Genomic DNA, 144,179 nt, shown 5'->3' with positions numbered 1-144,179 from the left:
AGGAGCCTTTCCAAGGCAACATGAGAAAAATAATAAACAGGAATTTTAAAAAATTGAGATTTGAGTCCAAAGCAAGCCAAATATTTTACTAATAGTAGCACACATTTGTTGTTTCAGGAGAAGACTACAATAGATAAAAATCAATAATGCTTTTGTTCCAGAAGATTAACCTCATGTTTCAAGCAGGAAGAGAATCTAATGGACAGCTTTTCTCCCACTCCCCCCCCCCCCCGCCCCAATAATATGATGTGGTTATGCCAGAGAGAGGGGTTTGAGGAAACAGAAGGTTAGAAGGCTCAGAACATTGTCTAAATGCAGAAAGGAAGATCTGGAAAGAAGGTCAGAATCTCTCTGACATATCAAGTTGGTGGATAGATGGAAGTTGTCTGCCCTTCACACTGTCTTTGGCATTCAAATAAAAACCTCCCAGGGTATCAGCCAGCAGCTCCCTTACCCTCAAATGAGGGCCCCTGAAACACGGGATCTCACCCCTGGGCAAGAGTTGATTTGAACCCGGGCTGAGAGATTCTGTCCCCGGAATTTAGAATCAAGCCACGGAGACACCTGTTGGTCCATTAGATGCTTCAAATGTGCTCTGAGGACAGGTCAGGTGATGGTTTTGGCCACACGCACAGAGAACCAGAGAGAGCCAGCCTGCAGGATGAGAGAGAAGATGACAGGAGTAGAGAGGTCAAGTACCACAAACAAGAGAGTCACTCTACTCACACCTTTCTGCATCCTGGTCCTCCATCCTCATGAGGCCAGCCTGAACTTCTTGTCCTCGGAACCCATGATAGACCCCGTGTCCTCCTGACAGGTGCCCCTCTCTCCACCTTTCCTGTTGCCACAGTTAGCCCGAGTGTATTTCTGTCATCCATGTGTCCGTTTCCTGTGGTTGCCGTCACACATTACCACAAGCCTGGGAGCCAGAAGTCTAGAAAGGTGTCAGCAGAGCCACACTCCCTCTAAGCCTCTAAGGGAGAATCTTTGCTTCCTTCAGCTTCTGGTGGCTCCTGACATTCTGTGCCTTGTGGCTGCATCCCTTCAACCTCTGCTTCCGCCTTTCCATGGCCTTCTTCCCTTCTCCCTGCATCTTCTCCCCTAGGGACAATTGTCATTGGATTTGGGGCACACTTGTTTAATCCAGGATGACCTCATCCCAAGATCCTTAATTTAATTGCACCTGCAAAGACCCTTTTTCTAAATGTGGTCACGTTTTTGGCACTGGGGATTACGACTTGGACATATCTTTGTGGGGGGGGGGTCACCACTCACCTCACCCTACCTTGTAGCGTGCTGAACTCTAGGCCAAGTTTACTAGATATTCCTGACAAGCTGTGCAAAATGTGGGTGACCAGCGGATGCACAGCCCAGAACACAGACTCTTGGTAGAGCCTCAAGGATACATACGCAAATGAAAAGCAAGTTCCCTTTTCAGTGTGTGAAAAGTGTTTCATGGCATTTTGGTTTTGAATATCTGGGGTTGGAGTTAAGCCTTAGTCCATCACGTCTGAAATAACTGTCTTCTTTAGCCTCTTTTATATTATTGATGATAATATAATTACACGGTTACTGTCGCGAATCAAGCTCATGTTATGTACCAGGCTCTGTACTTGGCTCTTCATGGGAAATCACACTGAATCCTCACCGTGGTGTTCTGAGGGCAGAATTGTTATCCGCAGAACTCATACCCAAGTTGGTCTGGGACCATGTCGATGTTTTTCCCTATTAAGGTGACACTTTGGGCAGTCCGGCACATTTGAGGGCTGTGGAGATCAGAAGGATGAGGACAGACCTAGACTGTGCCAAGCAGTGTGTTTGCTGCTTCCCATTTGTCGTCTCATTTGATCTTTGTAGCTCCTCTGTGAGAGAGAGGGTACAGAAATGAGATGACGCCTGCTCGTGCTTAGCCGGGGTTTCCGGCAAACGACCTGCTGAGTGGGTGGGACAACATATTCCCAGATGTTCGTGCCGGTTAGGGCCAAGGCGCATGAGCCTCTACAGATCTGCTCAGAATAACTTCCAGAAATAAGACACACGTAGACACCAGAGGGGCAGGTGTAAACATAAGGTCAGAGAGTACCTCCTGAATTAGAATCTCTTTTTTATCCCCCAAAGATTTTATTCATCCATTTGAGAGAGAGAGGGAGATAGAGACACTGAGCATAATCAGGGAGAGGGGAAGAGGGAGAGGGAGAAACACACTCCCCACCGAGTAGGGACCCCGACTGGGAGCTCAATCCCAGGACCCCAGGATCATGACCTGAGCTGAAGGCAGACACTTAACCATCTGAGGCACCCAGGCACCCCCTAGAATCTCTTCTTGCTTGCAAAGTTACTAATATCACTTCCTCAGCTCTTGGTCTGGCTGGGAACTGCAAAGAGGAGGCTTCTCTTGGCACATGTTTTGTCCTCCCAATTTTCCACTCTAATTCCAGGAAAGGATTTCCTTTCCAAAGCGTCATCCTAGACTCAGAGTTTCTGTCCTCCTTATTCCTCCTCTCCCCTTCCAAGTTGAGGACACGCAGCTAAGCTAAAGCTCACAACCAACCTTCCCCCCATTATTCCTCTTCATTCAGCTCCAACCCCACGGTAGCTCAAGGAGGCCATCAGGATGTCATCCTCAGCTCCCCTCTGCCCAGGGCCACGAGCTGTCAAGTCCTGCCTCCTTTCTATACCCTCTGTGCATGGCTTCCTCTCTCTTCTAATCATCACTGCCCTGGATCAGGGCCCCAGCATGTCTTTCCTGGGCTCGGTCAGGTCTCCCTCACCTCGATCAGCTCCTGCTTTGGTCTTGCTTTTCTTTTGCTTTCTGCTCTGTGGCAGTCCCCCCATTAACCTACAGCAGTGTTTTTCAAAATGTGTCTGGAGGGACGCCAGTTTAATGAGTCTTGATGAGGTTTTAATGAACCCAATAAATGAAATTCTGCCCGAGTTTTGAACATATTGAGAGATACAGGGCTTCAACAGATGGAAATGAAAATATCACCTTTGGGGCGCCCTGGGTGGCTGTCTTTAAGCACCTGCCTTCAGATCATGACCTGACCCCAGGGTCCTGGGATCGAGCCCCACATCAGGCTGTCTGCTCAGCGGGAGGCCTGCTTCTCCCTCTCCCACTCCCCTTGCCGGTGTTCCCTCTCTCACTGTGTCTCTCTCTGTCAAATAAATAAATAAAACCTTTAAAAAAAATAAAATATCACCTTTATTACTGTAAAGCTACATTGAAGGATATGGCTTAGCTTCGGCCAAACAGCATGAATTGAACCACAGATGCTCTGAACAGCACAAACATCCCTCCTTCTTGAAAAGTGATTGTTCTTTGAGAAGAGGGTTCCTGTGTAGGGATAAAGGAGCATGAATTCATGTGCAAACCCAGAATCAGACTCTTGTAAAGTTGGTCAGGCAGCGTTTGCCAAAGTGTGTTCCACAGAACACTAACCCGGAAAAGAGAGGGTCTGTAAAGAAAGCGTTCCATGATCCAATGGCGCGAGGGAAGTCCGCACCCCACGTTCTCCACTGAGAATCCCAGTGCACATGAGCGTATTAGAGGTTTCCAGATCTGCAGGAGGGAAATCAGACCGATTTCCTGAAGTTATTTGACGAAAAAATCCTTTGGAAGTGGTCGCTCTCTTTATATTTCCAGGTGAAGGAAACTCCATCAGAGCAAGGATGCTGGCCTCTCTCTCTGCTCCCTTGGGAGGAGGAGGAGGAGGACTGACCATCTGCAGAGGGAAGTAGGAGGGGGTATGACTCGGGCCCTTCCCGCCTCTCTCCAAGCAGCCTTCTCCTAAGTGAAACTTTTTGTTCATTTTTGTTGCTTCTAACAGATTGTGGCTCTATAGTCTCTTCCGAAACTTTGTGGTTTTGACAGGAGAATGAGCAGTCAGGACTGAAGTGGAGGGCATGAGAATTCTCGATTTCACAACCGGAGCGCAGTTCGTTCAAGCTTCACTATGACCGCTGAGCTCTGAAATAAAGGAGGGCTATGCACGGCCTTTGGGAGTGGCCTTGTGGTTAAAAGAAATAGAAAATCCTTTGAAGGGTCCTTTGCGAAGTAGAGACCTGTGAAACAGTTTCAGAGTAGAAGATCCCTAACCTTCACATTACTTTGGAAATATGTGTTGGCTTTGTTCATTAGGATACATGAATAGAGAGTGAAGTGTGGGGGTGGGAAAGCGTTCTTGGTCACACTCAATTTGGCTTCTCTTCTTTAAGAAAGGGCTCCACCCCTGATCTCCAGCCCCATAAATATTTGAGGTCACTGAGGAACGTGGAAGAAGAAAGGGCTGCCTAGCTAAGCAATTCTGTGGGAAGACCCATATACTCATCCGTCTAGAGTCTTAATTATTCTCACTCTGATGGGAACTATAGACTATAAAAGTGTACGTGGTCTAAACTGGCCAGGACTGATGTTCTCATCTAGCTCATGAATTGTCTCCAGGCCAGAGATATTTTGGTCTGAGACAGGAAGTGAGACAGTGAGGGTAAAAACATCTGAAAGACATGAGCGTCTTCCACTAATTGATCCGAAGGTATTAGAGGGTGTAATGAGCCCAAGTGCGGTTTGAGGAAAGGGGCGTCAGTACAAATGAGAATAGAATTTCCTTGGGGGGTGAATGGGCGTCTAGGTCAATTCCTACAGACTCCCAGGAAAAGAGTTTTGACCACCATTGGTTTATTTGATCAATGTGTTCAGGTCCTCAAATGGACTTCTTTTAAATACGTCTGTATAACCCTGACAAGGCTCTTAATAAACCATTACTTCTCAATGAATCCAATAATGGTCAAAGCTCTTGTTTAACTTGTACGAGAAAAGCATGCATGCAGGTCTGCCTTTCAGAGCCAATGGTTGTAAGCTGGAGTGTGCCCTTCTACCCACAGGAGTTCACATATATGAGATGTATGTAAACCATTCATTCAACACACTTTGAATTCCTGTGTCTGGAATAATAAAAACAGCTAAGATAGAGTCCCTGCCTTCTAGAAGCACAGTCTAGTTGGAGTGACAGGTGTACCAGCTAATTAAAGGACCTGTAGAGTGATAGTCAAGGACAGAAGTATGTACTGAATGCCTGGGGAGGGGATAGAGCGTCTTCAAGAATGAAGGGCGAGTCTGGCAGGAAGGCAAGTGCACTCCATTATGAGAGAACTGCTTATTCAAAGGCCCTGAGGTATAAAGTCTTAGTATTCAGTGTACTACTCATGGTTAGACATGAGAAGTATAGGAACAGAGAGGGAAGACATGTAAGACGAAGGTGAAGAAATGTAGGGAGAGCCCAGATCTTTCACTCAGTGATTCAGATAATATTACTGAGAACCTATTATGTATCTGGTAGATGCTGTTTGTTGCAACAGTGAACAAGACAGAAGCAATTCCTGCCCTCACGGATGAAGTCTGCATTCTGCTGAAAGACAGAGAATAAATAAGTTGATAAACCATTTCAGAAAGTGATGAGGGCTATGAAGGAGACAATCAGGGAAGTGAGACACAGTGACGGGGTCAAGCTTGGAAAGCAGGGTCTTGATGAGGGCTTTGGAGGGCCTGAAGGATGGAAAGGCCAGAGATGAGTCCTGAGGTCCCAAATCTGGAGGTCCCTATTATGGAGAGGACACAGAGAGAGGAAGAGGAGGCAGCAAAGAAAACCAAAATAAAGATTTAAGATGTAAGCTGGGAGGCCAGAGCAACGAAATCCAAGGAGAAAAAGGTGTATGAAGAGAAGACAAGCCTCTACTACGCTTACCCACTTTTCATTTGGTATTTGGAAAAATAAATGGTTATCAGATTCCCAGGTTAAGATAATGGATTGACCCTAGGCATCTAATTTGCTTCCTCTTCAAACCTCATTGAAAACTGCTTTAAGGGATTTATTTTGTATTTTTTATTTTTTTGTTTAGACCTAAACCCACAAGGACAGGTAGAGTAGGCTGGGAGACAACATAAAAACTCTGGAAAGCAGACAGATAACTTAAAAGGCAGAGAGAAGCCAAGTGCTAAGCTGGCAGTGGGGAAAGCTAAGAGCCAACACAACAGAATAGAATATAGGAAGAAAATTCAAAAAACTCAGCAAGTGGTGGCATCAATAACACCAGAAATGAGGGTGAAGGTGGGGAGATTAGAATGAGAAGGACTGGGGCGCCTGGGCGGCTCAGTGAGTTAAATCTCTGCCTTTGGCTCAAGTCATGATCTCAGAGTCCTGGGATGGAGCCTCGCATCAAGCCCGCATCGAGCCCCGCATCGAGCCCCGCATGGAGCTCTCTGCTCAGCAGGGACCCTGCGCCCCCCCATCCCCCGCCTGCCTCTCTGCCTACTTGTGATCTCTATCTGTCAAGTAAATAAATAAATAAAAAATTTTTTAAAAAATGAGGAGGACTGCTTGAAAGCTGTTTGAGAAAGTTTCTTCTATTACTCCACAATACCGCTAACTGCCGCCCACCCCACCCCCAGCCACCGGCAGAAGACTGGGGCTGTAACCCTTGAAGGAGTAAAACACAACGGAGGGCAGGAATGCTGTAGTAAAAACATGGATCACTAATAAATGTGTGCACACCAATTTACCAGATTCCTCCTGATTTCTGCATTCATTCAGTGCCCAGAACCCTGACATTCTGGTCTTTACCTTCAAGGGAGGAGAACCAAAGAGCATTCTCTGAAGAATCTGACTTGCCCCAGACAAAATGTCTAAAGAAGCAACATAAGCAGGGCACCTGGGTGGCTCGGTTGGTTGGATGTCTGATTCTTGGTTTCGGCTCAGGTCATGAACTCAAGGTCATGAGACTGAGCCCCATGTCGGGCTCTGCACTGGGCATAGAACCTGCTTAGGATTCTCTCTCTCTCTCCCTCTCCCTCTGTTCCTGTCCCCCAGCCATGCTTATGTGTGTGGTCTCTCTCTCTCAAAAAAAAGGAAAGAAATGGAAAGAAAGAAAAAGACACAACATAAGCAATTACCCTGAGAATGGCTGATTCAGATCAGCCTATAGCAAATCTCAAAATCTACAGGGCTCCCAGCACAATCAATAATCCCATCAGCTTTTTTGCTCACCTCTCTTAAATGTGTGCAGACAGCCAAGGACTACCTGACTGCTGAAAAAAGGCTTTAATTTAAAAGTAGGGCCTACAATAAATAGTAAACAAACAAACAAAAAACTCGAGGGAACTATCAAGAGAGAAGACAACTTCAAAAATGACCCTAACTCAGAGAGTAAGAAGATATTGCAATCATGATATGAGAACTGGAGTCTATTAAAATGGGAGAGGAGAAGTATTCAAAGGACAGGAGGAAAAATCTCTGAGAAACTAAAAGCATTGAGTCAGAAATTAGAACCTCAGCAGAAAGTTTGGAAGATAAAATTGAGAAGCACTCTTAGAGGAGAAAAGTAAAAAGAATTTAAAAAGTTACAGGGAGGGGCGCCTGGGTGGCTCAGTGGGTTAAGCCACTGCCTTCGGCTCAGGTCATGATCTCAGGGTCCTGGGATCGAGCCCCACATCGGGCTCTCTGCTCAACAGGGAGCCTGCTTCCTCCTCTCTCTCTGCCTGCCTCTCTGCCTGCTTGTGATCTCTCTCTGTCAAATAAATAAATAAAATCTTTAAAAAAAAAAAAAGTTACAGGGAGAGGGGGAGAAAATTAGTTGAGCACACAAGGAGCTCCAGTATCTGAATAACAGGAGTTCCAGGAAGAGAAAACCAAGAAACTTAAGGGAAGGAAGCCGTCATCTGAAGGACAGCTTTTGGTTGAAAGCCTAGGATGAAAATAGACTCTTTCTGATCACATTAGTGTAACATTTCAGAATTCCAGGAGCAAAGAGAAGATCCTATAGGCTCCCAGGGGGAAAAAGCAGGTCACATGCAAATAAACAATAAAAATAACCTACGATTTCCTAAAAACAATACCATAAGAGAATGGAGCAATATCTTCCAAATTGTGAAGGAAAATTGTTTCTCTACCCCGTTAAAACATTAATCAAGTATGAGGACAAAATAGAGACATTTTCATATATGAAAGTTCTCAAAATTTTATCTCCCACACAGCTTCTTCGGAAGGTCCTAGAAATGTGCTTCATCAAAATGAGGGAGTAAAGAGAAAGACATGAAAGATGGGAAAAAGGAGATCCAGAGTAGCAGAGAGGTGAAGGCAATCCAAGAGACTGGTTGAGAGAGGACCCTGGGTGACACTATGAATGTAGAGCGTGACTAGTTCTGATCAAAGCCCACCAGAAGGCCCTGGTAAGGATACTTTCAAGAAGATGATGTGAACGAACGTACTGAGAGGCAGTGGAGATAACTGGCAGAGAGATAAGTGTTCGGTTAGTATTAAGTACTTAGGAAGCTAAGGAAACAATGAAACAGAAGAATTACTCCGAATGAATATAAAAAGTAACAAGGAAAAGGAAAAGTAAGAAAAACACTTATTTTACTGCATGACAGAAATTGACAAGCTGATCCTAAAATTCATATGAAAACGCAAGGGACCCAGAAGAGCCAAAATGATCTTGAAAGAGATCATTTGGAGGACTCACACTTCCTGATTTCAAAATCAGCAAAACTGCAGTAATCAAGACTGGGTGGGACTTGAATAAGGAAAGAGATATAGATCAATAGAGTAGAATTTAATGTCCGGAAATAAAGTCCCACATTATGGTCAATTGATTTTTTAAAAAAGAATACAAGACAGTTCCGTGGGGAAAGAACAGTCTTTTCAAAAAATGGACAACTGGTATCGATACGCAAAGAATGAAGGTGAACACCTACCCCACACCTCACACAAAAATTAATTCAAGATGGATTATAGACCTAAATGTAACAGCTAAAACTATAAAATTCCTGGAAGAAAACATAAGAGTAAATCTTCATGACATAGGGTTAGGTAATGATTTTTTAGATATGACACCAAAAGCATAAGCAACAGAGAAAAAAATTGGATAAATTCAACTTCTCCAGAACGAGAAACTTTTATGGTTCAAAGGGCACCATCAAGAAAGTAAAAAGGAAACTCACAGCATGAGAGAAAATATTTTGCAAATCATATATCTGGGAAAAGACTGGCATCCAGAATTCCTACGACTTAATAAAGATAAGTAATCTGATTTAAAATAGGCAAAAAATTTGTGCTAACATTTCTCCAAAGAAGATCATTATTAGACATTAAGAAAATGCACATGAAAACCATAATGAGATACTATTTCACAGCCACTAAGATGACTGAAATCAGGACAATGAATAATGGTGAACAGGTAGAGTGGAACACTCACACACTGCTGTTGGGAACGTAAAATGACACGACTGCTTTATAAAGAGCCTAGCAGGTCCTCAAAAGGTTAAACACAGAGCTACCGTATGACCCAGCTATCGGATTCATAAAGATCTATCTAAGACAAATGGAAATATATGTTCATACAAAAACTTGTGCACAAACGTTCATAGCAGCACTATTCATCACACCAAAAAGTAGAAATGATTGAAACGCCTAACAGTTGACAAATGCATAACACCAACTGTATATCTGTGCAATGGGGTATTATTTGACCATAAAAAAGAATGAAGTGCTGAGCTATAACAAATGAATCTTGAAAGCATCAGGCTAAGTGCAAGAAGCCAGTAACAAAAAACAAACCACATATGATTTATTTCACATGAAATACTCAGATTAAGCAAATATGTAAAGACAGAAAGGGAATAGTGGTTGCCTAGGGCAGGGGTGGGAGGAAATGGGGAATAATTGCAAATGGGTATGGGGTTTCACTTTAGGGTATTGCAATGTCTTAAATTATATTATTGTGATGGTAACACAATTCTAAATGCATTAAAAACCAATCAGCCATACACTTTCAACAGGTGAATTTTACAGTATATGAAAAATATCTCAGTCAAGCCAAAATCTCATTAATCATAACGATATTGGCAAAATGCAAACATATTGTAAATATCTTCATAGCACTACAATGTGTTTCCTCATCTTACTGATCAGGGCCCTGTTGGCACTTTTTCAACTTGTAATGACCTTGTAAATTTCGTTGGTTTTTCGAAAGTGAGATAAGACAAATCAACATTCTGGAGTTGGAGGGAAGAGGTAATCCAGAGTTCATGGTCAGGTGTTACCCAATAGGAAAGCATAAGTCAGCAAGTGTTGCTTCACATCTTATAACCCAACACTTTAACACATGCTTAGCTGTTGCATAGTCATAATAAGACTTATCATGGGGGGAAACCTGAAGAATAAGACAAATAAATATGCTTAGTCAGGGGCCCTCCCAAATTTTTCTTTGCTGATGTTGATTATTTGGTTCTTCTGGATGTGAGGTGAAAAGGAGTAGATAGCCGATATGCCATGGTGGTCACCATGTCAGAATCCGGACACAGATGAACCTGGCTTGGATTACCGCCCCTGCCACTTAATAGCTGTCACCTTGTGCAACGTGCTTGGTCTCTCTGTGCCTCATTTCCTCTCTGTAAAATGGGAATTCTGTACTTACCTTTGTTTTTATTTAAAGGCTTATCCTACAGTAGGGTGCCCATTAAGAGTACCTTTATTTTAAAAGACTCTTAGTAGGCACTTATGAGCAATACATCTTGGCAATTTTTTCCTGACTTGAAAATAAAATAGTGTTGTCATTTTTTGTAGATCAGTATCTTATCCACTCATTAGTTCTGTTTTATTTTGATGTGTTTATTATTAAGTTATGTAGGCAAGGAAAAATTCTTACTCTACCTTTCATCCTCTCCCAGCTGAACTAAGAATTAAATTTACATGAAACATTAACAGGAGAGGGGGAAAAAAAAAGCAGTCTTATTGCAAATGCACAGAGGCCCAATAGTGAAATTGAGACCTAGAGAAATGACCAAGACAGGCAGTGTTTACACTTTTTAGACAAAGAGACAAGGAGGAGGAATTGACAGGACAAAGAAAACAACATCTGGAGCTTCGATTAGTAAGGAATTTTAAACGGAATTTGGGCTGGGGTAGTAAATTAGTAAAAAGTGACAAGGTTTGTTTAAATAGCCTTCTCAGCTCTAAATTCCCTATCTCTGGTGATCAGGATGGCTCTTTACCTCTTGGTACAGGGAGGGGAACTTTCACACAGGAAATTTATTTCCTGTTTTCAGTGGGACAGAGGTGGGTCTGAGTGTCCTTCTTACCCAGGCTGCCTCTTAAATAACTTTTATTTAAAATAATCAGGATATGGGGCGCCTGGGTGGCTCAGTCATTAAGCATCTGCCTTCGGTCATGTCCTGGGACTTAGACTCGCATGAGCAGGGAGCCTGTTTCTCCTTCTGCTTCTCCCTCCTCTCTCCCACCCCCCAGCTCATGTGTGGTCTCTCTCTCTCTCTCAAATAAATAAATCCTTTTAAAAAACAAAATAAAATAATTAGTTTGTCAAGGTGTCACATTCTGGGTCAGCCTGCCCTTGTTCCCTACAGTTACTTATTAAAGCACTTGCTGAAACTCAGTTATCAATTAGGAAATAAAGCATTAAAGTATTTGATTTCCTTTTTAAAAGATTTATTTATTTATCACACGACCCTGAGATCATGACCTGAGCTGAGACCAAGAGTCGGACGCTCAACCAACTAAGCCAAGTGCCCCCAAACATTTGATTTCCAAGTATTTTATTCCTCAACAAGTGAGCGGTATGGCTGCTTAGCAAGAGCACATGGAGTGCAGAGTCAGATTGAGTATGCCTAACTGAAGAACCCCATTCTTCTCAGGTGTGGTGGGAAGCAAGGGACAGAACAGGCAAGAGGTACCGTGCCTGTTCTTGGCTCCAGATCGCCTTCTGAGGCTCCATTCATCCCAGGGATTCTTAGGGGATAAGTGGAAGTCTTCCTTACAATGCACGTATCCCAAATGACCTATCAGTCAACCATCCAGGGAATTCCTTTCCATACCATTCTTAGACCTGAGCAGGAGAAGAGAGGCCCATGCCCTAGAGGACCCCACGTTATTTCACACACACATACACACACACACACACACACACACACACACACACACATTAAAGAGCGTGTATGTGACTCTGTCACTTGGGATTTAGGGCTCAACACAAGCATATCACTACCCCTAATTCTAAATATCCACTCTTGGGGCCAATACTGGTCAGGTCCCAGGGAAAAATCTTTTCACATTTATTGCCTTTGTCCTCAAAACAAAGGCTACTGGGTCCAAAGGCCATGAAGGTTTTAAGTTGCTGCAGCAAACATCAGAAATGGATACTGCTTCAGCATGAGCAGAGGACTGAAGTGGTAGGAGCCCTTAGTAACAGAAAAGGGAAATTAACTGACTTGTCGATTTCTTCCTCTCAGCCTGAATTGAGTAGATTTTTTGTAGAGCACAATGTCATTCCTTGTAATGGTGAGTATTTTTTTTCTTTCTTTCTTTTTTTTTTTTTTTTTGAGATTTTATTTATTTATGTTAGAGAGGAGAGGGGAGAGAGAGGAATGCAGCAGAGGGGAGAGAAGGAGCCACAAGCGGACTTCACGCAAAATGCTACCTTAAGATCATGACCAGAGCAGAAATTAAGAGTCAGCCACTTAACTGACTGAGCCATCCTAGCACCCCTCTTTTTATTTTCCTTTTACTTGTGTTTTAACTGCAGTTCCTAAAGAACTCATGAATTAGCAAAATCACAACAAAAGTGCACATGGGCAGCTGAGAACGTACTATAATATTAAACAATTTATATGACTCTGAACTATATTTGTAAGTCTAGGCATAACATGAGAGACATGTGATACTGATTATTTATACCAGCAACAAGTTAAGAGAATGGATGTTAAAATTGGGAATAGTTTTATTTGTGTAAAAATTAAGATTTTATTCCATTTTTGGACAAATGTCAAAAACTGCAACTTGATTTAAACAACTTTATTTATAATTCTTTGCTCATGATTATAATTTCTGCTTTGCCTTTTAATGTTACTATTTTTGTGCTTTACAAAATAAGTTTTCTTTTAAAATATTCAATTCTTACTGTTATATTTATCTTCATTTACATTTTTGATGGCAATATATTCAGTTTGATACTCTGAGAATAATTATATGTTCTTTTTAATCCTTTAGATCATTATTGTCAATGGCACATAAACTATGTGTTTATTTTTATATAATTACCTAACTAGTGATTTTTAGGGAATATCTGGTAATTCCTAAAATGGGTCTTTATTTTATCTTTCATCCAGTTATCATGGGCCATAAGTAGCACATGCACAATAATAATTAAATTCAGTTATCCTCATATTTTGCCAATTTTTAGTCATATAAAAACTATAGTTTTCCAATTTTAAAAAAATTGCCATTATGAGGCTAGATTTGTCCATGTAGACAACAGATAAAAGCTCGATTTCTAATTTTTATATTTTTTTGTTTTTGATTTTTTAAGAAGATTTTACTGGTTTGACAGAGAGAGAGAGAACACAAGCAGGGGCAGAAGCAGACCCCCACCAAGCAAGGACCCGATGTGGGGCTCCATCCCAGGACGCTGGGATCATGACCTGAGCCGAAGGCAGATGCTCAACCAGCTGTGTCCCATCAATTTCTAATTTTTAAACATTCAGGCCATTTGTACTCTAGCCCTGACCACCACAAACTTGAAGCTTCCTCAACACTTGAACTGGGATTCCTCACCTCAGGAACCAACTCTCTATTCACTTCTCATCTTTGCCTGATTACGCTTAGCTTCCTGCACAAACAAGTATTCTCTACTGGGCAACTCCAGATTCATGTTCTCCCAAGGTTAGCCACCCCAGCCAAAAATAAGAGTCTCCTTCCTATAGTCTATACATTCTTCTTGAGTTTGGGTTCTAACGGGCCCTGCTTAAATCCATGTTCACCCTTTCTAGAACAGTCACTGTTGCAAAGGCCCAGACATGGGTCACATGTCCATCCTTGCGATCAGGGGTCAGGAATTGAGAATTCCAGGAGAACCACCTAAAAGTGGGGGTTCCCAAAAGAAAGGAGTGCTGGGCAGACAAAAACAGAGCCCCAAACAACAGAAGAGGCTGTTCTATCTGCTTGGGTCATACCCACAAACTTTATAGGAGAAGTTGCCTCTGTCCTTGTGGCCAGAGCTGACCAGACCAGAGATGAGTCCCACAACAGACTGCAGCATGTATTGGCTGGACTCTAGGACACTGATCAGCTCTGAGGTGACTCAGCACAGCCAGCCAGTGGAGGCCCTTCACTAGGTGGCTACGAGCTAGCCCATCACACTTTCTCATTTGGAAATATAGGTTGGCAAAAGAGGAAGGTCGTTTTGCACTCAGATTGAAATTGCCAACAACCCTTAGCAATTTGTCCAGTTTTCCATGAAACTCACTCTCTGCATCCATGGGGCATAAACAGGGCTCCACACAGTAAACCCAGTTGGCTGAAAAGAGCCAAGTTTGTCTTCTCCTCCTAAGAAATTGGCCTGTATTGATCAGTAGAATCTGAGGTCCTGGACATTTCTTCCTCTGCCTTTTAAAGGGAAAATGTTTCTGTCGCTGAATTTCACACAGCAAAAAATGAGCCACTCTTCTGGCAAGGAACAATATGGCCAACATAAAGCTTCCCTCGTTGGGAGTTTAAACACTTTGGTAGGTGGCCAGGGGAGATAAAACCACAAGACTTTCTGGGGAGGAAGCCGAAGTCAAAGTTAAACACAACAGAAATAGCTCCCAGCTGGTAGCTGGGCAGGCATGCTGGGTTCAAGTCCCTGCTGGGGCACCGTGGGCAAACTGCCTCTCCTCTCTTTCTTCTGGAAAATGAAGGATTTCAAAATCAATCATTCGTGCCACAAAGCTGTGTGCCTGGAGCAAGAGGGAAGTGTGGCTGAGGAGTGAGTAAGGTACAAAGTGGGAGATGAGGCTTGAGAGGTTACAAGGACTAGGTCATCTGCAGCCTTGGACTTTGGCTTTTCCCTTACATGAGAGAGGGAACTGTATTAGTTTCTTATGGATGCTGTAACAAATGACCATGAATTTATGGATTGAAACAACACTAATTTATTACCTTAGAGTTCTGGAGGTGAAAAGCCTGACTTCCAGCAGATCTCATTGGACTGAAATTAAGGTGTTAGCAGGGCTGTGTTTCTTTCTGGAAACTCTAGGGGAGAATTTTTTTTTTTTTTTTTTTTTTGTCTTTTGCAGCTTTTGGCAGCTGTCCGCACTCCTTGCTCCTAGCCCCCTTCTACCACCTTCCAAGCCAGTAATGGTGGTTGAGTCTTTCTCACATTACATCACTTCGATTTCCCTTCTGCCTCTATCTTCCATTTTGAAAAACTCTTGTGATTACACCGGGCACAACTGGATAATCCAGAATAATCTCCCTATTTTAAGGTCAGCTAATTTCAGCTAATTTCAGTTGCAACATTGATTCCTCTTTGCCACGTAACACAACATACTTATAAATTCTGGGGATTAGGACAGGGACATCTTTGGGGAGACCCTCATTCTGCCACCCCAGGAACCACTAGTACTTTTGAGCAGGTGAGTGGCACAATTGGATTTGTGCTTTTCTACAGTTGCTCTGGTTTCAGTGTTTGCACAGACATCGGGGTTGTAAGGGCAGAAGCAGACATGCCAGTAAGGAGATCACTCCAATAATCCAGGCCCCACATGATGCTGGAACCAGGATGGCAAATGTGTTAACAAGTGGTAGAATTCCTGGGAACTTGGGTGGCTCGGTGGGTTTGGCATCGGCTCTTGATTTTGGCTCAGGTCATGATCTCAGGGTCATGAGATGGACCTCTGCATGGGGCTCTGCACTAAGTGGGGAGTCTGCTTCTCGCTCTCTCCCTCTGTCCTTTCCCCTGCTCACAACACTCTCTCTCCCTAAAATAATAAATCTTTTTTTCTTTTTTAAGGCAGTGGTTAAATTCCAAATATATTTGGAGGTAGAACCAAAAGATTTTGTTAACAGAGTACACATGGCTATGAAGGAAAGGTGTCAAGGACAACATAAGGCTTTTGGCCTGAGCAACCGGAAGAACAGAGGTGCCATTAACTAAGATGGTGAGGCCTCCCCAAGGAACTAGTGTGGGGTGAACATCAGCTCCGTTTTACACACAGTGAGTCATTCCATGCCCACACCCAAGTGAAGATGTCTGCTAGGCTGTTAGATATATGGGTTCCCTAAAGGAGTTCAGTGGAGAGGTTCAGACTGAATCAATACATCTGGAAGCAGAGGCATATGGATAATATTTAAAGCCATGAGGCTGATTAAGTCACCTAAAGAATGAATGTAAACAGAGAAGAAGTGAGTGTGCCCTGGGGGCCCAGCAGTCACAATGATCTCCAGTGAATCTGGCTCTTCTGGCAGGTCTCAAGGACTTAGCATCACTAGGCCTCTTGCTGCTACAACCTGTTATTTTCTCCCAAGGTCACCTTTCCATTTTGCCAGAGGAGCACAGCCAATAGCTCTTTTTTGCTAGGCAGTTTGAGAAATCCCAATTTTTTTTTTTAAAGATTTTATTTATTTATCTGACAGAGAGAAATCACAAGTAGGCAGAGAGGCAGGCAGAGAGAGAGGAGGAAGCAGGCTCCCCGCTGAGCAGAGAGCCCGACGTGGGGCTCGATCCCAGGACCCTGAGATCATGACCTGAGCCGAAGGCAGCGGCTTAACCCACTGAGCCACCCAGGCGCCCCCCCCCCAATTTTTTTTTTAAGTTGAACCATTTGCTGCTCTCAAATTCTTGGTTTTTTCTTTTTATTATTTATTTATTTATTTACATGATCTCCACACCCAACGTGGGGCTCAAACTCAGGATCAAGAGTTGCATGCCCTTCTGAGTGGGCCACCCAGGCGCCCCTCAAATTCTTCTTTGGAATGCATGGAGGAATGAATGGATTTTGGAGAGGCAACTAGCAGTTTCTGCCACAAGCATGGGAATAAGGCAAGAACAGGGTATTTTAGGAGCATACAGCTGGGGGCCAAGCCTAAGTAAGCTAGGGCCAGAGGAAGTTCTAGAACGGAATGTTTAAGTCTAGACTTGAAAGGTAGTGGTGGCCTGCAAAGAGAAGAGAGAGAGAGCTTCAGGTGGAAGAAGTAGCATGTGCAAAGGCCCGGAGATAAGAGAAAGAGCAAGGCTCAAGGAAGAATCACAACAAATGCAGTTAGCCTGGTGCACAGCCATGAGCAGGGAGAGTGTTAGGGATGGCATGGAATCTTGAGGCAAGGGCTAGATGGAGACAGGCCTAAGGGATTGCACTCGGGAATTAACACTTCACCCAGAAGCCTGTGGAGAGCTGTTGAAAGACTTTAAGCAGGGAGTAGCTCAATTTGGCTTGGCTGCAGAGTGGTGAATGAAGGAAAGGGAGGAAACCTGAAAGTAGGTAGACCAGTTAGGAGGCAGTGGCAGGAACTTAGGTGAGAGAGGACAGTGGCCCAGACCAGAGGAGCATCAGGTGATAAGTGGAAAGGAAAAGGAAAGTGGAAGTGGAAAGGCTATAGAGAACAATTTAGGAGGGGTATAAATGCTGATTAAGCCTCATCTATCCAATGAGAATCTGCTAATAGGCAATCTCTCCATTCTCTGGGCCAATGCCTTCGAGTAGTGACAGGCTTCCAGTTTGTTCCTCCTGCATTACCCGTCCATTCCCAGAACCCACATCTTTCTACTCACCCAATGGTGAAACCTCAGTTGCTTTTGAGTACTTCCCCAGTCACTTAATTGCCAACCAAATTTCATTGACTCTTCGCCTAAAATGTCTCTTAAATCCAACCCACTATCATGGCCTCAGTCTAGTCCCTGATCAACTCTTGCCTTGATTCAAGCAAAAGTTCCTCATAAGTCTTGCTCTCCTTCAGTATAATCCATCTTGCAGCCTGTTACTGGTTATGTCTTTAAAAGGATTGCATTCACTCATCCATTCTTCTCTCCCTCCAGTCCTCCCTCTCTCCCTCCGTCCTCTGAGCATGATCCTCCTAGGTGCTCTGGGGGCTGGGGATACAGAGACAGAAAAAAAAAAAAAAAAGCCATGATGGTCTTTGCTCTCAAAAAGCTCGCAAGCAGACTTTGATTCTGAACAAGTACCTCAGAACATAGTAAGAAATGCTTTTTCCATGCTGCGCTCCAAGTGCATTGAAGGCAACAGAAAAGCTTCTAACCAGATTTAGAGGAGGTGAAGGGGGTGTAGACAGTTCAGGAAAGCTTCCTGGTGGTGGTGATACTCCAGTTCAGTCTAAAAAGAGCCCAAGAAAGAGTTATTCAGGCAATGGGCAGGCAGATGAAAGGGTTTTAAGGTCAGAAGGAAAAACATTCATTCACATTTTATTTATTTACTTATTTATTGAGAGAGAGAGAGAGAGAGAGAGAGAGAGCAAGCATGAGCAGGGAGGGGGAAGGGATAGAGGGAGAGCGAGAACCAGACTCTCTACTGAGCAGGGAGCCCAATGCGGAACTCGATCCCAGGACCCTGGGATCATAACCTGAGCTGAAGGAAGACACTTAACCAACTGAGCCACCCAGACATCCTTATTCACATACTCACAAATATTCATTGAGTACCTACAGTGTGCTAGGCAAGAATGACAAAACTAAGGAAAGTAAGGTCATTGTGTGTTCAGGAGCCTGCAAATGGGATTTCATATGGCCAATGAACACAGTCAGGATTAGGCATTCGCCTTGGGCACAAAACTTAAGGGGGTGCCAAAAACCCAATCTTCAAGATAAACAACATTTAGTATAACATCTAAAAAATAAAAATTGTTATGAAATCTATGATAAGCAAAATATTAAGATTTAAAATAAAGACTGCCTCTGACAGTGCCATGCCAAAATATAGTGGAGCCAAGGACAAAAGGAAAAATGTGATTCCCTACATATACATTTTTATGTTTTTTGTTTTTTTAAGTAGGTTCTACACCAGCATGGACCCCAATGCAGGGTTTGAACTCACAACCCTGAGATCAAGACCTGAGCAGAGATCAAGAGTCAACTGCTTAACTGACCAGTTGCTCCCATTTTTATGTATTTTTAATGGCTAATGTATTCCAGAACATTAAACTAGCTGAAAATACATCAAAAGTTTGAAAAGTAGGCACATTAAAGTTCACATCGTCTAAATATTTTGTACCCCTAACAAAGTTTATTATAATTTTACTTTCCTGGCTTTAAATGGAACCAAATTTGTCAATAATATCTTCAAATTCTATTTCTGGAGTGGTGAAAAGAGAAGCTGAAGTGTAAGCCAAGGCCAGATCACAAAAGCCATTTGTTGGCCTTGCTCATGAGTTTGGAGGGCATCCTGAAGGGATGCTGCCCTAAAATGAAAGGCTGGGGGTTAAACAGCTTGTCCAAATCTCTGCTCTTCCACTTACTTAGTGATCCTTAGTACTTCATCTGCATTAAATGTCTGTTTTCTCACCCATAAACTGGATATGATACCACCTACCCCAAAAGGAAATTGAGAGAATGTCAATGCTTCTAAAGCGCTTAGCACAAGGCTTCCCAGTTACAGCGTGCTTGATGTAGGAGGGACATTACTATTAATATGGCTGTGGGGAGCCACTGGAGAAATCTTAGCAGCAAAGGGACAGGATCAGATTTGTCCTGGAAAAGATCACTATAGCGACAGGTTATAGGAGGCACGATGGGCGGAATGACTGGGTAGGACATAACTGAAGAAGTCAAGTCATGGCAAGTGAGAGGAAGAGGGCAAGAAATGGGCTCTAGTGATAGGGAGACAGAGGGACACATCTGAGATATACTAAGGAGTATAAAGAACATGGGAGAGTAAGGAGGGCAAGTAAAGTTTGGACAGGTGGGTGAATGGTAGGGAACACAAAGGAAGAGCCAGCTTGAGAAGGCTGGTTGTAAGGTGAAGCCATTAGGATTCCATTTGACTGAATGCTACAGAAAATCCAAGGCTGCTCTGGTAGTTCCAAGAAGTCATCAAGGACCCAGGCAGCTGTCTGCTTTGCCATCTTTTAGCATATGGCTTCCATCATCAAACTTATCTCATGGTCCAGAAGAACTGCTGGAGCTCCACAAATCTTGACTTTATTTCAGACTGCCAGAAGATGGAACAAGAGAGGAGAGCAAAATAGCATTGCTTACAGCTGAGTCAATTCCCTTTGAGAGACTTCCAGAAGGACCTCACCCCCATACTTCATACAGATCAGAAACCAGTCATGTGGACACATCCAAGCATAAGGGAATAGGGGAATAGGAGTCTTTTATCCAGGTGCATTGTCATTTGTGAAAAAAATGGGAGTTCTCTTATAAAGAAAGAAGGGGAGAAAGACAACATGCAGGCAACCAGCAGTGTCTGCCAGAGGGGAGACCTTCAGTTTTGATCAAGTTGAGATGACGACATCTTGAGAACAGGCAGGAGAGAAGGGTGGTTGGAGAGGTGTGAGTTGAAGTCTCCAGAACTGGTCATCATTCAGGTAAAGGATGTGGAGTAAAAAAAGAAGAGGGCCAAGTAGAGAATTGTGGAGTCACTCCAAACTCCATGGGCTAGTGGAGGAGGAGGAGCCATAAAAATCAAACCCAAACAAACAAAAACAGAAGGGAAGCACAAGGAGAATTAAGTTGAATCCTACTGAATCACTTGGGGTCCAAAATAATGCGGAGATTTTTAGAGATCAATAACACTTCTCTGCCTTACCTGAATTCTGAACCAACTAGAAATGAGCACTGTAGAGGTAGCCAAGTAGATACTGGCTACGGTGATGGAGAAAAATGCTCAGTTGCTTTGAGGGCCCAAATGAGAATGAAGATCATGAATTTATAGATGCAGAGGGGAGGAAGTAGACAGTTGAATTGGCTGAGGTTCTGCAGGTAGAGATAATGGAAAGAAAAAGGATAATGCCATGGTCTTGGCATAAAAATCTTTGGAGACTTTACAAAGACTGAAAAACGGAATCTAAACTTGCTTTGACATTCAAACCCTCCCTAATTCAGCTCAAGCCTGCTTCACCATGTCACCCCCACCACCCCACCTCCCTGCACTAGAATTGTTTACACCACCCTCCAGCCATCCTGGTCCCACTTTCTCTAAACTGCTGGATTTCCAGCTTCTGAGCTTTGGCCTCCTTCTGATTAGATGCCCTCCTAGTCATCAAAGGCCAACAAAAATTCTTCAGCCAGAATGAACTGTTCACCCCCTATTGGACTAGAATTGTCATTCTCAATCCTCTCCCCTTTCTTGGCTAAGTCGCTCGACACACCACCAACCAGAAGAGGCAAGCTCCTTGGGCATAAATGATTGGATTGGTAGAGTCCTTTCTGGGTTTCTCTCCCAGTGCTTGATATTGAAACAGTAGGACACATTGGGCACCAGGAACATAGGACCCTCTAGATTAGGGTGCAGAGCTGGTGTCTTCCTAAGGTGTCTACATGTTGAGGCTATGGGGCAGTTGGGACCAAGAGCCTTGTGGAGGAAAATGGTGCAGACTTGCAGAGAGGTGTAGCAATAAGGTACTGGGTAGGTGGGGCCAGAGAAAACGAGCTAGAGAAACAGCCCTCTCTGTCTTGGGTTTCTGAGAGAGTCCCGCAAGAGCTGAGCACCTTGCAGCTGAGTTCCTGGGGCTTCCCCAGTATTGTTAACATGAATCCAACTTCAGTCAAGTGAGCTTGGGGCAGTTTCTCTTCCTTGTGATTTACTCTCCCCATCCCAGAACTGGTAAGGCTCTATTCTGACAGTGCACTGGGTACCATCTCTTCACATCAGTTATGTAGGTGTGTGTCTGCTTCCACCGGGCCCTGGCGGCCCTGAGAGCTGGGACTCTGGGACTCTGGGACTCTGTCTGACTCATTCCAGACCCCAAGCCGGGCACACACTGGATGCTGAAGCATAGTCACTGAATTCTGTGACAGTTCACAGAATGGTGTGATGTATCATTTGTTAGACAATCATTCTAAATTCTCTCTGCTTCCCCCCATTTTGTGATATTTGAGTCATTTTACATCATTTTTATCAAATTCATATTTTATGCTACTCACAAACTCTCCACATTCATCTGCTTTGACTTTCTCATCCTGTTTGGTGGTCAATATAAAGGATTCAGACTTGAACAGCAAAAGTGGTCCATATCTCTCTAGTTGGTGAGGATGCTAGTCTTAGAAGCATCCCATCTTGCAGGATTCAGCCGCCTTTACCCATGAAATGGATACTTCCCATGAAGTCTATTGGGGCCACTTAATTTCAATGATGTCATTTAAAACTCATTAAAAGGTCAGCAGGCAGGCTAAATGCAACTTCTTTCTTCAAAAACCTACTCAGAATCATAGATTTTCAGAGCAGGGGCCAAAGGTTCTTAGACTTTTGAGTTTCTGTGAACTGGGATTGATTTTTTTTAAAGGTTGCTGAATTTATGTTCTTCCAGGGAATTCCATTACAAAAAATAAGCTTCTATTAGCACATCACCTCCTGCGAGGCACAGGACAGCCCCCATAGTAGAGGATCTTCTCGCTCCAAACAGTGATATTGCAGAGGTTAAGAAACCCTGGGTTGGCTAAATGACCTAGCAAAATAAAAGGCAAAAGAAACAAAGGTCCCAAGCTGGTAAACCTTTGCAGGGCGCAACATAGAGTAGGCTGGCCAAGTAGGTTGTGATGGGGTCAGCCAGTCAGGGGCAAGACTCAATACCCCAGACCTGGATAAGGTCAACACTTATGGACATTTTGATGTTGTTGTTGTTGTTAGAGAGAGAGAGAGAACACAAGAGCACACACACACAGTGGGGGAGGGGCAGAGGAAGAAGGAGAGAGAGAATCTTAAGCAGGCTCCACACCCAGCACAGAGTCCCATGATCTCACAACGCAGAGATCATGACCTGAGCAGAAATCAAGAGCAGGGACACTTAACCAACTGAACCACCCAGGCGCCCCAAACATTTTGATTTTTAAAAGGAATAAGGCATATAAGATGTTTAACACTGCGCCTGGTACATAGACTGTTCTCTAAAAATATTTTTATTTATGATAACACCGTAATTAATAAAATAATTAGAGGTGTTTAGTAAGTGTTAGCCATTTTTAACACCAGGGAAACATTTTTTTATCTTCCCAAAAGGTATGCTGAGCTCTTTCATGGATTTGGAGTGACAAGTTTTGCTGGGGAATGGAGGGACTCTTTATAATGGATTGAGAAGATTCAGGATTTCCAGAGGCAATCTGAGGGGTGAGATGGGGAGAGGAAGATGGGAGAGGAGGGAGGAGCCTGTGAGATAGAGTGCCACACTGTGGCACATGAGTTATGAATAAGGTTTTTGGGTCAAAACTGAGATAAAGTCTACAATTCCCATTTGGGTTGAAACCATGTAGAACTGAGATGGCAGTCCTGAAGCAGGAGCCAGGAGTCAAAGGCAACCACAAGTAAAGACATTGCCGGAGTTCCCAGAAAACATAACAGGGCCTTGGACTTCCATAGTATGTGGAATATGGGGTTTAAGTCCTGCTCCTCAGCCAGCACCTGTCTGACATTCTCCCAGTAAAGGAGCCATTCTGGTCTCACCTGGACAGGGGTAAGGCCTGGTTCCAAAGTTCTGTGCCTGCTCCAGCTGGGTTAAAATGGGATGCAACTCTTTGTTCTAGAATCACCCAGATTTGAGACTATCGCTAGCTTGAAGATCTTCCAGGGCCAGAGAGAGAGGCGGTGCCCTGGCCCTTAGGGCCACCGAAAGTCCTCCTGACTTTTAAGTAGGGAACATCTGTCTGACCTCTGTAGGACTAGAGGTAGAATTGTTGTGGTGTCCAAGCGGCAAGAGCCACATAAGCATTTATGATGTAACAACCAAGTAGCCAGACGACATGAGAGTCAACACTGTTCTGGGCAAACTGGATTCATTAACTCTGTGGCTTTGGTTCAGGTGCTACCCTGTACAAAATCCCAAGTTCTTCCTGACCCTCCTCCCCAACTCACACTTTCTGTGCACCAGGGAACCAGTAAACCCCCTTTCAACTCTAGCAATTTCGTTGTCACGGTACAGATTAGTGACGAAGGGCTTGGGAGTTAGTTTTAGACCAGCCTCCACTGTGTGACCCTAGGCAACTTCTTTGCCTCTCTGTGCCAGTGTTTGCATCTGTAAAATGGGTGGGGGCTAAGTCTTCTAAGATGGACTTAGCACACACTGCAAGAGCTGGACGGGGAGCCACCATTCATCTTCTCATCATCTGGCAAATTCATCTCACTCATCATCCCTGCTCCTCCCGGCTCTTTTACTACCTTCTCATTTAAATCTCGAGTATCCACCTTGCTGGTAAAGTTAGTTTGCATCTTACCCCCGTTCTTCTCCGTCCCTCCTTCCCAGGCCCACCCTTCGCAGACGCAGAGCGTCTGCTGGCTGGACTGACGGTCGGCGACGGCGGTCTCTGAGGCGGCTCAGTCCTGTCCTCGGCTTGGGGTGTCTCCGAACGGCCGGCTCAGCTCCTCTGCGGCGCTGCCCTGCAGGGAAAGCCGCTGCCAGCCCATCTCTCAGGGGTGCGAGTGGAAGAACCACACTGCAGCAGAGGTAACAGGCAGGGACCGCGGCCAAAGGGCGCGGGGGGGTAGGCGCGTCAGAAGGTAACGGGAGGACGGGGATCAAGAACGCGCCACACCACCTACGCCCGGCCTCCTTATCCTCCAAAAGCGGCCCCAGTTATCTCCCCGGATCCGTCGGCGACTCCAGAAGTGACAGCCACGTGGACCGCGGGGGAATGGAATGTTGGCGTGGGGGGCGGGGCTGGAAGGGCGCCCGGGAGGTGAAGAGGGACCCGCGTACGCGCGCTCGGGCTCAGAGTGCCAGGCGACACCGCCGGGAGCGAGCACGCCCCTGACGTCACGCGCCGTTCGTCCAATGAGCACAGGCCGGAGGGAGTGCCGTTCCGCCCCCTCCGCCCCGCCGCCGCCGTCGCGGCTGCCGCCGCCACAGCTGCCGCGTCCCGGAGTGTCTGAGGAGTTGCGGGCCGCTGCGGGCTCGGGCGTCGCACCGCGCCTGCCGGAGCCGCCGAACGAGGCCCAGGGAGCCGCCTGCCCCAACCCCGCCGCCCGATGTCCTCAAGATGGAGGCAGCGGGGGCGGCGACGTGAAGAGAGCGGCGCTGTGGGCGCGGGAGCAGGGGCCCGGGCGGCCCGGGCGGAGGCGGTGCCGGGATGGGGCTGCTGCTCATGATTCTGGCGTCGGCCGTGCTGGGCTCCTTCCTCACGCTCCTCACCCAGTTCCTGCTGCTGTACCGCAAACAGCCCGAGCCGCCGCCGGACGAGGCGGCCCGCGCGGGCGACGGCTTCCGCTACATCAAGCCGGTGCCGGGCCTGGCCCTGAGGGAGTACCTTTATGGCGGCGGCGGGGCTGAGGAGCCCTCCGGCGGGCCACCCGAGGGCGGCGCGACCCCGGCCCCGGCCCTCGAGACCCCCGCCCCGCCGACGCGGGAGACCTGCTACTTCCTCAACGCCACCATCCTGTTCCTGTTCCGGGAGCTGCGGGACACCGCACTGGCTCGTCGCTGGGTCACCAAGAAGATCAAGGTGGAGTTCGAGGAGCTGCTGCAGACCAAGACGGCCGGGCGCCTGCTGGAGGGGCTGAGCCTGCGGGACGTGTTCCTGGGCGAGACCGTGCCCTTCATCAAGACCATCCGCCTCCTGCGGCCGGTGGTGCCCTCGGCCAGCGGGGAGTCGGACGGCCCCGAGGGGGAGACCCTGCCCGCCACCTCCCCCGAGGAGCTGGCCTTCGAGGCGGAGGTGGAGTACAACGGGGGCTTCCACCTGGCCATCGACGTGGACCTGGTCTTCGGCAAGTCCGCCTACCTGTTCGTCAAGCTGTCCCGAGTCGTGGGGAGGCTGCGCTTCGTCCTCACGCGCGTGCCCTTCACCCACTGGTTCTTCTCCTTCGTGGAGGACCCGCTGATCGACTTTGAGGTGCGCTCCCAGTTTGAAGGGCGGCCTATGCCCCAGCTCACCTCCATCATCGTCAACCAGCTCAAGAAGATCATCAAGCGCAAGCACACTCTCCCGAGTTACAAGATCAGGTGAGAGGGAGGGAGGTGAGGGAATGACACCCCGCAGGCGCGGGGACCTAGCCGCCGGGGATCCGGGCCTGGGCGGGGTGCTGCCGCCTGCGTGGAATGGGAAGGGCAGAGGCTCCTCCCCAGCCTTCGCTTTCCCAGGGATCTCCCCAACCCTGGCGGGACAGTACCCGGGGAGGGAGGCGAGTAGCGCACACATTCTTCGCTGCCAGAGCGCATCAGGATGAGCCAGAAGCCTTCTCGCGTGTTCGTGGGCACTCAGGGTGCTGTCCGCGTGGGTAGGAGCAGCATGATGAAAATGGCAGGGCGGCCGGCCCCCCTCGTCGGCTTTGGGACTGGTGAGAAACGGGTGCTGTGTGTGGTGGCGGCACTGAGGGCGGTTTTGCAGCATCACTTTGACCACGTTGAGAAATTGTCGCTGGACCCAAAGTACAGGCACGAGAAAGAAGTGTGGGTCGCCCGAGGCTGTTGTATTTCGCAGCTGCAGGCCGCTCTTGCAGTTGGCGCTTTGGCAACTTTCAGGGCAGAGATGCAGTTTGCGTTGTAAAGGAAGACTTCGCACAGCGAATTGAGAGCCAGCTGCGAGCCTGTACGTGTGGTAGTTCTCTGTAGGTTTTGTGTTAATGGCATCTTCCCCCTCGGGGTAGGTTCTGTAGCACAGACCTAGATGCTGCCCTTCGTGTGTCCGCTCTGGCTGCGAGTTTCCCACGCGGTACCTGAGATCAGCCTGCAGATGGAATGTTAATGATCCGTAGTGATTTCAACTTTTTAAAGCTCTCCGGTGTGTGGTGGCTTCATTTTCACTTAGTATACTGTTTTGATTAATGGTCCAGGGTTTTTTGTTTTGGGGTGGCTTGTTTGTTTGTTTGTTTGTTTTTAATATCATAGAAGAAATGAAGGGGAAAGGAAGTTTTGTAGGGATGGGGCTTCATCTACTTTAGTCTGAATTGTTGGAGTGGAAAGGGTCATACATGGCTGTTTCTTCAAAATCAGCTGAATTTCTTAGGTCACTTTCTGTCCTCTGATTTTCTGTTCATTAAAATGCTTGACTCTTGGATTTGTCCTTCCTTATAAAAGTGTGTCAGTCTTGTGTTTGCCTTACCTAGTGTCCTCTAGTTGCATATTTCTGGATCACTAATTTTCTACCAAAGTGTCAAGCAACAGTGACCCAGGTAATCCAGAGATATTTTATGTTTGGGGTCGTGATGGGTTATTGACTTGTGTATGTGGCAGATAGGCCTTCCTACTTATGTTTTGTTTAGGCTGATAGCATAGAGTGACAGCTTAAAACTGTTGAGTGGCAGGAGAAGTTTACTTTATAATGGATATAGTTCCACAGATTTGCAGAGGGTGGTGAACTGGTTGTTCACTGTGTTTGATTTCCCATTCTGTGAAGAACAACATACTTTGCGAAACCTACGCTTCAAGCTTTGGAATGTAAGTGACTAAATTATAAATGAGTTCTGGTATCTAACCAGTAAGATGTTTATTTATAGTAACGTGTTGCTAAGAAAGTAATGAGAAAAAATTACAGATTTTGGTATTCTGTTTTCTGGGTAACTTTCAGGTAATAAAATTTGAGTATGCTCTTATTTGGGGGGTTATTTGCAGAATTGATTATTCTGCAAAGAACAATTAGGTGGCAATTAGGTTGGGTATCATTTTGAGGGTTCTTGGTGTTTTTTTTTTTTAATGTAGATTTGGAATTCAGTTAAATCTGAAGGAAATTATGAATAGCAGGTGTGGAGACATTAGTGGGTTTTATTGCTTTCATTTACTATGTCCGAAGAGATTTTTTAAAAACATAGCATGTGTCTGGTTATGTATGATAGTTCAAATTTTAAACCTTACATATTAAGCAGTCATCTCCAGAAATGTGCACGCTTGTGCTCTTTATATTAGAAGGCATTTCGGGTGGTAAATCAGTAAATACTAACAGAACTTACCACTTGATCTGCAAATGTTTGTTGTACACCTGCTATGTGCTTATTATTGTTTAGGTGTTGGGGCTTCAGTACTGAACAGCCTCAACCATTGTGGAGCCTAAAGTTTAACGAGAACTGAATTAGCAGTACTTAATGTGATTTAACTAGAATGTGATTGATTAATGGAAGGTTGAAGTAACTAGGCAGCTGATTTTAGGTAAGTAAAGGAAAATAATAGGAGTGTTAAGATGAAATGGGCTGCTCCAGGAAGTGTTGAGTTCTCTTGTCTATGTAGCTCTTTGCCAGAAGTATTTTAAGCTACTGATGTTGTGGAGCGGATTCAGATTTCAGTTAAGAGAATGAATTAAAATACATTTAAGATGTATCACAATTCTCATAATGAGAATTAAAGTAGCTGTTGTTTACCCTTTTATATAGACGAGGGAGTAGTGCTCAGAGTAGTTAAATAACTTGCTTAAAGTCACACAGCTGTTATGTAGTGAATTCCAGCCCTGATAAAGCCAGAGCTACCTTTTTCCATTCAACTCTGTCACCTTGTTCTTAACGTTTTGTTTTTTGTTTTTTAAAAGTACACTATCAATATAACATATATATATATGGAGGTAACTTTACAAATCAACTGAGAACTCTGAGAAGAGTGTAACTAAAGATTTTTTTTCTTACATTGGAAATTTTGAGAGCGGATTCTTTAAAGGTTAAATCTTTGGGTGCTGCCCCACATAGTATTTCTTTTTTAATCCAGCAGATTTTGTTTCCAAATAGAAGGTCTGCTAGTTTATCGTCTTTAGCCATCTAATCTACTTAGAGCTAAGGCAGTAAAGTAAATTCTATTGAGTCCTAGGATCTTTTGGCACTTTAATTATTATATAACAGAAATACCTTGCCAGTTAACGTTGTTACTTCTCCCCACCCTTTATTTATTTTTCCATTTCATGTTGCTAAAGTGAAGGTGGCCTTGAGGAATGCCAGTTCCTGATGTCTCAATCTAGAGATTCAAGGAGTTCAAGTGGTTGCTTTCTAAGGATTGTGATGATTAACTCTTCATTTTATCCAACTAACATAGTTTGTAAAACATTATAATATTTTTAAAAGAATTATAATATTACACATTTCCCATATATTATAATTTAGTCTTACTAATATAATTCTAAGTTCATCTTCCTCAAATGTTGTTTTGAATTTTTTCCCTAAAATGTATACTTTAAAATAGTAAATTAAAGTACTAGTATTTGGGGGGGTTACCAAGTTTTTTTAATTAACCCAAAAATTAGTCTTAGGAAAGAAATATTACCACTAATATTTATGATTACGTGAAATCTGAGTAATAGTCTGGGGAAGTTTAGAATTTGGGAGTCACCTACTTGAGATTCTTACTGATGCTTCTCTTCCTAGACTGTTATTGCTATGTTTTACCCCTGGTTGCATACTGAAAGGCCAAATTCTGTTTGCAGGTACTTTTTATTTGGCCTCATGGTATTTTTGTTTGTTTGTTTTGTAATTGCCAGTACTTTAAAAGGGAATATTTTGCATGATTTTGGATTTCTGGCTTCTCTTAGAAGACATTGGATGATCTCGTTGCACCAGGCCTGCATTCCTTATAGCAATAACAGGTTGGAGAAATAGGTCTGGTAGCAGCTGCAGGAAGTTCTTATGCCTGGTTTATAGGCCCCACCCACTTGCTAATGGTAGTTGTCTGGCCTGGCATCATATGAATTTGAGATCCTTCCTGAATAGGGAGTAATGCTGTTGCTAATAAGTGAAAATGGGAAGTACTGGATAGTAAAGGGCGATAATTATTACCCTTCTTTAAACATTATTATCTTTCAAGGGACTTTCATTGAGCGATTTTATTTTATAAAAGACTTTGATATAATGTTGAATTTTTTTTTAAAGATCATTCTACCCGAAGTTTTTAAAGAATCCTTCGAAACATTTTCCATTCTCTGCACTATATTGGTAGTAAGTGCACAGTAGCTGTTTCTCAGTTGAGTGTGGTGGATTTTTGCTTTGATGTCAAGTGGGTCATTAACTATATACAAATACTTCTCTGATCTACAAATAAGGAGACATCTACTTGTTGATTTTTGAATTTGATGAATGCTTGTGGAACACATATTTGGGGGGAAACTTCACTCTTCAGGTTCATGGAATATCTCTGAATATGGCTATTTTTGTCATAACTGTTCTTTTACTTGTGGAAATTTTTTGAATATTCCTGCTGACTAGAGATCAAGGAGGACCACTGTCCCACCAAAGGCAAAGACTGGACTGTATTTAGTTAGGTAGAGCTTCTTAACATGTTTTTATTTACCTGTGTCTTCTCTAAGTATACCATTAATTTCAGAGAACTAAATTAGGCTTGGTCTGGAAAGCCTCATACTGTATAATGTGGTTTGTAATTGAATTATTTTTTCTTTGTCTTCTGAGATGAGGAAGAAAAACATTTACTCATACCATTAATTATAGCTTTCTCATTTTACTGATTATTTGAAGTAAAGTGTTTTTTTTGTTTTTTTAAGATTTATTTGTTTGAGAGAGAGAGAGAGAGAGTGCAAGCACATATGTGGGAGGGGGAGAGAGAATCTCAACCAGACTCCGCTCTGAGTGTGAGCCCGACACAGGGCTTGATCGCAGGACCCTAAGATCATCATCTGAGCTGAAACCAAGAGTCAGATGCTTAACCGACTGCGCCACCCAGCCATCCTGTATAGATGGTTTGAGTAATCATGTCTCAAAAACTTTCAAAGTGAATCTGCTGAAAGCTGACAAAATCATTTGTAAGCGTCCTGTAGTATATTTATTCACTTAACTCTTCCATACACTTTATGTGGACAACTCTTAAGGGTGTCTTAGGTTGGAAAATATTTTACAATAGCTTCCAAAATCCTTAGTGATTGTAGGAATTATAGTTTTACTTACTAACATCAGTAGGAAATATAACCTTTGATACTTTGGGAGAGTACAGACAGGGACATTATTATATCACTGTAGCTGTTCTGGAGTAATGATGTGGTAGTAGCTCGTTTTTTAATCTGTTGTGCTTTGGTTTTCCTGCTTCTTAGATGAATATCTATATAAACAGAATTGAAAGATCATTGTCTTAGATAAATACAATTGTTTTTAAAATACTTATTTTCAGTAACTGTTCCCTAAAGACTAGCATACCTAGCGTTATGGTAGGTGTGGTGAAGGATTAAAATGGTTATAATGTAGTTCATGCTCTTAAGCTGGTTAGTCTTTCTGGAGAAAACGGAGAACAGTTGAACCTCATTATAATGGCATCTTGAATATATTTGAGACCTTCCGTTTTGTGAGGAACAGAAAGAGGAGAGCTCAGTATCTCTTCTGATTAATGTGTCGTATAATATTTTGTGACCTTAGGTCCTTGGTACACCTAAATATACTTCCATTAATTCTGGTTTTACTTTTTTCAAGTGGGGTTTTCTTAAGCTTTTTTGTGACTTGGACATTTATAACACTTTAGATGGAAAATAACATATTGATAAATTAAATCTCTGCCCTAGAAACCAGTCACTCTTTCTCTCTCTCTTTTTTTCTCCTCTTAGTAAGATTCCCTATAGCAGGCTGAGGCTTTTTGAATCAGTTGTTCAGTAAGAATACTCGACATTCAAAGATAGAGTTTCTACCACTCAATACCATGTTTAGAAGTTAAATATTGACCTGACATTTCTTCCTATCAGATTCTTTCTTTTCTCAGAACAGTGTCACCAGGAAACAAGTGCCATTAAATCCCTTTGTTCCATTTCTAGAGTCATAGGACCTACCAACACTTGGCATGGCATCAAAGAACATCATACCTCACTGGAAAGTCATAAAGCAACTACCTAGTTATTAGTACAAGTTTTACAGAAGTTTAGTTTGAAAATGTTTCTTGTCAGATTGCTAAGACTTGTATAAAACCACATACTTATTGTACTTGTACCAGTGAAAATGGAGGAATATGTGTTAATTATTTATCTTCAGATGAGTGGAACTACAGGTGCTAAGTAGAGACTGTCACTATTATTTCAATTATAAAATAATTGAAATCATTTTATCCTTTTGGGTTGAGGCTATAGGGAAGTACTTAAATTGTATATTCCAGTTGATAGAGCTTTGGGAATAAAATGTACCTGACTTTAGCACTCTCCCAAGCAAGAGGCCTTGAACAAGAGGCCTTATCTTCCCTAGTCTCAGTTTCCATATCTGTGAAATGGAAATAATATCTATCTAATTGGTGATATTAAATGTCACATATATGATATCTGCTGAATAAAAGTATCTTCCCTTTGGTAACTAATTGAATGTACATATTTATTGATTATCCTACATCTGTCAGACATATTACTCAAGATGTGTCAGACATTTGCTAGGTGACACTTGTTTCCCCTTTTAAAGGAATGATAAGCTTGTTGTAAAAATTCAGATAGAAAATATGAAATACCAAAGTGAGAAATCTACTTAATATCTTAAAATGGTTAAATTCAGGGACTATTCTCCCATACTTTTTCTTAAATATAGGATAATTTTTTACTAATTAATAAAAGCAGGATCATCCCTTTCTTAGCATCTTGCCCTTTTTTTAAAACTTACTGTATCTCTGCTTTTCCAAATATACCGACTTCATTTGTTTTAACAGGTTCTTAGAAATACATTGATCAGAAGTGCTATAAGTTAACCAGTTCCTTACTGATTTTTTTCATTTTTCTAACTAATATAAATAATGATACCATAAACATCTTCTACCTTTATCTTTGTAGATAATCAGTTTTTTTCTTCTGATTGTTTCTTCAGGTTGTTTTTTGTTTTTTGTTTGCCGTATTTTTTGCAAATGCTCAAATAGTGTTTAGGAACATAAAAAAATTGAAAATGTGCTCCTCTCTCTTTTAATTCCATCCCCCAAGATATCCAGTGTTAAATTTGATGTATACACATAACTCTGCTCAGATACGTATTCAGGCCTCTTGCATGCTGAGGAGGTTCCTCTCTTTTCCTCTCCTTCTTCCTCTTTCCTTAACAATACCGTGAGGGAGTATTATAATAAATGTGACCCTGCAGATTGGTTTGTAAGAGTATAACATGGATATCCCTCCTGGCAGTTTGTATAGGCCCATCCCATTCGCCATTTTATTTCACTCCTGGTCATGTCTCCAGCTTTGACCTTATCTTCTATAACTCTTCCTTTTACTTAGTCTATTCTGGCCTCCTGGCTGTTCTCACCCTCCATGCATGCACCCATCACAAGGGTTTTCCTGGTTTTTCTTTAGGAATGTTTTCCCCACAGATAGCCAGAGAGCTCACACCATCATTTTTCATGTCCCTGCTGAAATACCATCTTTTGATTATTCTATATGAGAAAGCACATTCCCCCTTTAAATGCCAGAACTTTTTTGTGTATAAACTTTTTATTGACATATATATGTGTGTGTTTGTGTGCATATGTGTGTCTGTGTGTGTCTGTCTGTGCAGATAGAGACTGTCCAAATCCTAAGTGTATGCTTGATAAATTTTCACAAAGTGAACTCAGCTATGTAACTGAAGTACTGGAATTTTGAATTCATTCTAAAGAGCTCTGTATTCTTTGAAGTTCATAAACAGATACATGTAACATATTTAACCTTTTTTTTTAAAGGGTAGAAGGTTGTTATTATAAACACAGTTAGGCTGCTGATATGTAACCTAATTCTGATTGTAAAATCAATATTGACGAGGAGTACCTCCTCCCTTTACACACACACACACACACACACACACACACACACACACAGATTATGCTGATTGTAAGTGTCCAGCAATTCACAGTGCTGAGTTAAGGTCTGTTGGGCACCATAGGGGCACCAGCTCTCCTTTCATTTCCACAAAAACAAAACACGAATGTGTTTGCAGTCTTCTCTGACACTCCAGAAGCTGTGGCTTTTAATTTCACACTCTTAGAAAAGGTCAATGTAAACTATAGATGATCCTTTCCTTGGACTGATATAGAGTAACAGTAAAACTAATTTTCACTAATCTGGTACATAATTATCAATTTTCATGAAACCAGCAGAACGGTTAGTACAGGTATTTTTTTCTTCTCTAATCAAAACATTGGGTATTTATGCCCATGAATTCTTCATGTATTGTTGGGAGAATGGAGGTGATGATATGGTGGGTGGAGTACTGAGATGTCTGTGCTTTGGTTTGCATAGCTTTGAGAAAAGAGCTAGAAAATGTCCCTCTGCCCAGTGTAATTAGTCCTTATTGGTATGTACTTAAAAACAAGAAGACTAGGGGGTCGTCAGTTGGGTGGCTCAGCTGGTTAAGCATCTACTCTTGATCCCAGCTCTTGATCTCAGGGTCGTGAGTCCAAGCCCCTCACTGGGCTCTACACTCGGCCTGGAGCCTACTTAGCAAACAAAGAAACAAACAAGAATACTGTGGTTAGCCCAGTAAAAATGTTTTGTTTGGGCTTTTTCCTTTGTATTAAGTATCTGTATGCATACAGATATTTAAATAGGTATTTGTGACCTCAGTATGTTTAGAAATGGTGTTTCCTGTAGGATCAACTCCCATATTGTACCTGTATAATCTGCAATTATAAGTAACTATTGTTTTTTGCTGTAAAATCTTAAATAATAATAATGAGGACATATTTCTATTTAGTAGCTGGCTACAGAAATCTGTATTTTAAAAAAATAACTGTGTTCTGTTCTTAAATACAGCCTATTTCATGCAGACATCAACATCTGCTAAATAGTGCACCTGGTGTTTGTGTTGTGTGCTTACTGTCTTTTTCACGCAATAGTCTTTCATATATACTCAGTTATACTCCTACTCATTACTAAGGATGATCATGGTTGCTGACTACACAGTCTTGCTACGTTAGTTATTTGGTCAAGCAAGTAAATAATTCAAAGCTTTTAGTTCTGTGAAACTTGCTGTGGCTGAAGTAAGAGCCATCTGTCATAACTAATTTCAATGTATGATAATCATTTTTATAATGCACTGAAAACCTCACTTTGTTCTTATCATAAGTATAATATTCTGTAAGATTTAGGACAGGTGATGTTATTTTAATATTTGGAAAGGTCATTAGTTCTCAGTATTTAACTTTGGGTTTTAAACAGGACTAAAGTTTGACATGGAAAGAATTTAAATGTTTGTAGCAACCCACATGTCCTTATATTTACTAATTCTGAAGTGGTAGATAGTACAGATTTTATGTAGTTCAGGCATGTTGAAATTAATCAAATTTAAGGAGAAAATTCCTGACAGTCTTAGTCTGTAATAAAGCCCATGAATACAATTTATCTAAATTATAGCCCTTTTTTTTTTAGTAATTGTTTATTTGAAATATTTGGGTAAATTATTCAAAATGTTTGGATTTTTTTAGTGCTATAGACTTAGGATTTGGACTTGTTATTTCGAAAATCGTGCCAGTCAAAAAGCATTTATTAGGCCAGACTTTCTGGTAATAATTGTTGGAGCCTTGGGGATACTTTGTGCAGTTAAGGTTTCTTTCGAAAGTAACTCAGCCTCTTTGTCCTGCAACAACAGGATTAGATGGCTGGGAATTTCTCTTTTACTTCTGGAATTACTATTGATTTGTTGATTTAGTGTATTTTTAGGCAAGTCATGCAACTTGTTATTTTTAAGACTGAATGAAATAAAAAGTTTTAAAAATTCTTAGAAAAAGGAATTATGTAATTATGAGGTGGCATTATTCACTTATCTTATTTGTGTAGAGGTCTCATGTAGAGAGTCTCTCAAATGTGCAACTACAATAGTAAGTAAAAATTTAGTAAGTTCCAACTTTAGGTAAGAGAACCAGAGATACAGATAATATTAAAACCATTTATGTTTCAGGATATGCTGTGCTACTTTTATTTGGATAGAGAAAAAAATAGAAAAGCTGGACATTTATATAACCTTAAAGAATTAACTTTTCTCCTGATTTCTCTTGTTTAGATCTTTTGCTGTTCCTTCATGTCTCTAGTGGAGTTTTGTCTGTTTGATACATCTAACTGGCTTAAGATCAGACATCTGTATTATGTACGTCATTGGTTATGTCTTTACCATAGTAGGGAAGTGATAATTTTTGCTTTAAGATGTTTTCTCTTTACGCAGTAAACTAAGTCTTAAGAAGAGACTCAGTTTACTTCATAAGTAAACTTTGTCCAGGGCACTATATACTGTAAAGAGAATTAGTGCTAAGAGGGAATAAATAAAACAGCCCTTCCTTCAAGATTTTTTTTTTTAATCTAGTACTGAGAAACGATGTACTTAAAGTAAGATAGAGGGTTAGAACTTAGAGTTTAAGAATTGCCATGATAGCTGTTAACCTTCTAACTTAAGTGGTTTTCAGAGTGTGGCTTGGGGACCACTTTGGATCTCTAAGATCCTTGCAGAAGGGGTCTACTATGTCAAATCCATTCTCATAATAATTCAAAAAAAAGTGCTATTTGCATTTTTAGCCTTATTCTTTCACAAGTGTACAGCAGGGCTTTCCAGGAGTTACATAATGTGTGATGATGTTATCACCCTGACAGCAAATGAAATGTGAGCTTGTGTATTCTTCTGTTTAAAATAATGTTATTGGGGGGGGGCACCTTGGTGGTGGGAGAGAGGGAGAGAGACAAGCAGACTCCCTGCTGAGCAGGAAGCTGTGGGTGGGATGTGGCTTGATCCCAGGAAGAGGATTATGACCTGAGCCTGGAAAGAAAGATGCTTAACCAACTGAGCCACCCAGGAGCCCCTAAAAGTGTTATTTTTAATTTCTACTGTGGCAGATGTATGTATAAACCATATAAACAGTCGGTCTTTATATTCCTTAATTTTTTAAAATGTGTAGGGGTCCTGTGAGCAAAATACTTAAAAACTGCTGCTCTATTGTTATTTATTGTTACCATATGGGAAGGAGATATCCCTGTTGCATCACTCTCTGAGTCAGCTTTAATGAACATTACATATATCCATTATTTTCAATTGATTTATAGTATTTACATCTTGGTGTTATAAGGAGCAAAGGTTTGAGTGGATCTGTTGCAGTTATGATTATGAAAGCCACTTGAACTTCCTCATCCTTTGTTTCTTCATATGTAAATAAGACTTATAGTGTTACACATTCTTATGAGTCATGAGAATCAAGGATGTATATGAAAATATTATATCATTCATAGACATGCTAGAAATCAATAAAGTAGTAATTTTTATATTCTTTTATTCAAAGGTGTGTGTTGGGGGAGCTGGTAGAGAGGAGTAGGAGTTTGGATTTGAGGATGGTTCTAGTGGTTCTTCCTTTTCTCCCCCTGCTTTGTGAAAGCTGAGAATTTCAGTTTTATTTATCATAGGCTATGGTAAGGGACCCTCATGTGTGAGTTGTGATGAACATAAAAAGACAGGAGATTTATCAGACATGTTCAAGAGGGTTACTTTGGTTGCTGAGTGGTTCATCTCATTTGATACTGTATCTCTCCCATGCATCGGATATCAGTTACCATTGAACTCAAAGGTGAGTTCTATTATGAGGGACCTGTGGCCTCTGTTACCACTCTTTTATTCATTGTATACAGTGTATATCTAAAACCACATCAGAAAATTGTGAAGCATTTTAGATCTTGATTATTCTGTGCAGAAATAGGAGTTTGGATAAAAGTGAATATTTCGTATTAAGTAGAGGATAGGTGGATCATGGGGAAGAAATTTTTATAACTGTGTTGTTTGTTGTCCTTATTAGTTTCATAATTATTCATGGGTACTTTTTTCTCCTTACAAGTATAGGAATTAAAATCACTTTCCCAAGTATAGACTCTGTCAGCATGGTACACACCTAGGAATTCCATAAATAGGACAATTCTCCATAGTTTTCCATAAGTCAGTGTCTTTTACTATATTCAGCTTTAATATATGCTTCAGTTATAAAGCTTAATGATGGAGAGGCAGAAGAGTAACTCCTGAGGTAGGGAGGCATGCTGGCTGTTACTAGTTTCCTGGCACTTGCAAATTGATATTCTCAAGAAAGAACACAATTTTTAAAAAATCAACTGGTGTGATGACTGAAATCATGGCCATATGGAATCTAATCTCCAAGGAAGGCCAACAGCTATGACCTTGAACATCATACTTGGTGAATGCTGACTCCTGAAATGGTTGTTTTTGGAAGGGAAGGAGTTTGCTCTGTGGTATGTCCCTAGGAGACCAACCTTAAAATAGATAAATAGAAAGTTTGGTAGGAAATATTTCTGGAGCACCTCCCTGTGCCTAATGCTTTATGTGAATCTTCTCATCTAATCCTTACAGTAACCTTATAATATAGATAATTATTATTATCTTACTTTTACAGATGAAGAAACTGAGGCTCTCAAAGTTGAAGTAGCTTGCCCAAGGTCTTAAGCTAGCAGATGTAAGAACCAAAATTCAAAACCCAGCACTGACTCTAAAACTTGTGTGCTCAACAGTGCTTTAAACTGCCTTGTCAAAAAGAAGCTGAGGAGTAAGGGGTGCTGATTGCTTTTTATTCTTTAACGTAATTTTTATAACAGCTCTGTCAGCTGGTTGTAGTTTTTCCTATGAGGAAACTGAGGCTTATGCCCATGGTTATGTTGCTAAGACATGGCAGAACAGGATTCCAAGCCAAACTGTTCAAGCTCTAGAGTCTGCTCTTACCCACTATTCTCCAATAGCTGTCATGTATGTTTCTTTTCTTCCGGCAGCTAACAATTTAGTTGGGAGGAAGGGTTGGTGTGAGGGAGAGCTAGAGAGAAATAGGTGAACAGGGTGATTAGCACATAGGGCTTTTAGAACACAGGTGAGGAAGCGATACCAGGTGGAGGGGACAGTTTACAGAGAGGGAGGTGACTTTGAAATAGAATTTGAATGGTGGAAGAAGCTTACCATGGGGGGACTAGTTATGGGATCACAATGGTTAGCAGGCAAACAGTCTCTCAGGAGAAACAATATGGCAGTACTAGCCTTGGTAAGCATGGAGGAATTTTGGTGCATGAATTTGTAATGTATTATCAATCAAATCAAGTAAAATTGAAAATTTGCAATTTAGTTTCATGGCTTACTGATACAGAAAATTAAGAGTATTTTGAACCACTCATACTTTGTTTTCTCTTAGCTTGTATGTAGTTTTGTGTTGGTGTGCCATACTTTGTATGATAATGTGTGCCGGAAAAGTTATAGTGAATTGAGGTTTTGTAATGATACTTATATGCAGCAGGGGAATTCATTATTTGAAGGAATACTATGAAGAATAATAAATGAAACATTTTGAAAATGATCACTCCTGCTTTATCTAGTTTAGGTATTTGGTTTAGGAGAATTTGGAGCACATTTAGATTATTTAGTTCCTAATTTGAGAGAGCCAAGATTGTTGGACTGAAAGGCAAAAACCACACAGAACTCCCAGTTGCCTCTTGAGAGTTGCTTGCTCTGCTCTCTTCCTCAGGCAGGATGTAGTGTTGTTTGTATACCTGAGCATGAAATAAGACTCTAGTCTGAATGCCTGACTTTGGTCTCTCTATTCTTAAGTAAGCACATTTGTGGAAAGGGATGAGATGACTGGAGCTAACCAGCTAAAGGATAGTTTGTTTATCTTTGGACACAGGAGGATGGGATAGAAGTATAGTGTTGGTGGGAGAAATAGCAAAGGAACTGGAATCAGGACATTGTATGGTTATCTTTAGGGATCCAGTGAGGCAAAGGGGAAGCCAGTTTGATAAGACTTGGAAGAAAACCAGAATTTGTGTGTCTGTTACACGACAGGAACTCCACTAGGTGTTTCACATGTGTGAATTCTCTAAGTCTTGTAATAGTCCTATGAGGTAGTTTTTTATTAAAAAAACAAACAAACAAACAAACAAACAAAAAAACAGCAGGCTTTTGTTTGGGATTTTAAAAATACTCTTTTTAAGAAGAAGAAACCTAATTTGGGAAATCACAATCTTCTAAGTAACCAGTGAAAATCTGAGCCAGGTCAGGGGACAACACAAACGAACAGTGGAAGAGACATCTTAGCAATACCATAGAGGGGAATAGAGGTGGAACTGATCAGTTGTGAGAAGGGAAAGAGTAGAGTGTAGCTGCAGGTTCCCCAGTGTCTGTGAAATCCACAGTGCCAGTAAGAAAATAGAAGGGAGCAAGTTTGAAGAAAAGGTGTCTAATTTACTTTTAGGCATCAGTAGTAGAACTTGGAGAAACAGTGAGAGCAAATGACGTTGCTAAAAAAAATGTATAGAAGAGAAGGGAGACAGGAGGAGAGAACTGAAGTTGTTTTAATGTGCAGAAAAAAGCCCTTTTAATTCTTCCATTATGGAAAATTTCAGACTTACTCAGAAGTTAAGAGAATAGTTCAGTAAACTCCTGTAATCCATAGCAGTCATTAATTTATGGCCACTTTTGACCATCTCTGTGTCCCCACACTCCCCTCCCCTGATTATTTTGAAACAAATCTCTAAGAGTTGGGATTCTGTGATTCTGACTTTTGTGTTGTTTTCATAACACCCTCCCTCCTTGACAAGGTCTTGTCCAGCTTCTGTCTGAGTATTTCTAGAGATAGAGAGTATGCAGTGCAGTGAAATAGCTGTGCCTTTTTTTTTTTTTACTTGCTCTAATTGTTAGTAAATTTTTCCTTTTATTGAGCTGAAAACGAGCAGATTTATTATTTTGGCAAAGACACACAAGCCCATGCTGAAGTCAAGAGTAGATTTAGACCTCAGACTATTTTTATATTGGGTTTGTAGTAAACCCTCTTCCTCTAAAGATCACAGTGTTTGCAAACAGTTTTACTGCTGCCATGTGATGGAGATGTCACCAGCTGGCGTTCAGGGTGCTTCTAGAGCATTCTTGAAAAAACATCTTAGAGAAAAAAAGTATTTTAAACATTAAAAAAGATTCAGATCCGCAGAAGAAGGCTTGGCTTCTCTTGTAGGTGTAAAATTTAAATACTGCATATTTTTAAAATGTTACCAAAGTAATGTACATTTTTAAATTAAACATGGTATTTCTTTTAAACTTCTATAGAAATACAACTAACCCCTTAAAATGTGCACTAATTATAAAATTCAGTTCAGTGCATTTTTACAAAGTGAACAGAAGATACAAAGTGAACAGAAGAGCATTCAGAACAAGCAAATAGAATATTACCAATTACTACCCTCCCTGTTGTGCCTAAAAGTAGCTATATCTTTACATCTACTACCATTGCTTTAGGGTTGGTTTTACTTATCTGTTTTTGAACTTTATATAAATTGAACCATACTGTATGCACTCATTGTTTTTCTGGATTCTTTACGTAGTGCAGCAGTATATTTGTGAAATTAATCCATGTCATTGTGTACGGTGGTAGTTCGTTGTATTTGCTGTGGAGTATTCCACTGTGTACCTTAGTTTATCCCTTCTGTTTTTGAGGAACCATTGGATAGTTCTGTTATGATTATTGTTATACATTTGTGGGCATTTCTACTGGCTATATCTAGGAGTAGGTTTGCTGGGTCACAGGTTATGTATCTCTTCAGGTTTAGCAAATATTACCACAGAGTTTTCAGAGTAGTTCTGATAGTCTACACTAGCAGTTTCACATCTTCTCCAGCACTTGGTATTTTTTTTTTCATTTTAGTTAATGTACATAATTTAAAAAGCGAATAAAAAAAATCGAATAAAAAAGGACTTAAAATGAAAGTCAGCAGTCACTTCCCTAAACCCTCTACTTTCCCCACTTAAGTCATACTCTTCAGAAGCAACCATTTGTAACTGTTTGTTTGTTTTTTTTTAAGATTTTATTTATTTGACAGACAGAGATCACAAGTAGGCAGAGAGGCAGGCAGAGAGAGAAAGGAAGGGAAGCAGGCTCTCTGCTCGGCAGTGAGCCTGCTCCCTCCTCTCTCTGCCTGTCTCTCTACCTACTTGTGATCTCTCTCTCTCTCTCTGTCAAATAAATAAATAAAATCTTAAAAAAAAAAAAAAAAAAGAACACAGATTTGGGAGCCTGACTGCTTAGATTCTTACTTTGGCTACACTGCTTACTAACTGTATAACCTTGAGCAAGCTGCTTAACTTCTGCATCTCCATTTCCTCATCTACAAAATGGGAATTATGGTATTCATCTCATAGACTTGTAATAATTAATAAATATCATGCTCTTTATACAGTAAGGATTTGGTAAAGTTAGCTTTGCTGATTAATTATGGTGTATTGCTTGACAGTGTTGTATTGCAGTTCTTGATTTAACAATTTCAGACATTGTCTATTGATTAACTTCTTCCCGAGGTAGGTAAGGATTTAGCTAGGTGAAGCCCTCTCTTACCTTCCCTCTACCTTCTCCTAATCCAGGTTTTTTTTTTTTTTTTAATGAATTTTATTTATTTATTTATTTATTTGACAAGAGAGAGCATAGGTAGGGGAAGCATCAGGGAGAGGGAGAAACAGGCTCCTTGTTGAGTGGGGAACCCGATGCGGGGCTCAATCCCAGGACCTAGTCATGACCGGAGCCGAAGGCAGACATTTAACTGACTGAGCCACCCAGGCACCCCTCCTAAGCTAGTTATATCATTGTTTTCAATACATAAACTGAACTACATGCTTATTTCTATATAACTGATGACATTTATGTTCTGTTCAGAGTTGTCTTCCTTGACTAGTCTGTGTGTTTACATTGTTACTCTGCCTAATTTTTCTTTATTGCAGAGCTACCTAATATGCAGGTTTATGTTTCCTTCTCTATATTCTAATGTAAAAGTCTTTGTGCCATTCAAAGCAGAATGTCCCTAAAACTAAGTTTGAATTCTTTATATTTTACCTAATTGCCTTAGCCAAATTTTCAAGATTTAAACGAAAAATTAACCTCTCCTCTCATTCCTTCTGCCTCTCTTGTCCATTCCCCTTATTTCCTAGAGATCTTTTGGAGCCTTCTTCACCTGTTCCAGACCACACTTCTCTCTTGGCTTGGCACATACCTGTCTTCAGAGTGTAGGATGTCCTTGCTTTCTAGACTTGGATCCACTGTTTTCTGGATCATTTTCTTCTTTCTTGCTTTATGCCCTCATTTTGCTGACATTTATTTTCATGCAACTTTGCAATAAAGGATACAGTCTCCAGCAGTCTCTTTTCTTCTGAACTTGTTTCCTTATCTGTGTGAAATGAAGAAACAGTTTGCAGCTGTGCTTCAGCATGTTGCTTTATGGATCCAGAACAATAATATAGGGGCGCCTGGGTGGCTCAGTGGGTTAAATCCTCTGCCTTCAGCTCAGGTCATGATCCCAGGGTCCTGGGATCGAGCCCCACATCCGGCTCTCCGCTTGGTGGGGAATCTGCTTCCCCCTCTCTCTCTCTCTCTGCCTCTCTGCCTACTTGTGATCTCTCTCTCTCTGTCAAATAAATAATAAAATCTTTAAAAAAAAAAAAAAAGAACAATAATATATGTGAGACTGTGAGTGTCCTTGCTGGGTACCTTCAGGCCAGGTTTAGTGCATTATTCCTGCAGAAAACTGGGTGGCAATCAAACCAATCTCAGGAACTATAGACCAAGCTCAGGAGTTAGATTTGAGTTCTGTTGTGGACTGAATTGTGTCCCCCAAAATTCCTGTGTTGAAGCCCTAACCCTCAGTGTAATGGTGTTTGAGGTAGGGCCTTTCATGAGGTAATTAAGGTTAAGTGAGGTCATAAGGTTGGAGCCTTAATTCAGTAGGACCAGTGTCCTTATAAGAGGAGGAAAAAACATTGGGAGTGTATGTACAGAGAGTAAAAGCCATGAGAGGACACAGCGAGAAGGTGCCTGTATGCAAGCGGAGGAGACCTTACCAGAAACCAAACCTCCTGGTACCTTAACCTGGTACCTTGGACTTCCCACCTCCAGAACTATGAGAAAATAAATTTCTATTTTTTAAGCCACACAGTTTGTGGTACTCTGTTTCAGCAGCCCTAGCAGACTAATACAAGTTCCAGTTTTGGCTTCAGTGTATAGTATTTGTGAGACCTCTAAGACCTAGTTAGACCTTAGAATGCCCAGTTTTGGGGTGGTTGTAAGGATTAAGTGAGCAAATAAGTGGCTTTTAGTGATCTGGTAACTGTTTAATAAATCTTTGTTTTTTGTAAGCCTTAAAAGGGGCTAGAAGTTATTTTATCCTTTTTTTCTTATTTAATCAGATAATTCTAACCAAACATTTATATACCAAAGCTACAAAAAGAAATTCTTTCTGTAAACTGGGTTGGGATTTTTCTTTACGGTTTTATTCAGGTATAATTCATATTCCATAAAATTCACCTGTTGAAAGCTTACAATTCAGTGATTTTTAGTATATTCACAGATATTCACCTCAAAAATAAAACCCCCTATCCTTCAGCTATTCTCTTCCTAACCCTCATATCACTCCAACCCTGAGTACTAATGTACTTTCTGTCTCTATAGATTCTCTATTCTGGATTTTCATATGAATGGAATCAGAATTTGTGGCTTTAGGGCTTACTGGCAGCCCCTATTACTTCTTTTACTATTTGTTCTGCTCCCCTCCCTCCCCTCCCTCCCTTCCCCTCCCTGACCTCCCCTCTCTTTCCCTCCCTTTGGTATTCCCATTATGTGTGTGTTGGTGTACTTAATGATCTCCCACACTTCTCTAAGGGTTAGTTCATTTTTCTTTATACCTTTTTCTCTTTGTTCTTTGGCTTGCATAACCTCTGTTGCTCTATCTTCAAATTCACTAGGTCTTTTCTTCTGCCAGCTCATGTTTATGGTTGAGAGCCCTTTTGGTAAATTTATTTCAGTTGTTAGTTTTCAGCTCTGGAATTCCCACTTTCTTTATTTTAATATACATAATTACTATATTTTTATATATTCTCTATTTTATATATTCTCTATTTGATATGACATTGGCATAACACCTCCCTTTACCTCCTTAATCATGGTATTAAAATTTTTTGTGAACATATTTGTGATGGCTATTTTGAATCTTTTTCTGTTAAATCCAACACCTGGTCATTTTCACTGGCAGTTTGTTTTGCCTGTTTTCTGCTTTATGGGTCAGAAAGAAATCTGCTTTCCTGATTCTTTGCATTTTTCACAATTTTTGTTGGAAATTAAATACTTTAGATGATAATATAGCAACTTTGAGCGCTGGTTCCCCCTCAGGCTTTATTATTTATTTGTTTTTTAGTGCTTGCCTGGGTTATTTTAGTGAAGTCTACCCTACACCCGCATTGTGCCTATTGTTTTCACCAGTACCCTAGGGCATATATTGTTCTACCATCTAATCCAGTCAAATTATGGCTTCTTTGAAGGAATAATTTCTGAGGTCTGTATTTGATACTTGTTCTGACCCCTGGAGACATCTCCCAGCTGTCTTATTTCCTGTAAACTAGGCAGGGTTTGTTATAGGGTATATCTTCATTAAATCCATGAATCTCCTTCCAGTTGCCTGACATCACAACCTCCCTTGTTCTTAAGAGCACGCTTAGGTTTGAGCTTCTTAGTTCCTTCGGGAAGAGATCAGGAGCTTTTTTATTTTTTACAGTGTGCCTTTCCGTTTACAGCCCCCTTAGCAAATATTTTGAGCCAGGGCTCTGGAGATGGGAGTGGGAACAGTGGCAAGCTTCTCTGTGACACCCCCACTCTAGAAACAGGTGTGAGGTAGGGGAGAGGGTGGCAGCAGCCTGAGGTAATTTAGGCTTGCCTCTCTTGACATAGACCCATTGAATCATGAGCCAGAGCAAAATGATCAGGGCGCTGGGCCCAAGGTGAAACCTCCCTTCCACAGATGGGGGCAGGGGCAAGGAAGGGAGCTCCCATCCCTGGAATTCAGCCTCAGTACTAGGCAGCAGAAGGCCGAATGAGAAACACTGCTGCATTTGCTCTTGGGAAGTCTTAGGAAGGCACTGGGACCCCCTTCGCCTGGGAGCTGGGGGTGAGTCCGCCTGTCTTGGCTGCAGCAGTTTACAGTGAATCTCTTCCTTGCTGAGCTCGCTGGAGGGAGCGATCTTGGTGTAGGCACCGAATTCTTACCAAATCTTTGTAGAGTTTCTTGAATATAAGTTCCTTCCTTTGCTGTTTACCCTTAGGGATATTTCAGAAGCTTTATGTGTTTTCTTTCTGGTTGTTTTTTTTTTTTTTTTAATTTTATAAACATATATTTTTATCCCCAGGGGTACAGGTCTGCGAATCGCCAGGTTTACACACTTCACAGCACTCACCATAGCACATACCCTCCCCAATATCCATAACCCCAGCCCCCCTCTCCCAACCCCCCTCCCCCCATCAACCCTCAGTTTGTTTTGTGAGATTAAGAGTCACTTATGGTTTCTCTCCCTCCCAATCCCATCTTGTTTCATTTATTCTTCTCCTACCCCCTTAACCCCCCCATGTTGCATCTCCTCTCCCTCATATCAGGGAGATCATATGATAGTTGTCTTTCTCCGATTGACTTATTTCGCTAAGCATGATACCCTCTAGTTCCATCCACGTCGTCGCAAATGGCATGATTTCATTTCTTTTGATGGCTGCGTAGTATTCCATTGTGTATATATACCACATCTTCTTTATCCATTCGTCTGTTGATGGACATCTAGGTTCTTTCCATAGTTTGGCTATTGTAGACATTGCTGCTATAAACATTCGGGTGCACGTGCCCATTTGTATCACTACGTTTGTATCTTTAGGGTAAATACCCAGCAGTGCAATTGCTGGGTCATAGGGTAGTTCTATTTTCAACATTTTGAGGAACCTCCATGCTGTTTTCCAGAGTGGTTGCACCAGCTTGCATTCCCACCAACAGTGTAGGAGGGTTCCCCTTTCTCCGCATCCTCGCCAGCATCTGTCATTTCCTGACTTGTTAATTTTAGCCATTCTGACTGGTGTGAGGTGATATCTCATGGTGGTTTTGATTTGTATTTCCCTGATGCCGAGTGATGTGGAGCACTTTTTCATGTGTCTGTTGGCCATCTGGATGTCTTCTTTGCAGAAATGTCTGTTCATGTCCTCTGCCCATTTCTTGATTGGATTATTTGTTCTTTGGGTGTTGAGTTTGCTAAGTTCTTTATAGATTTTGGACACTAGCCCTTTATCTGATATGTCATTTGCAAATATCTTCTCCCATTCTGTCAGTTGTCTTTTGGTTTTGTTCACTGTTTCCTTTGCTGTGCAAAAGCTTTTGATCTTGATAAAATCCCAAAAGTTCATTTTTGCCCTTGCTTCCCTTGCCTTTGGTGATGTTCCTAGGAAGATGTTGCTGCGGCTGAGGTCAAAGAAGTTGATGACTGTGTTCTCCTCAAGGATTTTGATGGATTCCTTTCTCACATTGAGATCCTTCATCCATTTTGAGTCTATTTTCGTGTGTGGTATAAGGAAATGATCCAATTTCATTTTTCTGTATGTGGTTGTCCAATTTTCCCAACACCATTTATTGAAGAGGCTGTCTTTTTTCCATTGGACATTCTTTCCTGCTTTGTCGAAGATGAGTTGACCATAGAGTTGAGGGTCTATTTCTGGGCTCTCTATTCTGTTCCATTGATCTATGTGTCTGTTTTTGTGCCAGTACCATGCTGTCTTGATGATGACAGCTTTGTAATAGAGCTTGAAGTCCGGAATTGTGATGCCACCAACTTTGGCTTTCTTTTTCAATATTCCTTTGGCTATTCGAGGTCTTTTCTGGTTCCATATAAATTTTAGGATTATTTGTTCCATTTCTTTGAAAAAAATGGATGGTACTTTGATAGGAATTGCATTAAATGTGTAGATTGCTTTAGGTAGCATAGACATTTTCACAATATTTATTCTTCCAATCCAGGAGCATGGAACATTTTTCCATTTCTTTGTGTCTTCCTCAATTTCTTTCATGAGTACTTTATAGTTTTCTGAGTATAGATTCTTAGTCTCTTTGGTTAGGTTTATTCCTAGGTATCTTATAGTTTTGGGTGCAATTGTAAATGGGATGGACTCCTTAATTTCTCTTTCTTCTGTCTTGTTGTTGGTGTACAGAAATGCAACTGATTTCTGTGCATTGATTTTATATCCTGACACTTTACTGAATTCCTGTACAAGTTCTAGCAGTTTTGGAGTGGAGTCTTTTGGGTTTTCCACATATAGTATCATATCATCTGCGAAGAGTGATAGTTTGACTTCTTCTTTGCCGATTTGGATGCCTTTAATTTCCTTTTGTTGTCTGATTGCTGAGGCTAGGACTTCTAGTACTATGTTGAATAGCAGTGGTGATAACGGACATCCCTGCCGTGTTCCTGACCTTAGTGGAAAAGCTTTCAGTTTTTCTCCATTGAGAATGATATTTGCCGTGGGTTTTTCATAGATGGCTTTGATAATATTGAGGTATGTGCCGTCTATCCCTACACTTTGAAGAGTTTTGATCAGGAAGGGATGCTGTACTTTGTCAAATGCTTTTTCAGCATCTATGGAGAGTATCATATGATTCTTGTTCTTTCTTTTATTAATGTGTTGTATCACATTGATTGATTTGCGGATGTTGATCCTACCTTGCAGCCCTGGAATAAATCCCACTTGGTCGTGGTGAATAATCCTTTTAATGTACTGTTGAATCCTATTGACTAGTATTTTGGCGAGAATTTTTGCATCTGTGTTCATCAAGGATATTGGTCTGTAGTTCTCTTTTTTGATGGGATCCTTGTCTGGTTTTGGGATCAAGGTGATGCTGGCCTCATAAAATGAGTTTGGAAGTTTTCCTTCTATTTCTATTTTTTGGAACAGTTTCAGGAGAATAGGAATTAGTTCTTCTTTAAATGTTTGGTAGAATTCCCCCGGGAAGCCGTCTGGCCCTGGGCTTTTGTTTGTTTGGAGATTTTTGATGACTGTTTCAATCTCCTTACTGGTTATGGGTCTGTTCAGGCTTTCTATTTCTTCCTGGTTCAATTGTGGTAATTTATATGTCTCTAAGAATGCATCCATTTCTTCCAGATTGTCAAATTTGTTGGCGTAGAGTTGCTCATAGTATGTTCTTATAATTGTATTTCTTTGGTGTTCGTTGTGATCTCTCCTCTTTCATTCATGATTTTATTTATTTGGGTCCTTTCTCTTTTCTTTTTGATAAGTCTGGCCAGGGGTTTATCAATCTTATTAATTCTTTCAAAGAACCAGCTCCTAGTTTCGTTGATTTGTTCTATTGTTTTTTTTGGTTTCTATTTCATTGATTTCTGCTCTGATCTTTATGATTTCTCTTCTCCTGCTGGGTTTAGGGTTTCTTTCTTGTTCTTTCTCCAGCTCCTTTAGGTGTAGGGTTAGGTTGTGTACCTGAGACCTTTCTTGTTTCTTGAGAAAGGCTTGTACCGCTATATATTTTCCTCTCAGGACTGCCTTTGTTGTGTCCCACAGATTCTGAACCGTTGTGTTTTCATTATCATTTGTTTCCATGAATTTTTTCAATTCTTCTTTAATTTCCTGGTTGACCCATTCATTCTTTAGAAGGATGCTGTTTAGTCTCCATGTATTTGGGTTCTTTCCAAATTTCCTCTTGTGATTGAGTTCTAGCTTCAGAGCATTGTGGTCTGAAAATATGCAGGGAATGATCCCAATCTTTTGATACCGGTTAAGACTTGATTTAGGACCAAGAATGTGATCTATTCTGGAGAATGTTCCATGTGCACTAGAGAAGAATGTGTATTCTGTTGCTTTGGGATGAAATGTTCTGAATATATCTGTGATGTCCATCTGGTCCAATGTGTCATTTAAGGCCTTGATTTCCTTGTTGATCTTTTGATTGGATGATCTGTCCATTTCAGTGAGGGGAGTGTTAAAATCCCCTACTATTATTGTATTATTGTCGATGTGTTTCTTTGATTTTGTTATTAATTGGTTTATATAGTTGGCTGCTCCCACGTTAGGGGCATAGATATTTAAAATTGTTAGATCTTCTTGTTGGACAGATCCTTTGAGTATGATATAGTGTCCTTCCTCATCTCTTATTTTAGTCTTTGGCTTAAAATCTAATTGATCTGATATAAGGATTGCCACTCCTGCTTTCTTCTGATGTCCATTAGCATGGTAAATTCTTTTCCACCCCCTCACTTTAAACCTGGAGGTGTCTTCGGGTTTAAGATGAGTTTCTTGTAGGCAACATATAGATGGGTTTTGTTTTTTTATCCATTCTGATACCCGGTGTCTTTTGATTGGGGCATTTAGCCCATTCACATTCAGGGTAAGTATTGAGAGATATGAATTTAGTGCCATTGTATTGCCTGTAAGGTGACTGTTATAGTATATTGTCTCTGTTTCTTTCTGATCTACTACTTTTAGGGTCTCTCTTTGCTTAGAGGACCCCTTTCAGTATTTCCTGTAGAGCTGGTTTGGTGTTTGCAAATTCTTTCAGTTTTTGTTTGTCCTGGAAGCTTTTAATCTCTCCTTCTATTTTCAATGATAGCCTAGCTGGATATAGTATTCTTGGCTGCATGTTTTTCTCATTTAGTACTCTGAATATATCATGCCAGTTCTTTCTGGCCTGCCAGGTCTCTGTGGATAAGTCTGCTGCCAATCGAATATTTTTACCATTGTATGTTACAGACTTCTTTTCCCGGGCTGCTTTCAGGATCTTTTCTTTGTCACTAAGACTTGTCAATTTTACTATTAGGTGACGGGGTGTGGACCTATTCTTGTTGATTTTGAGGGGGGTTCTCTGAACCTCCTGGATTTTGATGCTTGTTCCCTTTGCCATATTGGGGAAATTCTCTCCAATAATTCTCTCCAACATACCTTCTGCTTCCCTCTCTGTTTCCTCTTCTTCTGGAATCCCAATTATTCTAATGTTTCGTCTTATGGTGTCACTTATCTCTCGAATTCTCCCCTCGTGGTCCAGTAGCTGTTTGTCCCTCTTCTGCTCAGCTTCTTTATTCTCTGTCATTTGGTCTTCTATATTGCTAATTCTTTCTTCTGCCTCATTTATCCTAGCAGTGAGAGTCTCCATTTTTGATTGCACCTCATTAATAGCTTTTTTGATTTCAACTTGGTTAGATTTTAGTTCTTTTATTTCTCCAGAAAGGGCTTTTATATCTCCCGAGAGGGTTGCTTTAATATCTTCCATGCCTTTTTCAAGCCCGGCTAGAACCTTGAGAATCATCATTCTGAACTCTATATCTGACATATTACCAATGTCTGTATTGATCAGGTCCCTAGCCTTTGGTACTGCTTCTTGTTCTTTTTTTTGTTGTGAATTTTTCCACCTTGTCATTTTGTCCAGATAAGAATATATGAAGGAGCAAGTAAAATACTAAAAGGGTGGCAACAACCCCAGGAAAATATGCTTTAGCCAAATCAGAAGAGATCCCAAATCGTGAGGGGGGAGAAAGGGGATAAAAAGGAGTTCAGAAAGAAAAAAGAAAAAAAGAAAAAAAAAAAAGAAAGAAACTATTAAAAAAAGAAAGCCGATAAAGAAAAAATATAAAAAGGGGCGCCTGGGTGGCTCAGTGGGTTAGGCCGCTGCCTTCGGCTCAGGTCATGATCCCAGGTCCTGGGTTCGAGCCCCGCATCGGGCTTTCTGCTCAGCAGGGAGCCTGCCTCCTCCTCTCTCTCTGCCTGCCTCTCTGCCTACTTGTGATTTCTCTCTGTCAAATAAATAAATAAAATCTTTAAAAAAAAAAAAAGAAAGTAAGAAAAAATATAAAAAGAGGAAAAAGATATATATATATTAGATAAACTATTTAAAAAACGTTAAAAAAGAAAATGGTAAAAGTTAAAAAAATTTAGCAGAAGAAGAGAAAAAGAAAAAAAATTGAAAAAGAAAAAAAAATTAAATTAACTGCAAGGCCAAAAAATCATGGGGAGAAAGCCATGAGTTCCGTGCTTTGCTTTCTCCTCCTCTGGAATTCCGCTGCTCTCCTTGGTATTGAAACTGCACTCCTTTGTAGGTGAACCTGGTCCTGGCTGGGTTTCTTGTTGATCTTCTGGGGGAGGGGCCTGTTGTAGTGATTCTCAAGCGTCTTTGCCCCAGGTGGAGTTGCACCGCCCTTACCCGGGGCCGCGCTGAGTAATCCGCTCAGGTTTGCTTTCAGGAGCTTTTGTTCCCTGGGAGCTTTTGTTCCCTGAGCGCTTTCCGTAGAGTTCCGGAAGACGGGAATGAAGATGGCGGCCTCCCGGTGTCCGGCCCGGAGGAGCCGAGAGCCCGGGGCCCCATTCCTCAGTGCGCCCTCAGAGAACAGCGCCTAATGACTCCCATCACCCTGGCCTCCGGCCGCGCTCCGAGCTGACCGAGCCTGCGATCGGTTCAAGGCAACCCCGAGCTGAGAGTCACTCCTCGGCTCTGTCTCTGTAGCCGGCTTCCCCATTCTAATACCGGTAAGCTCTGCGACACTCAGACACCCCCGATCCTTCTGTGACCCTGCGGGACCTGAGGCCGCGCTGACCCCGCCCGGGCTTCACCCCAGTTAAGCCTCTGGAGCGATGTCCCTCAGCGGAACAGACTTTTAAAAGTCCCGATTTTGTGCTCCGTTGCTCCGCCACTCGCCGCGAGCCGGCCTCTCCCCCCGCGGTCTATCTTCCCGTCGCTTTGGATTCACTTCTCCGCCAGTCCTACCTTTCAGATAGTGGTTGATTTTCTGTTTCTAGAATTGCTGTTCTTCTTCTGTTCAATCTCCCGTTGGATTTGTAGGTGTTTGCAATCTTTAGATAAGCTATTTAGCTGATCTCCCGCTACCCGAAGTAGTCTCAGCCTGCTACTTCTCCGCCATCTTGACTCCTCCTCTGGTTTTGTTTTTATTTTAATAATTTCCACCAGTTTTATTGAAGAGAGGGTCCGTGGAGCTCTCTCATTTCAGAAGTTGATCTTTCTGGGTTGGATTTCTAAGGCTGCTGGAGGAGGAAGTACAAGTAGCTTGTTCAGGGAACTTGAATGAGAAAACAGTGACATTTTTAAGTTGATAGATTAACAGGAGAAAAGGTTCATGAATTCTGAGGAAGGATAATGTGGTAGGATGGGGAGGTAAAAGGAAGGGGTAGCCTGCCTTATTGTTTAGATTTCTCTATGGTTTTGGGATACTTAAAGCCTTGGACTTAAAAGTTTTGAAAAGCAAAGTATCCTTAGAGAATGTGAATATGTGGATTTTATTTAGTAGCTTGGTGAACAACTAGCTTTATCTTAGTGTGTTATTAGTAAATGGAATTCAGTTTTGTGATTTTAGTGTACTTTTGTGCATAAACACTTTTAGCAAACGCTGCTAGCATTTGCTAGCATTAATAAATCAAGTTAGACTTAATTCCAAAGAACTTTGAACTCACACACCTGTGGGAAATGTTTTTATTGAATTTTAAGTTTATATATAACAAGAAAAGTTGATTCATAGAGAAGCTATGATTTAGCTGGATTGTTATATTCAAAGTTGATTGTATATAGTAGAGTGATCTTTGTAATGTTTTATGAGTGACATTGATGTGTTCTGTAGGAGCCATAAGACATGTGTGTTACAAGCACTCAATTACAATAATGTAGTAATAATGGATTTAGTTCCTAATTTTTTGCCTTTTAAAAATTTGATGCCAGTTTCAATCAAATTACTTCAAATGCAAATTCAGGAATTGAGAAGGACTTTCTGCCTTCCCCCTAATTCAGAGGCAGGATAAAAGCACTGAACATTTGTTTATATACCTATTTATCTTTCCCTAAAGTTTTTCCTTTGATCCTGTTAATTAGGAAACTGTAAAACAGTATTTCTCCCCGCTATCAATATCTTTCAGTATAAACTATACTAAGCTATTAATATATTCTAAATGTTTATTTCATTTTTAGTGTTGGATTTTTATAAATCAGCTCAACACATACTTGAGTCCTGATTGTGTGCATGAGGGTTACAGTGTAAGTCACATTTGAGATTTCAAGGCATAAATGCACAGCAATTTAAATGACTACAAAATAAAGAAGAGTGAAAGCAGTGTGTGCTCTGACCTAAAGCCGATTATAGAAAGTGTTTAGGATTTGGCTAGGCTTTAAGAAGTTGGGAAAACATTCAGTTAGTTCAAAAGGCCTGAAAGCAGGAATGTGCATAATATCTTCAGAGTACATGAGGTGACTACACTCTCTAGATAGGAAGGTTTCTTTTTTTTTTCTTTTTAAGATTTTATTTATGTATTTGAGAGAGAGATCACAAGTAGGCAGAGAGGCAGGCAGGGAGAGGGGCAGGGGAAGCAGGCTCCCTGTTGAGAGAGAGACCCATGCGGGGCTTGATCCCAGAACCCTGAGACCGTGACCCGAGCCTAAGGCAGAGGCTTAACCTACTGAGCCACCCAGGCACCCCAGGAAGGTTTCATAAGGAAAAATGCCATTAGAAAGATTAATCGTGGTGGACCTTGGATGTGAAACCAAAAACTTTGACGGTCTCTTATTGTGTGTGGTTGGTGAGAAGCCATTGAAGCTGCCATGTCTGGTGACTGTGTGTAAGGTAAATTGAAAATTATAGGCTCCCCACCCCTGAGCCCAATTTTCTCTTCATTTTCCTTGTCCTTTGCTTTAATGAAGGAGTATGGATTATATTTCAAATTTCAAATTAAAGTTTTTAAAGCCTGTAGTTCATAACTCAACACAAGCGTCTCCATGAAACCCAGAGTATTAAAGAAGCAGCACATATAGGCCTGAATTATTCATAGGTAACTGAAGTGTTTGGGCTTTGATGGAGTCAGACTAGCTTGAATTCTGGTTTTGCCACCCACTGTGTAACACTGAACAAATCCTTTAACTTAGAGAACTCACTATTCTCATCTGGAAAGGGAAGCTAATTCTGTCATCCTCCCAGGTTTGTGAGCATTACATGAGAGAAAGCTTGGAAAGCTCTTAGCACACTGCCTAGCAAATAGTAGGCAATTCTGATGAATACCTTTGCCACCATTAGTTGTTGTTATTAATCATTATCATGTACAAATTACTGTGAATTATATTGTTTCCAGGAACACGGTATTCTGAATTTTGATCTTACACTGTAGAAACACTCTTGCCTTCTGGTCCAGAAAGAATCACTGTCCTGTCTCACCCAAGTTTCAGGGCCTAATGGTGGTCTTTTGATTTTCTTTTTGTTTTTTATAAGTGTCCTGTGTTGTCAGTGAGGGGATGCAAAAAAAAAAAAAAAAGAAAAAGAAAACAAAACAACAACAACAAAAAAACACAGGAAAAGCTGGGTGCCATAGAGGAGATACCATCCACTGCCAGTTGTAGGGGAGTATGTACGATAGGCTTTGGATTTTTAAAGCTCATGCAGTATTAGATTTTTGTTTTATGTTTCAGGTAGGTTTTGTTACTACTGCTCTTTAAACTGTGGTGTTCATTGTCCAAAAATTTAGACTTATCTTTACTTTTCTCAGGTTTAAGCCGTTTTTTCCATTCCAAACTTCGCAAGGATTTGAAGAAGATGAAGAAGAGCAAATCCATATACAACAATGGGCACTTACTGAAGGTCGCCTTAAAGTTACATTGTTAGAATGTAGCAGGTATGTTCTTTGTTTCCTCATTGCTACATTATGGGGGAAAAGTGCAGTGAAAATATATTTAAGCATGTTTGTGTTTGTTCCCCCTTTGTGTTAATTTATTACATATGATCTGTAAATCTTTAATCACAAATTTCATAAAACTTGTCCTTTCCAGGACAAGTATAAAATATAAACCATATTTTAGAAAGCATTCTAATGGAGAGGATCATTTGTTCCTCAGTAATTTCCAAACTTGTTAGATGCTTTATGCTCTTTTGGCATATTTCTAATTTACTGACCATTGGAGAGCTGTTTATAGTATAATATTTTTGAGACTTGTATGTGATAATTGGAAATACCAATTAGAAATATTTAGAAACTTCTGTGATTCTTAAAATTTTAGAGCTAAAAGGGATCTCAGAAATAATCTTGCCCAGCCTCCTTATTTTACTTTGCCTGCCCTATAGCCTAAACTGTGTTCATTATCTTACTACCTACTGCACTAGCCTCCTTACTTTTCTAATACTGGTTAACAATATGATCACCAGAACTAACTTTTTAAAATGCAGACCTTGTCACTTTCCTGTTGACTTTAATGGCTTCCCTGTTACTAGAATATAGACCCAAATCCTGGCTGTGGCCTGCATGCAACTCTTGCCTCTCTGGCTTCTTTGTGCTCTCAGCCCCTCACTCAGAGTGCCTCAGCGACATGAGCGAAAAGAAGATGTTGGCAGACTTTCTCTCTCAAGGGCCAGAGATAGTAAATATTTTAGGCTTTATGATTCACACAGTCTCTGTTGCTCGGCCACATAGTATAAAAGCAGTCATAGACAGTACATGGTATGGCTGTGTACCCATAAAACTGTACATAGGAATTTCACAATTTTTGTGTGTCATAAAATATTCTTTTAATTTTTCTCAATCATTTAAAAATGTAAAAATCTTTGGTAGTTTATAGGCTATGCAAGAACAAGCAGGGGGCTGGATGTGGCCCATGGACCAGAGTTCACTATTCCCTGCCTTAGATATTTTACCATACTAGGCTTCTTGTCTTGACTCCCCACTGTTTTCCAGGCTGAAGGCCCTACCCCATTTTCTGCTCCTTGAAACCAGACTTCCTTGATCCACTTCAGTAGCTGCCTCTTTAATGCGTCTCCTGATTATTTCAAGTATACTGTCCTTGTGCTACATTTCTGTGACTCTTGCTTATACCACTTATTTGGTTCTTATCACTTCTATTTTTATTTCCAGCCCATAATAAAAACAAGTGCCTGGGTACACAGTTATATGTTGTACCTAATATATTCGTGTCCTTGCTAATAGGTTAATTTTAAGCATACTAATAGTGTGCTAAAGATTTTTTTGTTTTGTCTTGTAGTGATTTGGTATTGTACATCATCATGTCAGAAAGACTGAAAAGGAATTCTTTTAGCAAAGAAAGATTAAATATGCTGTAGATTTTGTAAAAGGGACTGTAGTGTACAGTAAAATGACATATATAGTAAAAACACAGCTCTACACAAGTCTGAATTTGAATTGGCTAAAGCTAATATGGTATGTAAGCATGAGTATTAAATATCTAGTTATAATTAAGGTTTGTCATATTAACATTAGGAAGGACATTTTTCAAGTGATCTGTGTCTAAGGAATTTTGACCTCATGTTTCTTTTTTTCTTTCAGTTAATTTTCTTGTAGATTCACATTTCTTGTAGATTCACAATCATACCATTGGATTATCTTTTCCAAAATAGTCATAGCAACTTTTAAATATTAGAAGGGCAATTTTGGACAAAATTTCTTAACTCTCCTGTATCTACCTAGTCATCTACCCTTTCCCAAACCTTCAAAGATAGCCATGAAGGAGATTTATTATTCATTTATTCAGCATACATTTGTTTACTATGATGTAGATGATGTGTAATAAAGAGGTAATGTGCTAGGAATTTTTATTTCTATTTATTTAATTTTTAAAGATTTTATTCATTTGAGAGAGAGAGAGAGAGAGAGCACAAGCAGGGGGAGAAGCAGAGGGAGGAGAAGCAGACAACTTGCTAAGGTGGGAGCCTGACATGGGGCTCGATTCCAGGACCTGGAGATCATGAGCTGAGCTGAAGGCAGACACTTAACCATCTGAACCACCCAGGTGCCCCTCTCTGCTTTTTTTTTTTTTTTTTTTTTTTTAAGATTTTATTTATTCATTTGAGAGTGTGCTAGGGATTTTTAAAAACTAGTTCTTTTGCCTTAATGTTGCTGGTGAGGTTATAGATTGATTATATTTCTGTTGGTTGTGGCTATTTAACTACAGCTATTGTCGTCACCTTTGTTCACCATTCTTTTGCTTTATCTGAGATACTGCTTGCTTAAAGCTTTGCTATCAGCCTTGAGCCAAAAAGCTCATGAAGGCACTGAGCAAGTGTAGTTAGGCATTATTTAGGTCGTGTTGGATTGAGATAGCTGATACAAAGAAAAGCATTACGGTGTGTGTTTGTATCTTACTTTGTTCTAATGAAGAACTGTGTAATGAGTCTCTGAAAGAACACACGAGAAACCAGTAAAAATTCTTACAGGGTGTAGGAGAGGGAACTGGATTGATGATGGACTGGGGGTGAAGGTGAGAGTCAAACTTTTCACTATAAACTTCTATCTTGTTTGATTTTTGTTACTGTATCACTGGTCAAAAGATTAAAAAGTAAAGACCACTGTTTCTAGGGATTTGATACAGGAAGCATGGACAGTAGTTCTTAAGTCTCTCACATTTCTCAAAGTTGAAGGGGAAAAAAGGTACGATATTCTGTTTGTAAGTTCCTCTTGTAAACTTGGGTTATATTGCCATCACCTTCCCCCCAGGTGACAGCTTAATCTTGGGAGGAAGCAGACTAAGTTTTCCAGTCACTATTCTTATAAACCCAGCCATGTAAAGGTACCTAGTATTGTGGTGCTTTGTTACTGTCACACAATTTAAGGATTACTTAAAATTGCTTATGAAGGAAAGAATAAATTACTGTTTTCTAATCATCTCTGCCCTTTTTGTCTTCGAATTGAATTCTAAACATTCTTTTCATATTCTTCTCATTAAAATCTTACTTACAGAAGCGCCTGGGTGGCTCAGTCAGTTGGGCATCTGTCTTCAGCTCAGGTCATGATTCCAGGGTCCTGGAATCAAGCCCCACACTGGGCTCCCTGCTCTGTGGGGAGCCTGCTTCTCCCTCTCCCTCTGCCTGCCACTCCCCCATGCTCTCTTTCTCTGTCAAATAAATCAATAAAGTCTTTTAAAAAATAAACAAATAAAAGAACGGATTGACGTACCACACCCTTAAAAAAAATGTTATTTACATTGTTTTTCTTCTAAACTTTGTTCTTAATATAAAAAGTAGAACTCTCAGGTCAGATAGAGTCCAAATTTGTATTATTTAAACTAAAAAGGACATGTTATTATAATATAAGCATTTGTATCTAAGTAATTTTTCTTGCTCCTGAATGTACTCTGATCTTGTGTGATATATTGTAAACTCTAAAGCAGAAGGAAAGTGACACTATAAGGAAAGTGGAAGAAAAAATAAGTGCCCTCTTTTCGGAGGGAGGACAAAAAGAAATTGCTTATCATTTCAGTTTTGGAAACTTAAAGTTTTAAGACTCTTGAGATATTTGTTACCATGACTGCTTCATTTAGTGATACGAAAAGGTTTGAGGCAAATAGAATAAAATTATTGAATGATGAAATTTTTAAGAGAACATAAACATTTTTTTAAAGATTTATTTATGGGGCGCCTGGGTGGCTCACTGGGTTAAGCCGCTGCCTTCGGCTCAGGTCATGATCCCAGGTCCTGGGTTCGAGCCCCACATCGGGCTTTCTGCTCAGCAGGGAGCCTGCTTCCTCCTCTCTCTCTGCCTGCCTCTCTGCCTACTTGTGATTTCTCTCTGTCAAATAAAAAAATCTTTAAACTGATGTGGATCAGTAGGGACAGAAAGAAAGGACAAATAGAATAACTAGGACAGGGTTTCCTGAGTGGCTGAATATGTGGATGGGTATAGGTGGGAGAGGCAAATAACAAACTGTTAAAGATTTGAGTTGAATAAAATTATGGTAAAATTGACTTTGATTTGATCATCAAGTATTGATTGTTTTCCTAGGTATTGGAAGTTACAAAGACCAAGACACAGCTACTGCCTTTCAGGACTAGTGGGAGAAATAGAGGTATTTTTTCAGAGGGTGATAAATGTGATTTTATGTATCTTTAGTAGTAGGATATGGCTAGAGTTCCCTGTACAAGTGTCTGTAAACTTGGGATTTTAGAAGCAAAGCAGAAGAGAGGTGCAGGGTGGCTTAGTCAGTTGAGCTTCTGGCTCTTGTTTTCAGCTCAGGTCATGGTCTTGGGGTCATGAGATCAAGCCCCAAGTTGGGCTCTGCGCTCAGCGTGGAGTCTGCTTCAGATTCTCTCTCTCTCTCCCTCTGCCCATCCTCCCACTCACATGTGCGCTTTCTCTTTCTCTCTCTCTTTTTCTCTCTCTCTCTCTCAAAATAAATCTTTAAAAAAAAGAAGAAGAAGTAAAGCAGGAAAAAGACAAGGACTGGACATTAGCTTTGGTCTTTGTCATAGACAAGAGAGTTGAGTTTCGAGTTAGGATGGTTTCGGAGGGAAGGGAGAGGGTAGTATAGGCCCTAAGCATGTATAGGAGGAGGTCAGTTACATTTGATTCTTCTCACAGCCAGTGAGTTGATATTTGACTCCCTACAGGTGCAAGACTCCCTTCAAATTAATCATTTAAAAAAAAAAGAAGAAGAATTTTTATTTTTCTTTTCTGGTGTAAATTGAGATTCTAATAGAAGGGCACATTGAGAATTACTTTCCTTTTCTCAATGGTTTGGTCTTGAGTCATATAAATTCTGTCTCTTTCTTGATAGGTGGTGTATGTGTTTATGTTTAACATGAGGTTCCAATATACTTTTGCCTTTAAAAAAGTTAACCTTTTGAACTTGGAAAGAACTTTCATAGAATTAATAATATCTCTTTCAGGAGACAGGGATCTAAAGGCAATTTCCTTTGTCATTTTGTTCAGCAGTATGTACTCTTCCCCCTTTCAAAGTAGTATAGTAAAAAAATTCTGTACTGTTTCTTGCTTATTCAGCATATATTGAGTGTTCATTTGACTCAAAATATGTATTAGCCAGTGATTGTAACTGTGTATTTCTGGTGTTTATATAATCTGAATATAAAGCCTTTGTTTAACTCAGGATTGAATTTTAAGTGGCATAGGGATGTAAGATGAAAATTGATTCTTCTTTTAAAGGTTCTGCCTAACCTAAAGCAAATGCTTTCTAAATGTACCTAACTAGCTGGTACTTGTGTTTCTGATAGGAAATTCTTCCTGGCATTTCTTCAGAAATCTACATGTTTTTCTAAATCTCAAGAGGTACCAGTCAAGAAGTCAAGAAAGTGGGGGGAAATGTTATATAATTCTTCTGTGAGAATTAAAGCTTAACATTCAACATAATCATTATTGGGTGAAGGAATCCACTGATTACACATCAAGAGCAAGCACAGGAAACATTGACATAGGAAGTATGTCCTGAGGACCAGACATGAAGTTTATAGAGGGGAGCAGTCGTGGTCTGAGCAGTCAGTCTTGGGTATGGGTTTTTTGGGTTGTTTTTTTTTTTTAAGATTTTATTTATTTATTTGACAGAGATCACAAGCAGGCTGAGAGGCAGACAGAGAGGGGGAAGCAGGCTCCCGGTTGAGCAAAGAGCCAGATGCAGGGCTCGATCCCAGGACCCTGAGATCATGACCTGAACCGAAGGCAGAGGCTTAACCCACTGAGACACCCAGGCGCCCCTTGGGTATAGCTTTTGCCCTATCTGCTAATTGGGAGTCATTCTTGCAAACAAAATAAATATTAATAAATTTACATACATAGTACACTTTATACAAACCCTAGTAAATGATGCTTTTTTTTTTTTCAAGAAATAGATTTTCTAAGCAAAGTAAATCATTAAATTGGCAGTATGACACATGCTTCTGTGTTGCGTTGTTAACTTTTCTGAGAGAAGCTAAAGTTACTTTGTTGGAGTACTAATAATGTTTGCTGGCTTTTTCTAGTATTTGAATATTCACTATAGGCTACAATTCTTTATAATAAGTGCTTTAATGGAAGAAATGTAAAGAGAAGATGTGAATGTTGTGGGATACTCTATCATAGGGTCATAAATTGATCTAAAATCAGAATTAATAAAAGCAATATCTATTTCAATGGTAAAACCAAATTCTGGACAATCAAGCAAAATACCTTCATTATTAAAAAGAAGAAATAAAGTTATCTTAAGCAATATGAACCCTAACATCCAATCTGGAGGTGTTTTTGGAAATACTTTTAACAGTTGGATTAACCAGTTGTTAGCAATGCAAAATTAAAGCTTTCTCTGTCTGGGGTCAGGTTTATCAGGGCAACTTTAAAATTTCTCTGTTTAGAATAACTATTAAGCGTTAAATATATATGTGGTGTTTCAGTATTTTAAATGATTTTCATTTGGAATTTATTTGGTTTCAGGATACCCTTTTAATGTTTTCTGTTATCAAATGCCAGATAAAAATCACAGTTACGTTTTACTGAAATATGAATCTTGTCACAATATATTGATTCATAGTTATGATAAACCAAGTATTATCATATCTTTTTGTAACAAACGTTAAAGTGTTTAAAAGTTTTAGTGTAACCCTAATAATCATTACTGTTGATTGTCATGATATCATGCATTATTCTTTTTTTTAATCAGCTTTATTGAGGTAAATTCACATACCATACAATTCATCTGTGTAAAGTGTACAATTCATTATGTTTTAGTACATTCACAGGGTTGTACAACCATCATCACAATCTAATTTTAGAACATTTTTGTCCCTGCTAAAGAAACCCCATACCCATTAGCAGTCAATCCCTATTCCCCCAGTTTTCCTCCCCAGCCATGAGAACCATTAATCTACTTTCTGTCTCTATAAATTTGCTTACTCCAAACCTTTTATATAAATGTGGATTCATACAGTATGTGGTCTTTTGTGACTGGCCTCTTTCATTTAGTATGATTTTGAGGTTCATTCATATTGTGGCATATATCATTAATTCATTTCTTCTTATTGCTCAGTAATATCCCATCATATGAATATGCCTCATTTTATTTCCCTCTTCATCAGATGGTGGGCTTATGGGTTTTTCACATTTTGGCTATTAAGAATAATGCTGCTGTGAACATGGATGTTAAGTTTTGCATGAATGTACACTTCCATTTCTCTTGGTTATATACCAGGAATGGATGTGCTGCATCATATATTAACTTTTTTAAGGAACTGCCAAACTCTTTTTTCAAAGTGGCTGCACCATTTTACTTCCCTCTAGCAAGGTACGAGTATTTGTTTCTCTAGGTCCTCTTCAGCACTTGTCTCCTTGTTTGATTAGCCGTCTAGTGGGTGTGAAGCGGCCTCTCATTGTGGTTTTGATTTTTATTTCCCTGATGGTTAATGACGTTGAGCCTGTTTTCATGTGCTTATTGGATATTTGCATATCTTCTATGGAGAAATGTCCAATTTTAAATTGAGTTATAATCCTTATGAGATACCTAACTCGCATATATTTTCTCCCATTCTGTGAATTGTCTTTTCACTTACTCGATGATGTCCTTTGAAGCACAAAAATTTTAATTTTCTTGTAGTCCCATTTATTTTTTTCCCCCCTTCGGTACTTGTACATTTGCTTTCCATTTTTAAACCATTGCCTAAGTCAAGGTCACAAAGATTCTCTTACATTTAGGTCTGTGACTCATTTTGAGTTAATCATTGTTAAGTTTTGTGTTATTCTTAAAAAAAAAACAAAAAACATTAAAATGGTGTTATAAAAGTATGACAGAAGTGTTATGGTTTCAGGGAAGGATTCTGATAAATGTGCTTTCTCATTCCTAAATCCTGAAGATTAATATATTTTGGGAATTGAGGAGCATTAGCTAGTGCCTTTTCTTCTGTGCATGATAGTAAAGGCTTGTAGGTAGTTTACTCTTTTGAACAGATGGTGGCAGCAGAGCTTTGATGAATGAAAATTCTCATTTTTCTAAACAGTATTTTATAATTATGAATCTTAACTTTTTGGCAGTAGGCTGTTAAGCACTAAGTTTAAATTTACTTTTAAGATTAAAAACTATCTAAATTTAGAATTGTTTTTGTCTTCATTTTGCCATGAGTTTATTCAGGTTTTTAGTTGATGAAGCCAGTTTGTGAAGTATGGACATGATTTGCTAGCAGTCTCCAACCTTAGGACACGGTTTTCTCATATTACTCTAATATGTTTTATTTACCTTTTTTTTTTTTTTTTAGATTTTATTTATTTATTTGACAGAGATCACAAGTAGGCAGAGAGAGGAGGAAGCAGGCTCCCCGCTGAGCAGAGAGCCCGATGCGGGGCTCAATCCCAGGACTCTGGGATCATGACCTGAGCCGAAGGCAGAGGCCTTAACCACTGAGCCACCCAGGCGCCGCTCTTTTTTTTTTTTTAATCTCACTTTTACCCCCATGATCTTTGTGTGGACATAAAATAACAGAGAAGTAGTCAAAATGTTGATTAACGCTAAAGCTATTCTCAAACTTAGTCCTGAAATACATTGGTAGACTTATGTTCTGATTTAGAAGACAGGTAATAGGGAAGCTAGACATGTGGGTAATATTTTTTTCCTTCAATAATAAAACTGCTTACATCATCTCAAGATTGGGCCTGAGATTTCCTTTTTAGTTCTGAATATTAAACAGTAAAATTAGGTGATGCAGGTATTCCTTGACAGTTGTTTTCAGGATAATAGAAATAGCAAACACTTGTGGAGCACTTAGGGTCTGCCAGGTGCTGTACTAAATGCCGTGTATGCATTTGCCTTCTTTTGTTCTCGTAACAGCTCTAAGTGGTATTATTTTTGCCCTGAATTTTTCAGAGAAAGAGATGGGTTTTGAGAAGTTAATTTGCCTAACTTCCCACTATTAGATGGAGAAGTGTGTGGGTATGTTCATAAGTAACTATATTGTACTATCTTAAGTGTGTGTTTTTATAGGGGTGGTATGGTACTATGTGTATCACTCTGCAACTAATTTTTTAAATTCAACAGTCTCATTCAAAGATCTGTAACTTTTGCTACTATCTATAGATGTCTGGTCAGTTTGTTTACCTCATGAATACATACTACTTTCTGCTTGATTTCCCTGGGAAGAAACAGTTTGTCCTGGAATTTCACCTAAATTTGGCTTTACTTCACTTTTCCACTAGAGGGTGTACTAAGTGTTTGACGTAATTTTTTTTTCTGTTTCCAAAATTATAAATAGTAATGGAGTAGTTTGTTATTTCTTGGTATTATAATCAGAATAATTTTATTGTGTATAACTGGTGTAATAGTCTCCCTGTTTTATTTTTATACTGCAGGTTACTCATTTTTGGATCCTATGACAGAGAGGCAAATATTCATTGTACACTCGAGTTGAGCAGTGGTGTTTGGGAAGAAAAACAAAGGAGTTCTATTAAGACGGTACAGTAGATTTGCATAGTTTTACATCTTTCTAAAGTTTTGCGTTCTATAAACATACCTTTAATAATGTTTCTATATTTATAGAGTTATTTTTGTTCAAGTACGAACAATTGTGAACAGCTCTTATTTGTCTTAATGCAGCACAATAGTGAAAAAATGAATCTCATAAAACTGTAGTGTTCAGATCACTTGCATTAGAAACCTTTTCTAATTTTCCTTCTAGAGCTCTAAAGTTATTTCACAGGGATGGAATTAGAAAGAATTCTAAACACCTTAGAGAGCAAGAAAATTTAGAGCCTTCTTTCATTAGGTAGATGTTTTATGAGTGCTTACCTTATACTAGGTGCTGTGTTAGATTCAGGAAACAGTCCAAAAAAAGAAAAGACCCTGATTTTATGGTGTTAGCGTGGAGTAGAGGTTTAGCATGAGGATTAAAAGAAGAGGGAACTGAAATACATGTTACAGGATGGAGATAGAAAATGACAATAAATGGGTAAACCAAAGAAGTGAAGGAGGTAATTTCCAGAGATTGACAGATACCATGAAAAAAATAGGATTATGATAGAACAGATTCTTCAGAGCTGTTGATAATAAGGAAAACCTCTAAAGAGATGTCACTGGAGTGCAGGATACCCCAGTTAGAATTTCAGATAAATAGTGAATAATTTTGTTTGTTTCAAGTATTTACCTAATTTTTATATGCTAAGTCTGACGACCGTTCACTGAAGACAAGGCCTGAATTGTGAAGAGGAGCAAGCCGCATGGACTCTGGGGAAATGAGGCGGTGGAAGGCATTTCCAGCAAAGGCAGCAGCGGATGTGTGAGGGCATGTGAGTTTGAGGAACAAAAAAGAAGGCTAGTATGGCGAGAGCATGATATGAGAGCTAGAGAGTCACGCTTAATCTTGTAAGGGGTTTGAATTTCATTATTTGTGGTGGGAGAGTTTTAAGACATGATCTTGTGTACATTTTGCAATAAATGTTCTACTTGTATAGACAAAGGATTATAGGAAGACAAGAGTAAACCTAGAGAGAGGTTGGTTAGGAGGCATTTAGGGGCATTGTTGGTTACTGTAACTAGGTGGTAGCTGAGGAGGTAGAAAAAAGAATGGATTTGGCTATGCTTTTGGTGTATGAAGGACTTAGAGTTCTGGTTTCTTTTTTTCCTTTTTTTTTTTTAGTGTATTTTTTTCTTTTTAATGTAATGGTTTCTTTTTTGATAAGAAGGAAGGAAACAAACAAACAGTCACCTAAATTGCAAGACTGAAAAAACTGTAAAGACTTTTAAAATATTTTAAATGCTAGAATTAAACAGAAATAGTGCTTTGCTCTCAACATGTTTTAATTGGATTTGGTTGGATTCTTTTGAGCCCTTAAATGAATAAAAATTGTCACTAGTTATTGGTTAATTTGTTTCCAAAATGAGTTGGTAGTTTCTGAATATTCTGAATAAAAGTTTTAATTGTAATTATTATGTGCTTCTTGTGTTTTGCATAAATCTAGTAGTCTATTAAAGATTTAGAGCATTTATCAAAATTATCTACAGAATATCTATACTAAGCCCACAATGTTTCAGAATTTTATGGCTGGAGCAGGGGTGTTGGGGGCAGGCTATGTCCTAAAGGAACCAATCCCCTTTTTTTAGATAATTTACTTCATTTATTAAGTATATACTGAAATATTATGGGTTTGGTGGTAATAAAATTCCAAGAGTGCTTCTTGGAACCCCCAAACCTTGCTGGAGTTACTTTTTAGTCTTTTGAAAAATAAGATCCATTTAGCACATCAGTAGTTTTTTTTGCAGGAATAAATTATAGTTGTATTCTTTAAAGATGTATTTAAGAACTTAGATATTTCATTGTTTCTATTACATTTAATTCTTGGTGGCAAAAATAATAATAATAATAATTCTTTGTGGCAATATAGCCAGTTCTGTGATTATTATTTGTAGCCAATACTATTTCTCTGTTATGTCTTCATTATGGTGAATATGTACTTCTGAACTATGCTACCTAGCTGTTTTATAGTAGTAATGATGTGCTTTTGGTATTTCTAAAATAACCTGTTATTCTTTGTAGCATCTTAAAAAGTAGCCGTAGTTCTCAATTTTTAAAATAGGTCTGTAAGCATGTCTCCATGCTCTTGGAGAACATGACTTTTTTTTTTTTTTTTAATCGAACCACATGTTTTATTTTTCTGAGCTCCGTATTATCTGAAGGTAGAAACACATTTTTAGCATATATACAAATAGGATGTGTACTTCAGTGGGATTTCTTCAATCCCCATATTTTAGAGAAGGTACTAGAGCTCTTTCTGGAATATCTAGATTTAGGTATATATGTCAGACTTAGTTATATTCTAAATATCTGAGGTTATCTGAATTCTGGTTGAGGATCTTTTTTTTTATTTTTTTATTATTAACATATAATGTATTATTTCCTTCAGGATACATGTCTGTGATTCATCTTTTTTTTTTTTTTTACTTTTTTAATGGTAATGTGGTATTTGGTTGTTCTTTTGACCTTAAATTATTTCTAAATTAACATAATTTCTTTGTGTAATAACTGTTGTGAATATCCTTACAAAAAATTGAGTAGTATGAAATTCTTTTGGAATAAATAGAGTAATTTTGACCAGGGTGGGATAATAGGGAGGAGTAAAGCTGGAAAGGGAGGCCACAGAGTTTGAATTCATGGAAGTAGTAAAGAGCTATTAAAGATTTTGAGCACAGGAATGACATGGTTAAAATAACGGTTTTTAGGAAAGTCTCCCATTTCTTTGGTGGTCATTCGTACCTCAGCTTTCTTTTAAGTTACATCTCAAACAATTTGAAGCAATTCCTCAGAGGAATAAAATAACCAGTTTGTTCTGAATTACATGAATACATGAAAAAGCATTTTTGTTTTATCCAGGTATGAAATGGTCATAACTTGCCATTGCTAATGGCATTTTCAGTTTCCCTTGTTAAATTTGCAAAAATATGAGATTAGACAACTTTAATATTTTACAGAAAAGGTTAGTAAGACCTTAATCTTGAGTCACAATTTTAGGTCTTCGCATATGTCATAGGTAGTTTTGGAGAAGAATTCTAGGTTACTAATTACATCTGGTGTCAAAAATGTCAGCAACAGTTAAGTGTCTCCAGGCATTAAATTACATATGACTGAATTTAATAACTCTAGGGAGAAGAATTCATTGTGTTCTTTAGGACTACATAAAAGATTACAGACTAGGATTTGATAATTTGCAATATATTGCAAATTGGGATCATTAAAAAATAAGTGTGTGAAGGTATTTGATGAGTTTAGAAGCTATCTTTGTATAAATACAGTTTTCAGGCTTAAATTAATTTTTTAAATGTTGAAATTCATTCAGTGAAGAGAGCCACTAGTTTCAGTGAATATGTAGAATGAAAGAAACTTAAGTCTTTCTATATTTTAAATGTGTCTTTGAGTCTTTAAAGTATTATAATGTATCTTATGTTGCTGATAGTGGAAGATCATTAATAATAACAATAGATGAAAAAGCTTTAGGGGACACCTGGGTGGCTCAATGGGTTAAGCATCTGCCTTTGGCTCAGGTGACCTGGGATCCAGTCCCATGTTGGGCTGCCTGCTCAGCAGGAGTCTGCATTCCTTCTCCTCCTCCCTCTGCTTGTGCTCTGTCTCTCACTTTCTCTCTTCCTCAAATAAATAAATAAAATCTTAAAAAAAAAAAAAAAGAAAAGAAAAGCTTTAAGTTTGTAGTATTTGCACAAGTGTTGGGAGGTGGAGATGGAACGGTCTTAATGCATTAGCTGCAAGTATTAGCAAAACTAAGTGAATAGTGGTTTAAACAAGAAAAAGACTTGTCTTGTATGAGAAGCTGTGAGTTAGGATGGCAGCTCAGTGATACTCTAAGCACAGAGCCTTGGCTCTTAACTGGCTTCCTCCTCCATCACCCCTAGTGTGGGATTTTTATCCTCATAACTACAAGATGTCTAATGCACCACTGGGTATCCACCTTTCAAGAAAAGGTGGATATTATTTTCATTTTCAAAAAAGTGAGGTCGGGGCACATGGGTGGCTGTGTCAGTTAAGAGTCTGCCTTCAGCTCAGGTCTGTCTGAGGACTTATTTTTAAGGGAATTTTTCTTATATATTGGGATGTAAGTGAGTAATTGAAAAGAATATGGATTTCTTCCTGTTTTGAGATGGACAAATAAATAGAAAGGAATCTTCTGGGTCCCTGAATATATAGTAGATGGGCAGAAGGGAGATACTGGAACAGTCGTGTGTTCAGTAAAAATGGAAGCACTTCATGTCTTATGGAACCCACTGTGCAGGTTCCCAAGGGAACTGTGGTTAAAAACATTAGGAGATGTCATGATATTTCAGATCTTCCTGAAAGATAAGAAGTAATAAATCCCTGAAGAGTGTTTAGCTGACATTTGGGGAGAATCCATAAATGATAATTTCGAACTCTTAATCAGAATGAGTATATTCAGAGGGTTATATGGTGTCCACTGGCAACATGCGGTTGGCAGCTGCTATAAGAAAGGCTTTAGAGAGGGTCAGCCATACCACAGATTGTGAAGTCAGAAGAATTCACCTCCTAGATTCTAGATTTTATCTGTTTTGACCTGAGTGGTACTTTTTCTTCTCTTCATTGCTACTTCCCAATCAAAAACCCCAGTTTTTTTTTTTAAAGGATCTGATTCTGAAAGATAATTTATATCAGGCTTCCTCAGTTTTCTTCTTAAACATACCCTTACAATTAAAGAGGCATCTGAGGATATGATCCCTATTTTCAAAGAACTGTAAGTATGAGAGAGGCATGGGAACCAAATATATAACGTGAGTCTGTGAAATACTTTGCCCAGATACAAAGAGCCAAAGCCTTTTGCCTATAGGATCTGTCCTTGTTCCATTAAACCCCACTACTCTAACAAAGATTGGACTGAGTGGTGTTCTCATAATTAGAAGACATTTGAGAGTGGTAGTAGTGGAATCAGTGTAGAGCAGAGGCAAGGAGACCTCTGAAACTCAGGAGAGGGATCTGAGTGGAAGGATGACCTTCATAATAAGATGAGCCATGCTCAGTTGCCCAAGATTGAGCCTGATTCAGAGGCAATCTGCCTTATTATAGACCACAGTGAGTCTCCCTATACTTTCAAAGTAAAAGTTGAGGCATCTGAATCCAGGAAACACTTGGTAGAGGGACCATAATCAGTTGAAAGAAAGTACAGTTAATAGGGAACTCATTCCCTGTCTGATCTAATATTATAGTGCTAAACAGCCGTATAGAAGAAATGGACACAGTAAATGCATTTCAACTTTCAGAAAGTTTTTGATGAAGAGCCATACAAAAGGTTCCTAAATTATTTTTTTAGCAGATATCTGTATCCTTTGTTACAGGTAGAGCTGCCTTAAGGACAAAGATCACCAGGTGTAATATCTGCAGTGGTTGAGTCTAGGACTTTGACCCGTTTTCACAGATGAGCTGAAACCACACTATCCAATGGAAATAAAATGTACACCATTACGTGATTTTAAATTTTCTTGTGGCCGAATTTAAAAAGTAAAAATAAATAAGTGAACTTAATTTTAATAATGTTTTACTTGATCAGTATACCCAAAACATTGCTATTGCAACATGTGATCTACATAAAAAGTGAGGAGTTTGGGATTTTTTTTTTCCTTTTAAAGTCTTTGAAATCTGGTGCATATTTTATAATTATAACACATCACAATTCATCCTAATCACGTTTCAAGTGCTCAGTAGCCACATGTAGCTAGTAGCTACTCTGCTGGACAGCACAGAGCAAAAAGAAGGATGTACAATATAATATGCAGATTTACACATGGCACAAAACTTTTCTAAGATGCTCCCAAGTTAAGAGGAACAAAATGAAGAAAAAGCTCATAGGACAGTTGCATAAGAATTCAAAACTATGCTTAAAGTATATGAGATCTAGGATCCTTAAAGAAATAAATATGTCTTTGTGCCTCCAAACAAGAAATTTCAGCTTAACGTGAGAGTGGTGTCACACAATGAATACACTTATTTAAAAACCGTGAAATTCTCACAGAATTAATTATTTGTGCAATCCTGGTTTCTATAATACAAGTAATTTATGAGAGCTAGATAATGTGGGGAGAAAAAGGTAAAGTTAATAGGGTAGTGAGATAGCCATATATCGATAAGTGAATGGTGAAAAGTTAGTGATCTTCAGCTAAAAGTACAAAGGTAGGTGAATGATTAATGGAAGCATAAAAACACAAAAAATAAACAGTAGGATGATCAACAAATATACTGAGCAAGGAACTATATCTTTAGGGCAATGAAAATAAATCATGTCCCTGATGGTTGATGATCAGATGATATAAACGCTAAAAGAAATTTACTTAAAAGGTCTTTGATAATTCTGCACACTGACTACTTGCTGGTAGACTTTGTAGAGAGACAAATAATGCTATGTGTACCACACCTAGTAGACACCCTGAAGTGTCCCAGTTGTTCAGTCAGTGTCCCAGGAGGGTAAGTGGAGGATACGTGATCATTTTGAAATACAAATCTGATCTTTTGGTTGCATTCTTAAATTTCTCAATGGTTTCATGTAGCTCCTAGAATGAGACAAATTCTTTGATGTCCCCCACAAAGCACCCCCTGGCCTGGCCTCTGTTTCTCCATTCTTCTCTTCTACCCTCCTGTTCAGCTTTAGCTATCCTGACCATCTTTCACTCTTGCAGACTCGCCGTACTCTGTGTACCACACAGCTTGGAACGTGCGCTCCCGTCCCCCAGCCCCTTTCCTGCATGCGCATTACCGGTACCTTTCCCCATTCTTCAGGTCTCTGTGGCAGCCCTTAGCTTGTTCACCCCTACAGACATTACTGGGCCCAAGCCCTGCACCATGTGCAACGGGGCTGACCTCCGCTAGCAGTTTTTCCAGGGCTTTAGTATCCGTTGACTCTCAGCTGCGTCGAACCCATGTGAAGTTCTGATGGGAAGTGGAAGTGGACCGGGGGAGCCAGGGCATGCTTTTCCTGTTCCCCTTGGCCTTGGACAGCAAACATGCTTGGTAGCTGTTGTCTCTGCTCCAGGCTCCGGGCGTCTCCGAGGACAGACCCACCATGCTTCCTGCTTACGCTGGGTCCTCTAGCATTTGGCCGGTCTAAGACCAATCCCCCCTTGTCCTTCCAGCCTAAGGTTCGTAGTGACTTTTGCTAGTATCCGAGTCATTCCACTGTCTCCCGTTTGGTTTTCAGTTTTATCATTGGGTAACCATTCCCCTGTTTTGACGCACCCCTGTTTCAAATACTAAGGTGTTTCCTGATCAAACCTTATCAAGCCCTAACTGATACTTCAACCAGTCATCATTCTTCTAGAAAACTTTGCCTAGTGAGCATAAGATACATTGGGAATATCTTTTTAAAAGATTTTTATTTATTTATTAAAGAGAGTGAGAGAGAGAGAGTGGTGTGAGCACACGAGCAGGGGGAGGGGCAGAGGGAAAGGGAGAAGCAGGCTCCCCGCCAAGCAGGGAGCCTGATGTGGACTTGATCCCGGTACTCTGGGATCACGACCTGAGCCGAAGGCAGACATTTAACCAACTGAGCCACCTAGGCGTCCCAGGAATATTTCTCATAGTTGGCAATTCATACTTACATTTCTATGATAATTTGATTGGTGTTATCTTCACCAGTGTCTGTCTTTATCACAGACACTATGATTGTTTTTGCTTATAGCAGTTGGCATTTACTGGAAATTCAGTGAATGTTTTTAGGAATACTAAAAATGACTGACTAGCTATGAGCCTCCATTTACCCTTGGCCTTTTTTCTTCTAGACTTCTAGGTTTCAACATGACTTATTCACAAAATGAGATTTACTACTCAGTATTCCTTCTGTTAAAAGCCTAGTTTTAATATATTTTTTTAAGATTCTATTTATTTATTTGTCAGAGAGAGAGAGAACACAATTAGGGGGGAGCAGCAGGTGGAGGGAGGAGCAGGCTTCCCACCAAACATGGAGCCCGATCCAGGACTCAGTCCCAGGACTCCAGGATCATGACCCGAGCTGAACGCAGGTGCTTAACCGACTGAGCCACCAGGGAGTCCCAAAAGCCTGGTGTTTACACTGAGGGTTTTAGTTTACAAATGTGGTACATAATGGTATAATGGCATTATTAAAAACATTAAAAGAACTTCTCACTCTATGTATATAGTTCAGTGTAGCCTAAATAAAATGACTGTGATCCAAAATTTTACTTGTCTTACTTCCCTTTTGGTTTTGGAGAGTTTTAGAAGTCTTGCTGAATGATAGCTATCCAGATCTGTCTACAGTTTGTTGACTATACGTACAAAGAGTCAAAAAAGAGTTCCCTAAAGAACTGTGATTACAAGTAAGAACATCTGAGACAGACAAATTTATAAATACATTAGATGCTTCTGAGCTGGCATTTTGGTGTGTTTGCTTAAGGCCAGATGTCTTGCAGATAGCATTTTGGTGTTCCTATTTAACCATTTGCCATTTACAGTCTTAATCTTATCAAAAGGAAGAAAAAGATTAGGTCAAATAAAGCTTTTTTGAAAATGCCAGTTTTTATGAAAACTCTGGTTTAATTCAATTTGATAATATTTGTGAATACAGTAGGGACTCAGTGGAATTTTAATCATATATAATGTTCTATAATTTGGCCTCTTAAGTAAACTAAATGCCTTTTAAGCTTTAGTTGTAAATCCTATGCAGCATTTCCACTCTTAAAGTTCATCTAGCTTAAAAATGAGGGCTGCGGTTCTTTGTTTCATAGTTTCTTAGTGTGTTTAATATGATTGTGAAATACTGTTGAAAGAGTAGGAACCTAAGTTAAAATATAGAAACATCAACTCCAATTCACGTAAGGCACTCTGTGAATATGAAAAAGAAGCCCAAGGGGTGCCTGGGTGGCTCAGGCAGTTAATTGTCTGCCTTCAGCTCAGGTCGTGATCTTAGGGTCCTGGGATCGAGCCCTGCGTGGAGCCCCGCATCAGGCTCCTTGCTCAGTGGGAAACCTGCTTCTCCCTCTCTCCTCTGTCACTCCCCCTGTTTGTCCCCCCGCCACCCCCGTCAAATAAATAAAAGAGAAAAAAAAAAAAGAAGCTGAATATGAGGTATAAGGAGTGAAGCAATGAAGAAGTAAGACCAACAGTAGGATCAACAGTTCGGGAGCATAAGTATTATAGTTAGCATTTGAATGTTCTAAGAGAGTTTGAGAATCAAATACTATGGAGGGGAGATAGCCTTCTTCTAGGAAAACCAAGAAAGAATAGGAGGTGACATTTGAGCCAAGCTTCCCAGGTGTATATGTAGTGTTTTGAGATGGTAGGGAGGGCATTTCAAGGTGAAGGACATGAGTTAAATAAAGAATGAGAATGGTTGAGTATGTTTAGGTTACGTGTTATCCAGATTGACTAAAGAATATGGTAGTGTAGGAAGATTATACAAAACAGCAATAAAAAGGTTGGGCCGTATTACAGAAGTGCTTTAAATACCAGACTAAGAAATTTAGCTGTTACTCTGCAAGACAGTAGGAGTTATGGAAGCTTTTAGAATGAAAGTGATCTCATCAGAATCTCGGTTTAAGGCAACTTGGTTCTGAGTTTGAGTCGTAGCTAGCTCACGCTAGGTCACTTATTGGCAGCATGATCTCAGTCAACATCCTCAAATCCATCTCCACAAGCACTTTAGTCCTCTATAAAATGGGACTGGTAGTGCTTCACGTGGATGTAGGAGGGATAAATGAAATCTCTATATTAAAATGTCTTGTTCAAGGGACACCTGGGTGGCTCATTTGGTTAAGTGTCTGCCTTTAGCTCAGGTCATGATCCCAGGGTGCTGGGATGAGTCCCACATCTGGCTCCTTGCTCATCGGGGAACCTGCTTCTCCCTCTGCCTGCCACTCCCCCTGTTCTTGCGCTCTTGCTTTCTCTCTAACAAATAAAAAAAATCTTTAAAAATAAATAAATAAAATGTCTAGTTCAGTATCTGGCATACAGTATTTAGTAATTAATAACTTCACTAAACCTGGCAGCAAATGGATAAAGTCAAGCATGATTTACGAGGGAAGGAAGTGAAACAGTAGAGATGAGGGGCAATGAAGAGTCTGAACCAGAATGGTGGCAATGAAAGTGGAAAATAGAATCAATGTGGCTTGGATACCACTAGAAATGCGGCGTTTGGGGAGAGTGAGATGGGAAGCCAGAAGGACTGAAGCCATGAGGTGCCAGGAAGAGGAGAAAGAAGATCTCATTCTGGACATGTTGGGTTTGAGGTACAGTGGTTATCAAAGGTCAGTCTAGATATGGAATTTTGTTCATGTGCTGCTTTGATCTGCTGTTTTTTGTTTTTATCCTTCTGATGCTGTCATTTAAGTCTTGACATCTAGTAAGTTGAACACTTTAGTTGGGGTTATATGCTCTGTTTTAGATCTCTTTTTCAAATAAAGAGAATCAGAATGGTTTCACAAAAAAGTAGTAAGAATCTAAAAATTTTTAGAAGAGCTTTTGAAAACAAGTTAAGAAAATAATATTAGTAAAACTTAAACACTTAAACACTTTGAATTTTGTTCCTCATGACCCTCCAGTTTACTGTGGTCCGAGTAATACTCATTCACTCAGTCCATACTTTGTCATGAACTAAAGCATCCTATTTATGAGGCAGAGTACACCTCCCACAGAAACCCATGTAGCCAGATAGCTCATTTCCCAAGTCATACCCTCAGAAGCAGGTTGCAGAAGTAGGGAATAAACAATTAGAAAAGTGTTGGGTGTAACCAGAGATCCTGCAGTAGCGTACACCTCCCTGCTCACAGATGTTCGTTCCCCTAGTCATTAGGAGCAGTAACAAGACCTGAGCACTCTCTTGTGCCAGTCATGATTGTACGACTCTGTATGCAACAGCCATTTAATTCTCTTAGCCGCCTCATGAAAATAGGCACGCTCGTCGTCACCGTTTTATATGGGCGGAAACGGAGGCACACAGAAAGTAACTTACCCAAGTCCCCCAGTCTCACACCCAGGCAGTGTGACTCCAGAGCTGGTGGTCTTAATTCCTGTACCATCCCACCAGTGGTGGGTTCAGATGTGGCCCCTTTGACTCTAGTTCTGTGCCTGCAGAACAAGTTATTTCCTAGTCTCTCAAATGGACATAATAGTAACAGTACAAGGGTTAAATATCTATGAAACACTTGGCACAGTATCCGGCCCATAAGAACTATAATAGATAACTATTACCATCAACTTTGACCTGAATCCCACCTCCTTTGCTCCTTTGTTTTTAGTGCTGACATTTTATATATCCTTTTAAACCCTTCCTATGACAAGGTGAGAAGGACAGGGGAGTAGTTTCCTCAGTCATGGGATAGTATCATTTGTTTTGTAAGACTTATGAGCCAAATAGTGACTTTTAAGAATATCAGCAAGTTTAAAAAAAAAAAAAAATGAAGTTTAATAAGGGTTCTTTTAAGAAGGTGGAGATCAGCCAGCTACTGGCCATCTCAAGTGAGGATAAAACATGGACAAGCATTTAAATTTCAGGAAGGTTTAAGATAAATTAAGAATTTCGTAGAGGGGACACCTGGGTGGCTCATTGGGTTAAAGCCTCTGCCTTAAGTTCAGGTCATGGTCCCAGGTTCCTGGGATTGAGCCCCACATCGGGCTCTCTACTCAGCAGGAAGCCTGCTTCCTCCTCTCTCTCTGCCTGCCTCTCTGCCTATTTGTGATATCTGTTTGTCAAATAAATAAATAAAAATCTTAAAAAAAATTTCGTAGAAATAAACAGTGTTCATGTCATAGCATAGAAAAAAGCCTAGCTATCTGTCATTAATAGTGTAGTTTTAGAACATTTAGAAAGTAGTAGTATATGGGACTAACCTGAGATCTCTAACACTTTTTCATTTTGCTGTAAATGTGAAGTTCTGTCATTTACTAATTGAAATTACTTTCAGATAAATAGATTAAAAGTAAAACTAGGTTGAAGTTTTTTTTCGTATCTTCAAATGGACAAGGGCAAAAGGCAGCAACAACCACGCTTAACTCCTGTGTCCTGTTAAATAGTCAGTCTTACTTAGTATTTCCATAAGGTGCTATGTATTTCTCCACATAAATATTGAACATGACCTGTTCAAAGTGGGTTTAGGACAGCTGTGTTTCTCATTTGTAAGCTTGTTAATTTACATTGATATTGAATCGTACTATACAAATAAGTGGTTATATTGAAAGCTGCTTATATATAAACAGTGTGCTCTATACTAGAAAAGATAAGAATGTTTTATTAATCATTGTAAATAAGACTACTTCTGGGTAACTCATTATATTTCTTTAAACGTTATCAAGAGACTCGTAGAGTATGGACCAATGGCTCACTTTCTAAATGATGAGTGAATTATCTTTCATAAATTGGTCAACACTGAGAATTTTGTTAGAAGTCTAAGCGGGAAGCCATTGAGCATAAAGAAGCAACATAGGTATCATGAAGCAGAATTTTAATTTCCTTGTGTTATACTCATGAATAAACACATTAAACAATAAAATCAGCAGTTTCTATAAGATAAAAGTGATATGTTTGGAAATTGGTATAAGCTGTATTTTTTGCCCATATTAAAAAAATTCAGAAAGCTGTAAAGAAAACTGTGAAAGCCAACCATAATTCTACTACCCAGGGAGACCACTGTTAACTTTTTAGAAGAACTTTATAAACACAAGCATATACATACTATTCACAGGTTATATTTATGGTTCCTTAAAAAAGAGATCATGTCTTTTATAACCTGCCTTTTTTCCTACTTAATGATATACTGGGGGCCTATTTTTCTTTCCATATACATGTATTATTTTTATTTCTGCTTGATACTCCACTATGTACCATAATTTATTTAACCAATTACTTATTAACGAACCTGTAGACTTTCCCTTTAAAAAAAAAAAAAGATTTTATTTCTTTCTTTGAGAGAGAGAGCATGAGAGGAGACAGGTCAGGGAGAAGCAGACTCCCCACCGAGCAGGGAGCACTGATGCCTGGACTACAGGATCTGACCTGAGTCAAAGGCAGTTGCTTAACTGTTTCACCGAGGTGCCCTTTCCTATTTTTTGATGTTGTGAAGAAATCTGTAATGTCAGTGTGAATATATTGATGCACATCCATTGTTGAAGTCATGGTTTGGCAAACTTTTTCTATAAAAAGCCAAACAGCAAATACTTCAGGCTTTGTTAAGTCAGATAGTCGTATTCACAACTACCCAACTCTGCTGTTTTAACTCTAAAGCAACTAGAGACAATACGTTAACAAATGAGCGTGGCTGTTTTCCAGTAAAACTTCTTTAAATAACAGTCCACAGGTTACAGTTTGTTGACCCTTGATCCAAATGATTCTTTGGTCTGAGACTGTGCAAAAGTAAAAGGCTATTGGTACATATTTCACAGTTGCATTCCAGCTAGGAAAAGGTCTGTAGATTGTATCAGTGTTAATTTTCTGACTTTGATACTTGTATTGTGGTTATAAGAAAATGGCCTTGTTGAAAATGGCCAAATATTTAGAGGTAAAGGAGGCATTATGTCTGCAACTTATTTTCAGATGGTTCAGAAAAAATATGCAGAGAGAGACCCAAATGTGGCAAAATGTTAACAATTGGGAAGGCTGGATTCAGGGTAAAATGGAAATCCTTTGTACTATTTTTGCATCTTTTCCATAAGTTCGAAATGATTTCAAGATTAAAAATAATAATCTGTCTTTAAGACTCTTTAAAGAGCCTTTAAGACTCATTATTTGGCATACATTTTCTATAAAAAGCCAAACATACATTTTCTATAAAAAGCCAAACAGTAAATACATTCTTTAAAGAGTCTTAGTTGAAATGTAAATCCGCCTACCAAAGTACAGTGATAAGAAGCCAAGGCTAGACTTGGTGATGGAGAATCAGAGCTATTTGACAAAGAAATTTAGAAGGGCAACAATGTTCCATTCTGTTGTTTCCATAATAACCTCAGGCTTTGCATACTTCTCAGAGCTTTTTGTTTCACTGGAGTAGTTGTTTAAAATTTAAATTAGTTTCATATCAGAGCATTAATGGAGACTTCAATCAGATTTAAAAAGAGAGAGAAGAAACTTAAGTGGATTGCAAGGTAGTTATTTTGGTATGATTACTTTGCTAACAGCCTTTGAACCTAGGCAGAGGATCATTTTTAATTTTTATTCTTTAGATCTCTTAGTTCAGTTTTGTATAATGGACTTTACGTTTTGAGCATATTTCTGTATCTTTGTTGTCTCTTAGATGAGATGACCGAAGGATGCAGTTCTGATTTACCATCTAATTGCTTTAGAGACCAGGTCATCAGAGAAGCGTCCAAGCTGGCTTTCTCTTTTGAAGATTGAGGGGCCTCACTGTATTTTCACTCCCAAAAGGAGTCTTCCTGTCCCTGCTGAAGAGAGGCAGTGGAAGTGCCTGGATTGTGCCAGTCACTTATTCTTGTAGTTTCTTTAATTTTGACAACCAGTGTGGTAGACATGAGTATCCCCTTTATACACATGAGACCTACGGTGGCTAAATCAGTTGTCTGAGATCACAAAACTAGTAGAGATTAGAGCCCAGATTCAAACCCAGTGCTGAATACAAGCCATTCCAGACATTGCAGTTTTTCTTCAAAAAGGAATTTTGAATCTGCCCCACTGCTGAGGAGGGCCTGATTCCAATGTTGGTTTGTTTTGTTAACTCTCCATTAAGAGCTTACTGAAAATGGAGGCATTCTGCTGACAAAGAAATTGTTTACATGTAAAAATCCAAGTGAGAGAATTTAGGAGTTATTCACTGTACCATTCAAACATACCTCTTTAAGACCTAATTTAAAAAATAATTTTTGTCCTCATTTGGGGCAGGGGGTATGAGAACTTCTGCAGTAGCACTTCTGTACCCAGCAGATTCTTTTTCACTTATCTGGCTTATGAGTTTAAGAACTGTTCTAATTTGAACCTTTATGAAGTAAACTTAGTGATCCGTCTTTGGAAAGTTCTGTGGGAGTTGATAGTAATTTTTATGTCAAGAAATAAGAATATTTGCCATATTTATTTCCAGAGTTATACCTTCTGTGAAAAAGTGTGATTAGGTATAAATTGTGAATCTTCCTTACTCATACAAGACAGTTTCAGAAAAGACTGCTAATGAATACGGTACCTCCTCTTTCCTGTTGGATGGCAGTGGACCTGACAGAAAGTGGACCTGAGAACGTAGCTGGTTGCTTGGCAGTGCACACAGTCACTCAGTAATTGTATTTCAGTTTGCATTGTCTGTGTTGTCAGACCTGCCTGTGCTTAAAAGTACGTTGGATTGATACAGAGTGACCCTGCAGAGACTTAATATTTTCTTCCTTTTCACATGTGCCCGTCTTCATTCTAGAACCTAGAAATTGTTTTATTAATTTCTCAGGATTATAATTTATCAAAATGTGCTTTATGAGCCTCTGTTGAGTAATAGTGCTCTAGCTCTGTGACTTCAGAATTGTGTTACTTTACACTCAAGTGTGTTTCCATGTTGAGCGGGGAGAAGAGGAGAAGGAAGAGTGGGGGAGGAGGAGAGAGAATGGCTGTGACCCCATTAGCAGCCGCTTCTCCTTGTGGTGGGATTGTCACTTATGTTTGTGATTTTTCAAAGTGGTGGGCGGTAAAATATGAAATGTGGCATAAGGTCTTCAACGGCATGTTGCTGCTGCTTCTAAGTGAGATGGACGGTAAGCTGTTGGTTCCTAGCCTGGCACTAATTTGTGCCCTGTGACCATAAGCAAATTGGTCTGACATCTGGTATTCAAGAAAATGACCAGAATGTTACACCTCTGCCACATTTTGTGCTGAGTGTGTTGTTTCCCTTGCCCATGGCTCAGTAACTTAATATAAAAGTTGTTCTAGTTTTAGAGATCCTGAACTCTCAATCAGAATTCAGAGTTCAGGGGCAAATCTTCAGTACTGTAATCATAATTGCCTAGATCCCTGATATTCAGAATTCAATTGCCAAGCCCCAAAACAAGCCAAGTAGAGGAAGTCTATATAATGCCCCCCCAAAATGGAGATTTTTAGTGACCTTCTGAAATTTTTTGCATTAGAGTTTGAGCTACTTTGACCAAAGGATCTGTATTATATTCTCATGAACATAGTGTCCAAATTTTGTAAATACCGGTGGCTTTCTGACTGAAATGTTTGCTGCATTAATAGAATAGTTTCTGAAGACAACTTTTAAAATTTGCATGAGCCCAGAATATCCAGGGTATTCATTGGGCATAAACTAATAGTTCTACTTTCAGGCATGTATCTTTGAAAACTTCAATAAGCTAATTGTTTTTAGAATCTCTGTCCTTGTTATTCTAATTCTATCCCTGCTTAGGATGTGTACCCAACCAGAGGGCCCTTCAAGAAGAATATTGCACTTTTCTGGGGTAATAGGATTTAAGAAGCCAGGCCGAACCCTAGGTGGTGGCAGATTTTTTAAAGGAGGGGAAGGGGTCAAATCTCTGTCATGTGTGAAGAAGTAGATGAAGCTAGAGACTTCGTGCGGTACAAAGAAGAGTCCTGGAGGAGGACAAGAGGGTATACACATGGACAGAGACCTGGAAGGTGCCATGTCAGTTGCTACCCAGGTTCTTAGCCAGTCTGCAGAAATTCATCATACGGTTGAAAGAACAGATGCTTTCAGTTTTAAAAAATGAAGGCAACAAAACCACTGCAGATCGACACAGTAATAGCTGAATACTGCAGTGAGTAGGATATGACCTTCCAAAAAGGGTTTAATCCTGGGGACAGAACTATGTAGATGGCTCCTCCTTCAAAGGCCACCTCTTGTAGAGCCAGAGTCTGTCACTTAGCTGTCTCCTACCAACATGCTTCTCAAAAAAGAAAGCTCCTATAGGAAGCCCTTACATTGTTCCAGACCATCACTACCCTGATGTAATCCGCCCTCTGCCCACCTGGAAAGAGCCAAATTAACTGTAGTTTGTCTTCCCTTTGTAGTCTTGTTGTCCTGGGTCTTTGGTGGCTGGCTCAGGACCCTGACCCACTGCACAGGGATGGGAAGGAAGGGAGAAAGGAGAATCAAGTTTCAATCTGCCCAGACAGGAGGGAAAGAAGTACTGTGCAGGATTCCCCTTGGATCCTGGCCCTGCAGCCAGGCAGGCAACACTGCTAGGCACAGCTCACCCAGAAACTTCGATCTAACACTTGTGTCACCCAAGTCAGACCTGTTTCTGCACTTCTCACCATTTTGACCATTACACGTAGGCGTTCTCTTTCTTAACTACTCACTAGGGAGTCTGTCCAAGTAATCACTGTAAGTCACAAGTTGCTCATCTCAACAGCATATTGCTCTGAGGAAAGCAACAACTATATGATTTTATTTTTAGAGCCTCTGTCTTCATTTAGCAATTTATGAACTGGCTCTTTCTCAGCATTCACGTTTTGGTTAAGTAAATAAAATGTATCCATGGGAGAATTCTATATTCAAATTCCTTCGGTTTGTGTTTTATGGCCTTGGGTTTTAGGTTTAGGGTACTTGAGCTTTGGAAATTTGGATAATCTACATCAGTGACCTATAAAAGGGGAAGCACTTAATGGTTTACAAACATATGTATCTTTATGAAACATTTTTGTGAATGGTATGTTTTACAGCAAATAATCAAGCTTTGAAGTAATTTGAAACATTTTGAAACATTTGACTTTTGGGATTTTTTTTTTTTTTTTAAGGGAAAAAACCCTTCTCCTTTGTGCTAGTATTTGTGAAATTGGGCATTTTTTAAGGGGCTTGAATGGACAGTGTGGATTAAATATTATTCACATTCAAGTTTGCAGTCACATTATAGTATTAATTAACACATCCAAATCCAAAATCTTTTATACCATAGTTACTGTCTATTAACTTTTGAGTATCTTGGGCATAAAACTGGTGGTGGAATTAATATTATTCTTCTTTCTTTTGGAAAGGTCTTTTAGTTGGCTGAACCAGGATTCCCTCCCTCTTCACATAGACTGAACTTGTCAAAGAGCTGTAATACTAAACTTGCTTCATTTCTTCAAATATGCCTAGCTTTCATCTCGTTTCAAAGCTACTGCTCTCATTGTTGGACACATTGCCTCCACTCCTGACCTGGCCTGATAAACTACTACTCTTTCAAGTTTCAAATTAAATTTGTTTTTTAGGAATGCCTTCCTTGATTTCTAAATGTTAGTTAGGTGACGCCCATTAAATCGCATATGTAGTATTGTAATTATTTGTTCTACCTACCTGTTCTGTCTGCTTCCATGAGGCCAGGGAAGCTCATCTGTGTTGTTCACAGCTACGCCTCAAGGCCAAGTGCCTAAGCATTTGAGTGAGTGAGTGAATCAACTGGTGCATCTCTTCCCATTACTTTTCTTCCTTGGTAGCTTTGCTGTAGGTTTTGGTAAATGTTTGTTTCTTGAATCAACACTGATTTTCTAAAAATGTTACCACCACTTCATTTTGAGAAGAGGAGTTACAGAATACACTGATATGTCTGAAGATCATGAGCGTCTTTTGAAATTGTAATGTAGTGAGAATTCTGGTAGAAAGGTATTGGTTAATTACCTCACGGACCGGGAAGACTGGGAATAGTTACTTGCATTGAAAAGCCTGCTGATAGAAGTTCCGGCATATACTGGTGTTGTGTCCATATGTGCGCACATTGTGTGCCTTTTCTCCCATCCCTGCCCAGCTACTCTACTAAAAAAGCTGGGAAATAGTTACCAGGATGTCTTTTTCAGAAATGTACTTGAGGAAGGAATACTCAAAAGTATACCTGCTCGTAGTAATTGAGGGTCTTTCACTTACTGATTCTTTTTCTTGGACTTCTGGGTTGTTCGGGGGTTTTTTTTTAATCTCCCTCCCTGTTAAAAGCTTGTATAGGATAGAACAGTTTGTAAAAGAGCTATATTGATGTGTTATTAAAATATATCCTTTTCTTACCCATTGTATAAAATTATGTGCATGTTAGGAAGGGATTAAAAAATCAATATGTTGTTTTCCCCCCAGGTGAAAATACAGCATCCCAGCTGGATCCAAGAAAGGCTAAAAGGATGTCAGAGTATGAGAGCTCTTAAAGGCTATCTTGGTGTTTTTACTAAATTGCTCTCCACAAAATAGCTAGAATTTTTTAACCTGTGTCTGACATTATTGGTGAAGTTAAATGCGGGCTGTCTGCCATCTTGTATGTATTGACTTGTGATTCAGAGCATATAATTGCTGTTCAGTTAGTGTGTGTCAGCAATTCTTGACAATTGATAAACTTTTTTGTTATGTAATTCAGAAAATACTAGAAATAATATTTCTACTCCATTAAAATCTACTTTTTGGTTTTAACAAAACTCTGGCCAGTTAACACAGACTAAGCCACACAGAAAACACTACATCCTACTTTTATGCTGTATTTGTAACTTTACAGTTGCATAAATACAGCACTTTGAGTTTAATGAGATATTTTCTGTGACTATCTCAAACACTGTATTTGTTAAGTTAGAGCTTATTTGAAACGGGTATCTACCAAAACAAAAGCTTTTGCTGGAGAGAGCAAAAAAGAGGTACTTGTTTGGCGTTGCACAGATGCCACAGGCAGATGTGAGGGCCACTGTTCATGGTTTTGTGGGTTAGACTCTGCTTAACCTTTAGCAGGAGTGTAGCTAGGCCTTAGAAACAAACTGGAACCAGAAACGAAACCATTGTCAGGCCTCTCTTTCTTCTCTGCTCCTGGCTATTTATATGCCTCATTCTTCACTCTACAGACTGGCTTTGTTTCCCAATTCATAGGAAGATACACCGATGCCTACAGCTAGCTACACTTATATATATCCCATTCAAGGAATCTCTGAATCTGATGAATTCCCACCATCCAGGAAGGAACTCTGATTGGTCCATCTTGGGTCAGGTGTGTGCCATGGACCAGGTAAGGAGGCAGCGTAGTGGAACCGTGTTCTAGAAGTCTGGCTGTTCCCACCATAACCATACTGCAGAGACAGACCCAGAGCAGGGGAGAACATGGCACATTTTAATATGTACTAACCTACAACTTTCTTCTTTCTCTTATAAAATATCAGGCATGCCACAAAATTTAGGTTTAAGGAACATATTTGTGGCAAATAGATTTTAGCAGATGTTTGTAAATCTCTATACATTTATTGCAAGATGACATATTGTAGGACTTTTTCTCTATTAGTATTAGAATACATAGGATTCTGTGATCTGTGAAATGCTGCTACTTTTTCCTAGTAAAATGTGTTGTTAAAATCAGGGTAAGAATTTTTTCTCCCATTAAATCTCAACTGATACCATCATGATGGTTTTAATTTTCTGATGTGCTCTGAACTCTTGTCTCCATCTCTTTGCTCTAACAGTGTTACTATGACCTAGAACGATAGCCTCTCCAGCATTTCCCACACTCCCTGGCCCAACTCCCTACACTGGCTGTCAAATTCTTCTCTTCCGGGGCTCCTGAGTGTCTCAGTGGGTTAAAGCCTCTGCCTTCGGCTCAGGTCATGATCCCAGGGTCCTGGGATCGAGCCCCAAATCGGGCTCTCTGCTCGGCAGGGAGCCTGCTTCTCCCTCCCTCTCTCTCTGCCTGCCTCTCTGCCTACTTGTGATCTCTGTCTGTCAAATAAATAAATAAAATCTTTAAAAAAAAATCACCTTTAAAAAAAAAATTCTTCTCATCCTTTCAGATAGAACTTAAATGCCATTTTTTACACGAAGCCTGCCCCAGACCCCTCCTCCAGAGGCAGTTTTCAATTCCCCCTGAATTCCCATAACGCCATATCCATAGATGTCTTGTGGCCCATTGTGCTTTTCTTTTGGAATATCATTTAGATATTGATTAGATACTGACCACGAACCATCTAACGAAGGTAGGATCCTTGTGGTCTGAACAGTCTCAGGATCCTGGAGTTTGTATAGTTTGTATCACCACAGATTTATATTTGGAGGATTTGGCTTGAGACTTCCAGACAGATTCCATGAAGTGAGCCAGATGACTGCTCCAAAGGGAAGAGGTTTTGTGACACCATTTATTACTGCCCCATTTATTATTTACTATCATTTCTTTCCTTGGGACAAGAAGGTTTTCCTTGAAGAAATCTAGAAAGCAAACTTGCATGTCTACAGAGATTTTGATTGAAAATTTTATTAGAGGTTAACTTTTCCTTAATTGTAGCTTATCTTTTATAGTAGGGGCTCACCAAGAGTTTGACAGAATCTAAAAATACCCAGTTGGCTGCTTATAGGAAAGGAAAAATTACTGCATGATGATTATTGAGATAAACCCCAGGCCTTCTACCTTATTGTATACCTGTATTTGTTACCACAGACATTTTGCCTTCACTTTCACCCCCCCCCTTCTCTTTATTTAATAAAGATTTCATGACCAGGGGCACGTGGGTGACTTAGTTAAGGGTCCAACTCTTGGTTTTGGCTCAGGTATGATCTCAGGGTTGTGAGATCAAGCCCCACATCAGGCTCCATGGGTGGGTGTGGGGCCTGCTTAAGATTCTCTCTCTCCCTCTGCCCCTCCCCGCCCCCAAAAAAGATTTCATGTTCAGCACCCAAAGGACAACATAATATTGGTCCATGTTCATTTTTTCTTCACAGTACTTTATTTGTCCATAAGTACAGTTTTTCTTGCCCTACTGTTATTTTTGGCCTCCTCCTTTTACTTTCATCTGATAGATCTTTAGTCTCCTGCATAGAGGAAACTTTATGAGATGAAAACTTAGAATTTTGTGAAAAGATAGATATTTACCAGCATTAGTTTAATTCTGCCTCTTTGGAAATAAAGACCCCGCTTGAGCCCGTTGGACTTCCGATTGATTCGAACTGGCTGTTCTTTTACCAACTGTTGGCACCGGTCACCAAAGAGTCTTTGTCGGTAGGACAGTTTTTTTAAATCAGTCATAAGCTTAGCCCCTCAGTCTTGATCCTACAAAACTAAATTAATATTTGCCTGATATAATTTAAATATTTTAATGTCCTGAATTGATGTTTGTGTCATAATAGTTTGCCTTGTTTCCTTAGCTGTGTATTGAGTTCATTCCCAGCAGACTGGTTTTTGAATTTTCCTTTTGTGTTACCATTTTTGATCAGTAGTGCTAAGTTCTGCTAGTAACAGTAATAACAACTGAACCTTTTCAGAGCTCCACATTTGAGATCGCTACCTCATTTTACCAGTGGCATTCAAAGAAGTTAACATTCTGCTCAAGTCATAGGCAAGGGTTATTATAGACATCAACATGTAGATACTTCACCCCTGAATATTTCAGTATGAATCTTCTAAGAACAGGGCATTTTACATAACCACAATAAACAGTCACACATAAGAAAATTAATAGTTCCCTAATTTTACCTAATAGTCCAAATTAAAATGTCCTCAATGTCCCATAAATACTTTGTAGCCTTTTTTTCTTTCTAAACTGGTATCAGATCAAGATTCATACATAACATGGGGTTGTGACGTATCTTTAGTTTCTGTGTCCTGTTTTATTTGTTCTCTAATCTAAAACAGTCTCTCCACCTTTGTGGGGAGTGGTATTCCCAGAAGGTGATTTCTGTAATCTTAAAAATTTCTTACGCATTTATTAACTGGCTTCTTTGCGGCAGGAGGCACAGGGTGGGTAAAGAAAACCCTTCAACTGGGTGCTAAATAGTATGTAAACAAATGGATAAAGGAATTTAAGAGCTAACTACAGAAGCCATACTTACATAAATTCTACATTTAAAGTGAAAGCTATGTTGTTTGAGGGGGAAAAGGAAAAAACTCCCAAGAAAAGTTAAAGGTTCTATAAGACAGAAACTTCAATAATGCTCAGCTTTACAATAAATAATATTTATATAGTTGAGATAATTGCAAACACTGATCATCTTTAGCTTTTAGAATCAAACTTGATAATTAGAGTTACAAAGCTAATAGTTATCAACTTTGACAGTAGAACTTAGAAGGTAAAGAGGTGAGGTGAAGGGTAAGAGAGAAGTCCTAATATCAAGAAAGATGAAAAAGAAATAGAACTATAAGTTTATTAATTAAAATTATAAAGAGTTTATGTAGGGGAACTAAAAATAGTGATGAGTTCTACTGTATTTGAGGAAAGGAAGATGGGGCTACATCCTTGTCTGTTACAGTAGGAAGTCTGCAGATTGTCTAAAATTTGATACATTAAGAGATAATAATGTTTTCCTTACAGGAAGAAAGGTAATCCCTAAGCAGCTAGGTAGTTGCTGTGGTGTAGGAGTGGGGAGCTTGGAAAAAGAAGACTGTTGCTTTTTAGTATAAGCTATTTTATGTATTTGATTTTTTTAACCACATGCAAGTATTTGATAAAAATTAAAAGTTTATTCATATTCTTTTAATACATTTTCAAGTGGCTTTGTTTCTTTTTCAGACACAGTTCTTCTTATAATTATGTCTGGTTTAATCCAGTATCTACAATGTAGTATTTCTAGTTATCTGTACATAAGAGTGAGGATGCATTTGATTGACATAAGTTAAATGGAAAAACTATTTAAATGTTGCTCTCCTTCCTGATTGACTTAAGGACCATCTAAATTCATCCCAGATTGTTTTTATTAAATTAAGTAAATTGGAGAACTAAGAGCTATCTGAATAAATTATCAGTAATATATATATTTAACTATCTTAAGACAAAAATGGTATATTGGCAGTTTTGTTTTTGCTTTATTTTTAATAGCTTTATTAAGGCGTCATTTAAATGCAATAAATTCACTAAGTATATAGTTGGTGAATTTTGGTAATTGTATGCAATCATGTAACCTTTATGCCAGTCAAGATATAGAATATTTCCATCGCCTTGAGAATTTTATTTCTGATACTCTATGCCCTCAGTCTACAGTCTCCAACCCCCAGTCCTCAACAAGTACTAATCTGTTTTCTGTCACTATAATTTTGCCTTTCCTAGAACTTCATACAAATTGAATCATAGAGCATATGGTCTTTTGTGTTTAACTCCTTTCACTTCACATGTCTTTAAGATTTATCTATGTTGTGTGTGCTATATATAGTAAGCCTTGAAATCAGAGAGTATATCCTTGTCCTATTTAAGGATGGGTTTGGGTATTCCAGGTCCTTCACCTTTCTTTGACTTTGCCTCTTCAAAGGCCTGCAGAGATTTCTGTTAGAATCTGTAGATATATTGGGAAGAACTGGCATCTTAACAGTAATGAGTTTTTCAGTCTGTGAACATGGTATTATTTTCCATATATTTTGGTCTAATTTAATTTTCCTTTGCAGTGCTTTATAGTTTTCAGCATACAGATCCTGCACATCTTTCATTAAATTTAACCCAAAAATTTTTTATGTTACTATAAATGAATTTGTAGTCTGTGACCTGATTTCACTTATTAATAGTTTTGTAGCCTTCATAGGATTACTCATTTCTGGTTATAAGTTCATGTTATTAGTACATAAAGACCACTTTTCTCCTCTCTTTCCAATCTTTATGCCTTCCCTTTTTCTTGTGTTATTACTGTGATTGTACCCTTCAGTATAATACTGAATTGAAATGGTAAAAGCAGAAATCCTTCTTTGTTTCTGATCTGAGGTAGAAAACATTGACTATTATGTTACCTATAGATTTTTGTAGACGCCCGTAATCAGGTTTAAGAGTCCCCTTGTATTTTTAGTTGGTTTGGGACTTTTATCATGAATGGATTTTGGGGTTTATTTTTTCCTTTTTTTGTTTTGTTTGTATTTTCTTAATATGGTAAATTATGTTGATTGATTCTCAGCTGCTTTAAATCAAACTTAAATTCCTGGATATCAGCTCCACTTGTTTTTGATTATTGTCCTTTTTATACATTGTTAGGTTAAATTCCCTAACAAATTTTTTAGGAAATTTTGCTTCTATGTTTGAACATTAGAAATATTAGTCTTTAGTTCTGCTTTTTTGTTTTTTGTGTTTGTCTGGGTTTGGGAATTAGGGGATAGCATTGGCCCTAACACATAATTTGGGAAGATTCCGATAAGGTTGCTACCGTTTCTTCCTTGAGAATTCATCAAAGAAGCAGTCTAGACCTAGAGTCCGGGGGTTAGGGGAAAGAGGAATGGGGGAATTATAAATTTGATATAAATAGTAGATATGGCAGTATCCAAAATTTCTGTCTTCTGGTATATCTTTTGAGGGAATTTTTCCAGTGCATCTAAATTGTCAAGTGGTTTGGCATAAAATAGTCCAAAAATGGCCTTATTCTCTTACTGTCTGTAGATTTTGTAGTGATAGTCCCTCTTATTTGATTTTGGTAATGTGTCTTTTGTTTCTTCATGAGTCTGGCCTAGAGGCTTATCACTTTTATTACTTCATTAATCAGCTCTCATAATTGATTTCTCTGTTTTTATATTTCATTAATTTCTGCTCTTTATTCTTTCCTTCTATTTTGAGATTTCTGATTTGATGTAGGACTTAAGATCACCAATTTTGGATTTTTTGCCACTAGCATAAGCACTGAAAGTAGTAAACACAGCTTTAGTTACATCCTACAGATTTTAATAATTTGTGTTTTCAAGATTCCATTCAGAATGTTTTTTAATTTTTCTTGATTCCTTCTTTGGCCATGAATTATATAGAAACATATTGTTTTACTTTCTAAATATTTGGGATTTTCCTAGTTATTGTTAGTTGATTTCTAATTCAATTCCATTCAGAAAACGTATCTTGAATTTCAGTCTTTTAAATTTATTGACACTTATTTCATGACCTAGCACATCCTGGTGAACTTACTGTGTGCACTTGAATGTGTATTTGTCATTACTAGGCATCATGTTCTTTTTTTTTTTTTTTTTTTTTTTTTTAATTTTATTTATTTGACAGACAGAGATCATAGCAGGCAGAGAGGCAGGCGGAGAGAGAGGGAAGGGAAGCGGCTCCCCGCCGAGCAGAGAGCCCGATGCGGGGCTCGATCCCAGGACCCTGGAACATAACCTGAGCCGAAGGCAGAGGCGTAATCCACTGAGCCACCCAGGCGCCCCTCACGTTCTTTTAAATGTCACATATATCAGGAATGATAATGTTCAGAGCATCTGGTCTTTCCTTATGTTTTTCTGGTTCTACGGGCCGCGGGAGAAGGGCGGAGAAACAAGCTCAGCCCTGATGGCGGGTCGCGCGGAGGCGCCCTTGCGGAGGGCCGTGCGCGCGATGAGTAGTAATTTGTGACCATATTTTATAACCTACCACAGGATTCATTTTACCTCTTCTCTGTTTTTGTATATATTTTAAATTTTCCATAATAAAAATTTCAAAACCAAAACCTCTCAGGTAATGAGGTGTCCCTTATTTCGGTGGGGGGGGGGGGGGGGGGTACATGCCACATGCAGATATATAAAAAATATTTAGGATTTTTATTTTCACCTCATCATTTAAAGAATTGTATTTTGGCGTATGTTTTACAGTTGCATGGTATATCCAGTAGTCATATATAGAATTTTAAAATACAGATACCTGTGTATGGAGGGGAATTTTTTATTTTTGGCTATTCTTGTTTAAAAATAGTTCATCCCAATGGAGATACCAGTTTTGTTCCAGAAGTCATGGTATCATTTGGATAGTCTTGTAAACTTTATCATAAATTTGACATTAAAAGTTTTTGTGTGATACTCATTTTTTTTTAAAGATTTATGTATTTGAGAGAGAGAGATAGTGACAGAGGTAGCAAGAGAGAGCACAAGCAGGGAGGAGAGGGAGAAGCAGGCTCCCGCTTAGCAAGGAGCCTGACATGGGGCTCGATCCCAGGACCCTGGGATCATGACCTGAGCTGAAGACAGTCACTTAACCAACGAAGCCACCCAGGCGCCCTGTGTGATACTCATTTTTAAGTGTTTTCTCAGGTTTTTAATTATGAAGTGTTTTTATACTCTTACAACTTTTGCTGTCAGAACTTAAATTTTTAAGTTTCTGTTTCAGAGAAGGCTGTACCTATAATCCCCAAATTAGATAGGTCAGCACTGTGAGTTTAGAAGGAAACAAAACAATTTTAACAAGAGGCAAAAGAAATGGTGTCTTAAGTTTGGTTCCCTGTGTAAGTTATGAAATCAATAGCATTTAGTATTAATCAGTAGTAAAAAAGGGGGCAGGCAGTAATGTATTATCTACCCTTACTGTTCCTCCTGAAAACCTTAACCTTTTCCATCGGGAATGTTTACTTCAAGAATCATTTGAAATAAGAAAAGCAAAGGGAATAGTATGATTGGTATATAGAAAATAAAGTAAGTCATTTACATAAAACCTGTACAAGCCTCAATTCCCTTCTCAGCCCTATCCACCCAACTTCTATTCCAACTTAAGAACAAGGAGTAAATCACAAAAAATACATTCCAAGTGTTAGTTTTTAACATTTACAGTTCTCAGATTCGATTTCCTTTTTTGCCCATCTGGTACTGTTAACTTTCTCATATTAGAAAATGTTATGTTGTAAGTTTTAGCTTTGGCATTCTGTATGTTAAGAATATATTTATGTTTGTGGATTTGAAAGAATGTATTCTTAAGGGCTTTTTTAAAGTGAAAACCACTATTAACATTATATGGTGATTATTTACTATATCATAAGGCAAGACTGGACAGAGGTTTTTTAGAGGCTTAAATACATATGTTTTTTAGAAGGGTTTTTTGTTTGTAAACCTTTAGATAATCAAAAACTTGACTACATTTCCCATTTCTTGAGTATAATGTGATTAAGATTTTCCTTAATCTAAAAGCAACTTTATAAAATCTAGTAACATTCATATTAAAAAATAATTTCTAGTTAGGTCTCTTCTACTGGCCAACACCATTAGGTAGGAGAATAAAAATTTCTGGCTTTTAAAAGTAGGGTTTATTTATTAAAGCAATACAGACAGTGATATATTAGGATATTAGCGAGTTATTTGAAGGAGTCCCTCATGAGATCTCTTAAAGACCAGAACTAAGAAACATGGGCTGAATGATAATACAATTAGACTGATTTGTAATTTGTTTAACTCAATAAACACAGATTGAATTCTTGTCATCAAGAAGGATGTAGCATTCAATCCATTTTTTTTAATCAGTAATTTAAATGAGGACATAACATGTTGTGTTGTCTTTTTAGTTCACAGATGATGTGAATCTGGGACACATATTTTGATAAATTAGGTGATATTTGTTTAGAAAACAAAATGATCTTGATGAGTTAGAGAAGGATATCTCAATAAGATACCTGTTAATAAAACAAATGTAAAGTCTTTTACTTTGCCCCCAAAAGATAATTTAACAATACATCATAAAAAAGAAGATATTTCCCATTATATTTCAAAAAAGCAAGACTCAGAATTATATTCACAATGAGATCTTAATTTTGTGTTAAAATACATATATTAGGAGGTATAATATACAGCAGTTCCGGATGATATGATTAGGAGTGTTTTCATTTTGCCTCTCTATTTCCAAATATTCTACAGTGAGAATGGATCGTAAATAAGACACACTGAAGATAAAGTATTTAATGTTTTTGAACCCCAATTTGTAGTCTGAGCATATGTTAACTTATACTGTCACAGTGAAAATCTCCCCCTCTTTTATTTGTCTGTAAAAACAGTCACCATGGCATAAAAGTCAGCATCAGCTACAGTGTTCTCAGTGAGCTCTTTTCTCACTCCCCTACCATGAACCCATTGACTGTTTTCATTTTTTTTCTCTTTACCAAAGGTTGAATTAATAAAGGGGAATTTACAGAGTGTCGGACTTACACTTCGTCTTGTCCAATCAACTGACGGGTACGCTGGGCATGTCATAATTGAGACGGTGGCCCCAAACTCGCCTGCTGCACTTGCAGATCTTCAGCGGGGAGACCGACTGATTGCTATTGGAGGTAATTGTGCAACACACTTCACACTTACAGAGAAATCAGTGAGCAAATGTGGGAAGTTTCCCTGTCTTCATTCTTTCTATGAGCACATGTTACTTTTATAATGGAAAGAGAATAACTTTATTAAAAATAAAAATCTGAAGGAAGCCTTAATTTAAAACACATATGCTGGGGCGCCTGGGTGGCTCAGTGGGTTAAAGCCTCTGCCTTCTGCTCAGGGTCCTGGGATCGAGCCCCGCATCGGGCTCTCTGCTCAGCAGGGAGCCTTCTTCCCCCTCTCTCTCTGCCTGCCTCTCTGCCTACTTGTGATCTCTGTCTGTCAAATAAATAAATAAAATCTTTAAAAAAACAAAACAAAAAAAAACACATATGCCATTTTTAGTCCTTAGGTATAAATCTGTAAAATACTTCATCTTTATACCACTCTTCTGTAAACTTCTCTAATTTTCCTTTCTATCCCACCTTCTACTCCTCTAGTGTTTAGTGAATATGGTCAACAGTTCCTTCTGTATAACCACCTAACTACTCTGGGCCTAAAATTGACCGTATTAATACTATGACCCCCATCACTTAGGACTAGATAATGAACAGGAGGGAGACTAATATTCCTTGTCCAAGAGGGCACACTTGAACTGTCTGTGGCCCCGTATTGATGGCTCTGTATTGTCCCTGATTGACCAGCCATTTGGTAACATGCAGTCATTAGAGTACAGCCCGTATCACCATTGCTCTGGAAGAATGTGTCACCTGCATGCCTTCCTATCAGTTGGATAGATTACATAAATTCTGTTGATAGGCAGGTTATTTGCTTGGATGTTTATGAATAAGCAGTAGGACTCCCTGTACACACCAATGGGGAAAAAGTCCAAACCTTTCAGACCTTTGTAGTACCTGCCCCGCCCTCCCACCCCCCATTCTAGGCTTGTCAAGAGATTTCTTAAACATATGGTCGGTCACAGCCGAGCTTCCAAAAACAATATGGTATATTCTTTCACAGCTGAGATAATAAAGAAGGTAGGTCAGTTCCTAAAGCGGGGAGTTTTCCTTTGTTACATGTTAAACCCTTGATTCAAAACCATCATGACAGTAAAATAATGACAGTCATTTAGTTGCACGCCTGGAAACTCAACTAAGTCCATATTTCACATGGAAATCCCTTTGGTAGGTCATAAATAGTGATTCTCAAGCCTTTTGACTGTATTCCAGTCATCCAGGCTTGGTGTTAAAATAGGGATTCTGCTTCAGCAGACCTGTACAGGGGCCCAAGATTTTGCATTTCTCAGAAGCCCCCAGATGCTGCTGCTCTTCATAGGCACTGAGGATGGCAGAGCCATAAAGCAGACCCCCGCTGTTACATAGTTGTTTAAAATAAATACAGCAGTTACTCCCTCTCAGCTAAAAGCTAGAATTTGGTATAAATTCTTTATATCCACTTATCCCTTTGTTCTGGTTTTACCTACAAGATATATTTTCTTTTTTATGACCTTTTATGAAAGGTTTTTTTGTTTGTTTTTAGTTACACATGTAGTAAATATTCTCCAAAATAAATATCTGTTCTCAAAAAGAAAGCAATATAAATGTGTACAGAGTGGAAAAACTAAAGGTCACCCCTTTATAGCTAAAATTTATAAAAACAAAATATTTACTGAGATAAGGAGCAGGTATAATATTTTCTATACCTATAATTTGTTCGTACCGGTATATAATTTTTTGAATATTTAGTAATGGGATTGGTGGTAGTCGAAATAAGATTGGCATAGTGCTTATTATATTTGAAGCCCAATGATGGAGTTCACCTTTCTTCTGTTTCCTCTATTTTTGTATATATTTGTAAAATTACAAAAGAAAAGGAACCCAGATTTGGCCAGCTAGCCCTGACAGGAGCAGTGGTTGTCTCCACAAAGCTCCTGGTGATTGGGGAAGAGATGAAGCCAGGTTTTAAGTCACAAAGAACGAGTTTAGATTAAGTTGAAGTTTTCCTATAGCTCAGTAGAGGGACTTACTTTTCATTGTACATATGTCAGACTACAATTTTGTGGAACTAGAGAGAAAGAGCAGGTTGGATGAATCATGGAGAGAGCCACATTAGAAACTCTGGATTCCAGTGTGATGAGTTTGTACACTAAAGGTTTTTGAGCCAAAGCTTTGGGGAAATTGGGGAGCAGTATGAAAACAGGGACAGTCTGAGGGGTCACAGCAAGGAGCTGTGGATTCTTGTAACCAAAGCCAGTGATCAGGTGGATCTGAACAGGGGAGGAAAAGGACTAGAACGCTGACAGAACTAAGAGCTCCTGGGATCTGGGGGGTCAGCTGTCTCTGGGGTCCGGATTGGGTTAATTGGGAGGGTGGCAAGTTGATTCACATCCTGAGGACAGGAGAATGAGAAGATCAGAGAAGGGATTTTAACTAAGCTGAATTTGTTACGTCGAGGAAGCATCTAGGTGCTGATCTCCAAAAGTAATCAGGGATGTAGGAAAAGGATGAAGAAGAGGGGAGACCAACCAAAGAAAAAGTTGACAGTTGCAACCACTGAGATGGTTGTGATCTAGAGAACTAGGACATATAAAACCATGGGGACGTTTGGTACAAGGGGCAGATATGGATGGAGAAAAAGAAAGCAGAGGTGGTCAGAACCAAATTAGCACAGTGAAGTGGAAACTAAGAAAAAGGTTTTAAAGGAGAAGAAGGAAGGGAATAAAGATAAGAGCCAGGAAGGCTGATGGAGCAAAGCCCTGAGGGAGGTGGGGAATAGGATCCAAAGTACAAGTAAAGGGCTACTTCGTCCTCAGAGATAGATTCATACTAAAGATGACTGGCTAGGAGAAAAGGCGGCTGCTTGTTGATCTCCAGTAAATAAGGAGAGATCCCCTGCAGAATAAAAGATGGTAGGGAAGGTGGGATTCAGGGTTTGAAGGTGGTGGGCCCAAGGAAGGTGGGGCTGGCAAGCTGGGGTCAGAAAGCCAGGTAGGCAGAAGAGGAAAGGACCAGGGCAATAGAATCCCAAATCTTGATGAGGACATCAGTGAAATCTTGAGACTAAGGTTGGGGAGAAAAGCAAGTGGTGTCAGGAGACCAGTTGGACAGGACAGCAAAGGAGTAATGATTGGGCCTGGACATCACCTCAGAACAGATTCAGTAACAGACAGCATTGTAACGAGGAGGTGCGAAATAGGAGGTTGTGAGCAGAGATTAATTGCAAGTGAAAGACCTTTGATGTGGAAACTTCCAAGTGATAATTGGGTCTAAAGCATGATCTTGCCTGGGCAACTGAGGTAGAAGGGGATATAGGTTGAGGAACTCTGAAGTCAGGTTGTTAGATGGGGCTGACGTTACTCTGATTTATTTAGGGTGGCCCTAAGACCTTTGGAAAACATAGACCCCTTCTCACCTTTTTCTAAGTCCTACAGAAAGGTCTAGCTTGGGTAAGTACCACTGGGGGAAGGGCGGGGGGAGGGCAGGAAACAAACATCTAAACATCTTTAGAGCCTTTAAAGATAACACCTAGAGTATCTCTAGAAGACTCCACCATGAAGCTGCTAGCTTTGATTGCCTCAGGGAAGGGACAGAGTGGGAAATACAGGTGGAAGGGAGATTTTTCACTCTACATTTTTCTCTACCTTTTGAATTTCAAACTGTGTTAATGTAGCCACCTATTAGAACATAATAAAATGAAAATTTAAGCTGATATTATCAATGCGGATAATAACCAACTTGTTTAAAGCAATTTATGCTCTCCTTGTTCTTTCTGGTCCTGATAAAAAGATTAGTTTGATGGGTAGGGCTAATAAAAAGAATATGTAAAAGAGTCTGCTATTCATAATAACAGTATTTTGCTAAGTTTACTTCAAGCATCGGGTCTCTGAACTTGATCATTCACCCCATTTCTGTTTTGCTTTTCCATAATCATGAACTAATGGCAGTTACATCCAGCAAACTTAAGTGATTTTCACTGCAGCAATTTACATGTTTTCTCTTTTAAAATCTCACACCAGGTGTGAAAATCACATCTACCCTGCAAGTGCTGAAGCTGATCAAGCAGGCGGGGGACCGGGTGCTGGTGCACTACGAGAGGCCTGTCGGCCAGAGCAGTCAAGGCGCAGCGCTGCAAGATAATTTGGGGCAGTTGGAAGAAAACTTTCTGTCAAGCTCATGCCAACCAAACTATGAAGAGGAAACCACTGGGCTGGCAGTAGATGCTGAAAATAGAGATTTGGATTCTGAATTTGAAGACCTGGCAAGTGACGTCAGAGCACAAAATGAGCTCAAAGATGAGGCTCCATCAGTAAGTCACAGCCCCAAACGTACTCCGACAACACTTTCCGTTAAACCTCTTGGAACCATATCACCAGTCTTAAACCGTAAATTAATTGTAGGAAGTCACCCACCACCACCAAAACCTCCATGTAAAGAGGGAAATAAACCCTTGGCCCTAAAAGCTTCTGAGATAACAGACCCAACACAAGTGTCAAAACCCACCCAAGGATCCACTTTCAAACCACCCGTGCCACCACGACCACAAGTGAAAGTTCCTTTGCCTTCTGCTGACACCCCAAGTCAGACAGAATCAGAGGTCCTCCCTGAAAAGCCAGAAAAGGTGCTGCCTCCTCCTCCTGCAGATAAACCTGCTGAAAAGCAAGTGAAAAATGTGGATCACCCAGAAGATGTAGCTCCATCTAAGCCATTTTTAGCAAAGCAAGAAGTGACGAGAGATTTTACTTCAGAAAGCTCCTGCCCTCCTAAAGACAGTTCAGATGACCTTCAGACGTGGGAATCATCAGAAATTCCTTACCGTAACAAGCTAGGAAAATGGACAAGAACCAGAGCAACCTGTTTCTTTGACATAGAAGCCTGCCACAGATACTTAAACATTGCACTATGGTGCAGAGATCCTTTCAAATTAGGGGGTCTTATCTGTTTGGGGCATGTCAGCTTAAAACTTGAAGAGGTGGCTTTGGGGTGCCTGGCTACATCAAACATGGAATACTTCTCCAAGTTCAGACTGGAAGCCCCCTCACCTAAGGCAATGGTCTCGAGAACCGCGCTGCGCAATCTGAGTATGCAGAAGGGCTTCAATGACAAATTTTGCTTTGGTGACATTACCATTCACTTCAAATACCTGAAAGAAGGAGAACCAGACCACCCGATAGTTACTAACTCAGAGAAAGAAAAAGAACTCCATTTGGTCGAAGAGGTTTCTGCCCTACCTAAAGAGGAGCAGCTGGTTGGACAGATGGGTTTAACAGAAAATAAGCATAGTTTCCAGGATACTCAGTTCCAGAACCCAACTTGGTGTGATTACTGTAAGAAAAAAGTGTGGACTAAAGCTGCTTCCCAGTGTATGTTCTGTGCTTACGTTTGCCATAAAAAATGTCAGGAAAAGTGTCTAGCGGAGACGCCTCTTTGTGGAGCAACTGATAGGCGGATAGACCGGACTCTGAAAAACCTCAGGCTGGAAGGACAAGAAACCTTCTTAGGCCTGCCTCCTCGTGTTGATGCTGAAGCTAGCAAGTCAGTCAACAAAACAACAGGTTTGACAAGACACATTATCAATACGAGCTCTCGTTTGTTAAATTTGCGCCAAGTCTCTAAAACTCGCCTCTCTGAACCAGGAACTGATCTAGTGGAACCTTCACCAAAACACACACCCAACACATCAGACAATGAAGGCAGTGACACAGAGGTCTGTGGTCCGAACAGTCCTTCTAAACGAGGAAACAACACAGGAATAAAGTTGGTGAGGAAGGAGGGTGGTCTGGACGACAGCGTTTTCATTGCAGTTAAAGAAATAGGCCGTGATCTTTACAGGGGCTTGCCTACAGAAGAGAGGATCCAGAAATTAGAGTTCATGCTGGATAAACTGCAGAACGAAATTGACCAGGAGCTGGAACACAATAATTCCCTTGTTAGAGAAGAAAAAGAAGCAACTGAATCAAGGAAAAAATCCCTTCTTTCTGCTGCTTTGTCTAAATCAGGTGAAAGACTACAAGCTCTGACACTTCTCATGATCCACTACAGAGCGGGCATTGAAGATCTTGAATCTTTAGAAAGTCTGTCTTTAGACCAGCACTCCAAAAAAATAAGCAAGTACACAGATGATACGGAAGAAGACCTTGATAATGAAATCACCCAACTAATAGACTCCCAGCCATTCAGCAGCATATCAGAGGACTTATTTGGCCCATCTGAGTCTGTTTAACAGACAGCTCGTTTGAACTTTTCGAGTGATTTGGAAAAAGTTACATCTCGAGGAACACAGATAACCCGTGTGTAAGCCCTCTTCTGATGCACTTTGGCCTGCTTCTCCACAGCCATTTGCTTATGTAAAAACAAGAATGAAAAAAGGTTGTTTTCCAGCAAAAACATGACCAGCTCACTAAATTGGTTGTTTTCAGATTGCATTTATAGCTGTGCTTTTTTGGGTTTATACTGGGAATTTATTTTTACTAATTTATTTTTAACTTTTTCTAATTATGTAATTATGTAAGCTAACTTTCCATGTTTATGTACATGTGATATCTCATTGTGTTATTTTCCTTCATCTTAGTTTTTGAAGGAGTGTTAAATAGGATACTGTCCAGATCCTTGAAATATTTTCATTTCCATCACGGTTACAACAAGTTTGCTGCATGCCCAAACTGACAACAGCAATCATTGAGGGAACAGGTTTTTGAATCTTTGTGTTAGGAAATTTGTCATCTCTATTTGCTTGAAGTTTTTGTTAATTTGGGGTTTTGGGGATGGTTTTTTGTTTTTGCCAAATGTAACGTAAAAGCAGATGCTGCGCCTTTAGTCAGTTACACTGATTTAGTAAAAAAAAATAATAATAATTTACACATATTGCTTGCTTTCTATCCTGTGAATTTTTTTCTAGTTTTTGTGCAGTTTTAGTGAGAATATAGTTATTAATTTGAAGAGGTTGCATTGAAAAACAAAATGTAATAGGGAATAGAGAATGCATTTGGTCAAGAATTTTATAGAGAAGATTACTAAAAAACCAGTAACCAGTAGGATTTTGAAATATAATCTTTTGAAATGTTGATGCTTTCTCCTTTCAAATGGAAGTTCTGAACATTTGATTTTTTTTTTTTTTTTTTTTTTTTGTCTTCAGTTCTCCCATAGGAAATAAAGCATGTCAAGGATAAAGTTTCAAGGGGCCAGTTCTTAAAATGACCCAGTGTTGATAACTGGGTTTGGCTGTTTTGTTTTAGGAACATTTTCATGCAGGAGGATGCTGTAGAGGAAAGGAATCATGCAAGATAGATTTATTGCTTTTCCTCCATGCTGCAGGTTGAAGGAAGGGTGGTCATTCTGAACCCATTTATAGTTCAGTCTTTTGTTTAAGAAAAAAGAAAAATTAACAGTATAGATACATAGGAATTGGGATCAGTTCTCTGATAATAAAGATCTATTCTGATACTCGGTCCTTTGTGTGGACCCCAGTGATATGTGACTCAAGGAAACCATGTGAGCGTGACCTCTGTTGGTGTATCATCAAAGTTTTGGCCTTTTATATGTCTGTTTTCCTCTTGTAGGTATCTCCTGTGATAATGGACATATAGTAAAGATTAACTTGAATTTAAAGCTAGGTGGGACAGTTTCGCTAGCTTTTGGGAAGAGGCAGAGTTAGTGTAAGGTGTGATAGGGTTCTGGCTCAGGGAGACTCCAGACAAAAGTTTAAAGCCAAGCTCTTCCACTGGCCAGTAGTGAACTTTATAACCACAGGAGGTCCTACGCCTCAGTCTCCCCAGCTCCAAAGTAGGAATAAACAGTAACTACCTCACAGGATTGTTGTGAGGAGAACAGAGCTGCAGAAGCTCTCTGAAGAGTAAAATGCAATTCAAACAAAAGGTATGACTCAAATGGGGGACAAAAACATTTTTGAAGGTAGAAAAGTTATTCTACTGTTACTAAGTGAAATATTAGAAAGTACCTTTATGGCCAAGTTGAAAACAGAAATAGATCTGTGTATCCCCTTTTTTGTTGTTAAGCATGCTTGCATTTTGAAAGAACACTGCTACAGAAGTCTATACACCAACGGCTCTGAAAGCTAAAAAAAAGTTTTGTAACGTGCTTGAAACAGTCTGCCCAATGTAATCACCAACTTTTACCTTAACAAAAAATAACTTACCGTGATGACCTGGAAGGCCAGTGTCTGTAAGTGGCTGGCGTGTGGATGGATGACACCACAGAAGTTATAGTGACATCCAAGCATGCCGCTGAAACCGATGCATTTGAAAGAGTCTGCAGAAATAACGCAAAATTTGGGTTTCATAAAAATCTCCTGTTTTAAAAGTATTTAACTCTGTAGAACCACAATTATGAAAAGCTCAGTAATGCTGCTAATGATATTTGTAAGATCTACCTTTAATGTAGTGCAATATTTTTATATCTGCCGGGACAGGCGGTAGAGGCCTCACAGCCGTGCTTTAGTGCAGGGGAGGGGGGATCACTCCAAATAGCCTAGGGGATAGTGAGGTTCAGGCCTCCGTGGAAACAGTTGTATTCTATTACATTCCTGATGTAATCTTGCTGCCGTGCTATGTTATCAATAGCTAAAAAATAATAAAAAGAACTACCACAGAAAACAAGAATATCTTCATTTGCTACCATCTGAAAGAGGTGATTGCTGCCTTTTCTGGAGTGACCGCCTGCCAGAGCTGGGCCGTGCATACAAGCTCTTCGCCAAGTCCACTTTCGCTAAAGAAAGTTGCTATTTTGAAATTTGCCGAAAAGCATTAAATTCTGGTTTCGCTATTGTTTTTCTAAACTGAAATCTCAGATGTAGGGATCAGCCCTGCTACTTATTAAGAATTAGACTATTTTCTGTATTTCTGGTATTTAGGTGAAGAACTAGGTTAAACAATCAACCTGAACAATATTTTAGCACTGAGTCAGAATTAATATGCTACATTTCCTAATACCGAGCCCTATACTTGAGGATCAGAAGAGTTGAAACACTATTGGCCATTTTATGATTTTGAGAGGAGGGAACAAGCTGAAGATTGGAGGGTTCTGTCAAGCTCTAAGTTTATCTGGATTTTTTGAAAGGCAGGTTGAAAATACTTGGCTCCTGATTATAAGGATGAGATCTCTAATTTCCCTAAAAGTGAATAAATTTAAAATCACTTTAAAAATGTATTGTCTTTCTTTCTAAATTGAAATAATAGCTTTTCTTTAAGAGAAGCATTTAGAACCCCTCTAAGATCTGAGTAAAACTACAGTTCTCACACCTGTGAGTCTCACGCCTCAAAGAGACCCACGCACATACCCTGAGTTGTCTGGATTTCAGGGCCCTGTGCCCTGTGGGCTCACGTGCAGAAGAGTTTAGTTACTCCCATCAGATACGGTTATTTGTTCACGACAATCAGGAAAACATCGTGACTTTAGAAATGCAGGGGCAACTTACTGGGCTTTTCCACATTGACACCATGGGACTAGTTACAGATTTCAATTCAAAGCCAGTTTTGCAAAGCCAAAAAGTACGGTTCAGACTAACCTGAACCTTACCTGATACCTGCAAGCAGAGAAGAATGGTCTTTAATTAGATTTTCACAGTCAATACCTTATGCTTTTTATTCCAGCGATCATGTCTGGTTTATAAAGGAATACAAACAGGCACAGTAGTGTTCAGAAGATTTATTAAGGAAACGAGCTAAAACATGTATGCACATACACTCAGCAGTCAAAAGAAAAAACTGAATATTCTTTGCTACTTCAGTGTTTTTGTATCTACTTTGCCAGGTACAAACAGAAAAACCCATCTTTGCTCAAACATTCAGGGAGCTGTATATTCACGGTTAAGATGATACACAACGTTAAAAGGGGAAAAAAAGCCTCACTTCACAGTCCTGCTAACCCCAGAATTTTAGTCCTACCTATAAAAGACCTTGTAATTTTCCCCCTCTCAGATAAAATTGATACTTTTGCTCCCCAAAACAGTTCTGAAAAACCTCACATATCTTTTTATGCTCGTTCTAGAGAGCAACAGTGGCCATGCCTCTGCCAATCATTCTCAAAGAACTGAAGCCTCAAAGGCAAGAATGAAATTGGAGTAAATCGTACAGTACTGTGGTCAGGGAGAGACACAAACCCTCTAAGAGAAGTCTCCCCTGTGGGAGTAGAAAACAATCCTGCTGGTTACGTTAGCCATATGAGAGTGCTTCTAGAGCCATCTTTCAAAGTCACAGACTCGTGCAAGTTGCCCAGTGCAAATGTGTGAGTAGGAAACTTGTCTGCTTCCACCACACTGCCCCGGAATACCAGATTTCCAGTCACCCCAAGAAGCTTCATAAAGCAAATGGGAAATAGCAGCTACTCTCTTAGAGAATGACGAGGTCGAGTCCTTGTTCTAAAGTTCCTTGCTCCTTGTCCAAGTTAACAGAAACACAAATTTAGCTTAACGAAATACAGACATTAGGTAATTTTTGTTGATGGCAGAGCTACAGAATTAACAAGTATTATCTGAGACATTCTACACTCCGCACACTCCAGTCACATCTCGCATAAAACATGACGACAACTGACAGTGCTAACACAGTATTTGCTGATGAACTGAAAAGGCACGTCAATGTTGTCATGCTTAGGAAAACCACATTATACACAGCACTAGATGATAGAAGGATACACAGACATTTCTAGATGTTTCTAGGGTTTTTCTGTCTCTGAAGGGAATGTGTCCTGACCTATTATTTTTACCTGTTTTCCTAACGTGATTCAAGATAATTTCATTCTTCCTCCATCTTCATTTAAAATTTGTTTTCACACTGATGTGAACAACCTTCAGAAGTCTAAAAATAATAGTTGCAATTCAAAACTTAACAGATTGCTAGAAGACACTTGGATAACCTCTTAACAGGTTAAAGATCTAGTCAGATTTTTTTCACATCACAGCAGCTATTAGGCTTTTAAATTTCTAAAAGTTGAACTAGATGTTAATGTATCTTATCACGCTTAAATAACCTTGACAGTATAAGGTGTGTCTACCCTCAATTTTCTTTCCTCCTAAGACAACCAAGTATATATTGGAAAGGGAAAGCTAGTTGTTCATAACTGTACTTCTGGGTGCTTTTCTCTGCTTTCACAACATTTACTATTTTTCCCTATTGCCTTTAGTGTCTGCTGCCGGCCACATGACATGTGAATTTATAATTTACAACCATCTGTTTCCAGGTAGATGATTGCATAGAAAACTAATGCCAGCTACAATTTATGGGTAAGTCCAAAAGAGACGGACTCAAGTTCCTGTCCTCTGCATTTGAGAAAACTAGCTTTTAGCTCATAAATATACGCATCATAATTACAAGTCACGACATCATATGCTGTCTTATTTGACTCTGTTTTTCAGACTTCCTTCTAGTTTCTCAGTGTTGGAAGTGTCTCGGAGATAATGTGTGCTTTAATTTTAAACACTCATTACCAATATTCAGAAAAAATATAAGATTTTTTTTGCCCAAGTGTTCATGAATGTAAGTTTTCTTAAAAATTATATTTGATTTGGATTCAAATATTTATAGATTTACACTATATCTATTTCGTCAAAATATATTGTATAATATTTAATAAAATCAAATACATAAAATAAAGTTTTCAACACTATTTATACAAACCCCTAGAAAAGCTGCTTTTTCTTTATAAGGCTGTTGGCAATCAATCACAACCACGGAGAAGAATGAATAACCTTTGGTTGTTTTGCTTTCACCAGGGATGAATGGTATGACTAAGACAGTTCCGGAGGAGTCATTTCACTGGAAACACGGTTTTGTACAATTAAATTTGATGACTTTTGAGGATCTCAGTCACTTTCAGATTCTTCATCATCACCTATCGGATACGACTGGGTATTATTCTGGGTGTACATTTTTGTTTTAATGGGGCAGTTGTGATCCATGAGAATAGCCTGAAAGAGAGCAAAGTGCAGGTACATTAACCTTATTTTACAAAGATAAGATGGTTTTAACCTACCATCTTTAAGAATTACTAGCTGGAAAGCTGTGTCCAGCACCACGCACTGTCAGCCAGTCCTTCAGTGCCACTGCCAGGCGCCTGGCCCAGAAGCCTTGGGGTTCCACACTCCAGGAGGGTCCCAGGCAAGAGAGACTGCGGACGTGGTCTCCACCGGGGCCGTGAGGTCCAGTCAGGACAACCTGTGAGCCGTGAGGCAAGGGCTATGGCGGGTCACGCTCAGGAAGAGTTCTATTTAGAATCTTGGAATTGGGACTCGGGGGGATCTTGGAGGTCACCCAGTCCAACTGCTGTGTACGGATTTCACTGTGGCAACACAGGAAGGGCACATGCTATCCTTAATGAGGTGAACTCCTGTTGGACGTGTGCCTGAGGCTGACCTACATCCCTTGTTTCTTGACGTGGATCCGGTTCTGATTCCAGCCATCTTCACAGACTCCCCTTATGGTATTTTAAAACCACCGCCATGGCCCCTTAGGTTTCCCTACATTGAACATCATGGGGCCCATATGTTTTCATAAACGGCATTTCCAGAGCACCTCTCCCCAAATCCTGGGTGTCTTCCTCTTGCTCAAATGTAGGATTTAAAACAACACACACAAAAAACACTCTCACAAACAGAAAAATCCTGTGCCTTCTCATTGTTACTGAAAAATAAACAGTCCATTGATCCTCAATTGAAAAACATCCTCAGTAAGTCCTGGTAATCATTTTTCCTCTTGAACATGTGCAGACCAAGCCTGCTGTCTGAGAAAACGGCTCCCCCTTATCCTGCCAGGCCCGTGCCAAGCCATCCCACTGCAAGACCTCCACTCCACGAGCACTCTCTGTGGTGGGCCGACAGCCCTGTGTGTACGCGCAGTGATTAAGGAACATGACCTTTACTGCATGTCAAGGGACGTACTGCAACGGGGCAGTTGTGCGCCAGACAGCCTTGTGCCAAAGTCTGTTCCTGCTGGGGGGAGGGGGCGACAGCACTGCATGGCAGGACACTGGGTACAACTAACGGGGTCTCCCACCAGCTGTGCCTTTCAGAGTCTTACTCCACATAAACTATTCCAATACCTTTGTGTACAGCGTGAAAATCTACATGGAAGCATTTACCTGTTAAAATTTTTATCTCATGTTGGCCTATTGCAACCTATCTTGGTGTTTGTCAGCTACGCCCCCAGGTCTTGCCCCATACATTTGATAAGTTCTGTGACTCCACTCAGTGCCAACCCATTTATCATTTGCTGAAATATTCTAAAATTATCTGCCTGGGTGACATGTTAAAAAAACGACTTCCTTGACCCTCTACGGCTGTCAGCTCCAAGTGTCTGCTGCAAATTTTTTTTTTTTTTTTTTACCGCTTCGTGCCAAGTGACTTAATACATGTATTTAATAAAGAGCTCTATTTCTAAACCTCAGTCACTGAGGCAGCAGACATTGTCCATCGGGACCATTCTCCCCGTATGGACGTATCCTTGTTACACGAAAGGTTTAACCCCCAAAGAGCTCAAGGTCTTATGTCCTCAGGGTAGCGATCCTCAAAGAAACATGTACGGGGGGCACCTGGGTGCTCAGTAGGTTAAGCCTCTGCCTTCGGCTCAGGTCATGATCTCAGGGTCCTGGGATCGAGCCCCATATCAGGCTCTCTGCTCAGCGGGGAGCCTGCTTCCCCCTCTCTCTCTGCCTGCCCCTCTGCCTACTTGTATCTCTGTCAAATAAAATCTTTAAAAATATATATATATACAGGAATCACTTGGGGGGAGGGGGAGTTAAACCTGAAATTCAGGTCCCTAACCCTTCATGGCAGTGGTGTCAACATGCTATGAGAATCACCACCCCAGTGACACGGTATCATCCGGAACTGCAGCAGGGCATACGGCCATCACCTGCTGCCCTGCCCCCCAGGTCCATCCTCTCCCTCGCAGCAGCTCCGTGACTTCCCTCGAGGGGAGGACCGGTCCCACCACACTCAGGTGGAACGCTGGCCGTGGGTGACATGCTCCAGGACAGCTGTACAGAGGAGATGGGACGTGAGCTGCACCTTGAAGGGTAGGAAGGATGGGCACAGCAGAGGAGCTGTAGGCACAGCCTGAATTATCTACTTGACAAGCCACTATGTAAAAGAGGGACGCGGGACCTGGGTGGCACAGTCGGTTAAGCAGCGGACTCTTGATTTTGGCTCAGGTCATGATCTCCATATTGGGCTCCACACTCAGCATGGAATCTGCTTGGGATTCTCTCTCTCCCTCTCCCTCTGACCTCCCCCTCCCACAGCAACCACTGCCCCAACTAGCACACTTGCTCACTCTTGTGCTCTCAAAAAACAATAAGTATAAAAATAAAAACAGAAGACACTAAGTAAGCCAGCCTGGCTGCCACAGAGTTCTGATGATGAGGTACACGGACATTAATTAGCCCAACCACAGCGAGACCGCAGGGCCCTGAATGCCAGGCAAGGGACCTCAATCCCTGACCCACAGGCCCGAGAGCCTTGGGAAGGATGCCATCGCTCTACCCTGCTCATAACTGCCTTCTCTCTCTCGGTTCAACCCCCCGCCCCATTAGACCTGACTCTGCATATATGTAGACTTCTTAAGGACCCCAGAAACCTAACTGAGCACCTAGTATGGACTCAAACAGCAGTGTTGCAAGGGAACAAGTTCAGTCATACTGATGACGGGGGCATGGAACAGACTTCAGTGGTCAGAAGTTATCAATGCAGAAAAAATCATATTTGCACACAAAGCCTATTCCAGATAAATAAGGTTTTTTTCTCGAAATACTGTTTCATTTCTTTTAGAACCTAGCTTACTGGCTTCTGAACCTCTTTTGAAAGACAGTGTGACAGTTCTGATTTTATAACAAGTTATATGTGATCAAAGAAGCCTGATGGCATAATGTAATATTCCCAAAGTTCCAGGGACAGAGAGAAGCGAACAGGATCCAGTGGGAAAGTCAAGTATGTAGGGTCCACAAAGAGTCAGGCTCAGGGAGCCACCACGTAATTTAAGCCAGTGGTCTGCTGGGAAACAAGGCGTGTCTGACTCTCCACTGAAGACGAGAGGGAGGAGGAGTGTGTATGAATTCAGAGCACAGACCAGTTACTGAGATTTGAACCTCTTCCAAATGCCTGGTTTTCCTATCAGACACAGAGCAGAATGAGGCTCTCCGAAGTGGTAAAAGCTTTGCTGGACCAAATGAAGTATATAAATTAAATACCCAGCTGGGGTACTGAGACAGAAGAGCACTAGAGGGTACGCCCTCCAGGCTGGGCGATTTTGAGAGGTATCAGGCCTGAATGCTAGGAAGTTTTATTTACCATATCTAGGGGGAGAAAAAAATTAGTGCTGACTTTGCATATCCACTATGTAAATGTCCTGTAAAGGGATATATTTCTATAAATAGATTAATACAAGCAGGTCTTTGCCTGGCCCCTGCATTCAGGAAACAGAGTCCCCTGGAAGGAACCTAGAACAACCATGAGAGAGCCGAGAGTCACCCAGGAAAAGCCAGGTATGATCTCAAACACCTACTTTCCAATCTGGGCCACAACCAGAAACTTCAAGAGTAAGACGCAAGTAACGTGCCCTATCTTCAAAAATAATTTTTCAATCTGAAAAAATATCCGTATCAGCACACAGCTATTCTCAACCAGATATTCTGAGAGCCATGGGCTGCGTGTCATTGTCATGTACCTAACACACAGTTGTCGGGGCGCCTGGGTGGCTCAGTGGGTTAAAGCCTCTGCCTTCAGCTCGGGTCATGATCCCAGGGTCCTGGGATCAAGCCCCACATCGGGTTCTCTGCTCTGCGGGGAGCCTGCTTCCTCCTCTCTCTCTCTCTCTGCCTCTCTGCCTAGTTGTGATCTCTGTCAAATAAATAAAATCTTTAAAAAAAAAAAAAACACACACACACACAGTTGTCCTCACATGGCAGAGCGGGTATTTCTTACACTTGCAGAGGGACCTGAGCTGCAAACAGGTTTTTCTTCCTCCACGGTACTGACAGGAAAGAAAGAGGAAGGAGGGGAGGGGAAGGGAGGGGAGGGGAGGGGGAAACAAAGAAAGCAGGAAATCGCGCACACCGAACAGAAGAAACACTCAAGTGTCAGAAACTAACTCATGATTCTGTGACTGGGGACCCATGAAAACGGCATTCAATCTTCCAATATAAAACGGCTTAAGTCCAAACGTCTCATTATCAGAACACCGCCTCATGGAAGAAATATTTGCTCCCGTTTCTAGGCCATTTTCCGGCTCTCCCGTCCCCTGCATTTGTTAACTGCTCATCCTGAAGGCCAGCACCGGTCGGGATTGGATTTTCTCAAGTGGACAGTAATCAGCTCCGTCCCCTCGGTGGCACACTGCTGTCCCAGCCTCACTCCCCCGATCAGGAGGTTTCTTCCCGCCCCGCTGGCTCCGTGAGCAGGCAGCCGCCGTCAGCCACCCTCAAAGGCTACCATTCCACTAGGCAAACGCAACCCAGTGTGGTACCTTCAACGAAGGGCAGCCGGTGCGGGCGGCGACATGCACGTTCCTCCCAAGTTTTTAATGATTCCTCTTGCTAGGCATGTATCGAGGACTTTGACATTTTACAGTGAAAGTGGCTTTCTGGAAGCCGGCAATGCTTGCTGCTCTGCCTCTCGAGATTGTCTCTTCCTCTTCCCTCGGCATTTTTAAGTGAACTAAAGCACAGAATTACATGAGGGAAGAGAAGAGGCACCAGGCGTCTACCGGCTTCCTGCAAGGCCTCATGGGGACCCCACAGCAGTAGCTGGTGGGCAGGCTGATCCCCCATTCATCCTCAGCCCTCACCCATTTCCTCCGACGCCCCAGATAAGCCATCAGGCTGCTGCCAGCACACAGATAACCCAACAGCCGCTAACGTCCGCTGCTTGGCTAAGGAAACCCATTCAGCAGTCCTGGGGTCTCAGTAGCAAAAGGAAGTGCTCACCTCACAGAGGGGACAAAGGGAGGACAGCAGGGGACCTCTGAGCAGACAGTAAATCAGAGCACTTGGTAAAAGCAAAAAGTAGGGGGTGGCCCTGGACATAATAACACATTTATTGAGCACTTACTGTGTGCTAAGCACAGGGCTAAGCACCCTGGGGCATTCTTCTCCGAATCCTCATGGCACGGCAATGAGGCAGATGCTTTCATTTCCCCCATGGGACAGTTTGGCTCCAAGGCCATGCCAGCCCTTCACCATCTCCCAAGAATCTTAAACGGTCTCTTGGGTGACAGGAGCATTTGGAGGTGATTTGTCTGGTTTTGGTCAAAAAGGGTTAGGAATAACCTTCCTTCAGCCTTAATCAAATTGATACGATGGCAACAGAATGACAGTTTTTAGTTGTTGCACTGGGAATTTTCTGACCCTGGTTGGGGCAAGGCATGGTGCGTGGGTCAGGCCAGAAGACGGGTAGGAAGATCAACAAAGCACTATGGGTTGTTCAGAACTGGGGGGAGGGGGTCTGAGCAAGAGGAAGGAAACAAAGTGGGGGGTCTCCATCGGGATATTTCCACACCTTCCATTCCTTTTCTTTCTGTCAAACGGGTTGTAAGCGATTCAAAATTACCTCAATAAAGGGCCTAAGACCAGTGCCCAATGCTGAATATATTTCTTAAATACACTGAGGGAATTAATGAATACTAAGAATGCTCCAAACAAATAAAGGCACACATAGCCTAACTTTAGAATCTGTGTCTGTTTTTAAACCCACTCTTTGGGGAAATTCATAAAAGGGCAGTTTGAGAAATGCCGAAGCATCAAGACCCACTTCAGTTCAACCATCAGAAAGAACTTCTGATGTACCCCCAAGAGAGTATCACAAGCGACCCTCATAATCACAAATACCGTCTCTCCCCGCCTCGGTTATCTCATTCATTCTTAACCTAAACCACTCTTCTTCCAGCTGGATGAGAATCTGTCACCATGTGAGGTTTTAAAAACTCCACCACCAGGTCTGAGGGCTGTCAGGTGAACATGACTATTGCATTTCAAAATTCAAGTTTAGAACCAATAAGTGAATCTGTTCGGAAGAGGAACACCTTACACTCAATTCTGTATCTTGCATCTGGATATGACCGTGGTTGTGAAATTGTGAATTTAAAGGTTACCCATGCTTCTGTGTGCCCAGAGGTACATATATGATAGTTTTCCAAAATGCTCTGTTATCTACACCAAAGCCATCTCCAGAATCTTTTGCAGTAAGGACTGAAACACTATTACCGAAAGCTGTAAGGCTTAGGAGAAAAGCGGACAGCACCAAAAATGGCTAATCTTGGGACTTGGCACAGGAGGCAAAAAAAAAAAAAAAAAAAAAGAATGTTCAAGATTTTCAAGAACTGAAGAAAATTACACTGAACCACCCTACCCCATGTCTGGTTGTAAAAGCTGCGCAGGCTGCTAACATATGGATAAAAATCACTTCATTCTTCACATTTATAAACAAAACTTTTGATACAGTAAAAGAAATATGGTCCATGTGGTATACACTCAAAAGGAACTCTGACCATTTATGTTTGAGTGTTCTGCCCAAAAGGAGCAGAAATGTATTTCACAACTAAGCCACGAAGAAACTGCCCGGAAGACCAGGCTAAAATGTTCAAAAACACTTGATTGCATCCTAAAATTTTCTTACCATTTTTTCTTCCTTGGCAGGTGGACTTCGAAGAAAAAAGCAGAGAGGAGCAAAAAGAATATCAATTATTCCAATAATGGTCATGAGCCATGGAAATCCGATTGCCTTTGCGACAGCCCCACCAGCAGAAGGACCTTTCAGGAAAGAGAGAATTAGATCAACCTCTCTCCAGATGTCTCACAGATAGAAAGACACAAAAGTTTAAATAATTTTCAATCATGATCATGCATTAAGCTAAAACGTTGTTTTGAAAAGCCAGAGTCCTTACCTATGGCATAGCCCATGCAGAATGCCACATCGGCAATGGCGTACACGCTCCCGTAGACGGACACATGCCGCAGGTCAACCAGGTAGCCCATGATGGGCATCATTGATGAATCCACCATTCCTGTGGACAGTCAGGGAACATGGTCTATGGAAAATGGACATAACCCGAAAACGCAGGGAATATCAGGGACTGTGTCCTAACCTCGAAACCTCACCAGTTCTTCCCCAGTGGTCACTACCACCCGTGAGTCTCAAGGCAAGCTGCCCAAGGCATACCCTTCACTGAAGACAGACAGCCAGTCGCGGAGGCTGGGACTGGAACCCAGGCCACCTTTGCCTGTTCGCCACCTTACCTCACCTGTCCTCCACGGTCTGAAGGGCCCATTTTCCAAGGGAGAGCTCCAGTCCTCTGGTGACTCCCAGACCAGGCTTCACATCCGGGGGGGTGCTGGCTGCCGGCTACTGGCCATGTGGACCCCCTCACTTGCTCCCAGCTGGTACTTTCCAGATTAACTCTCTTCTGGTCCACAGACCCCTTGCCCTCACCCAGGGGTCACACCTACAGGCCTCACACACTCCCTTCCCCTTCCACACCTTAGCCTCACACACGGACCAAAGGAAGAAGTTGGAAAGTATCGGGAAAGATGGGAAGGAATCAGGACATGAAAGCTGTCTGACGGATTACCCTGCCCTACTCTTGGAAGAGACTGAAAGAGAGACTGCTAATTTGGGGCTCAAACACCAACACCAAGGCCAGTATTAGAATCCCTTATTCCTTCAACAGTCAGGGACAGGCAGCCTAAAGAAAGAGCATGTGTGCTGAGGCCTGGGCTCATGACCCTGGCAGGGTGAGCAGGGCCTTATCTCTCCAAACACTGGCTTTCCCACCTGTAAAATGGGGCAGATAACAATCGGCTACAATGAGACTGTCTGTGGACACCTCCAGCGGTGTGCTCCAACGCTCGCTCCCTCCCCTACACCAAGTACTAGCGGCAAGAAGGGGAGGGAAGTTTCTTTCATTCAGTGAGTATTTATTAATGCCCTAACATGTGGAGGGTGCTGAGGCCATGGGGTGGATGAAATGGACAGTTGGACCGGCCGCAGAGAGTTGAAACATGCATTACGGTTGTCACTGACGCCATGAGGTGCCGCCCAAGGACAAACCTGACCCAGCCTGGGGAGTGTGCAGAGCCCCCCTTCTCTCTTCCCACTGCACCGAAGATTCACTTCTTGACAGATTTAGCATTTACTCTTATTAGGCGCCATGTGTATATTACAAAGGAGAAACAAATGTACTATTTATCAAAAGTGTGCCGGGTGCACGGGTGGCTCAGTGGGTTAGGCCTCTGCCTTCGGCTCAGGTCATGGTCTCAGGGTCCTGGGATCCAGCCCCGCATCGGGCTCTCTGCTCAGCGGGGAGCCTGCCTCCCTCTCTCTCTCTCTCCCTGCCTGCCTCTCTGTCTACTTGTGATCTCTGTCAAGTAAATAAAGAAAATCTTTTAAAAAAAATGTTCAGGAGGTTTTTCCTAACAGGTGACTGTCCCTCACATTACAAAGACGTGTCCCTTTGAAGGCGAGAAGTCCCACAGCTCAGTGGTGATCAGCGCCTCTGTTCCTCTTTTCTGTACTAAACCTTATAAAAAGTACAGGTGAGGTCTCTGCCCGCACCGGGTTCACGGGAGCAGTTCCGTGCACAGATCTGAGTCCTAACAAACGGGCTCTGAGTGAGGGATTTTCTTGTTTGCCCGAGGCCAGCCACGGAGCAGCCGTTTGCCTCTGTAAATATCAGGCTTTTCAACGTACTGGTTTTCTGGAAATAAATGACCAGCGGGCAGAAGCAGGTCTATCTGTAGATAATCGACAGGCTGCCCACAGCCTCCTCTCAGGCTTCCGGAAATTTTAGGTTGAGGAAATAGACTCTGCCCAAATCAGACGAAACCTTTCTTAGTCATGGAGAAAACAAAGTTTCAAATTTAGGCATAAGGTTATGTGACTTACCAATTGCAAAGCCAACTCCAAAGTTAGGAGCTATGAGTCCATAAATGTTTTTTGCAAAAGGAATCTGTAAGAGGAAATAACATCACACTAGAATCATGATATCCAACTGTAAATCTTCCGGGAAAATCTTCAGGACATGCTTTCTCAGGCCTAGTGTGCTTGTTTCCTTCTGAGAGAAATGGGAAGAAGGAAGAGGGTGGGCTTTGGGGAGAACTGGGACCTCCAAGCCTTTAGAAGCTGAAGCTGAAATGGGTTTTGCAACCACCAAGGAAAACTCGCTGACTGCCGGAGTTGAGATCAGCCTGGACCACACTCTACTTCTGACAAGGACCAGGAGGCCTCACTTGTGGTGGATACTGGCCATTGGTAGAAGGTGTTTTATTCTAGGAAACAATCTTGCTATTGTTTCAACTAGTAGTCTGAAAGTGTTTTATATACAACAATTATATATGTATAAATGTATACAGATATATATTATACATACACATATATATAAATTTATACATATATAAATAAATTCATATTAATATAAACTTTATAAATAAATTTATAATTTTATGTGATCATATACGATTATATAATTTTATATTTTGTATATAAAAATATAGAATTGTATATAAAAATATATAATTATATAATTATAAAAATTTGTAAGTGAATTTATAAATAAATTTATAAATTTAAGTGAATTAATTTATAAATTTATAAATGTAAGTGAATTTATAAATAAATTTATAAGTATAAATGTATAAATATATTTTTTGAAAATTTTATAAATATATTTATAATATATATTATAAACATCACAATGTTTAAGATGTTGGGGGGGGGAGTTGGGCACTGACATACACAGTGCGCAAAAAACATGCTACATGACCTCCAACTGACTGACCTCAAATTAAAAATCTATTCCTTGAAGAATCTTGTCCAAAACGTTTAAGAAGATTAAAAAAAAATTAGAGGAAAATGGAAGAGGTCATAAAACCAAATATCAACAAACTTTAAATGGTTATAAAAGGTTTCCTGGGGAGTCTAGTCCAAAGCAATATTTTATTTACAGAGCATTACCCCTTGTCAAATATCATCTTTTACTCACACATAAAATGCTGATGCCAACAATTATCATTCCTAGAAGAGCGCAAAGCCACCTGCCAAAAAACAAAACATAAAAAAGCACCTTTAATAAATGACCACTTCGAATTTTTCCTCGGGTAAAATGTATAAAAAATAAAATGCATAAAAATGTATAAAAATGTATTAAAAAATCTTCAGTAGAAACCAAAGCAGTTGCCTGTGATAAGTAAGGCAGAAACATGCAGAATTTGCCTCAAAGAGTTACATTTTTCTAAGAGAGTGGGAGCTGTTCGCACATCATCTTACCTCCCCATTTTGTGCGCGAGCATCCCAAAAATATTGGTTCCGATGAGATAAGAGATGCTAGCTGGCAAGAAAGCGATGCCTGTAAATTTATGAAAAGGACACCTTATCAGCATTGATCATCAGTCAAGTGTTCAAAAAAGTAATCATTGTCAGACGCCACAATGGTGATGAGAACCGGGGAGAGAAGCCCCAGGACCTGCACGCACGCAGCTAATATCCGGTGACGGACGCATCCAGACTGGACCCCACGGGCCCGATCCGTCCTCACAAAGCGGCTGAGACGCTCCAGAAATGAAATCCGCTCCTCTATCAACAGCTCCATCTTCCCTCCATCCGGGCCTGCTGGTGGCTGCGTGCGGCCTGACACGGGCGGCTCCCGCGGCGGGAGCGGGGCCGCTGCGACCCCACACGCGCCCCCGGCCTCACCCCTTTGTTACTTTACCACGGAAGGAAGACGCAGGCGTTGAAAAAAAAGAAAACGCGGGAACATTAAGGACCAAGAAAAAAGTTACAATCATCCCAAACCCCATCACTCAGAGGATGCGCACGGGGATCTCCTCCCGTCAGTTTGTACGCACGAGTTCGCACACACTCATAAATGCGTGTGCACGGGACTGTAAGGAAAACAAAACAAAACAAAACACGGGTTTATGTTCTTGTTCTACGCCCCACTTCTTTCGACTAGCATTATGAAGATCTTTCCATGTCTGAAAAAATAAATGTCCACATGGTCCTTTTTTGTGACCGAGGCACGTGACAGACATTGACATGTCCAAGGTTCCACGCTCTCCCAGAGATCTGGCATCCCTGGGGCCAACCCTGTGCCAATTTCCAGCTGCGGGTGGCAGTGGTCGCCTTGAACGTCGTGTGTGCGTTGAACAGAAAGCCTCCTCGAGTCCCACCTGCCTGGCTGCGGGGATTGGTCCAGATCAGCTCTGTGTGGTCCCCATCTGTCATCACGACAACAGACCATCTCTTCTCGAAAGATGGCTTGTCAAACTAGTCATACTTTGGTGTTCTTCTTGGACTCGGTTATACCAGCTTTGATTCTAAGCCTTGCCCACAAATGGTGAGTGCTGCTCTGTCCCCGATCCCACCACTGTAACAAGCTAGACACGCACACCAGACGCTAGACGGTCAGCAGGTGGGCACTGCTCTTGAAACGCACGTGGCCCGAGGCCTTTCTTGTCTCAGCAGCGCGCAGACAGACAGGTGGGATCTGGCCCCCTTCCAGCATACAGCAGCCTCTCCCTGCAGCTCTGCGAGCACGAAGGCCGTCAAACCCTCCCAGGAGGCTGAGCCTGCCAGCACAGGCGGGATTTCAAAATGATTAGGTTCAGGAGCAAAATCCAAAACCAAATCATCCTGGCCTTGGTGATCTGGGAGATGAGAATAAAGAGCGATCTCACTGCCGTGTTCCAGGAAACCATTTCCGTCACGCTTGTCATACAGGTGGCCAAATGATGGCTGGGCGTAATCAGATTCAGCAAACACGACTGAGAGCACTCGCCCGGCTCAGGGCTACAGTGAAGCCAGTGGCCACAACGTGGCTCTGGTCGCCATGAGCACATCTCCAAAGGAAGGAATCAGACGACGACTGAACTGGGACAGGGCAACGTCAGGGACCGACACAGGTACGGACACAGTACAGGTACGGAACCCAGAAGCTCCCCAAAGCAGCTCGTAACTAAGCCCAACCTTGAACACAACGTCATAGAGTTAGTCTGGAGAAAGAAACCATGAAGGCCTTGGTCTCAGGGCAAGTGTCTGTGGGGTCTGGGGAGGGCGTAAATGACGGGAGAAACAAAGTACACGTAACAGCACAGGTGCCCTGAGAAACAGCCACGACGCTGGGCCTCGGTGTCCGAGACTGACACTGACACTGAAGCAGCCAACCCCCCCGCCCCCCGCCCAGGGCTGAACACCTGTGGGCGGAACTTGGTCCACAGACACGGCCGTGAACGGGAGCCAGTGGAAGTGGACTGCAGAGAACCCGGCCAGGAGCCCTGCTTCCTGGTGAATCCCGACTCTAGGAGCCAAGCCTCAAGGCAGGGTCGCCAGCGAGCTCCAGAAGAAGCCCCAGATCAGCTACAGCTTCCTGACTTGCCAGTGGGGTGCTAAGCTCACCGTGGGACCCACACGTGGGGACCCCTTATTTTCCACCGACAGCAGAACCGCTCAGGCAGCAAACCGCAGCGTCCTGGCTCTCCGGGAAAAAGCACTGGAAGTCAGGCAAGAAACCAGATGTCCCTTTCACAGACTAGTGGAGGCTCCAGCGGGTCACCGTAACCTCTCAGAGCCCGGGGAACAGCGACCGTCCCTACAGCACGCAGCTCACAGGAAGGCTTTGAGGTTCAGAGGGCAGCCTGCCCTCCCCGTCTGAGCCCCCTGCCCTGTCCCTCCCTGCGGGCGCCTTACTGGCCTTTCACCCTGGTGGCCTGGCCCCAGGCCCCTGGCCCCAGACTGCAGCGAGGTCCTAGCGGGCAGGGGGACCACGTCACCTGTTCTGGGAGGCAACCAGGCGGCGCTCGGAACACGGCTGAGCACTTAGAAGGAAAAGCCTGTGTGAGGACATGGACTTCACAGAACCAAAGGTGTTGAGGGAGGCCACTGTCCCTCGCAGGCAGAGCCCCCTTTGTGCAGCACCCTGGGGGCGAGAGCGGCAGTGCGGTCTGGAGCTAGAACCCTCTTTTCCTGACTTCCAGCTTCGGACGTCAGGCTCCAAGCCCCGACAGCTGGTCTTCCGCGGCTTCGGCCTCCTCGGCATTGCCAGGGCCCCAGCACAGCACACAACCGACAACCCATTCTAGGTACAAAGAAACCTAGAAACCTCAGTGTGCCTCCCGCAGCAGCCTGCCGGGTGTCCCAAGAGACCACCTGGCTTTGCTCAGAGAGCCCACTGCTCTTCCAGACAGCTCTGTGTGGACGGCTCCCGCCAGGGGCTGGTGTCCTAACCCCAAGCCCAGAGCTTCCCATCACTTCTGCCCGCTGATCCTGCTGTGCATTCCAGAACCTTCCACATCCTCCCCAGCCCAGCTACCGGCACGGTTTGGCTTCCCTGATGAACCACCACCAGGGCTCTGGGTTGTGGCCAGTGACTGAGCACCAGCTGCCTCCCTCGTGTACAAGTTCAAGTGACTCCTCTACCTTGAAACATGGTGCCCAGGACTGACCCCGCCCAGCTCCTTGCTGGGTGCACAACAGTGACCACTACCATCTGAGGAAGGCCTGGACGATTCATAGGGCTGGCTCCACCGTCTGGCCCCTGGGTCACTCTGGGCTCCACAGGCAGTCATGCCTGCTCTGGCCCCGGGGAGCCACCACTCACGCAGCCCTCGTGGGACTCATGCACACTGACCCGCACCCCCAACACGCCCCTGCCGCCCTCCAGGTGGTGTTTTCCACCCCAGGGCAGGACTCTACCCTCTCACCAGAGAGAGTCCTCCTTGGCCCTTTCAGACCTTCATTCCACCCAGGGAGATCTTTTTGGATCTGTCAGGAACGGGCCAACATGTCCCTCCCCAAAGCTGTATGCTGTGCAAATGTGACAAGAAGTCTTTGCATCTTCCCAACACAAGGAGAGACGTGTGGATCGGCCGGCCTGCACACAGTGTGGGGGCCACACGTGGGAGCCTCTCCTTCTGCTGGGCCCCTGCTCTCCTCACAGGGGTGCCTGTACCTGCCTGTACCTCCAGAGAGTGTACCCACAGGGACCGTCCGCCCACCCCTGGGCTTTTGTGGAAAGTCTGGCTTTGACCACAGGTTCACCGGGCACAAGAGGGCGAGGCTCTACCTGCCACAAAGCCCCCAAGGAGCCAATGCTGGACACGCAGCCCCAGAAGGGATGGTGGGGATGCATCCGCGGGCTTCTTCCGAGCTCTGGATCACCCATTCCTGAGGTCCGCAAGAGCCTGGTCCAGAACCAGAATAGGGCAATGGTCCGGGTTTGGTCTCCCTAGGGAGGCTCAGAAGGCTGCAGTCCTCACATCCCGGAGTGACAGCATACGGGCAACCCTCTTGTCTTAGGTACCCAGCCAGGCTGGCCCTGGACATGCCTGAAGGTCATGGCCGGCTGGGAGTGGAGGGGCTCCCCTGCCCAGCAGCCTGGTATCCTAGCCTCCATCCTGCACTGCACCAGGACACCTCCTTAAAGAACCAGAAGAAAGAGTCTGGCTCCGCTCTTCTCTGGGCCGCATTGCCCAGAGCTTACGTTCCCTTTCGGGGTTTGGAGGCCTCACCAGCAATGGGGTCCCTAAGCCTCCCGGCATCAGGGAGAGGTCATCTGACCCCAGACCTGAGGGAAAGAGAGATGCCATGAAAGCATTCTCTCCCTTCCAATCCAAACTCAGGGCCGCCCCCAAGCGGCAGTGGTGTCTGGGGGACAGGCTCTCAAGGGAACCTTCTAGAATATCGGTGGCCGCCATCTACCGTCTCTAAAAATTATGGCCAAAATCACAGCATTCAACAAAACAATCATGGATCACCCGGGTAGCTGGTAAGGCTGATTTGCTTTGACTTCAAACCTTACAGTCTTTTTCCAGAAATGCTGAGGGAAGCAGAGGGACAGAAGGGCTTCCCTTTTCACACTGGACTGGGAAGAGCTCACACATGGCCTCGCACAGGGAGGGGAGGCTGCCCGGGGCCCCCGCAAATGGCCATGCCCCCTCCCACCGGCCAGTTCTCACCACCACCCTCAGTCCTCATCCGGCAGCCCCCATGGGGCCCTCCTCACCCCAAGGCTCCCAGGGCCTGAGGGGCTCTGGGAGAGCTGGGCCACAAGCTGCAGGCGGTGCGCTCCGCTCCCACCGGGGAGGACTTGGCAGAGCTATGGGATTCTCTTGAAGAAACACAAGATTCTCTTGAAGAAACACAAATCTCTGTCTGAGGCAGGAGGTGGGCGATGGCACGGTGGAAAGGTGCGGTGACCACCAACATCTGGCCTAGGAGATAAGCCCTAGGAGAGGATCTCCTGATAAAATCGGGGAGGCCTCCCGCCTGTTATCTGACCCGGAAGGCCCAGGTCCTCTGACAGGCTTTAAGGACTTCATAAAGAAGGCTGTGTCCAGAGAGGAAGCAGCTGAGGAGCCCTGCTCATGGCCAAGATGGTCAGGAAAAGAAGTCAGCGAGGTGGGGACATCAGAAACACCAGCAAAGGGCCTCAGCCCAAGAGCGCTGGCAGAGCAAACACAGGAGCTCGGTGGACCCTACAGTGCGCACGCCACGTGCCCCCAGGACCAGGGGCGCCTCCTGGAAACACCTGGAAGCCCAAACCACCACGGGGAGAAAAGACACCCACGGTGTTGACAGCCAGCATTGGCAACAAGACAGGAAGAGAGTCTCCTCATCTTTTAGAAAATTACTTTCCATTAACCCCCAGTTAGAAAAAGCCCTTCCCTCTGCTAAGTGCTGCGCCTTCCCTGGGAGCTTCGAGTCTCTGGGTTTCCTCTGGTGACTCCCATGCCAGGAGGTTCGGAGCTAAATTTCAGTTTACAAACTAGCCTTAGTTTTGCTCCAATAATCCTTCCTCTGTCGCTGAATGTCTCCTGCTGTTCGGGGCTGGGTTTTGATTTTGTTTTGTCACATCATTTATATGCCTGAAACTCCCCCTTTGCAAGCGCAGGGTCCAGTGGTTTTTAGAAGAGTCAGAGGGTTGTGCAACCATCAGCCCTATTTATTTCCAAACTACTTTTATCACCCCAAAGACGAACCCCACACCCATCAGCAGCCTACCCCTTCCTGCCCCGCCCAAACAATTTGAGACTTTTTAAGGAAGGAGTATTTGATGAAAGAACACAGTGATTCAGTGGCGCATCCAGAAGGACTGGGTAGCAACAAGCTCGAGACGCCACCGGAGGGACTAGAAAGTTGCCTGCGGGAAGGTTGGGGACACTAAAAATGGCAGCTTCACTTGGAACTGAGAGTCTCCACCCAAAGATGGCCATTTAGAAGCTGAGAGAACAATGAATAGAAAATAAATCCCCAGGAAGGATAATCAATAAATTCTTAAAGAAAAAGGTGTGTGGGCACCTGGGTGGCTCAGTGGGTTAAGCCACTGCCTTCGGCTCAGGTCATGATCTCAGGGTCCTGGGATGGAGCCCGCATTGGGCTCTCTGCTCAGCGGGGAGCCTGCTTCTCTCTCTCTCTCTGCCTGCCTCTCTGCCTACTTGTGATCTCTGTCGGTCAAATGAATAAATAAAATCTTTAAAAAAAAAGAAAAGAAAAAGGTGTGTGAGCAGGGACTAGCTGCCCAGATATCCAACAATGTCCTAAAGCTCCAGGAATCAAACAGGAGAGCACAGACACGGGAATTCCTACCGAAGGAACAGAAGAGAGAACCCAGAGACAGGCCCAAGTACACACAGTTGTTTCAAGGACAATAAAGGTGGGAAAAATTGGGTGTGCTCTTACGGTAACTGGCTGGTCCCACAGCAAACAGTAACCCCAGGTCCTTCTCACACACCACGTGCCTAGATTTAGTCCATGTAAATCCAAGATTTTAATGTAAAAAACAAATCATAAAATTAGGGGAAAATATGGATGACAAAAATAATCTTCACATGGGGAAGGTCTCCCCGGAGCTTCCCTTGAAATGACAAGGACATGAAGGGGCAGACCGCTAACTCTGACCAGCGGCATCTTAGAGGTTCTGAGTGGGCGGTAAAACACATTTCTAAACTCAAAAGACATGCAACAAAACAAAGGCAATATTTGTGAAACATCTGATAACAGATTAATAAACATACAAAGAATATTTAAAATCAGTGAGGACCCAACTCCACAGAAAAAATGGGCAACCTATCTTAATAAGAAATCCACAATAAAGGAAATAGGCATGCCTAATAAACACATGAAAAGATGCTCAATTGCACTCAAAAAATTTGTAAAAAATAAATCAAAATGAGACACACACCCCCAACCTTCTCACATAGGCAACTAGGAAAGACTGACAGTTCTCGTGTTAACGCATTGTTACTAATTACCAAAAGCCCATTGCACTTTCAGGAATTTGCACACAGTTCCACTTCCAATCATGAACAGGAATGCATGTAAGAATATTTTGCTACAGTATGGTTTCTAAATGGCAAAAAACAAAACTAACCCAAATGGCCAATGATAGCAACTGGCGGAAAATTTATGGTATAACCTTAAAATAGAACAATATCCAATCGTTAAGATGAATGACAGGCTTCTGGCTAAACAGGGCAGATTATATCTATAGGTTTTTCCTCCATTCCCATCTCAAATTCTGTTTAAATTTTAATAAAGGAACAAAAGAAAACTCCACACCCTCCCCCTCGATGCCCAAAAACAGACAAAAAGGAAAAGGAGAAAATGTAGTGAGAAGGAGAAAGAAACAGAGAGAGACCAGTGAGGGACACAGCAGAAAACACTGGAACCTTCCACTTGCACATGGGGGAGCCAACAAGAAGCAACAGCTTTTGTGCCTCAGAACCCAGAACATTCAAAATGAAGGCTCCAGGTACTGTGAATGTAAGGCTGAGGCTGTCAACAGGAAAGATGCTTGAAAGGCTAGTTTAAGAGACCTGGATTCCCCAGCTCTCAACTGCTCACCCTGGCAGGAGACCGCTTCTTTAGGGAAACCAAACTCAAGTAGCCCAGGGGCCCCAGGCAGCATGGAGACCAGGGATAGCCTGAGACGCTGCGGCGGGAAGTGAGTGGAAGTCTTCCTACTAAATGGTAAGACATTGTTATTTCAATGTCCCTTCCACACATACAAAACCACTCAGAATAAATATGAAAGGGCTCTTCAATTAAAGATATGAAGACATCAATTATAAAAATTCAATAGACAGTTTAGAAAATGAAAATTAAGAAATGAGCATAGGGGCACCTGGGTGCCTCAGTGGTTAAGCCTCTGCCTTCGGCTGGGTCATGATCTCCAAGTTCTGGGACTGAGCCCCACACATTGCGCTCGCTGCTCAGCGGGAGGTCTGCTTCTCCCTCTGCCTCTTCCCCTCACTTGTGTGCGAGCGCTCTCTCTCCAATGAATAAATAAAATCTTAAAAAAAAAAAAGAAAGAAAGGAATCACTGGAAATAAGAAAAGGTAAGATAAATTAAAAGGATAAAACACAGAGGGTTCAACATTGAATCAAAAAAACTAATAGTAAAAGAGAGAAAATAGAGTAGGGGAGAGGATTAATTAAAGAAATAATACAAAATGGTTTCCCAGAACAAAAAGGAGCAGCATCTCTGGTGAACAGGCTAAACGAGCCAGCGCCCAGTACAGAGGAAAAAAATCCCACTGCAAAAACCATCATGGATACTCAAAACCTAGAGAGGAAGAGATCCTCCCAGCACTTACAGAGGATAGGGACTGAGACTGACACTAGCCTCCTCAACAGCAACCCTGGACACCAGAGCACAATAGGTCATTGGCCTCAAAACTGAAGAAAAGAAATTTCCAACCAAGGATCGTACACTCAAGTAGACTAAGTCAACCAAATATGAGAATAAAGATGTTTATTGATATGCAGGATCTCTGAAAACTTTACCTGCTATTCACCATCTCTCAGAAAGAGGCTAGAGGATGTGTTCCATCATAATGATAGAGTAAACCGAGAGAAAGGAATATAGAGGAGAAGGATACAGGAAATAGAAGAGAGGTAAAGATACTCAAATACTGGATGACCTAGTAAATAAGTCCAGACTGGAGCAAGACAGAGTAATGTGCAACAAATGTCCACAAACAAGCAAAAACACAAATGGGTTGGGCTTGCTGATGTACTTGGCCATATTTAAAGGGCCTTTCACCTCTGCCAGAGAGTCTGGGAATATGTTCATAAAGGCTACATTGAAAACTAAGAAAATGGAAAGACATGGCGATAACTAACTCTAGGAAAAACAAAAGTCTTTCCATTTTCTTACTTTTCAATGTAGTCTTTATGAACATAAAGTTTGTAAAAAGAAATAACCATAAAACTCTATATAGCTCTTCTTTGAATATTTACATAGTCACAATAATGGCAATACTGAATGTCAATCTTAACAACAAACGTAATATAACTTTTAAAAAAACAGAAGTTGAGAAAAACAGGTGAGTTGGTTGTTTGATATTTTCAGGTGGAATAATAATGGCATTAAATCTCCATCTACCACGTTAGGGAGCTGGTAGACAATGTCAGATATTGGACAACTTAAAAAAAAACAGTAGTTACACATATTATTTAGAGACATAAATTAGCAGAAAAAAATCTAAAAGCACTGAAGGTGATCAAATCTGAGAAAGTGGGTTGGAGATGGGGAGGCATGGAGCAAAGACTGCTAGCTTTCTCACTATAATTCTAATAATGTTATTTTACTTAAACATGTGTTTAAGTAAATATGTGTAACTGATAAAAATTTAAATGTAATTAATTTTGAAAATCAAATCTACCCATTCTGACATGAAAACATGAACAAACAAGAGGTCACACAGTGATACAATTGGCAAGATCCCACTTGGGTTGGGCTTTTGAGCATCTCACAGATGGCGATAAATGTAGAATCATTTGGAAAAAGACACAAAACTATTAACTATGAATATCACAGAGGATGGGGCTGGGAGGAAAGATGAACATGAGATTTTAAGACTGACTCCCTTGATCTATATACTTTGTTTTTTTAACAATAAAGTATGTACTACTTTCTAAATTAGAAGCGTTAAAACTAGGGGCACCTGGGTGGCTCAGTTCGTTAAAACCTCTGCCTTCGGCTCGGGTCATGATCTCAGGGTCCTGGGATCGAGCCCCGTGTCGGGCTCTCTGCTCAGCAGAAGCCTGCTTCCCCCCTCTCTCTGCCTGCCTCTCTGCCTGGTTGTGATCTCTGTCCATCAAATAAATAAATAAAATCTTAAAAAAAAAAAAGTGTTAAAACTAATCCTCTTAAATCCTGCTTGTTAGCATCTTTCACATAAATTTTATTGCTGTTCACATACATTTAACATAACTAGTCTAATTCAGAAACATGGGGAGATGCTGAATGTATTTTTGTGCTCTCATTTCTGCCCAGGTCTGATGCCTCTATGCTAATTCTGTATCCATCAGGGATGATTAAAAAACAAAACAAAACAACAAACAAACAAACTGGAGTTGAAACAGACCCCAAAGGGCATTGCTATCCTAAGCACAGACCCCATTAAGTGTCAAACAGAAACCACCATTTTATCATCCTGATACCTGCAGCTTGACAGGGCTACAAAGATAGGACTCGCCCTGGGGACAAAAGTTCTAGAATCAGAAGCTCCCACTTCAGTCCTTACCCAGCTGCCACTTGCGGGAACACATGGTCTCCATCATCCAGATGGGCAGGGCTGGCTCCAGCATGGCGATCCCCATGTTTGCAAAGCAGATGGACCCTGCAAGGGAGGAAGAGGGTTAGTGTGCTTCTGTTTTGGGTCTTGAGCATCTCTGATGCCAAACACAGTTAAACCCCACATGCTGGGGCGCCTAGGTGGCTCAGCGGGTTAGAGCCTCTGCCTTCAGCTCAGGTCATGATCCCAGGGTCCTGGGATCGAGCCCTGCATTAGGCTCTCTGCTCTACAGGGAACCTGCCTTCCCCCTCCCTTCTCTCTGCCTACTTCTCTACTTGTGATCTGTCTGTCAAATAAATAAATAAATAAATCTTAAAAAAAAAATAAATAAATAAACCCCATATGCCCACAAACGAACAATCCACTGGGAGGCCCAGAACTTCTACTTTTGTGAGGAAAAGATAAATAACGAGTCAAGGGGAGAGTGAGGAGGTTGGGTTTATTATTACTATCATCACCGTTACTAAATAATAATCAAATATTAAGTTAAATCTATTAAAATGAAATACTAATAACTAAAATTAAATATTAAATTTAAACAAAGATTAAGAAACGTTGTTTTCCAACTAGAATCCCAGAGTCATAAAGGAACTGGAGGGAGTCTCAGAGGTCATCTGGCTACCGATCCCAACCTACTGATGAAGGAGTTCCAATTCTTTAGCCAAGTAACTTGCCTGAGGACGCCCACCAGTGTGGGCCGCCCCCAGACCACACCAGACCCCAGCAGCTGGAGGCTCCTGAGCCGGTTTTACTGGGCAATGAACACAGACATCTCTAAAGATGCTTGGGATGTCCCCAAACCCAGTGCGTTCAGTACAGATGGGCTGTTGAGGGATTTTTTTTTTTAATCAACTAACCCTATAGGGTATTTCTGCAACTATCCATCACCACCCTGTTAACCAGAACCCTTGGTAAAGGTAGAGCCATCAGGGAAGAAACCTCCCCCGCGGTGCTGGGAGCTTCCTGGGCCGCGTCCCCGGGAACCTCTAATTTGCCAGAATCCTGAGTCAAAGAACATTGTGCAACGGTGATTAAGGAGCTCACATAATGAAAAAAGGGGTTTTCTTAATGCATCTTGACATTAGAGATGGAACACAGAAAGGATGCGGACATGACTGGCTCCCGTCACCCGCCTGCTGTCTTCCCAGATTCGCAATTGGTCTATTTGCTGTCTGTTAAGTAGGGTCAAACTGACAGGGTCATTATGTCTCCCCTGTGACCCAGGGCCCATACTCTGAACCCCTCCTTGTCCACCTGACACAGCAAACTGATACCCTGGCCCCAAAACTCCCCAGGGCCAGGCGCCAGGCACCCGGGGACAGCCCCCAGCCCCAAAGCCTGCCCATCCCCAGCTGTTCTCCCAGCCCCGCCTTGCCCTTCCCATGCCAACCTCTGGCCTAGGCAACCTGCTGCTTCCCCAGCGGGCCCTGAGTGGCATGGTAATAAAATGTTCCTTTCACTAGCACTGATCTCTCTGGGTCATTGCTCAGTCACCTTCATAAGTTAAAATCCCACCAGAACAAGTAAGATAGGCCTGGCCCCTAGCTCCCTCTGCCGAGGCTGCCCAGAGATGCAGTCACCTGACAGTGCGGGATGGATCTTTCCTCCCTGAGCCAGGGTGAGGCGATGAGGGTCAAAGAAAGCCCCAGGCAGTGGGCGCTGGGCTGCAGGGAATCTGCTCTCACCACAGACCTCCTCACTCCGCCTGAGACAGCCCGGGCTCCATGGGTGTCTGGGCACTGGAACGGTCCCCACATCGTGGTAGGGACACAGAGAGGTCCCCTGCATAAGGAAGTCACACCAGGTTCGCAGCACTGGCGCCAGCTGGCCTGATGGAGAGGGTCTAGACCAGGGTGACACAGGTGCCCCCCAACCAAATCTAGCAGCAGAAGACCTCCATGAAGCCGGCCTGGGGCATGACGAGGCTGAACCGGAACGCTCGCAGGTAGGGCACCGTCCAGCTCAGCCAGACTCCCACAGCGCCAGCCGCGCCCGTGCCCGCTGCTTAGACCCATCTCACGCTAACCGCATCTGGTGCTACACTTCGGGGCTGATCTCCTGGCCGACCCCAACGGCCACTGCTGACCAGGGTGCAGGCCCAGGCAGCAGAAGGCCAGCCCCCTGCCAGGCAGTCCCAGGCCCACCTCACGGAGAGGGCCTTGGCAGGACTGCCTCTTGGATGAATGAGGCCCATTATCCTCCCACAAACCATAGAACCAGGCTTCCTCTGAGCCCATCTAGGCCAAGACCCCGAAGCTGGGACCTTCTGTAGACAAAGGGGGTTTCCCAGCAGCCTCCCCAGTGCTGCACAGTGTGACGGCTCCACGGGAAGGGAGCTGTCCTCTGGGGCTCTGCCGTCAGCCCTTCCTCATGCACCGCCAGGTCAGTCAGACCACCCACCCACGAAGCCTGCAGTGAGGCCATGATCTCCTTCCTGAAGTTCAAGGCCCAACAGTGACAGCCACTGACACAAACAAAGCTCTGGGTCAGGGCATGTCCGTGACCCAGACCTCTTTGCCACAAATGAACACCCGGAGAGGAACTTGGCTGAGGGTCGGAGATTAATGGTGGAAGAAAGTCATTCCTTGTGATGCATGTAGAGCCCCTGGGCTGCTCACGACTCTCTACGGCCCAGCGTTCCCAGCAGCAAAGTGGACACTGGTTCTCACCATCCACCCCCCAAGCCTGGGTGGAAAAGAATCGGGGAAACTGAGGGGAGTTTCACCTGCAGCGATGAGGATATACGGGTCCTTCAGCAGAGTGGTTAGCGGCGTCCCCTTCTGGCTCTGTCAGCAGAAAACAGGGGTTAGAAAAGTGGATGTGGCCACCGCCGCACCCTCCTTCCCCAGGGGCTTACCTCTGGCTGGACCCGGGACGGCTGGAGCACAAAGAGCTGAATAGCTAGGAAAGGGAGGGGAGGGGGGAAAAATAAAGAAAAGAAAAGAGAAAAAGAAAAGAAAGAGGTGTGGGCACAAGCACCTGCTGAAATGGGTTACCTGCTGACACAGGTCACAGCTGCCAAGGTCATGGTCAAGGTGCCCACATGGACTCACCTCCATCCAAGAGCACCAGGGCAGCCAGCACCAGGAATGGAGCGGTCTTCCCCACAAACTCGTAGAGCACACTCCCAAAGGGGGGGCCCACTACAAGGAAGAGAAAGAGAGGCTGGCGCCAGGCCCTGGGACTGATCCCTGCCCCCCCAACTCCACCAGAACCATCCATTTGTTTCTTGAGTTTGAGTCTGTACTTTGTTCCAAAACTATTTGGGCTGGCCACCCTACATTCTATTCAGGTCAAGTTGCCCTGGCAACTTCCTCCAAGCGGTTCTATGCCCAAGACATGGGCAAGAGCATATCAGGGTCACCCCAAAAGTGAAGACCAGAGAGAAACCAGACCCAGGCCACACAACTGTGCTGCTTAAGGAGCACAGGAAAATGGGTCAGCGAGAACCTTGGTCCTTATCAACTGGCATGGGCAGAACTTTGGGCTCCCAAGTAAAGCCCGGGAATGCGACAGAGAAGGCAGAGGACCCAAGTCTCCTCTCGGCCAGCCAGGACAGGGGGAGAGACAGACTTGGAAGGTAGCAAGGTGGGAAGGTCCTCCGGTGGGATGGTAACTCAGAGAATGCCCAAGAGAAAGGAGTTTTGCAGACTGTCCTGTTTCAGCCTTCATTTTACATCTGGACCGGTGAAGGTCTGGGATTTGTTTTTTGCCCAAGGTCACCCAGCAGGCTGGGAGGTGGAGGCAGGGGAGCCCACATCCTCCCAGGTCAGGAAGGTCCCACCAGTTTTCACAGGCTCCGTGAAAGTAGGGAATAACAAGCAAACGAACTCCGAGTGGACTCGGGGAGCACTGGGGCCCTCCTCCAACAGCAGACAGGGCCTCCGGGAGCCCTTGCCCACCTAGCACCCCCATGGCCAGGCCTCCCAGGGCGATGCCCATGGCGTTGCCTCGCTCTTCGTCATCCGTGTACACACTGGCCAGCATGCCCATCCCTAAACAGGAGAAGAACCGGTCAGCAGCCAAGCTCTCCAGGGAGCACCAAAATAAATCATCTGTGACTCACCACCCTCCTCTCCGACCCAGACCTGTGATCTCCCAAATCGGCCAGATTCACAGAAATGGAAGACCAAGCAGAAGCCAAGGAAAAACCAGGACCCTCCCTAAGCACCCCTCCCCGGGCACCATCACTAATTTCATGATTCCCTACATTATTCCAGCTAATTCTGCAAGGGGCTGGCCAGCCGGGGCAAGGCTGATGCCCCCGCCCCCGACCCGGGGCCCTGACTTACTGGGGCTTTTGCACACCTACCGGCTACAGACGAGCAGGAGGAGCCGATGCCCTGTAGCGACCTGGCGATGAGCAGGAAGGCGTAGCTGCTGGAGAAGGCGAACACTGCCGAGGGAGCGGCCCGGCCACGTGTCAGTGCCAAGCTGACACCGGGACCTCCCACCCCCAGCTCGCATGGGCATGTGAAGCCAGCCCTTAACCTGATGGCGCTTTTGTGCCATGAACAGCTCAACTGACCCCCTTCTGCAACTGTGGCCAATACACAACACCCTAACCCCAGGGTTGCAGCCTCAATTCCCAGTGTGGGGTCCTCGGAGCCCATCCCATGACCCGCGCACAGAAGGCAAACAGCAGACACTTACTAATTGTTGACACAAACATGATGCAGAATCCCGCAAACATTGGAATTGGGTAGCCAATTCTGCAAAAGAGAAGCATGGGGAACGTTTGGTAACCTTCTGTATTTTTCTAAGGCTTTATACGGAGTCTCTCCTGCCTACCCTTTGGGATCAGGAGGATAAGTCTTTGGTCAACTTTTCTGAACATTCATATAGTTGGTGCTTCCTATGTGACCTTTCCATGTTTGACTACCTCGAACGTGAATACATTTCACGATTGCCAGTCTGAACAGAAATTTCTCTGCAATAAATGTTAACACAATATTGGCAAGCAACACAGAGCATGTCTAAAATATACAACCCTGGCTCCCATCTTTTTTTTTTAATTCTTTAATTAATTACTGTCTTTGCTAGAGATTCTCTAAGGGGACAGTGGCAACCAAATGAGTCCAGTAAAAGCTCATCAAGTGATTCAACTGGTGGCAGAGACAATGGGACTACATCTCAGAGGCGCTGGGATGCAAGAAAATATTCGAGTCTATCTCCACACTGACCTCAATGGGACCACTAGAAAAATAGGCCTCATTTTCTGTGCAAAAATTCAACATCCTGATTCCTCACAAAGACCACAGTCCATACAGGGCTCTGCCCCTGGGGTAGACAGGGGCAGTGGGAAGACCCTGCCCGGTCTTTGGGTATCACACCGGCCCACCCATGGGAGCCGAGCTGGCCACCGCCCACCTGCCAATGCAGGAGGGAGGACAGAATGAGATATGGATGAGTAACTGCTACCAGGGGACACAGAAGAGGCTTCAGAGAGTGTTTCCTCCCTCACTCTCTTCCTTCTTTCCTCTCTGTGCCTATAGTCAAGCAGACTGCTTGGTTCCTGCTGTATGGATGGGACAGTAGGGTGAAGGCAGCTTCTTGGTCCCTGCTGCCCTGGGAGGGGGTTCAACGCTGGCTGAGCAGCCGTCCTCGAGGCAGAACAGCCCAGAACATCTCCAGGCTCTGTGTCCTCCCCCCGCCCCAGACCTTCCCACCCCCAGATGCTCCTGGACAGGAACCAAGTGAGGACCAAGGAGTCTTGAGTCCGCAGCCACTCAGCCTGGAAGGGCTCTTCTCTTCCAGGCTTGACTAAAAAAATCAAGGTAACAATACCTTCATTTAAAGTTACACTCTATTCTCCAAGCGCTTATGCCCACCAGCTCAATGATTTGATAAGGGCAGATCACCCCCTCACCATCTCACAGGTGAGGAAAGAGAGGCATGAAAAAGTGACTCCTCGAATGTTCTGGGGCTCATTTCACTCGGGACCATCCTGCTCAGTCCAGGGCTTTTCCCTGCAAACTTCACCACCTTCCCAGGAAGCCAAAGGACATAATGTGGCTTTAAATAGAATCTTTCCAAAAGTTCCTGGTCATACTCCCCGCCCCCCACACACACACCTTTTTTTTTTTTTTTTAACTGTTTCATGTGCTCCAGAAACTAGCAAAAATACAAATAGCATCTCAAAATCATGCCAGATTCCCAGACAGCCCTCCTCCTACTGTCCCATGCAAAACTTCCCTTACTAGGACCCGAGATGAGCTTGTAATTCACCAGGTGGGGCTCAGAGCCAACCAGGCAAACAGCAAGGATGCCAGCTCGAAACAGCAGCTCAGATGGGTATCAAATGGAAGGGTCTCTAACCTCAGCTAGCCTAGAGCTGGCTGCTCTGTGCTCTTTACACACTGAGGCAAAAAAAAAAACCCATTTACAATCCCAAGCCCTACACAGCTCTGCTGGATACTGAATAAAGAAACTTCCAGGAGGCTCAGAGAAGAGAACTCACTCATTCAGTTCATTTTTCCCAGCAGCTCCTCTACATCTTGGGGGAAGAATGGAATATGGCAACACTCGTAGCTGCCCTAGAATAAACACAGGCTTCTCTCCCCCTTTTAACACACTCCTTGGAAAACAATGTATTTGTCAAAGCTGGTGGAAATACCAGGGCCACGATGCTCAGTCTGCAGCCCTGATAACCGGCCAGGGCCACCTGGCAGGACACATCTCAAGTAGCTTCTTACCAGGAGGCTCTGGCATTCCCAAGGCCATAAGTAGGAAACTAGTGAGGGGGTCCCTTGTGATTCTCACTGCTGCTCCGTGAGGTAGCTGGCAGGACCCTCATTTTTCAGATGACTACATTGAGGGCCAGGGAATCTAAGTAACTTGCCCCAAACTCAGGATAACAGGCCTATGTTGGGTGCCTGGGGTGCGTCCGGTCCTGCTGGCATACACTTACGTGGGGATGTCCATTACAGGAGTGTGGGATCACACATGGGTGGAACGGTTGGTCTACAGTTTAACAGCAGGGAGCTCCGTGCCCTCAGGGATATGTGCTTATATAGGATTCTTGATCCCAAACCCAGGTGCTGCGTTTGCCTTAAAACCACTGCAGCTATGGTTTTTTTGTTCTTATTTTTTTCTTTTTTAATCCCTTTGGCATTTTAATAAGCACATAGGGAATAACCACATGGCCAAACTGGAAAGAAACTCAAAGGCTGGCCAGTCCAAACCCTCATGCTGGATGAGGGAGTGGAGGTTCAAAGACAGAGTGGCTCACCATGGTGACAGATTGAGCCAACCATTCCGGATACCCCGGGCTCACGCGTTTCCTTCTCATTACCAGACACTCATGCCCCCTATACCTTCAGTGCCCACCAGACCTCTAATTGTGCTTCCCAGTGGAAAGTACTAGGCAGCATCTCTGCCCCGGGGCTCAGCCCCAAGTCAGCAGGGCACAATGAGCACATCCTGGAGCCCTCCACCTTCCGATTCTTCTGCCCCAGCCCCCCCCAACCAACGCCCACCTCCGAAGGAAAGTTGTCCAGGGCCCCAGGGTCACTGAGTGATGGGCAGATCATCAATGCCCTTTCTCCTTCCCCACAATGTCTCCTAAACAGAGACTCAAGTGACATTAGTCATGAAGATCTGAGTCAGTCTCTCATCTCAGCGCTCAGCAGAGCTACATCTGATAGAGCAAACCTTTGGCGAAATAGCCCATTACTCTCCCCTTATGCGTCATCCCAGCCCACAGCCATCCTCTATAGGGCATCACGGGAGCAGTTAATCCAATCGAAATAAGACTAAGAGTCATATATTGAATCCCCAGGAAAAAGTGCAAAGCAATAAAAGTTATGTTCATTATATATACCTACGCACCAGTGGAGAAACTCCACAGTCCCTAAAACATCATGGAAAATCAATACCTTTTTCTTTAATACAACTAGCTTATCTTTGCCATAGAGACCAATGCAAGCCCAATTCTCAGGGCTGTTAAAACTCAGGCTCCCTCTCCCTGACACAGAGTAGGGGACCCAGAAGAGTACAAACGATGTCAGATGAGACAAGAGGTGGCATCTCCCTTTTCAATGATGTTCTGAAAGGTGGCACAGTAAACTTCAGGAAAGAGAGGGACGCCTTACATTTGCTGAAACGCACTAGGTGGCTGACGTCCATCATTTCATAGGCAAAAAAAAATTCTTAGGTTTAGTCCTTAGGTCTGTCTTGCTCAGCTATGAGATGCACACAGGGAGGGATGCAAGCGGGGGTTTCTGACTTTTGTGGGGGTCACCCCTGTTCCCTGCCACACAGCTCAAGTGGGGGCTCGGCTCCCGTGAGAAACACCCGATTTCACAGCCAGCTTCTCTCCATTTCAGAAGCGAAGGCTCGGTCACCCCATCCTAACAACATCTAGGACGGGAGATCCCTTTCCCGAAGAGCTGGTTTCCCTGTCCGCAGAGGAACTGAAAAGGTCACTGCTTATTCCCACAAAGCCGACTGCAGACCAGCGGCTGAATCGAAAGAGAAAAGAATCACCCGCCTTCTGTGGCCACTCCGTGCCCTGCGGCTCCCTTCTTGTCATTCAGATGTGGGCTAAGATTTGTGAGGACAAATAACCGGCTTTCAAAGACACGAGGTAACTATGGAAATAAATTAAGCCACTGATGTTGGCTTGATAAAAAGCAGACCAGGGAGCGGAGGAGGACCGAGGGAGAAAGCCAGGGCGCTGCGCCCCAGCACCCCAAATTAACGCTTTCCCCAGCCATCCGGTGCATCTGGAATAGCTCTTGGTTCTCAAGAGGCAGCTACTACGGAAGCGAGGGGAGACCATGGTGCCCCGTTCTTAACCCGATTTGTAGGGAGAGACATAAAGGTGCCGTTACGGTGTGTGTCTACCTGGAACTTTCCTGTTAGGTCTGCATATGCCTCAGTTTCACTCACGGGGCTAGAGGACAACAGATGCTAGCTGGATTCCTTCTACCCCTCCCTTGACGCACAGCTGCTGTCGCGAGATGAATAAACGGAATCAGAAGTCACACGAGCCTCAAAGATAAAAATCAAGTCAACCAAGGCGCATGGAACCCGCGGGCTTTGGAAAGTGTGCTGGTGGATATGCAAGCACCACCCTTGCCAAAAATCAAAGGTCCTCCGTTCCCTCTCTGGGTACCCGTTTTCCAGTAAAAATATAACACCTGAAGATGAAATCAAACAGCAATAAAACTTGCATATTAACAACCCAATGGGCAATTAAACATTTCTCAGGAAGTGTCATTTGTTACTTTCAGGGTTTGGAAGGAGGGCTCTTAGCCAATATCTACAACAGCAGAGAGGCAGCCCGCCTCCCGAGTCACCGGCCCCTAGAGCCACTCAGACAGCGGCATCTTGACAGTGAATAGGAGAGTCCGGCCGTGACACGTGTGAGGGGTGGGTCCCAGCTGCAGCAAAGGGCTCCAGAAAGGAGAGGTTCCAACCAGCCTCGCGGGAGCTTCCCTAGTCTTTGGGGATGTAGGAGGCCTTTCGTTTCCCCACTGTCAGAAGCACAGCAGACATGCTGGCAAGCAGTGCCAGATCCCACCAGGGGCTAGAAAAAGATTTCTTCCAGGACTGGGGAAACGAGGGAGGGTCCATGTCCAAAAAAAAACCACACTGGTTTTTTCTAAACTCCCCACTTGATGATTAAAAACAGCCATCACAGGGCACCTGGGTGGCTCTGTTGGTTAAGTGTCTGGACTCTTGCTTTCAGCTCAGGCCATGATCTCAGGGTCCTGACATCGAGTCCCAGGTCCGGCTCTATGCTTGGCCGGGAATCTGCTTAACATTCTCTCTCCCTCTATCCCTCCCCCAGCTCATGTGCACATGTTCTATAATAAATAAACCTCTAAAAAATGTATCAATCAACAACTCACTGTTTGGGCTTTCACTTTCACTGGCTCAGCCCGGTACAATCAGAGAGAGCCCAAACAGATGCAAGGAGGACAGATTTTGGCGGGCACTGTTGATTCTGAGAAGTGAACTGTAAAAACTGTAACTCACCAAGCAGGTGGAAAGAACAGGAAGGGAAGAAGACACCCAGACAGAGAGTCTGGTCACTCGCTCTACCCTGTGCTGCCTGGGGCGGATGCCTTTTCTTCCTGAGCCGTAAACTCCTTTCCCTACAAAATGGTAGGACGGGCCCCAAAGCCCTTGATCGAGTCCCCTCCAGCTCTGAGGCTCTGGGCTTTTAACCACTCTTTCCTTAATCAGAAACATAATAACCAACCGTAAAATGCTGTATTAAACACACTTGTTCACAACCCTGAAAGTGGGAGTCACACAACTTGTTCATAATTGAGAGTGCAATTGGCAACACATCAAAAGACTATATCCTCCGCAGGCGCTCACCAGGGCAAGTCCTCTAAAGCAAGTGGAATGGATCCATCTCTGAGCAGAGCTGTGGGGCACCCAGAAATGCCGCAAGTCCCCAAAATTCGTATCTACGGGGCTTGGAAAATATTGAAAAATGCACAAAAACCAGGTTCATTTTGGAGGGACAATCGCTACATCAATATTACAACTCGTTTGCGTTTCCATATCATAGGGCAGCACTAGAGAAGCTTTTCAATTTGCTGGGTAGCTGGGGGAACCCGTTAGGGATTACAGGTTTGCTCTAAACTGCAAAGTGGATTACCCATCATAAGAATAGACCGAATTTCACAGGTCACAAAACAAAATTAGGTTTCCCTTGGAAGGCTTTTTTTTTTTTTTTTTTTTTTTGAGCCCCAGACAGGAGCCTTGGGCGGCTGCAGTCTCAAAGCCTTTGGAGTATTAATAGGGGAAAAGGTCTCACCAGCTTTAAACAAGCTTCTTCCCCAGGGTGTAAGCAAAGCATTAAAAACAAGAATGGGATTTTTTAAAAAGCTTTTCATTTGCCATTTGCATGTGGATGATTGATCGCTCATGCCAGTTTCTGAACGCCGTGTTACACTCCTCAGCTAGGATGACTGGTGCCCAAGTGATTGGCAAGGCATTATTATAGTAATGTCTTCAATTTTGTTCATATAGCCTTTGAGCTGTTTGCTTTCTCGGAACACAAAACCCAGAGACGTGTTCTGTAATTACACCAGACGCATTTTAAGAAGCACTCTTGGAGGTGGAGAAAAACAACCCTGCGATGGCTGTTTGGCTTTCCTCCTGAAGGAGAAGGACACCTCCAAATGGCGCCTTGATAACCCTGCTTCGAGGTGGGCTCCCAATCAGCCCGTCCTTGCGAGGCTCCTGTGCTCAGCCTGTGTTAACCCAGCAACTCCATAACGCTGCTTGACACAGACTGGCGGGGGGGCATGGGTGGGGCCTGGGATTGTTAAAATTTATTCAGGGGCACCACTACCCCGTCCAGAAAGTCAGGCTGCAAAAGCTTAAAATGGGCTTCCAGCCAAGTGGCCACTGGTAGGTGACCGTAACCTGTGTGCGAGTCTCAGGGCTGCCTGTGGGGGGTGGGGGTAGCCAGATCCGCCTCTCTGAGCCTCTGCCACCACCCTGGGGCCCCCCCACTCAACAGACCTCCTCTTCTCTATCCCAGAGCCGGCCCCACTCTCACAAGGGCCCTGTGCTTGCTTTAATGCCGTCGTTATAGTCTCGAGATGCTCAATATTTGAACAAAGGGTCCTGCGAGTAACATGGCCGGGCCTGTTTCCCCTACTGCAGACCAGAGCCTAGGTCAAGGTAAAGATGTCCCTGCTCCCAGCCTCCACAGGGTGCCAGGCTGACCTACTGCAAACTGTGCTTGGCTCCCAGACTCTTCAACTTGGCTTTGGAACCTCTAGTGGCTCCCAAGTGTCCCCTAACCCTGAACAAAGCCCCCCTCCTCTCTCGGCCTGGCCCTTGGAGTCTCTTCCAGCCTTGCCCTGGCCCACCCCGCTTGCCTTGCCTTCCTTATTCAGAGCCCACCCCAACCCCCCAGGACTCCAGGCACTCCCCTCTCTACCATTTTCCTGCCTTGAGGGCCACGGTGAGCATATGGCAACCCACCCACCCCCACTCGCACCATGCCAGTTCCCCCCCTTTGCAGCCAACGTCCGCAGGGGCTGCCTCTCCCTTTTCTCAGTAGGCCCCCCGTCCTCAGCATTGAGCCCCCAAGGCACCAGGCAGAGCTGGGCCACCTTGGCTGTAGAATACCAGCCAGGTGGCCACTGATAGTGGAAATGGGAACAATTATTCAAAATTAGGAGATGGTTCAAAAAAAAAAAAAAAAAATCCAGAGCATCCAGATTAACCTAAAGCTAGCTTGGGGCATTATTTGGGGCATTACTGGCTGGTTTGACTTATCCAGAAAACAGCCTCGCTTTTCTCTTTGTGCATGTGGACCCAGCTCAGTAACGGGCCGGGGAGCTGTTTACACTTCCCATGGCCTCAGCATTCTAGAAGATTCCATCTACTTAGCAGGAATACTGGTCTTTCTTCACATTCCCCACATCCCACACCCCATCTTGAGGCTTCACCACGTCAGCTGGAAAGCAAACCACCCTGGCTCCCTACAGGGAAGTGGATGACCGGAGGGAGAAGACCAGACAAAGCCGAGTGACACACAGAACCCAATGACGATGCCACGGCGGCTGCAGAGTTCCTGCTGCCCCAGGGCAAGTCTGGCAACTGCACTAATGAAATTCGGCATTTAGACAGAATCCGACTTCTCCCACTTGGGGAGGGTCCCTTTATTCTCCTTCAACGGTTTCTTACTTTCTGACCAACAGAGGGGGCAACAAATGCGAAATCGTGATGAAGGAAAGAAACAAAAGGAAGAGGAGATGGGGTCTCTCCCCAGTTCACCCACCACCACTGGTTTTCTACCTTCTGATGAGTGAACAAGGAACAGAACCCCAGGGAGAAATAACCTGGGAACAATAGAACTATAAACCCCTTGGTCAGGGATGCCTGGGTGGCCCAGTCAGTTAAGCCTCCCACTCTTGCTTCGTGCTCAGGGTCATGAGATCAAGCCCCGTGTGGGGCTCTGCACTCAGTGCCGAGTCGGCTTTGGATTCTTTCTCTCGGGTTCCCCTCTGCTCCTCCCCACATGAGCGCACATGCGCTCTCAAATAAATAAAGTCTTTTTTAAAAAATTCAAAGCAAAAAAACCGTACTTGGCCCAAATAACGGAGCCTACCTGTTGGTCAACATTCCTATGAAGGGATTGGTGAGGAGTTGGACGGTGGCTTTAGAGGCAAAGAGCAGGCCCACTTGCACATTTTCGTTCAGGAGGTCCTTGTCCTCGCTGGGACAGTCCGAAGGCACAGTGGAGGTGTTCGTCACCGTGTGCTGCGTGGCGGCCGGCCGTAGCAGCCCCCCGTGAAGCTCTTGGGTGCTGTTCCCCGTGACCATGGTGGCGTTGTCGTAGTAAGAGAAGATGCTCTCGAAGCTGCCTGAGGTGGAGGCCGTGATCACGGGCTTGGCGGTCTGGACCTCGGAGCTATTCTTCTCATGATTAATGCTGTACAGGTAGCTCGGGATGATTGGGACTGTGGACAAAAACACAACGGGGAGGCTGCAGCTGCGAGGAAGCCCCCCTCCCTGGGTCAAAGGGCTGCAAAGCTACGGACGCATCAAATGCCACACGAGGCCCAGACAGGTCTGCCCCTGGGAGGGGACCCCCGTGCCGGCCCTGGAAGGACAGCACGTCGCTGAGCTCCCGGGAGAAAACAAAGCCCCAGGAGGCTGTGAGAGCTCCGTCTGCTCTCGGGACCAGCTCCTGTGCAGAAGGGACCTGCCCGGGAATCTGTGCCAATGTGGGGCTGCTCCTTGACGGGGTTCCCTCCCAGGAATAGGTTAGGAAAGCAAAACGGGGTCTGAAGTCTGTTCAGGGCTGACCTGGGGGTCAACGAGAGCTCTTCAAAGAGAGGCTCAGAAAGACCTTTCAGTCAATGAATCCAGGAAATAGAAATCAAAATTTCATTATGTGACTTAGGGGAAGATAAACCCACAGGAAGTAATAATTTGGAAATTCTGCGATAGGCCCGCTTCATCTACGACTTGAGTGGGAGTCCACAATTTCTCATACAACCTGGAAAATGTAAAAATTCCTGAGACTTCTATAAAGGCAAAGGAAAATTGATATAAAAGCAGCCGTGGGCATGTGTAGGACAACAGATCATTCAACACAAAGGAGAGGCAAAGTCCTTGTTACTGAACTCCGAGGAGCCCCACTACTCTGGTAGTCCTGGAGGTGAGAACCGGCAATGGAGAGGAGGGGAATAACCCACGCCTGAGAATCTGAATTAAAAAATATATATATTCATTAAAAATTTGGACATTAAGGAAAAACGCACCAAACACTCTGCTATTAATGGGGCTAATTAAGAGACCTGGATTTTAATTGTTTTTCAAAAATCCACTATAGGGAAAAGACTGAAACCAACACTGTTCAAATTGCTTTTGAAAAGATCCTGAAACGTTCCCATCTCCAGCCACCCATGGATAAGATATATTTACATGTCACTTCCTTCTTTGCAGGGAGGGATGTTGACTTGTTCCTTTAAATGTGAGGTGGAATTGTTAACCCACCTTGCTGGCCGGCACAATAATTATTGTAACATTATTTTGAACACCGGGGACTGGCGGGTTCTTAGTAGGAATCTCTCTCATCGTGGTCTAAGTAGGCAGGGGGAAGCAGGAAATTATCAGGAGGAAACACAAGTTCTGGGTCTTAACAGATGCCACATTCTTTGACCTGACCACCAGAAAAACGAGGCCACAAAAAAAAAAAAAAAAAAAAAAAAACACCCAGAAAAACGAAGCCACGAAAGGCGGCTGCAACTAGCCCAGGGCGGCAGACTTTGGAAGGGGAGGAAGGAGAGGTTTTTGCAAAATGTGTTCTCCGACTTTCCCGGAGCGCGCTCAGATGGGGGTGTGGGGGGGGGGACACCCAGGGAAGGGGTCTCCGGGGCGGGGGGCCGCCCAGTCCGTACGTACCCACGACGGTGAGCAGCATGTTGTCCAGTAGCAGCGCCAGGAACACGATGAACAGGATGAGCTTCCGCGAGTGACGGCTCTCCAGCAGCCAGCGGAGCAGCGCCAGCTCGCTCAGGGCCATGGCTCGGTGGCTGGGCTGCGGGCGCGGCGCGCGGTGAGGGGCCGCGGCCGGCCAGGGGGCTCCCCGCACCCGCAGCTCTCAGACCTCCTCCGGGCAGGAGGAGCGGCCCCCGAGCCGCGCGTCCCGGCGGCGCGGGCGGGTCCCCGACGTCCCACTCTCGGCTCACCTGCGGCGGCGGCGTCCTCCGGGCACCTGCCCTCCCGCTCAGGGACGCCCGCGGACGCCCTCGGGGCCCGAACCTGGGGCCCGCGGGCTGCCGTCCCACTGTCCGCCGCCCCCGAGGTCCCCCTCCTCCCATCGAGCGCTCGGGAGGCGCCGCGGGACCCCGCGCCCAGTGCGTCCGGCGCCCCGGCTCGCCCCGGAGACCCACGCGGGGCGCTGGCGTTCGTCCCCACTCGCCGCCGGACCCCGCTGTCCCCGCGCCGCCCCGCCTCCACCGTTACCTCGGGGTCGCCTGCAGCTGCCCGCGCTGTGCCGTGGGCTCCGTCCGTCCGCGCGGCTCCGGGCTGCGTCTCCGCCCCAGCGCCCCGCCGCCGCCGCTCACTTTACCCGGTCCGGCTCTGACGTCACGGCCGCTGGGGGCGGGAGGGCGCCACCTTCCAGAACCGGCCTCGGCCCCTAGCTCAGACCTGCGCAGGCCTCCGGGGATCTGCATCCGGACCATCACAGGTGGCCTGGGTGACGCGGCTGGGGGCCAAGGGAAGAAGTCAGGGGCCCCAGAGCGAGAGGTCAAGGGTCCTGAGGTTAAGGTCAGAGCCAGGATTACAGCTTTCACCCCCAGGAAGGGGCTGCAGCTGCTCTTGGAGCCTCACTGCCCCTGAGATTGGTCTTGAAGACATGAAGGCTGCTGGATGAGAGTGCCAGGGAAAGGGGTCACAGGGTGTTGGGAGACAGGGACACATCTCTTTCCAGGGAAGCCACTCAGCACCCCACCATTCCTCTCCTCTCCTCCCGGGAGCATGAAGCAGAGTGCCACTTGGAGCCTTTGACCGGCAGGTCCTTGGGTCCCCTCAGGCTGGGGTGGGGAAACAGGAGGAAAGGGGACACCTCCCACAGTCACCCCCCAGTGGGAGAGGGGACAGAAGACTCCAGCCCCAGAGCCTAGGACTCAGAACTTAGGAGCAGGGTCCTGGGCCTCTGGGGCCAGCCAGAGCATGTCACCCTGGACAGGGGACACTAGAGACCAGGTAGGTACCTGGCATTTTAGTAAAAGGACTGCAGAGGCAGCTGGCCCCACCCTGTATGCTCTAGTTCTCTACACTTTGTGCTAGACCGAGGGGGAGAGGAGGTTTGGGGGGGGGGGGTTCTGGTTAAGACAGGCACCAGTGCCTGTGGGATCACCGGAGCTGTAATCCTCACTCCCAAGGGGTAAGGACCCACCTTTGATTTCCAAGTACCTCCATTTTATAAGCAGAACAGAAACAGAAGTCCTGACACTGCTGCAGCTTTGGAGACCCTTCTAGAGGGTGTAAGGAACCAGCGCTATTTTCTTGGAGAGCCACTTAAAATAAATGTTACCCTCCTGTGGTCTCCTAACCGTGGAGCCCAGCCTTGTTTTATTAATGTTGGCCTATTGTCAGCTGGAGGCTGCTTACAGCAGTTGGGGTGTGTGATGCTCCCCTCTTTCTCCTCCTTCCTCCCATATACCCCCATGCTGCCCCTGATGTATGAGGAAGATGGCTGGATAAGTAAGTAGGTCAGTAACATGGGGACTCCGGGAGGTCCCAAGATGTGTCGACTGAAATATTAAACAGGGAGAGAAGGAAAGCCACTTAGGAGGAGAGAGCGGATGGCAGGGAGCCGTGTAGATGGCTGTGGACCATATCACACTTGTGCAGGGCCCCCAAGTGCCTGGAGTTTCAGAACCCAAAGACACAGACTCTGCCCCATGTGCCCTTAGGCAGAGACGTGTCATGGTAAAGGGTCTGGTCAGGATGCCTGGGTCCCGTTCTGCTACTTCCTTGGTAGGTGATCTTCGGCAAATTATGTAGCCCCTCTGTGCCTTGGTTTCCCCATCCCTGACACAGGGATACTAATTGTGATGACTGCAGGGTTGTAGTGAAGATGAAGTTGGAATCCCTTAACAGAGTGCCCTGCACAAAGGGAGAGCTAGGTGTGTCCACCATTCATTCATCCAGTAAGGATTTATTAAGTGCTTACTAGTGCCAGGCATGATGGTTGACGCTGCGGGGACAGTAATGGTCTAAGCTGGCAAGATCACCTTTTTAGGGGTGCCTACATATGCTGGTAGCAGCGCCATGCAGGTGAACACAGGAAGCCACTCCAACTCCAGCCCCGCCAGCTAGCAGAATCAGGCACCAGGGAAAATGCCACTCTCGTGCTCCCTCCCTCTGATCTCGGCCACCACCCCTGGAACACCATGCCTGACAACAGTGTCTTCAAACTCTTTTGTTGATACCCACCAAAGAATCCTTTAAAAATATATATGCCCCACACATATTTGAGTTGGCACCTAAAATGTTTTTTTAAATAAATTTAAATGGTTTGGGGTGTATTGTATATGTTGACCTTAATATATAAACCATCATAGCACTTATTTAAATGTACCCAATGGAATATAAATAGTACAAGAATACAAAACCACCATATTATACTAAAAAACACAATGCAGTTCCTCTTTAAGTCAAAAAAATTTACATTATGTTCTTTACGCCTGCAAAGTATATTTTCATTCCACTTCCAACAGAATTTGATCCAAATGTAATGTTTTTATCACTTAACTTCTTAATTCACCATCTTTTTTTTTTAAGATTTTATTTATTTATTTGACAGAGATCACAAGTAGGCAGAGAGGTAGACAGAGAGAGAGAGAGAGAGAGGAGGAAGCAGGCTACCTGCTGGGCAGAGAGCCCGGTGTGGGACTTGATTCCAGGACCCTGAGACCATGACCTGAGCCAAAGGCAGAGGCTTAACCCACTGAGCCACTCAGGCACCCCTTAAT

At 42.5% G+C, this 144,179-nt stretch overlaps 2 protein-coding genes across 2 annotated transcripts; one reads left to right on the top strand and one right to left on the bottom strand.

The window, feature by feature from the left end:
* The first annotated feature begins 24,845 nt into the window (after nt 1–24,845).
* PDZD8 (PDZ domain containing 8) lies at nt 24,846–102,242 on the top strand. Its single transcript, XM_047701812.1, has 5 exons — nt 24,846–25,922; nt 55,134–55,259; nt 64,683–64,785; nt 93,498–93,660; nt 97,650–102,242. The coding sequence occupies exons 1-5, from the start codon at nt 25,051–25,053 to the stop codon at nt 99,851–99,853; spliced, it is 3,468 nt and encodes a 1,155-aa protein (XP_047557768.1). The 5' UTR covers nt 24,846–25,050; the 3' UTR covers nt 99,854–102,242.
* Nucleotides 102,243–103,278: 1,036 nt separating this feature from the next.
* On the bottom strand, nt 103,279–141,751 carry SLC18A2 (solute carrier family 18 member A2). Its single transcript, XM_047701813.1, has 16 exons — nt 141,661–141,751; nt 141,097–141,232; nt 139,295–139,646; nt 130,858–130,916; nt 130,517–130,600; nt 130,107–130,199; nt 129,258–129,347; nt 129,062–129,105; nt 128,930–128,990; nt 126,154–126,249; nt 115,895–115,973; nt 115,611–115,662; nt 114,515–114,578; nt 112,518–112,637; nt 112,250–112,383; nt 103,279–105,553 (listed from the first exon to the last, which is right to left on the bottom strand). Exons 2-16 carry the CDS (start codon nt 141,215–141,217, stop codon nt 105,449–105,451), a joined length of 1,554 nt encoding a protein of 517 aa, XP_047557769.1. The 5' UTR covers nt 141,218–141,232; nt 141,661–141,751; the 3' UTR covers nt 103,279–105,448.
* Nucleotides 141,752–144,179: the final 2,428 nt, after the last annotated feature.

This window comes from Lutra lutra, chromosome 14 (assembly GCF_902655055.1).
Source record: "Lutra lutra chromosome 14, mLutLut1.2, whole genome shotgun sequence".
Classification (NCBI taxonomy): domain Eukaryota; kingdom Metazoa; phylum Chordata; class Mammalia; order Carnivora; family Mustelidae; genus Lutra; species Lutra lutra.
This window is presented reverse-complemented; position numbering and strand designations above follow the sequence as displayed.

Bases quoted from the DNA above. Each gene is read 5' to 3' on its own strand.
- PDZD8 (XM_047701812.1), top strand. From the start codon at position 25,051: ATGGGGCTGCTGCTCATGATTCTGGCGTCGGCCGTGCTGGGCTCCTTC. The intron at 25,923-55,133 runs GTGAGAGGGAGG...TACTTTTCTCAG, and splicing joins CTCCCGAGTTACAAGATCAG to GTTTAAGCCGTTTTTTCCAT. The intron at 64,786-93,497 runs GTACAGTAGATT...TCTTTACCAAAG, and splicing joins AAAGGAGTTCTATTAAGACG to GTTGAATTAATAAAGGGGAA.
- SLC18A2 (XM_047701813.1), bottom strand. From the start codon at position 141,217: ATGGCCCTGAGCGAGCTGGCGCTGCTCCGCTGGCTGCTGGAGAGCCGT. The intron at 129,348-130,106 runs GTGGGCAAGGGC...TCTTCCTTGTAG, and splicing joins CCTGGCCATGGGGGTGCTAG to TGGGCCCCCCCTTTGGGAGT. The intron at 129,106-129,257 runs GTGAGTCCATGT...TCCCTTTCCTAG, and splicing joins CCTGGTGCTCTTGGATGGAG to CTATTCAGCTCTTTGTGCTC.